We start from the raw sequence: 144,179 nt of genomic DNA, 5'->3' as shown, positions 1-144,179 counted from the left end.
AATAATTTACTTTTGCATCAGCTGCACTTTGTCATGTTACACAGCATGTAGGAAATGCCATCAATAAGCTGTAGCCTTTCAAAGGTCAGGGGTCACGGTGTCCATTCTGATGGACAAAAGCATTATAGGAGCAATGCATGTGTTTGGGGCTGGAAAGGGTAAGACTTTGGTACAGCCACAGGCTCATTAACTAAAGGAGTACAGTGCTGCTTTGTTGTTATGATTTGATAGAATGCTTGGAAACAAGCAAAGATCAGTTTGTGTTTGCGAAGGAATAATTCAGCTTCGTGTGGATGCCTTTTATTTTTAGAGAAATGTGTCTCCCTTAGACCCTTGTAAAAATAAATTGTGTGGAGCAGAGGGACATTGCCTGCATGCAGAATCAACTATTTGCCAAATGTTTTCTTTGTTTAAAATATGCACTTGCTAGACTGAAGCCCAAACTGCAAAGTTCAAACCAACACTCAAATTCTAAACAGCGCAGACTTTAAAGTCACTGAAGTCCAACTGGGAATCATGGCACTATAAGCAGTCCTGGAGTTAAATTTTTACAGCAGCCTTTGCTTACAAAATATCAGAAGAGGTGCAAGTGCTACCACCTGTTTCCTTCGTCACCACTCCCAGTTTTTGCAACAGCTCAGTGGTTACTGTGCTCCGCCAGGATGGGAATGACCCACGTTTGGTTTTTGGAGAGATGATAAAGCATTTGAACCCAGGGACTCTCAGGATGTGCTCAGGAGGGTCTCCTTCAGACAGTCCTGCAAAAGGGCACTGTTTGCATCAAATGCTAGATTAAAAAAAAAAAAGTATTTGAGCATGAATATTTTTTATCCCAGGCAATATTACCTATAAGAGAGACCCAAGGGTAGCAAGCCTTGCTCCAGCAAAAACCTTGTTAGGGCAGAATACTCAAGCAGGTGTTGGAGCTAAGAGCTGGAACCAATTTTTATTTTTTTCCTAAGTGGACACCTTCATCCTCACTAAGTCAGTAAGTGTCAAGGACATGCTTTGTGTCCCTGTCTGGCTCCCTTAACACACAGGATTACTGCGGGCAGGGCAGGGCAATAACTGAAAACCTGGATTTGGGAGGGGATGATGGGGTGGGGAAGCAGGGAAGGGATGTCTCCATCAGCCCAGGAGGGCCCACTCTTTCACATCCCTAGGGAAATGCATCAAGCCGTCGGATAGAAGTACAGGCCAATCAATGGCCTGATATTCCTTACCCACCCCAGTTAGGTACGCACATTTCTAGATAACATTGTTGTTCAGGGGCCATAATCAATGATGGCCTGTAGGGGAGAGTTAGGTGACCAGTTACGCATTATTAGTTCTTTTAGTTTAATAACTATGAATAACTTTGCAGACAAGACTTGGTTAAGTGAAAGGAGGTTTTTTTTAAGTCTAATTTTTATTTTTAGTGAAACATAACGAAGGACAACAACTAGTGATAATAGCTAGCTGATAATAGCTCCAGTATATGGAAACAGGTTTATCACAGTGCATGGCTTGAACCTTCAGAGCTGCTTCTTAGCAATTTTAAGATGGTACCTGTGGGTTTTGGGTGCTTGGATGTTTCTAGAACCTTGGCTCCAAGTGTTCCTTCACAAGGCTAGCTATTCTGTGAACCAGGTTCAAAGCTTTAGTGGGGAAATCTGCCGTGAAAGACTCTTGCTTCCTCTGTGATCCCTGGTAATCTTTCCCTAAGAGAAAAAAATCTGCATTACTGTGGTCTGATTTAAATATGCAAGCAGAGTTTGACTTTTTCCCTTACTCTGTAATTAATGTATAAAGTACCCCTCTCTTGGCAGCATCTCTAGGTGGTGCGTAACACAGGAGCACTCAGCCCACCTGCGCTGCAGAGCTGGGGTTTGCTCCTGTCACCAAAGTGGACACTACTGGGCAAGGAAAAAGCAAACTGAAGGAAGGCTGCCGTGCTCAGTGACAAAGTAACCTGAAGAGAAAGGCCTGATGTGCCCAGCTGAAATGACAGCCACCGAGAGACCCCAGTGGACATCCTCAGGGAAGAAGCTCCATAGACGGAGTCCCTGCCGAGAACGTTCAAACAGCAGACCCAAGCGCAGCAAAACTGTACAGTTAAAAAAAAAAGAAAGGAAAAAAGATAGTTTTCATGTTCCATAAGGCTATGATTATGTGATGTACATATTTTTATTCAAGATCAAAGCGTTGTTTTTAATAGTTAAATATTCACATATGCAAATGAGCTTTGATTTGCATAAAGTGATAATTATGTTATTCATTAGGACTTGGTAAATGTTGTGTTCAAATTCCATGATCATTTTGCTTTAGGGTTACTGAGAAACAAGTTTATGAGTTTGAGGGAAAATCTATTGTGAAAGTAAACGGCGGAGTTTATTTCCACCAAGCCGGGATGATTTCCCTGCCTCCTACGTTCCCAGGATGGCATGTCCAGTCTAGCCCATTATATCAGCTAATGTCTGTGGGGAGGCCCAGGGCTGCTGTCCCTGTAAGGTCATCTGTCAATGCCAGCCGGGGAGGGGGAGCTGTCAGTCTCGTCGTGTCATTGTCCCTTCCCAGCTGCCCCGCCGCGCTCTGCCCGGCCGGCTCGGGGCTGCGGGAGCGCTCCCGCTCCCCTCCCGCTCCCCTCCCGCTCCCCTCCCGCTCACACGCGCTTTCCCCTGGGTCAGGAGGAACAATGGAGCAAGCAGGACAGGGCAAGCCTGTGCCGAGCTGCAGACACTTGATAAATGGGTGGGCAGGCGGCAAGTGACAATATGCAGACAAGTGATATCATTTGCAAATGGATCCGGCAAGGGAAGCACGAAAACAGAGAAGGGGGAAGACAAAGTCAGGGGCACGGAAAAGGTTTCTTGTTAACCCTTGCAGGAGGGTGGGAAATACGGTAGCTTGGATCCCTGGGAAAAAAGATGTTGGGAATACTGCTTTTTGGTCCCTCGCCTGCCACCTCTGGGGTACTGGAACACCCCATGAGGAAGGCACATTCATTGCTTTCTTAAAAAATGCATTTTTAATATCTTTGGCCTGATTCATGGAGATGAGCATCTTGGGAATTACCAGAGATTTACCTTCCTTAACTCCTTTGGAGAGATTCCCATCTCCTTGTTCACAAGTTGTCAGTGCCTGAGAATAAGGCCCAGTGCTTGGGCTGCACTGACCTCACCCTTCAGACACCCCAACAGGGACAGTACCCCATCACCCTGGCAAGTCAGTGTCCCAGGAAGACCCCACATTCCACTGGCAGGCCACTGGAAACAGGAAGGGATCAGGACTGCTGTGTGTGCAAATGGCTTTTCAGGGAGAGCTCACCCAGTGAGACAAATTGGCAAACAGGAGAGGTGCTATGCATGTTTTAAATATTTGTGTATGTAAATACTTTGTAAAGGTCAGTCATGAGATTAAATCCCCTCCTTTCCCCTAAACCCTTTCTAAACACTGGAATGAGAAGCAATCATCATCCAGAAGATTGAATGCAGAAAGCAATAGACAGTCTACTTAAGCTGTAGGACCATTTTTTTCCTTACAAACTGTTATGTGTCTCTCCTAGTGGCCAACAATCTCCACCTTTCTTTCATGTGTGTATTTTTTTCTGGCTTCAGTCACACAAGAAGTTTTGTATCCATGCTGTTTGCTTCCAATGAACATGGGCTGTTTTCACGTACCACAAGATTTGCCTTCCTGTCTCTAGCCCAGTTGTGCCAGTGACTGTAGGAGTGGATCCTGCCCTGCTCTCAGACTCCATGGTGTATGCCAAGGGAGTCTTGGCACCTGATTGGAGAATGTGTTCAGGGATGGCTGGTGGGGAATAACACTTTGGGATCATGGAGTTACTCTCAATCTGCTTGTGGCAGTATCACCTCTGCAAATGAGCCCCACGCAGAATTTCCAAGACCGTGAGGATGGGGAGTGTGTCTACAAAAGCTGGGTCACCTACAGTCACAGACTGTGTGTAGAGGCGATGCAATGACAGAATTTTGGGTTTATGTTTGGTTCTTTGTACAGAAGAGGTTTTGAGAAGAGCTGAAGAGATCTGTAGAATGTTCTCTAGGCATCACAAATTCTTCGCTGCTTATGACAGAACCAATGTCATAGAGGTTTGAGGATGTTTCCAGCACACACCCCACAACTCATCTAAAGTAAAACAATCATCAACCCTCTGTTTCATGACAGGTGGCTGCATTGGCTTGCAGTGAACACTGGCAAAATTAACTAGATTAGTATATAATTCTTCCATGGTGAGATTTGCAACCAGGATTTTGTGGTGATAGAGGTTCTCAGAGTGCAGTATTTTGTGTAATACGACCTCTCCACCATCTCTCCTGCTACTCTTAAGCATAGTGTAAACTTTGAAGTAATGCTTCCAGCCCTTTTCCCTGCAAAGACATGTCATCTTGCCTTTTCTCTCTCTCAGTCTTGCTGGATATCAGCTGTAGTTAACATATTTTAGTTATTCTATTTAAATGCACTAAAAATACAGGTCAAATAGCTGGATCATCCATTGACTGCCTCATTATCCTATTGAATGAGGACTCTTTTTGGCTTTTACTGTGGACATGGACAGGATATATTAGAACTTGTCTGTCATTAATAACTTCATGCACACCCATCTAAATGGCCAATTGATGTTCGTATCTGCCTTAATATTATTTATTAACTTATGTTACCTATAACAGCCACTAATTCTTTTGGAACTCATTTCACTTCATTCCTGATTTTTCTTCTGTTCTTTGGCCCCACATTAATGCTATATTTCTTTCAGAACCTCTCTCATTGTAGGAGGATGGACACAATGACCTGATAGCCTTTCCCATCTCTAATTTCTATATGCACGCTTCCCTCATTAGGACACTCCTGCACAATAAAAGGCAGAATACCAGACTTAATATCTGAAAAAAAGTGTTCTTCTTTTCCCCAGCCGTCTTGCTGTGCTGTCAGGCCTGATTTAGCCTTACCAGCTGCGCATCTGTTGCTCTTCAGGGCACTGAGAGCCCAAAGATGGGAGGAGGTCATTAAGGGTCGTACAGACTCCATCATTAGAAACAAAACTGCACATCTCCTTTCTCATCCTTTTTTTTTTTTTTTTTAGGAAGCTTTCACATTGGTCAGAGAAACAAAATGTATGGGTTTTACTCTTCTTAGGCCAAGCACTATCTTTCTGGCCATCAACAGCAGAGCTTTTCTCTTAACTGCTGTTGTACCAGATCATTCAATTGCCCATGGAAATCCTCACTTCTTATGCACATGGATTCAGTGCTGAGGCCAGGCATTTAGAGTTGCTGCTTCTATGTGCCAATGACTGCAACAGTAAAAAAAAAAGGAAGTTGGTCTTACAGTGAATTTTTTAAATTGTGTTTCAGACAATTGGTTTTCCTTTGCTGTTTTGTGTGGTAACAGAAAAAAAATTGAAGATTTCCCTCTGCCTCATTTTTCTCATCTGACAGTGTAGATGGCAAATTTTATGGAATTAAATACCTTTATCTTTGTGAGATATGTGAAAATCACACTTGGCTGCTCCCTGTTTCATATTATCTGCATTAGGGGATGAATTTGGGCTTACTCTGAACCACCCTGGAAATCCTTGTTATGACAGTTTTGCTTGATCTTGAATGTGACTGGCCTTTCATTTCACCTGAGGTGACTGAAAAGAAGCTGGAGAGCAGCTGAACAAACAAAAAACTCTGTGGTAAGAAATCTGTAGTCAAAGCAAGACTGAAAAAGTGATATTTGGAAAAATAATAACTAACAGTAAATTCCCGTTCTGGCCAGTGCTTTCTGCATTGATCCTTTGGAGAAACTCCTGGGCCCAGAGGGGCAATAGATGCCTTTTTTGGGCATCCTTGAGGATTTAAACTACAAATCACGAAGCAGTCTTGTACAGCTCTGCCAATGAGGTAGTTTTAGATGTTGGTCCAGGATCCTACTTTGGGGCTTGTCAAGTCCCTTCAATGGGATGACTTTCAGTTACTCTAAAGTCACTTTGAACATAAGGGAAATGTTAAGCTAAATGCAAAGGATACTGGTTTTACTGCAATCCAAATTTAACAGCATAGTTACTCAATTTCAAGACAGGTGGATAGAAATAGAAAATATAATTATAACTATCTATATGTTAGATCACCCAGGAGGTGTCTCTCTCTGTTTCATCCAGCTAGCAAGCTGTCAGATTCTTATGCAATGTCTTGGCATATCCCTCCCTTACACAGAAGTGTAGTCTCAGGCTGAGCTTTCAGATTTAGGAACAGGTTTATCTTACAACCCCCAACCTTCCCTGAGGATCCATTCTGAATCTGATATCTGTGCAGGATAAATGCTCCCTTCTGCCTTGGAGAGCAAGGGATCAGCCCTCAGCATATGACTTCTTTATACACTGAAACCAACATTTCATGTAACCACCTATACTTTATTCAACCTTACTTCTACAAAGAGAGAAATGAGAATAGTGTGCATAGTGTTTTCCAATTTCTCATCAAGATCAGACATGATGATAACTAACCATTTTGGAGTGATAGCAGGTGTTAGCTGGGGTGAATCAACCTTGGGCTGGGCTCTGAGGCATTCTGGAGCAAGGAATTCCAGTGCTATGGATATTACTGACTAGTGATAAAGAGATTTACATTCACAAATCATCCTTTTATTTTGTATCTGTTTAATTTTAATCTTAATTTATTATAAACAGGGGAAAAACATATTCAAACCCCTACAAAGGCAGAAGATTCTGGTTTTAATATTAAAATATGTCATTTGCAACAACCTTTTTGGCTTTGTCATATACTCTCAACAAATGACTTCTAAGATTGATTAAAGACCTTAGCTTTGCTTCACATGTTAATCAATCTCACCAGCCAATTAAAGCTTTGGTGCTAGAGAGCAACAGAGATCATCTCTCTGGCAGCATTCATTGCGTAAGCCAAACCTTTCTGACCTAATACTGGTAGAGAAACTCATGGCAATTTATGGAAAACGAACATAAAATAATTGCAATGTTATTCATGCTGATACTTGACAAATAGATATTTAGAAGTTGTATTTAAGAAGAGGTAAAAGTTAATGCAGAATTGGCTCTCCTGGACTGAGGCAGAATTGGTGCTTTAGAATAGCAGACTCCTACTTCTAAGCTGCCCATGCTCTTCCTTCTTTTTATGACTCAGAATATGTCAATTAAATTTGCTTCAATTTCGCTACCTGTAAAAAGGCAATAAAACGACCTGGTTTTCCATCTGGATGAGCTGAGGATGAATTAGCTCATGCTGGAAGTAAATGAAAAGCAAGATATCTGTTCCAGGGATACTACAGTTTCCCTCCTGAACAATTTAACTGAAAATGAATTTGGAGCAGCAAGAGCAGAACTACATCAAGCTTGCAGGTCACTGCTTCCTGGTCCTGACTGCACTGAGCATGGCAGGCTATGGGAAATGAGCAGAGTGGGATACAGTCCATTTTCTCCCTGTCTCCACAGCTGACCTGCTTAGTAGCTTTTATAACAGTGAGGCCACAAACTAGACATGGAAAATCAACACTTGTTGTGTCAGTTCAACTCAGTGCTGAGGCACACTGATGTGCCTGATTTATACATGAATAAACAGATGATTTCAACCACCAGGGCTACAAGCCCCTGCATTTTTCAGGGGATTTTTAACTCACTCTAAACATAAATTCTGCACTGTGTAGGATGTAGTGATTAAGTGGCCAAGCAAGGACTGCTTTTTTAAGTGTATGTGCCCTGGTCCTTTTACAATGGGTTGCTGTGTCTTGATTGAGCTCTCTGAGTATAATGTAATTTAAATAAAAAACCAATGATAATAAATAAAGAGTTACAGTAAAAATAAAAATTGAAAATAACTGCAAACAGCACAAAAAGTCTTTTATATTTTCCATGGTGAATATTTATTACAAAATTCTTTGGTATTGTGAGGTATTGTGAAATTCTTTATTTCATGGAACATACATTTGAGAGTGTTGAAAGATCAAATTCCTAGAATTCATCTATTCTTGAGGTGGATGCTAACAACATGTTAGGACTAGACTGAGGGCATTATCTGAGTTCCATGTATAGCCTGAATTCCAGACGAGACTGAAGCCAATTTTATTTATGTTTCAGCTTGGTATAATATCTTCCTGTCATTCAATTGTCTTGGTCTAAACACTGCAGGAAAGTTACTTTCAAATGATTGTCTGGGTGTCAGAGGCTAGCAAGCTAATCGTCTAATTACTTTTGTAGTCTTTATTAGTTGAAATGTTTATTAGAAAGGTTACTTTTTATCCAATGAAAGATGACAATCTGGGTTTGATTGAGCGCTGTTTGTTGTTTTAATATTGTTAGCTGCGTGAATGGGTTAACACACTTCTCATCTTCCAGAAGCTGAAGGCTATGAGAAATCCCAGGGGTAGCCACTCCTCAGCCCACATTTGCTGCCTTTGCCAAGAAAAGATCCCATAAGATTTCACCCCCTCCATCACTTAAGGGTTGTGATGATTTTTAATGTCACTGCCTAGATGGCCTGGAGATTTTTATCTATTGCACTTTCAGGTCACCTTAATATTATCTCACTCAGAGAGGGGAAAAAGTTTCTAGCGGGATAATATTAAGTTATACAGCATGACACAAGGTCAGACTGTGAGAGACAGGAATATATGAATAAAGCCAGTGGCCATGAGAGTCACCAGTGTGAAAAAAAATCCAAACAGAAAAAAAAAAAAAAAGAAAGAAGAGAAAGGAACAAAGAATAAGAGGGGAAAAGTGCTGGTGGAGGAGAGAAGTGAGGAGGGGACAAAGAAGAAAGATTAAAGGAGAAAAAGAAAGGATCAGGGTCAGAGTGGGTAATGTAAAGTCATCTTTCTTATCCCAATCATCTGCACACTGTGTGCTCTTGGTGGCCATGTTCATACTGAATTAGCTGCAGACTGTTTCTTTTCTCTGGGACTCCATCTTTTTGAAAATACATCATCAGTACAACTCCATCCTGAAGGCATATTACACTAATGCATCATTATTGCGCCGGCTGACTGATGATGCTCCCATGTCATACATCACCAGAGCTGCGCCTCGCTCTGATGAAATGCTGGAGTGATACATAATCAGGGAGAAGCACACAGGTCCCACAGCTAACGACTCCAGAGATGTAAACTATCCAGAATTAAAGCTAAAGCCTTGGAGAAGGGGAGCCAGGAAAAGCCAGCATCCCTAAGAGTCTGGCAGCAACCTGAAACTCCTGAGAAAACCTACAGTAACTTTGAGTTACATTAGTGGAAGTGCCTGGAAGGCTGCCAAAATCCAGCTGCTGGGCTTGGACAAAAGTCACGAAAGCCTTAGCAACATGGCAGTAATGAGAGGCAGCTACCAGAAGCCGGGAAGGGCATACAGCAACATCCCACTCCAGCCCTGCCTGTGAAGGCAAAAACACAGCTTGGCTGATAAGCAGATACGCAACAAGGCGAGGGGAGGAATGGGGAAGATGGGGACACCTGTCATGGGGCAGCTGGCCTTGGCTCCCTTCCAGATAAGCATCTCTCCTCGCCTCCCTAAAACACAGTCATGCTGCCTCTGTGGCTTCCTGTGGCAGCCAGTGGCTGCTGTGATGGATGGACTTGCAGAATCCAGCCCTGGCCAGTGTGAAGTTGCATCACCCTCCTGTTAATCTGTTTTGGGAGAGGGGTGGAAGAAGAATAGAAACTTGGCTTAATGGCAGCCTGAAACTTGGCATGAAACAATAACTTCTTGATCCGCACACACATACACTCTTCCTGTCCTGCAGAGGGTTTGCACAATGCTGTGTAAAAGCCCAACTTGTTGTTTTGTACACACCTTCCTTTAATTCGGTGCTTCCTCCCAGTACAGCCCATGCACCTGTCTCCTACTCCCAACCAGAGTCTGGTTCTCCCTCTGCTTGTGGCCTCCCAGTGCCCTGCAGCAATTTATGCCTCTGTGCCCCAGCTCCCCAGCAGCCAGACTGGGACTTGTGGATAATCCTCTGCTAGACACAGCGTTGTTCTTTTCTGATCAAGGTCTCTTTTCTCTGTTTCAGATTGCTTCTTACAAAACAAGTCTGAAATAGTCTTCCTTCTCGTGGGGTATGTCCCTCACTTCACCAGTTGTAATTCCCCTGGGGATAAACACACGTGATGGTCAAGTCATTGGTAATAATGATTCCATGAGCTGGATTCCTCTCAGACTTTTTCCATCATGTCACCTATGTAACAGAGGGACTAGAGCACATCTGAAATATCTCTGCCATTCAGAATGGAATTACTCCAAATCTACACCCACATTGTTGAAAGTTGAATTTGCTCCAGTGGTGCTAACCAAAGAGGATTTTTACCAGATAGGTTGGAAATGTAAACTGTCAAAAATTAGAAAAGGCCTCAACTCAGCATAGCAAGACATCATTTTCTCCCTTAGTCTTACAAAACTACTGTGTAGCTGCCATACTTCACATATCTTTTAATGGACTTGATATTCTGCTTTTTCACAAGGGAAATAATCCCATCACAAGGCTGCAACTATATTAAGGAGTATTGGTTTGCAGTGCTCGTCATGTAAATACCAAATTTGGCTGCACGCATGGAGTATGATATTTAAGAATGAATGTGCTGCAGGAAGAAGATCTGAGACTTTGCAAGAATGAATGAATTTTGGCACCATTAAACAATAGTTTTGCTTTAAAACATGATCCCTTGCAAGCCACTGCTGGCTGTAAGTTCTCTTAATGCATTCCTTTGTAAATTCTCTTCTAATACAGAAGATCCCAGAGCACGTCTCTGAAAGATTAATTTCAGATCTTTGAGAGATTCACTGACAACTGGCGTTCATCATCTATAGGAATGACAGGCAAGAAAAGCCTTCACAGCAAAATCACAAGTGTGTGTGCAAACACATTCTTGGAGAGCTGTCTCTTTGCAAAATAATCATTGTCTCTGAGTCTCCAACCCCTAATTTACAGTTTCTGTATGGCCATAACCAGGAGCCAGAGTCACTGTCAGCGGGTCAGTGGTAACAGGACTAACAAATAACTGCCACAGGATACCTTGAGGCAAATCAGCCCCTGACAGGTTCATCCCTTCTGTTGAAGGTGGTTGGAAGACAGACTCGGCCAACAGCTATGTCCCTGCCTTCCCTTCCTAGACCTGACAAAGTTCTGTTCAAAGCTAATGATAAGCCTGAAATAAAATAATGACAGTTCAGTTCAGGTAAGCACTGTGAAACACAGATGGCTATGTGGGCTGTCCAAGTAACTTTGGCCTGCAACAACAGGGACTGGAAAATTAATCTGAAAATATAAATTTTTTTCTACTTTTTATGCTATCAGAAGCCCTGTTGTTTCTCAGGTGATTTTCCAGCACTGAGACTCACTCCATTTATAATTCTGTCCCTCCAGTACTGGCCAAGATCAGGAGAGAGATTCTGAAAACAATAGTTAAAAGACAGTTGGACAATGCGAGGAAAAGAGTGGGAATGCCCTTAGGGAGAGCCAAAGTAAGTGGTAGAAGATGGGGCCGACAGGAAAGAGCTGAATGTTTCAGTAATGCACTGCTACGTTTACTTGAATTTAAGTCTGATTTTAGCCAGTGGTTTGTGTTGCTATTTGCCTGAACACCTGGAGCTGCACAACTTTTTGATATTTACTTCATTTCTTGTGTCTGTGCCGAGCCATATAAGAAGACAGCACAGCCCAAAGTTAGCCTCTGAGGAGGTCACAGATTTGTACTGCCTTTGCATCAACCAGAAACCTCTCAAAGGAAATCAGTAATGCAACTTCTTTCCTTTGGATTTAATTAAAGAAACATTTCAGACTCCAATTTGAAAGCAAACACAAACAAAAAAGACCCTTAACCATTGGCTTTCTCTTACAGCTACTGTCTACCCTGTACACTGAAAGGTGAGGGGGAGGAGCCATTCAATAACACATAGAGAAGAGTTTCTAGTGTCTTCTTTTTTTTGCATGTGCATGAAGCATTTTAGTCCTATTGTTTCTTTTCACAATCTTAGGTCATCAGTAAGTAGGTCACTTTGCCCACCCAGAGGACTGTGAAACTCCAGGAAAAGCCAGAGAACTGCATGTAATTTGGCTGGTCCAAGGCTACCACTTTAGTTGCTTACAGTCTCCCCCACGTCCTTTGACAAATCAATTTATAATATATGCCTTAAGTCTAGTTAAATGCCCAGACAACAGAGTTGGTATGAAACCCTACAGCAGTGCAGAAATTATCAAAAATATATTGTCTTCCATGATCTTTAGTTTTCTGCTGGTCAAACATCAGGGGAAATGTCAAGCCTCAGCTATTTTCTCAAGAAACTGCTCCACAAAAATCCAGACTATTATTTCAGCTTCCTGGATAAAGAATGGCTGGCAGCTCTGAGCCTTGGACTCCCTGTATTTTGCTGTTCTAGGACTGAAGCTAGGCTAAAAAGAGGCTATCATAGGAGACAGAGGCCACCAAGAGCAAGATGGTCTTCTGCTGCCAGGGCACCATGCAACTCTCTGCTGTCTTCTTACCAGGAATACAAGGGAAGAAACCCTTGAGTAAAAAGATGGTTCAATTTATTCTAGAACAAAATGTCCATGAAAAGTAGTAGTCAGAACCTTGATACACTTCTGCATTCTTCCAAGGAAAGTAAGAGTGGGTAAAGCCTGAATTTCAAAGGCAAGAATTAAATTTGACTCAATACTCTTCTAAAACCAATTTTCACCACGTAGGTTCAAGCCAGTTCTAGTCAAGTATTTTGTGCATGAGTGTGTGGAATTCATTTCTACTTTGCACAGCATTTAATACATTAATTGAGCTGTAGTCATTAAACCCAGGTAATCACAACTGTAATTCAGTCTGTTTCTGCTGGACAACCTTCAATACAAGTTATGTTTGAATTTATTCCGAATGTACATTTATTCCAAATGGAGGTAAATAAATGAGTGACACTATGGTGTAGGTGGGATCTGTGAAAAGAGACATCAACTGTGGAATATCTTCTGGAAAAAGAAACACATATTCATCTTTGAGGTATTTATTTATAGCATACACACACACACACATATATATATATATACACACACATCACCCAGGGTTATTCAATCACATGTAAGTTCACCTCCCTTTTGGTAAAGGACTTTCTCAGACAACAGAATAAGCAGTTGAACACTTAAAAAATTTCCTGCTGTGCAACATCTCCTCATTTTCCAGTTTTACTATTTTGACAATTCTGAATTAGCATTTATTCATAGTGATCCCTAAAGTGTCACCAAATGAATTCTGCACTAAAAGAAAATGCTCTGTCTGTGTTCCCTCTGTGTGCAAACACGATGGGGCAGGGAGCTTTCTCCCCATGGAACTTCTGTCAGTCTGGAGCTGGGTCAGAGAGTTTGTGCAGTGGAGCAGCCCTGTCACCCTTCTCACTCCCACTCTTCATGGACAGGACCCTGAGCACCCAGAATGGCCTGAGCACTGAAGTTCAGGACAAGCAGGTGCAGATAGATGTGGCAGTGACTCTGCTGTGCTTGGAAAACAGCTGCCTCTTGGGTTAAAGATCAAAGACCAGCCATTTTCCATTCTTAGCAGAGAAAGTAAAAATTTTTTTTTTTCCTCTGGGTGAGCAGGAATGGGAGTTTGATAAGAAGGCACAACAAATGAACTTGAGAGCTATTTAAGTTTTGTTTTCTTCAGTGGGGGAAAGAATTTGTCCTTGTATCAGAATGACTCTTGGAGATGAGAACAAGGAAAGCAAAGCTGAGACTTGTTATTGTTGGATGTGTACCTGCACTCTCCTTGGCAGCATCTGCTTCTGAACAGGCCCAGTAAGCATGAAAGCTCTTCATATAGGTTGTACACCTATTCCTTACTCTTTACAAGTCAGAGTCTGCATGTTCACAAGCCAGTGCTGCAAATCACCAGAATGTCTCACCAGCTTTCTTTAGGAAGGTTCAATATATTAACAGAACAGGCATGATTCAAAACATTTTGCAGGGAACAGTTATGAGGGTGGGAAAACCCACCAACTTTTAGCATATTTTCCATTTAATTTCTTTTTCTTTCACAAGCAGTGAATGCAGGATGTATCATAAAGAGTAAATTTCTCAGGCAAGTGGAGACAAATTTTCATGGGGGTCTTAGGGAAACTTGATCTTTGCTCATCAAGCAAGAAGACACTTTCTCAAGCTGTGGAGATGACAGCAGCTGTGCATGTTACTGGGGAGAGTGAAAAAAATTTGCATCTTCATTTTAATAGCACAAGAGGGGTGGGAGAATGGGGGGACCAGCATATTCATCCCTTAGCAGAATCACCTAATAATGCAAAAGTCTCCTCAAGGATTCTTGGATTTAGGATTTATAACATCATGGAAACACCTTTCCTAACCAAAGGTAGTATGGAAATATGTTACAGTATTTGGAAGACTTTGTTCCAAATAGCAAAGCTGCACAGAAAATCTGCAGGCATCTCTGAGACATAAATATATGTCCTGATTACCTGCTATCCCTCCTGGGTACAGGTGTTTCAGGCAGAGCTGCCAGTAGTTTAACACAGTAAGCCTAAGATGCTAATTTCTTTTGGAACATATAGAAAGAATGTGAATTTTTAAAGTATATTTCCCCACTCTGCAATTTAGCCATGGCTAAGGAGAGTGCATTTTTGATAGCCATGTGTGGTCAGTATTCCAGCATTATACCTTCTTATACCTCCTTATACCACCAGGTCGGTGGTGTCTCTGAACAGGCTCTCCTCTCCTCATCATGTGCTCCCAAGATGAAATGTCTCTGCATGGCTTAACCACGTACACACAGCTCCCATCCCAGCAGCTCCTAGTACACCTGTGCAGCCTGAGGTGACTACATAAAAGAATCTCATAAAGCAGCACTTACATTTCATTCATTTCATTCACCAGCTTGAGATTTTAGGAATGGAATGGAGCACAGCTGGTCTTTGGATGTCAGATATACTTCATAAGCCAGCACTGGTTCAGCACACAGGCAGAAGGCTTCTCGTGGCTCTCCACAAGCAATAGAGAGGAAGCATGTTGGCACTCTCACAGCTGGCCGTGGGGCTGGCACAGGAGAGCTGTAAATACTGAGTAGGCACAAAGGTGCAGGCTGCCAGGGTGAGGGTGGGTCACCAAGCCTCCAGGGGCTCCCAGCCTCCTGCACCAAGGCACAATGGAGGTTGCTTTGCTCTTCTTTAACTGAAGGACAAAGAGTACAGTGGGAGACAGACGTGTTGGATCAGGTCTGGTCTGACAGGGACAGATGCTGCTGGGTGTGAAGATTCATCTCAGGAGGCTTTGGGGCTTTGTTATGTTGCTGGAGCAAGGAGCTGCTTCTGCTTGGGACTGTGGAAAGCTCCACACTCAGAGGAACTGTCTGACCTGGGGTTTCTCCCTCCCCTGACAGAAGTAGCATCGAGTACTTGCTGTCCTGTACTTGCTCTGGATCCTGGTCTACCTATCTATTCACGTGGCAAAGGGAATCTTGCATTTCCATCCATCTCACCTGAGAATAAGCACCAGGATGGGTATGAGAGTACCCCTAGAAGCCATGTCATCTCTGCACGATTTGGGCTGCTGCTGGAGCAGAAAGGAGCACATGGGAGAGTGTTATATCCTCTGACTCTTTCTTATTGATTTGCAGATCAGAACATACTTTGTCAACTTGTTCTTTTCCCTCAGAGACAGAGCAATTAAAAAGGACAGCAGTATATCCCACAGAGTGAATTAAAGGAAAGCTCTCTGACTAGTTAATGTTTGTATCCATGATTCTTGTTGTGTAGTCTGCTCCTTAGGACTACGGGCAGAGTCCCAGTGAATTTCTGGGTTTATTAAATTACCTACAGTGTTTCCCTTTTGGATGCATGCTGAGCTCCAGGGGAACTTCAGAGGGCTCTTTCCCAGAGCAGGATGAGTGCTCACAGAATGTGCTTACCCTGGCTGAGTGCCTCCACTGCCATGGTGAGATGGTGTGATGGTAGAGGCTGTCTGATGGGGCTTCAATTCATCAGGTACCAAAATCAGTGTACAGGTACCCAGACCTATGGGCTGAGTGCAGACATATCTCGTAAATAAACTGTAAACATTCAGAATGGCTGGTGCTGAGCACAATTGAGAGGTGGGAGATAAAAATTACCTATCTTGGACTTAAAGTTTCTTTCTCAAAGCCTTTTTTTCTCCCCAGATATATCCACATATCTCTTCCTGAAATATGTGAATAGCCAGTCTTCAGACTCAGCACAAAGTCTCTCTTCAGGCAATGCTACCTGAGTAGGGTCCATAAGGAAGGAGAAGACAATCCAGAAGCAATTAATATGCCAGGCAGTAGTCACAGTTCACTTAAAGTAGCCCATAATGTCTCTATTTCTCACAATAAACTTAAAAGAATCTCCCTGGATTTCCCTGAGGCTGATAAATGAATAGGATTATATATCCAGCCTCTATGAGCAAACACTGCATCAAGAAAACCTCAAAACAATAACAGCAGAAAGAGCACTGATATACAAAAAGACTCAAAGTGCACAATATGGGTCCTCATTTCAAATGTCCCCAAGGCTGTGGTTGCTCACAACTGAGATTCCATCTTGGCCTCTTGTAAAACTGAAGAGTCATGTGAAAAATTTGAAACTGAATTGCCTAAATTCAAGGCTTTTTTCCAGCAAGAGATTTAATTTGCTCCTTCTTTTTTAGGCAGGGTAAACTATGAGCCTCCCTTAGAGCTTGCATTATCAAATGTATCCTAATCTCAGTATCACCTTCAGCTGTTTAAGTCATGTTTTCACCCCACTTACACATGGACAATGCCCAGTGGTTTAATAGGGTTGTCCATAGTGCTGTAGAGAAGCAAATAAGGCTCTAGCTTTGTCAGAAAGAGCATTTTCCAAGTAAAGTGTTTTCATTTGCTTCTCTTCATGGTAATCCACTGATATATCGAAACTCCAATTTTAATCTTTCTTCATATGTTTGTAAAAGTTACCTGAAGCACTTAATCATATTTAAAAATTATTAAAGGAGCCCTAGGAGCCTCCAAGTTCTAACACTGCAAGTATTTTCCCCAGGGCACTGGATTACAGTAAATTTTTTTTTTTTAATTTGCAGAACTCAGAAAAGTCAGAAGATGGCAGCAGCTCATTCATGCATTAAACAATCCTTAAATCTCATGAACAGAACAACTCTTCCTTTAAGTTATCTGAATTATGCAACCACATAAGAATAGAGATTGATAATTTACTAAGCACAATAATTCTGCTTATCCAGGCTATGCAGTCATCAAAGCTATTATTTCTCATATTCTTTTTTTTCATTGTCATGAGTGCAGTGAAGAAATTTACAAGGGTGAAGGAAAGTACGTTGTTGTGAAAGAGTTGGATGCTCTTAAGGCTGTGAAAGAGATGGATACTCTTAATTCTAGGCATATATTTCCAGGATCCCTACACTTTCCTCCTTTTTTATTTTTCTTTTCTATTTTGCAAATATCATATTTTAGAAAATAAAATAAGATGCTTTTGCTATTTCCAAATTACATGAGATGTGAAGAAGAATTGTTTTTTCCCCCTGCTTCTTTAACAGTTGAATATTTTTTTCTCACTCTGTGCTAATCTACATACCTCATCATTTTCACACTGCCAGCAGTGGGATCTCTTCTCTCCAAAGATTTAATAGTGTTAATGTTGCAGTAATGACCTATATTACTAAATTTTCTCTACCTTGAGAAAATATATCATAGCACATTTAAAGTATGGCACAAAGGGTTAGCATAAATAATTAAACTAAATTACAGCAATCAAAAAAAAAAACCCAAGGCAGGCCAGATCCAAGCGGCCTCAGAAGGAATCTGGTGTAACTCCATTGCTGTCAGTGGGATTATTCCCAAACGGCCTTGGCTTAAGGGATGTGGAATTTGGCATCCTAGCTTTTGTAGCACAACCTCCTTGTCATTGTGTGTTCACTCATTCACTTAATTCATAAAATTCAATCAATCACAATGGGCCACCCAGCCACTGGAGTGAAGAGAAGAAAATCTATTGTATATGATATTTCTTTGATCAACTACGTCTGAAAGTGCATTTCCCCCTCCCGCCCCCCAGCAAAAGAATGCATCAGAGACCGGGGCTGACACTGTGGTGCAGGGAGCTGGTATTTCCCTCCAGCCTCATCTGTATTGCTTTATTGACATGTTAATGACAAAACACATCCCCAGGTCCTATGAAGTACAGAACAAGTCCGAGAAATTAGAATAATACCTAGCCCTAATTAGAAGCCAGGTATCTGCCTGACATGCTCTCTTGTTGTATTTAGCTTCAGATAGTTGTAGGTTGATTGATTGCCTGGTTGTTTGATTGATTGATAGAGAGGCTTCACTGAGCTCATAGACACACACATGGAGGAAGCTTTTCATGTCAATATGAACAAAGGTAATGATAGACTTACAAACAATGCCAAATGCTGAGTCTGTGTGTTTGGCTTAATGCAAACAGAAAGTGTGCCCACCACTGTTCTAAGAGCAGTGAGACTAGAAGGAAGATGTCTTGTGTATGATTGAACCTCATAGCTACAGGCAAAGCTGTACTGTCAGGAAGATTTGCAGGTGATGTTTCTGATTGCCTGAAGATCTCTGCACATAAGCAGGGCAACAGAAATTAATCCAAATCCTTCCTTTGCAGCATCACAAACATGGTTTAAGAAGTGGGCTTCTAGAGCCGGTCTGCTCCAGCTGGCAAGGGTTTCTGGAAAGGAATGAGATTGATTTTCTGTATATGAAGATCACAAATGTACTTCTATGTGGGTGCTAAGGCATTAATTGACAAGGCTCAGAGTGCTACATGCAGAAATGATCAGCAGCACACAGAACTAGAGGGTTGCAGAGTTCTCCCTGCATCTCCCCCCTCATATGCCCCCAAATAGAAATATTTAACAACAAATAGAAAACCAGAAAAACTTTAAGGGGCACCTTGATCCTCGAATGCTGCTGAGCCTATCTTTCTCTGATGCCTTTGATCTGTACTCCCCTCCTCTGTTCTGCACAGTGACAAATGCACTGCACACAGGGCACAGAGTGCAGCACAGCAGGACAGATCCTTTTAGCTAGAGCTGTGCAAAATGTTCATAGCAGAGCCCCAAATCACAAGAAACTTGCCTGGCTTCAGGTTTCATTGCAAGCTTGGAACTCAGACCACGTTTGTCAAAAGGTTGCTGAGATTTACTAGCTCTTTGAGAAATTTCTCTCTTTCTTTCCCTTGTGAGCTCCTTTTCTCTCTTTCTCTCTCTAATCTGCCTGAATTTCTAAAACTATTTCCACACTGTTCAGGAGCTAGGAGGACTCACAGGTCTGGACTAAAAAACCTGCCAAAAGTACTCTCTCATGGTGTCAATTTAAAACCAGGTGAAAGTAGACCATCCTTTCCAAGAAAAAACCCAAATCCCAACAACACAAACCAAACAACATGCCCCCCCCCAAAAAACCCCAAAGCCCCCAAAGCAACCAAACAATAACAGCAACAACAAAAAATCCCAACAGCTGACACACATTCTCTCTCCCTGCAAATTTGTGAGCCGCAGACTTAGTTCATTAAAGAGTTTGAACATCTTCAGAAGTGTCTTGGAAATCCTAATTGCCGGTATTAGAGCCAACACTGGATTTTTTAAACCCCAAAAGGCAAACCAAGACATGGTTGTGCAATTCCTTTGCAGACCAAATTGAAACGAATCTTTGTGAAATGAAATCATGTTTTCACACAGCTCTATTTTTTCAGTATTGTATTTAGACACACCAGAGATTAATGAAAGTGTGTATCACCTGGCTCTTACATGATCCCTCACTCAAAGGTCTCACATCACTTTACAAAGATTATCGGCACAATTAATTGACCTGTGGTCAAACAGAAAGTCAGTGCTGAGGTTTGAACCCAGGTCTCCACAGAGCCTTAAACTCAAGCTCATCTTCCTTGCTGGCAGAGTGCTGTCTAATGCAGTTTGTGCCAATGACATTTCATGATTCCGCTTGCATATTTAAAGAATAGGTGAGTGATCTCTCTCTGAACATACCTTATGTGCTCTGGTGCACATAATATCAAGTGGCATATGAATTCAGTGCAGTGATATGCACTTTTTCAGAGCTTTTTTGCATGGTATCTGAAGTATCTACCCTTTCAGTACCTAACAAACAGGCTGGAATTTATGCACAGACTTAACATCTTCAGCTCAACACAGAGTTTTGAGCAATGTGTGAAGTTATCACACAGTGGTAGGGGATGATTTGGGTTTTGATTGGCCAAAACCCATGAATTTCAGAGAAGCTAACACTTCCACAGATGCTCCATGGACAAGATCACTAGGAAGTTAACAACTCTTGTGTCCTGATACAGATGCCAAGCTGTCTTTGTAATCTTGCAAGGACATTTAAAACAAAAGAAGAGAAAATAGAGTCTTAGGCTAGTGCAGGTTCAGTTGAGTCATCATGTCTTAATGCCCAACCTTTGTTTGTTTTCTATTTCTCTTTGGAGATCTTTTGCCATGGAAGGTTAAAGATTACTGAGATAACTAACAATAAATGTGTCTGGTGTTGTGACTTTTGACCAATAATTATAACTTGGCTTGAGTGAAACAAATCTGTATCCAATTTTATTTTACATCCTATTGCAACAAAATTGACAAGGGTGTGAATTAAAACCTTAGCCCTGGTGATTAACATAAAAATAGGGATGGACATTTCTCTGAGCTGTGACAACCTGAGCCCTTGTCTTTTGTCAGCAGTGTGGACTGCAGTGTGCAGTAATTGCTTAACTGCTCCTTTGCCCGTTAGGACTCAAATTGGCTTTGGAGTGGACTTGAGAAATGACTCAGAGTTTCAACAGACACACCCAGTTACTGGCTTTGTACTACACTAAACGCTTTCCAATAGAACATATTTTTTAAAGGAAAGGCTGTATATTGCTGTCTGTAGACCTGAGGGCATATATTCAGTCACCAACCTAGGTGCAGGTTGAAAGATATCTGTGCAAACTGCTGTCTCACACCCTGCCAGCCTGCTTCAGACCTACTCTGAAAGGGTGTCTGGTATGGGGAGCAGCCCTTTGCATGCCCCACATGACTGCTGCAGCTAGCAGAGCTGGCAGCAGGGACAGCTTACACAGAAGGCAGTGCCCTCATGCCCTGTGCAGGGTAGAGCCTGGAGCTGCAGGTGGCCATCAGCACATTTCCTGGTGCAGAGACCAAGGTTAGGGGAGATTTGCATAGGTGGTCAGCTATTAACAGTTGTGGCTTTGATGGTCTCCTCTGGAAAGAAGCACCTTACAGCCATTCCAGTTTGGGGAGCTTTAGCCAAGCCAATCCCTCTGCTGGTCATGTCCAAGGTATAAACTGGTTTATGGAGAGCAGCTGTCATAGATGGGTGGTTACAAACCAGGGTTGTGCTGGAACCAGGCACTGAAGAAAAAACACCAGAAATTCTCATCACCAAAGCCAAACAATCTTCACTATCCTGCCCAAGAACCAACACTCTGGTTCTCGTCAGAGGCACACTGCAAAAATAAACATAAATTCTACTATATATACTTCTCCCATTCATGAATATTGAAACAAAAAAGCTTGACAGAAATAAATGAACTTATTTTCCAAAGTTATTTTTGTCCCTTTCTTTAAGTACAAATTAGGTGGTTCTTCGACTAGAAAAGGTCTAGAAGCTCTGTCTTCCACAATTGAGCATGTTTATTAAACAGATTATTATCTTTCCTGCTTTAAGTAGTTTCTAGCATTTTGGTGCCACAAAGGAAGAACAGCAGCAGGTTTAGTTATTAATAATATGTTGTCATGACAATTTTTCATGCAATGTTGGAAAAATGCTCTCAATAACATTGTAGGTACAGCCAACTTTCAAAGTAGTTGCAAAGGCTGATTCTTTGGGGAAGGGCAGTAAGGAGTAGGACTTGCCCTCTGTCAAAGTTTGAAAGATTTTTAGAAGAAAAACTCTTATCTTTTTGCTTAAATTTGCAATTGTTCACTCATGTATGTAGTCATGTGAGAATTTCAAAGATTATTGGATAGGAAGGAGAACAGAGAATTCATGATACAGTGAAATTTCTGTTTCTTTTCAGGATCACAAATGCCAAGCAATTTCAGAATGATCCTTGAATACTTTTTACATTTTCTTTTTTTGGTCTTTTACTCAAGAATTCAATGAGAGAAATTCTCAAATAAAAACCTTTAATTACCCACAAAGAGGTTTTTGTCAGAAAAGAGGCATCATCTAAGCCAAGAGAGATAAGGCTTTGGGTTTGGCTTTGGGTTTTCATCATCCTTAAGTTCCATGCCATTTTTATGGAAAAAATTGTTATTAGACACTGCAACTTCAGTCCCACCAAAGGAGTAAACTTTACATTAAAGGAAGTCCTTTCAGAGTTACATTTTAAACTATTAGATGCCCAATGTATTTGGGTTAAGAAGGCTGCTGAGACATTGAGGTATCTTGTTTTGCCCCATGGCCACCACACCATTTAAAATGGAAAGCAGAGACCACCCTTCAAACTCTTTGCCTGCTTGCTGCACATCATTTCAGCACAGTGCACTGCCCCCAGGTAATCAGATACTCTGGTTTTCCAGTTAGTCTACTTTATATGAAAAATAAATATCCATTGAAGTGAAGGAGGAGAGCACCCGCGCATGATGAGGGGGAGAGAGACTTACTCTGCTGCCAGCGATTAGCACACTAATGTGAAATAAGGAAGAGAGGCCCAAATCTCTGGGCAAATAAATATTTTATAATCTACAACAAGTGGAAGGGTTTCTGCAAGAGAAGCCGTGCTGGTGGAAACCGAGTACGGTGGATTGTGCCTCTTCTCAGGGGAAACCTGGCCTTGAGCTCAGGCAGGATGGTAAAGAGGAAAGCAAGCCTCCCCTTCTGTATTGCATCTCTATCCAGGGGACATGGGAGGAGACTTTTTCTTCTCTCCACATAGTTTTTATGAGAGAATGATGACCTGCTTTAGGCTTCTAAAGCAGCCTCTAATTTCAAACGGAGATAGATCCTTATCTGCTTTTGTAAGGCAGGACTTAGATCTATTTTCTCTTCCTAGCAGAAGAACCTCTGATTTCAGCAAAAATAACTCACCACATCATAAATCACTTCTGGCAACCAAGAGCTGGGTGTGGATGTGGCAACAAACAGTGGGGGAACCCTCCTGCAGCAAAACTGACCCCAACAGTCAGCTTGTGTCCCCACTACCCAGAGAGGGAGATGCAGAAATAGGAACAGGATCAAGAGGCACTTTTGTGCACACTCCCATGGCAAAATATCTCAAGGCTTGCTTGTCCCAGCCATCAGCCCATCCAGCCTTGCTAGGGATCTAGCAACAGCAAGGTGACACAACAGGACACCCTGGGCACACTGAGTTGTTTGTGTTGTCCACATTGGTTTTGAATTTATTTATAAGTCAAGCTGGTAGGTTTAATCTGATCTAAGTGAACCGCTGATATTAAATGTACATTTCATTATGAAGTGTGTGCCACCTCCTTATATCTGAGGACCTTGGAAGGTCCCTTAGGTTTCTTAATTTCTCTGTTTGCATGGGTGGGTAGCCCCAGGAGGGACAGCACTGGGCTGCAGCTTCCCTTGAGCCTGGGGGAGATACAGGATCTCTACAGGGGAGAAACACAGGGGCAAACAGCAGCAAAGAGGTACTGCTAACCTGCCCAGGGGGGTTTGGTACTGGGTTTAACAGGGGCCTCCACTACATGACACAGACACACAACATTGGTGGAAAAGGGTCTTTAGCCCTCTGATAATATCAAAGATGAAGCAGGGAAAGTTCTTAGCATCGGACTTTGAAAAAATGTTTCTTTTGGAACGATAAAAATATTCAGGTTGTTTGTGAGGAGAAGAAAACAGGCTCTGTATGAGGGATGGTTTTGGTATTTTACATCAGACTCCTGTGTGTTTTCCTTTCTGGGTATATGGGGAGATAGAAGCTTGCTTCTGTCCTTCATATTGGGAAAACAATGATCTACTGTCTTGGCAGAAGGGAGGACTATTGCTAAATCTGTGAGGGTAGGGTTTATGAGTGCTGATAAAGTAGCCCAATTTAACCTGAGTATCCCCAAGGTGCTTTATGTTAACACTTGTTCAGTTTTAGGCTGTATATCTGCAGATGGCCATGAACATTTTCTGGCACATCAGGACACCAGGATCATTGTGGCAGCACTGCCCAGATATGCAGGGATGGATAGGCTGGCTTACAAAGTCCTTGGACTAGCCCTGAATCATCTGTTTTACAGGAGTTTGAGGACCTCAGCACCCAGCTGTAGTCACACAACCCATGGCAGCAACAGTTTTCACACTGGGATTGCTGGGATTGCTTTGGGAGGAGAAGATGGTGGCCTTTTCCTGCCAAAAAAATTCTAAACTGTGAAAAAAATTGTAGATCGTAGCTGTAATCCTGGCACATGTCAGAAGGAAGAGTTGATGGAAACTTCTCTGGCAAACATGGACTGAAATGGCTTCAGAAGGGCTAGGTCTCTCCATCTAGGAAAACCTTGACAAGGACATGCATCTCGTGTCTTTGCCCCTCAGGAGTGCCAAGTGAGGATGCTTTCACATGCAGATAGCAGATGCCTGAGTAAGGGATGGCTGAGAGCACACATGGTGGATGGGTGCTCTAACACAATGAAATCAGAGGTAAGAGGCATGTAAGGTGTGCTGAGGAGTCCCAGTCTGTGTAGCACACTGTGGTTAAGTCATTACAATAAAGGGTACTGCAGCTGGGATGTGGTTGCAGGTTCCAGTAACATCTGGAAACCCAAATGCCCATGGTGAATGCAGCCCTGGGAGTGTGTCACCTGATTTTTCTGTTGTAATGGTTTCAGGATGGTGGAGGTCCTGGCTGCAGTACTGGCAGGCATTTCTGTGGGGAGGGTCAGGTTGCAGCACTGCAGCAGCTGACACACAGAGAAGATGGTTGAGGTCAGCCTGTGTTCCCATCACATGTGGTTGGGCTATAATGGATTGCAGCCACCATCTCTACTGCACAGAGCAACTGGAGGCATTTAAACCACTGCTGAGTTTCTATGGGAGTGTGTTTTTTGCTGTTTTCCCGAGCTGTGCTAGCACCAGGTATGTTTGGGAATTAAAGGATACCTTGGGTACTTGAACAGTATCCACTGTCTTGTGGCTACAGAGTGGAGAATTGTCCAGGACATATGGTTAATGTTACTCACAAATAGCACTTGAGGCTCCAACACCTACCTGTGGGGTGGCTAAGCATGCATCGGGTGACATGAGGTTCGTAAACATGAATCATATTTTCACTAGAAACATGGTAGATGTGTATAGTAATGGACAACCTCCCAGGCACACAACTCCTTTCTCCAGGCTGAAATGAGAGCAACAAACAATAAACATATCCCTCAAATCCCACCATTTCCTCTAATGAAAGGTTTTAGCTCTCTCTGCACAGCTTTCCCTTCTTATATATTTATCAGGGATACAAAACTACAAAGCCCAGTCTGGCAGTGCCATGGTGTAATGGGACTGCCTTGCAAACACACCAGTAACCCCAAGCAGGAGGTGTTGGTATGTCCCTAGACCCATCACTCCTGGTGTTCTCATGAGCAGAGCTTTCTCACAGAGGCTGTCCATCGCTGAAAGAGTTAAGAACATCTTGTCAAGGATATGCAGTTATCTGGAACTTTTGTTTATACAGAGAGGCAATAAAACATTCAGCGCCTTAGACCAGTGTAAGAAGGGTCAATACAAGCTCCAGCAGTTGTATATAAATTAACCTTTTAAGTATGGCCTAATCCATAATGATTCATTGACAGGAATTATTCCAGGAGACTGAGCTGCAGCAAATTGTAGCAGTTGTAGCTGACTACAGTATCTCACAGCTGCTGGGCTGCCTCTTAAGATGAGGTATCTAAGAGAACATTTTAAAAGGCTCTGACAATGTATTTCCACAATACTTGTTAGAACTAGGACGTCTCCAATGTTCTTATGTTCCTGAAGTGGAACAAAAGTATGAGGAATCAGAATATATACATGAAGGATGTTTTGAAAGATTTTTGCTTTTGCTCTAGTGCTGACAGAATATGAAAAGGATGCTTCACTCCTACACGCTGGAGTGGTCACCCAAGAGAGCTCATTTCTTCTCCTCAGCAGGATTTAGCCAGGATAGTGCTCTGTGCATATGAGCTGAGAAGCCTGCAGCGTCTTTGCAATTGTCAGAATTAAAAGTGAAGGAAGACAAAACAACCTCTCCCCTCCCACCCTCTGTCAAACATGCCTAATGAATAGCTCTACATGCACTGTATCAGAACCCCCAAACGTTGACGGCGATGCGAGGCACTAATTTGTTAGTTATCATATCTGACAAATTGTCATCCTGGTTCCACTCCTTCGGAGGGTGTTGTGCGTGTGACCCGGGGAAGGGCTCTCAGGCTTGAGCTAATGGGTGTGCGACTTGGAACAGGAGATGATGTGCCAAGATGGGAACCACAGAGTGGGCTGCCAAAAAAGAACAGTATAATTATCTGTGCATAATTCACGGCCGGAGAATAAGCTTTCCTCCAAAGTTGTCTGCAGCAGAGCTGTACCAGATTCATGGCTTTTTCAGTGAGTATTCACAAAGTAGTGACAATCTGTGCAGAAATGTTCACTTCTCCAAACTTTTTTTTTTTTTTAATTGGACTAAAATAGACATTTCCATAGCACTCTTTGCTCTCAGGACTGGTCTGTTAAGATAAGTGATGACTCACAGATGTATATTCTTACTTTCTTGGATAGTTATCTCTCCCCTCACCCCACCTAATCCCTTCACCAATGGGCTTTGAAGGAAAAAAAACCTCTTCAAGCAAAGGCACTATAAATATGAACTATTACAAGAGTATTAGCTCATTGAATCTTCAGAGTTGCTGCTGTACTGTGAGAACAGTGGCCCTAGTTGTCAGATTCTCAGGACAAATAGTTGGACAACATGAGCCAAAGGAAAATTTTCTTTAATTTTTAGCACTTTTAGGCAAGATGGCTTGCCAGTTCAGGTTCTGTTCAGCAGATGGCAAGATTTGAATGCATTGGTAAGAGTGTACATATATAGCCCACTGCTCTTTCAGTTATTATTGGACTGGATGAGGGTTATTTGGTTTCTTTTACCCTAATAGGAGCAACCACCTCTTCATCCATACCACAGAAGATGGATATTTTTTCTCAGCAATAAGTAAAAACTCCTTTTACAAAGTGTGTTCATTTTCTAGAAGGAGATTCAGCTTCCCAAAGAGAAAGCTTGGGAAATTCCTTAGCTAGTAAATCTGTCTGGAGGAGAGCAGGGTGAAGGACTGAAAGTCCTATAAAATGAATTTTGAATGGGAGGGAGAAGGTTCTTAGAGAAAGGCAAAGGAGATGGAAAATGTTCCTGTAATTGCTGGCAAGGAAGATGCAGATTTTGCTTGGGCACATTTCTTTTTGAAAGCTGATCCTGTTTTGTAAGGGCAGACAAGGAAGAGTTGCCAGATTCGTAGGACAACGAAGTTTGGAAAGCACTGGCAAAATATGTGGAATTGGATTAAATTTGACAAAATGTCATATTGCTTTAAGGCTCCTCAGGGTGTCCTGAAACAGTTTTGCTCCACGTAGCGCAGATTTCCTGTAAAAGCTTTGGCACCACCACCTCCATTCTGAGCTGCTCAAAAATGTTGCTGTGGCCATGCTGAAGCTGCAGGGATTCCATCTCACAGGAATTTCCCCAAAGAATAGGTGCCCATCTCTCCCGGTCTACGTGTAGGAACAACCTCAAGGAAAGTTCTGGGGTTGCAGGGAGCTTGTGGGCACGTGCATAGGAGCTGTGCCATCCAGGGGGCTTGGCAAAGCTGGCTGGGTCCAGCTGGAGGCCAAGGGAGACAGTCCTAAGTAGACCCAAAAGTTTGAATCTGGAAGTAACATAAAGCACAAATGTCCTTTCCAGGCCCCAGCTACCTGTCTCTGGGGCTGGTTGTGTGGGAAGATGCTCGTGCACTTTTGTTGCAGCCTGCCCTGTGTCACTGCCTTGTCTTCATTTACTTTGATAATTTATAATTACCAAATGAAAAGTCAGGACAGGAGAAAGATGTCCTGGTTCTGACAGACTGCTTCAGTCACAGGGATAGTTTGTAATTTTTAGCACATGCTTAATTACTTTGCTGGATCAGGGTCCAACTTTCTTGGTAGATACTGCAAGACTTTCTGGGAACACTCTTGGAAGGAAGAAACAAAAACATTTCCTCTATAAATGTTTGTGGAAAATGAATAAAAATGTGTGAGTATGCAATGAAAATGAATTCCCACTTTTTTATGGAGAAACCCAAGGCAGCAATGAGGATCTATGCTTAGATGAACAGTGAGGAATGAGCTCTGCAGCCTATTAAGCTGAGTGAGAAAACCTTGGGGTACTGACATGTCCTACACTTTGCACTTATGCAAGTATCTTTGTCAGACCAGCTGACCAGAGGGCAGCAGACTGATCATACCTCAGGGATGTTTCTTCAAAACACCTCAGGAATGGGATGGTGCCACACCAGAGTGTCTTCTTCTGATAACCAGGTGACTTCAATTTCCAGAGACTTCAACCTGAGAGCTTTCATCGGCATTGCATTCATTTCAATTCATTGCATTAAATTGAAATTTTAAAAAATAAATTTAAAAAAAAAATGTATTGGAAAATCAGGTGTGTACATGAAACCAGTCCCAGCATTGATCTAACATAAAGGATGGCACTTACGAGACAGATAATCCAGCTTCTCATTGATCTTGGCAGTACTAGTAGGGGGCAATATTTACATTTGGTTGAATTGCTCTTGGACAAATTTTCTCCACAGTACTAAACACAAAGAAGCCTTCCATTAACACCAGGAGAGCAAGGCTTTTCATTCATCTATTTTTTCACCTATTTAAAAATAACCCAACATATTCTGGTTCTCTATTCTGTTACTGGTCTTATACTGGGATAGATGCACTGAGTAAAGGAAAACAGCAACTACATCAAAGAGAAGATTTGGATCCTGAACATTTACTGCAAACACCAAAGTTTTCTCCTTTTCTAAGTATGAAAGAACAAGGAATTATTATCCTTCTCCCAGCAAAACAAAGCAAAATCAATATTCTTCCCTACGTCGTTTCTCTGAGCTTCTTTCTTAAGCACACTTACTTCATGTTTTCTCCATTTTGGAGGCAGTCTGCTCTTATGACAAAAAAAAAAAAAGGAGGGAAACAAGCATTTTAAGCTTGCTTTTCTTTTTTTTTTTTTTTTTTTTTTTTTGTGGTGTTATTAGCATGCATTTTAGGCTAGGTTGAATTGTGCCATGTCTGTTTTTGTTCCATGTGTGATAAAGTTCAAGGCCTGCATATGTGTGTGTGTGGGACTGCACAAGTCGTGCCCATTGCACATAGACAGTCCCGCCATGTCTGTCCAGCTGTATCCTGCTGGCTGCTAAAGGTCTGGACACCTCACTGTGCTCAAGAGAACAAGAGCAAATAGGTTGCTGTTACTGCATGTCCCATCCCACCCGGAGGCAGCTCAGTGTGCTGTGATGGATGATGGCTGGACAATTCTTGCCTACCCCTGGGAACAGGACAGGCGGACAAGAATTGCAGGACAGAAGTATTTATCAGCACCAGGAAACCAGTGTCTGTGGCATATCTGCATAAACAAAGAAATTGTCTTAATAGAGAGCCACACCTAGAAGTACTACAGTCCTCTCCTGGGATCACACAGCATGTGGCACATGAACCCAGGTAGTTGACCCAGAGCAGGCAAGAAAAAGCAGGTTTATAAAGCACAGGTAGAAAGAGAGCAAACAAGAGATGTGAAGGTAGACAAAAAACCCCAACCCTGTATGGTAGCAGAAAAGCCAGAACCAAGTCTGTATGCAGAGCTGACCATGAGAGATAAAGAAGAGAAAATGAAGGTAAAGATTTTTACTGTCCCACTGGGAATTAAAGGACAAGAAGCAAGTGAGATGCTGTTGCCAGGAATAATGCCTGAAACACTGGAATAGCTGATAAAGGTGTTTGATTAGAATCATGACCCTGCAGACAGAATGAGACTCTGGAGAAATATTGTATCTTTTATCCCACCTCAAGAAGCAGGAGCTGAGATAGACACCTGCCTTACAGAGGTGCAAAATCCATAACTCTGGAGATGTTAAACACTCCCTAAAATGGAACCAAGATCATCTGTAGGACATGAGTCCCTCTTACAGAAATGTATAAAAAGAGGAGATCTAGCCCTAGAGAAACACCTCCAGATATCAAGGGAACAGCTAGCTATCCCAGGGAAAGGTCAAACCAATACAGCAAAGGAAGGCAGCAAGCAGGAGGGAACAGTCTACCAATAACACAGACAGCGGGAGCCAGTGTGGGAATTCTGCAGTGAAACAACAAGAGAGGCTGGAAGGAAAATGCCTGGCAAGGGCAAAGATGCAAGAAAGGTAAAGAAACAAAATGTTTGCTTCAATCTTGCAGCCCCCTAAGGAATTAAAAAGCTGAATGCCTTTTAGATATCCACAGCATGGCTTCAGCAGCAGGAGGGACTTTGGGGGTCCACACACCTGACAGGGCATGGCCACCAGACTTCAGGGACCACATCTGTCCTTACATCAACAGGCAGGCCAGAGCCAGCTGGGTCACGGAGCTGTGATGTCGTTGAAAGAAGAGATAAGCAGCAATTCATTGTAACCCGGAGATATGTGACCACAGCATGGTGATGTACAATAAAACCACCTTGAGGTCAATGGGCAACACAGGCTGTTGATAATAAATCTGTGAAACAAGAGATGTTATTGCTCAGAGTTTATAACAGTTGACATTCAAGATCACCACCCAGGGCAGAGCACGGGGCAGTGCACAGCTTTCCTCCTGTCACAGTACAAACCCTCTGTACCCTCTGCTTGTTCAAGGAGACAGACAGTCTCTGTGGGCCACGTCCAGGACTCAAACAGGACTAAAGGGCATAGCTCTGCTCCCTGTGCCATGTCAGAAGAGATAACATCGCCCAGAGAATCTGGCCCAGACACAGTGTGTGTTGTGCTCAGAGACCTCCTGACTGCATGTTCCTGCACATTGTGTGTAAAGGGCAAAGGGTGGATAAAATATTTTACTCTGATCCGGTAGTTTTGGGCCCTCATTTTTGGACCCAATGTATCAGATAGACATGGATCAGGTCCAAAACTTCTAAGTTCCTGTTTCAGAAAGTGCATTATATAGTTTACAATAGATCTTACACTGTTAATTTATATAATCATCAAAAATTATTTCTTCAGCCTGTATTTTTAAGAGCTAGCTAAATTTGTGGTTTGCCTGCTGTGCCAAGAATCTGGCATGTGGCCACATGCTTTCACACATCTCCTTGCAGACTATGGGCTTGAAATCTAAAACCACTGGTGCCATCCTACAGCTGAAGTACTTCCATCCACACGAGCTCAAGTGCAATCACAGTGGGACCGACTGCCTCTTTGTTTGGCATCAGGATGTAAAAATATCCGACACTTCCTATGCAGGTATCTATATATTTCAAAGTAACTGACATGCTAGAATTATCAATAAAAGAAAGATAACTTGCACAATAATCATCACTTGCTGACAGATGAAATTTCAGAGGAATCAGCTGTGCCCTTCTTTTAATGAAAATGAGTAACAAAACCTTACCTATGTGAAGCTTGCCTCTCACTATCAAAAGAGCTCAGCTGACCTGTGTTAAAGACTGTGTGAGAATTTTTGGGGAATAACAAGAGAGGAATAGGCAGAGATATTAAGCTAGACATTGTATCCAGTAGATATAAGACAGCACCAATGACCTAGCTTTAAAATGTGGTCTCATTGAACATCTGCATTTTTATTCCAATACATAGAAGGTAAAGCATAAAACATTTATTTAAACATGTATTTCTTTTGTAAATATAATTTTTGAAGTACAACTTGAGATAAGACATCTGTGCAACAACTGTAGATTAAAATACAGTTGCCTTAATTTTCCTTGAAATGTTCTACTCTATCGTGCAATGGGAACTGCAGGTTTTTTGTGCTGGTAAGGTACAAGCAAGATCCAAAAAGACAATCCTGTGCAGAAAGTGCTTAGCAGAAATAATTTTCTTGTGTACTAGGGACATTACTGCATTCTGTTCTAAGTAATATTAATAAGCTAGAATCTAAGTGGGGAAAAAAAAGATAAGTTTGTTAAAATGAATACTGACATTGATAGTGGCTGTTACTAAGTGCATCTGCCTCTCACGAGTCCCAGCCTCATGCTCTGGCCACCAGGATGTTGAAAAGTATATGTGTCTCTTAAAAATGTAATTAATACCTCAGAGTAGCCTTCAAAGCACACAAGTTCCTGGTTGATATCTGTTTCAATGAAAACAGAATAATACTAGGCATCTCTGGTTTGAAACAGAGTGGAGATGGTAACCAAAGGAGAGGGAGGACAAGGGTAAGTACAGTGAAACCAACAGGATGGGAGACAGCAGGCCTAAGGAGATGAGGGCTCTGCAGAGATGTGGTAATTCCTTTAGCCTGTGGCAGGAATTTCTCTCACTGATTAGAGCTAATTAGGGAGTACGAGGTTGAGCCTTTTTATCCTTCTCAGTAAACGTGCCTTTGATGCAGACTGGTTATAGCACAGCTCTGGTTCTGCAATGGATTTTGAATGCCTTTCCTTCACTGGTCCATTTAAATAAATACAACAAGCTCTCTAGGTTTCTTATGCACAATAAATCTATTTTGGTTCCTGATGACTGATTTCTTTGGCTCTGCAAGTGAGATGAGAACACCAGCTTTGTTTCTTTTTAGTACTGTAAAGGAAGCCTTCTGTAATTTTGTGAGAGCTGGGAAAGGCTTGGAGAAGAGGTAAGGAGGTGATTTGGATTCTGAATTCTTCACTTTTTATTGAGGCACCACAATGGATTTCTTGATGACCAAGTTCAGAAATTTTGTGACCAGAAATTGGGAATGACCAGTATTGGGAAAAGGATTCAGTTCTCTGTCCTAGCACGGATCGGTGGGCTGGAAGATGAAAGTGGACAAATTCAGGCTGGCAATAACATGCATTAGTTTTTAACAAGGACAGAAATACCTCATTGAAGCAATTAATTTCAGGTGGGTTTGGACTTGTCCTTAAGTCAAGATGGGGCAGCTTTCTACATTTCAGATGGGAGCTGTGGGTTTGGTTGCTGGAAAGCCTGGGTGAGGTTCTGGTGCCTGCATTATGCAAGTGGCCTCTAGCCTTCAAACCAACTAATCCAGGCTCTGAAGAGCAATGGGCAGAGTTGAAAGGTTTGAATTGCACATGTCCCAGAGACAGACAATTTGAATACTAAATGTCTCAAATGGCCACAAAATGAGCCTCTTGGGGAATCCAAACATTTCAACATATTCATCATAAAAATTAAGACCTCAAGCACACAGGAATATGCCTGTGATGTGTGACTACATTCAAGAAGTAGTCAGCAGCACACAAGTGCATGTACTTTGTATCAGGGAACAGCAGACATTTTGCACAGCACCAGGCAGTGCAAGTGGCCAGGGAAGCCAAAACAAGGTTAATGCCAGGCTGGGCCAGGCCAGCCTTGGGCCTCCCACCTGGTTTCCTGCACTGGACCTCTTCCACTGACCTCTCAAAGGTGAGAAAAGTATGGCTGAAGCTTTACCTCTCACACAACCCATAAGGCTTTTGCTGTGCTTGGAATTGCTGCGCCCCTGAAGATGAGTTTTTGGTCAACCAGACACCCCCAACTCTGCAGATTTATGTCTTGGTGGGTGCCGGCCAGCTGGGAATGATTTCAGGGTTCATGCTCTCAAAAGCAGATGGAGCCCAAGCTGATAGAGAAGAGCAAGATAGTAACTACAGGCACTCTGGATTCATGAGGTAAGACTGAGTGCTCTGCATGTGATTGAAGAAGCATTTGCTGGTTTAGTTCCTTTTATTGTGTTTAGCAAAGTGCCCTCTTTTTTTCCCTCTGGAATGCTAAGTCTTTTGGTTGGCACAGTTTGGAGTTTGGGCACACTTCAATTTTCTTTTCTTTTCCCCACTGCAGTTAGGAAAAGCTCTTTTTTTTACTGTGAACTTTTTTTCACCAGAAAAAAGATTCCAAATCTTAATAAAATCTGAAGGTGGCAGCAATGAAACAGCAGCAAGGCTGTGACTACAACTTCTAGGGCAAGTTCACATCACACAATGAAGAGACCCCCAACCCTCTGCTATGCTGATTTTGTAAGGTCTCAGGTCTCAGCAGTTTGGGTCAGGAAGGGTGTGTGGCTGAGCTGGCAAACCCTGCATCTCTAGCAGGAGTGTCCAGCCTTGAGATGGGAAGAGCAGTGCTTGCCTGCTGTGGCTGCCAACAGGCAGAAGCTGCCTGTGCAGAACCCATGGACATGCCCAGCCCTACTCAGTGGGTTTGAAAGCCCTTCTGCAAACACCAGAAAGTTGTGTATACAGGCATGAGAGTATCTGCAGATTTTGTCTGTAGAAAGCTGATGTACACAGATGCTCTTAGGTCCAATGGTTTTGCTGAATTCATATTTTATATCCTTATAATTTCACCAGAATGTGTTATGCTGAAACTGTAAATTGATTTGCATGGGTTGGTCACCTCAGAACAATCTCCAACCTGCAGCAACAGATATGCTGTACTTTGGCTCAGAGATAAGGCCTGGTTTGTCAGTGGTAAAGGTATGGTCACGCGTGCTGCTGGCCTCTACCTATGGTCCAGAGCACCCCATCTCCCCTTCTGCCTGTGCCATGGCTCCTCCTCTGACCTTCCCTGTAGTCAAAGGGAAGTGTGGAAAAGTTCAGCAACACCCACCAACATTAGGAACTGCCTGAGCTACGTGGCTTGGATAGAGAATGATAAAGCAACACCCATGGCCATGAATGACCAGCTCAGTATTAACCACAGTGAAACCAATCCTGAAAAGTCAGTCTGTGAGCTTTCACCCTGAAAAAGTCACAGAACAGTTTAATATCCTAGTGAGCTGTTGCCAAGGACGGGGGATAGTAGGTCTGAGTGCCTCATGGAGCTCTTTTGAGATTGTGGATTGCCTGAAGTATTGCAGGTGTGGCAGCTTCAGCCACCTTGGTGGGGGCTTTGAGTGGACAGAACCTCTGTCAGCTGCCTGACCCTTGTGTCCCCAAGGGCAGTGGGTGCAGAAGGTGTTTGAGTGACCTGGCTGGGTGCTAGTGCCTGACTCCCCCCAGACAGTAGCGTGATGGGTGGGGCAGGAGCCTGAGGGGGTGAGCAGATCTTCCTGGAGGGCACAGTGGGGGATGATTAGGCAAGGACTGGCAGCGTGCTCCTGCTGCTGCTACTGCTCCTGTGCGGTGCTTCATGGAGGGGATGCAGAGGCGTAGCAGGCAAGCAGCAGGAGAGTAGGATGCCACATGGCGAGGAGGAGGAAAAGAAAGAGGTGGAGGAGTAGGCAGAAGGGAGATTCAGTTTAACATGGCATGCCAGGCCTCCACTGCTGCTTCCCTCCCTCAGGCCTGCTCATCATGAATTTAATTTGCGCATGGGGTGAGGGGGATTTTGTTGGCATAGTTTTATTCTTATTCGATGTGCTCCTTTGCATGGCAAACGCTGGTAGTGTGCTCATCACTGTGCATACAGGCAAACATGGCCTTGGGTGTACTTTAGTCTAAGGGCCTGGTTCTGCAAACACATGAATAATCTGAAAAGCAAGAGGACTTACTAATATGCTTAAAATGACACCTGCTTTTATCTTCATCTCTTTTCTTTCCCCTATCAGTGTGCTTCTGTTTCTGGATAGCTGGTTTGAGCTCAGTGTCTCAACTAAAAATTTAATACAAAAAAAAAAAAAAAAAAAGAGTGATTTTTTTTTTATAACCTCAATTTAGAGGCTGATCTCATCTACATATATTCAGTAAAATAAATAGAATCCACTTGTGCAGTGTCCCAGCTAAGATACAATATACGACACCTTGTCTTTCAGGAAGGGCTAAGGAGGGGTCATGCTTCGAATGGCAGTTGATATGCAAGGGCATTGCCATTTGGAAAGATTTGTCTTAACCTGACTCAGAAGAATTTAGATATGTACTTCAGTATGTGATTGTTTGCTTTGCTTATAAGCATTAACATGTTCTCTTGAAAAATATTCCTTGGGAAAGTATCTATTGAATTCTTGAGCAATTTAGTGGAAGGCAGTGCAATTATTTCTGAAGGGGGATCAGATAATTCACAAAAGACAGAATGAGCATATGTATATATATACACACACACACACACACACACACACACACACACATATTTTATATATATATATATATCTATCTATATCTATATCTATATCTATCTATATATATATATATATATATACACACACATATATACGTTTAAAAAATAGATTTCAAAAAATTCCTGGGCTTTGGTATGGAGGCTCTGAGCAGCAGCAGAGCTCCCTCTTCTCAGTAGCTGCAACATCATTACACAAAGATACAGAGACACGGGAGCCACTATTCAAATGCAGCCCCTCAACTTTGTGACCACAAGTGGGTTCTATTTTGGTCCTTGCTTTTGAGGCTGCTTTTGATGAAGGGATCAGAGTTTTTTAGCTCCCTGCCACTACATGTTGCTGTTGACCTCTACCTGCTTCTAGCTTTTAGAACTTTGTTTCCATTTCCATTTCTTTAGTGTGAAGGTTGGGGATGGGATCTGTATTTTTAAAACCTTGGTGCCAACTGCTGTGTGCTGTTGTACTGTGCCTGACTTTTGCTTCCTTTACATTTCCTCTTGTGTTGTAGATCTAAGTTGCCCAAAGTATCTGCTGGAGTATGGCCTCTGGACCCACATCTCCTGGTGACCTGGGACATAAAGTGCTGTATGACAAATCCTGACTCAATCAAATTGGCAATAGAGTCTCAATAATTATTTAGGTACCTAATGACCATTGGTTTCAGTATCAGACAAGCCCCAAATTGAGAATTTGTGCATTGTTTTTCTGTGGCTTGATGTGTCCCTTCAAAATCAGAGTATTTTCTAGACTTTTCTAACCTTCTCCCCTCCTCCCCTCTGAGCAGACAGTAGTTTTGGTTACCCAGCATTGCTGTTGTATCTCCAGACGACATCTCCAGTGGGCTGTCATAAATTTTCAGTCCACTTGTGTTCCATTTTATCTTCAGGCAGGGTTACAGCCCAGACCACGGAGCACTCACCCGGCAAATTCAAGGGTGTACAGGTGCAAACCTTGAGTACCCTCTCTGTATGACATTGGGGGAATTTACTCAAGCTGACCCTTGTCTTGTACAGCTCATGAGTAATCACTTGACATTTTCATATTGCTGTTGTTTAAAGAAAGGTAGAGGTGCTGTTGGAAGGTGGGTTTTATCTGTTGAGAGAATCATTTTTTAGCCTGGTAATCTTGCATTTTTGCTTCAGTCCTGCAGCTTGGCTGGGTGACCTTTCAAGGTTATAGAACACCTTTTATGCCTCCTTTTTCTTATTACTGGGACAAGCATTTCAATCATTACACACCTTTGTAAACTACCTGGAGATGCATGGGAGACATAAATGCAAAAGTAAGATTATTGATATTGCGTCATTATTTTCCCCAAACAATTCACTGTTTTCTACAAATCAGAGCATGTGATTTCTTGTTTATTGTGTAATAATAGCCCTGTGCTGAGATGGTAAGCAGGACACAGATACAACTTTTCAGAGATGTACAGTACTCTTTCTTATCTTTAATTAAATGCTATTCCCCTGTATTGGAACACATTCCGTGATTACATATGTTTACAGTCTCTAAGTAACTTACCATCAAATACACTAATGAAAATCAGTGCCCCAAAGCAACTTGTGCCTTTTGTCCTGTACCATACCACACCTCTCTCATATTTTTTTAAATTGGTACTTCCAGTTTCCATTTTAAAAATTAAGGGGTTGAATTAAGCACTTTTTTATGAATTTCCTCCAACCATCTCTGCTTTTGATCTAGGGACATGTATCTATCTAGCTCTCTGCCCTTCCCCAGCACAGTAACCCCTGGGGATACCATAGAGCATAGAGATGATACAATTTAATAAAGTCACAATAAAACATCCAAGGCCTTTCATACTTTTTCACTTTCTTTAACTCAATTTATTTTTCATTTCATGGACAGAGATTTAGTCCTGGTATTAGTTTATGATTTTGCTGAAAGAATTACCGAACACATACAAAAAGGAAATATTATTTTTATTATTTATTTTGTGCCATGTATACCATAGGAAAAAAAAATAGTTGAAATCACTTCAGTACCGCTGTGTTTTTCATTACAAAGTTATTACATATAGAAATTACTCCAAATTATCTGAAATGAATGGAAATTATGAGGTTTAAATTCCCCAGGTTACTGCAAGCACAGCACTGGAAATTTATTTTGTCATCTTGCTGAACATAATTGCTACAACAAAATTTCTTCCATTTTACAACCACAGCATAACTTATTTATACCAGTGTTGTTGTAATTTTACATCAATAAGTTGCATGGGAAGGAGTACACAGGTGGTAATTGAAAACAGTAATTTGTAGTGGGGTCCAGGTGGAACAGTTGGCTCAGAGAAGATTTCATTTGCTGCTCTGTACATGCTCTGCTTCTCGGTGGCCTTTGACTAGGGTGCTATCAAACCTCTGGTCCACCCAGCACTGAGCTGGTCTGATCATCCAAAATTACCTTTCAAAGCAGCAGTGGAGGTGAGGGGAAGAACTGACCTGTCCTTGTGGCACTGACCAGCAGCTCATACTCAGAAGCCGGAAGACAGGTGCATGGGGAGAGGGTGAAAAATCACATCTGGGAGAGTGGGAAGCATGATCCTGGAGCCAGCAGCAGCATCCTTGAAGGAACTGAGCTGGAAGGGAATGCAATCCAGGGCTGGAGCATGTGTGTGTGTGCACATGTGTGTGTTCTCAGTGTGTTCAGGCCAACGCCAGCTCTTGTCCCTGGCTTTCCTGCTCAACTGTCCTCAGCAAGGGTGGCAAGACATTGTCATTTGTTTGTCAAAGGGAATACTGTTACTCGATCATTTTCAATTAAGATGTGAGTAGTTGCCTGAGACTCGAGCAATGACGCTAACATTCATATTTTGCTCCACTCTTTATGAACAGGAATGTGTAATTTGGGTGCAATATACAAGCACTCCCTGGCCAGGCATCCACATTTCTGTGATCCGTAATTGTCAATAGGAATAATGAAACTGCAGAGGCTGATACTGAACCTAGAAACTGATGAATTTCCCTGTTTGAGTTCTGTTGCACAAGTTAAAATAGTAAAAATAATAATAACAACGATGCTGATTTGTTACTATGGATATACCCTATTTAAATAAAATAAGGTAGGATGAAGGTAGAGGGAAAAAGAACAAGAATGAATGGGTTGCTGCTCTCTTCTGATGTTCAGACTCAGATTTTCATGATTCACAAGAGACAGGCTGGAATGTTTCTGTCATTAGTTCAAGCGGAAGATTTCATTGCAACATTCAGAGCTTAGAGGCCTTTGTTATTTTAAACAATGTAAAGATTTCAAATCCTCTTAAAATGATCTGAGAAGGGAAAGAGAAGAAACTTGCACTTGAAGACAGAGGAGAGTTGTACCAAATTTCAGCTTGTGTAAGTTCTGAGGAATACCTGTGGAAAGAAAAGGGGTTCTTTGTCCCCATCACATGCCAGCCAACTTATACATGAATCTCTCATGCAAGACTATGTTATGCATTTCCATAATGGACCATGTTTTAAAAGTACTTCTTCAGACAAAAATAGCCCTCAAGCTCTGTTGTTTTCAGGGGGTTTTCAGGGATTTTTTTTTTGGATGAATTTAGTGCTGCTTCACAAAACTCAGCTTACTGCACCAAGCAATGATGGCATTTGTTTTCCAAAGGCAAAAACAATCCTTGGATTGAAGTAGCTAGAAAAGATGTGCCAGTTTTTTTAAAAAAAGCCTCCCCAGCAACAGTGGGTTTTTGCCCATCTTCCTTCAAATATTTTTTTGTCCTAAAGCGGGTGCTGTGTGGATGCACAAATGGCATTCATAGTGGGATGGAGTACTTATAGCAGATGGAATGCTTGACTCCTTTTTGTGTTGGTTGCTTGTAAAGCATGTTCCCCTCTATCTCTGCCTGTCAGCATGTGCACACAGGTGAAGGGAGTCCTTTGCAGGATGAGAGAAGGTGCTGGACAGAATTGTTATCTTTTGGAAGGACCCTCAAGTTACAAACCTGGGGGCAGGTTTGGCTCTCCCTGCAGTCCCTAAGGTCCTGCAAGTGATTTCAGTGGGTACACAACTGAATATCTACTGTCAGAAAATCTGATGCTTAAAAGAAGGGAAACATGAACTAATCTTGCATTTTATGTGATTTTTTTAAAGCTTCAAAATTAAAACAGTGTTTTTATTCTGTTCTGGCTTGCTGGTTCCATGAGAGGTTTTTGTTTGGTGTTTGGTTTGGTTTTGTGTGGGTTTTTTTCTCATTTCTGTTTTTTTTTTAATTGTTTTGTTTTGTTTTTTCTTTTGAGAGGTGGCATTTTATTGCTCCTTTTTATTTTTATTGAAAATAGGTGCGGGGGGGGGGGGGGGGGGGGAACTCAGCCCCAGAATTTGGACTGCTATCTAGTACATTTGACACCTGGAAACAGTTAGAAAAATGAGGGACTCTATGTGACTTGAAAAAAAAACCACCAAAAAGACTCAGCAAAAGAACTCACAGACCACTGACTGAGGAAGAGACTCCAAGGAAGGTTTAGAATATAAATGTTGAGAAAAATCTCATTTTCTAAATTCACTCCTAGAAACATCAGCAAGTCACAACCACCAAATATAAGAGGACAAAAAATGTCTTGAAAACACAGCAAAATCTTCATCCCTTTTGCCTCACTCCAAAAAGTCATGGGAATGGGGCAGAGGAAAATACATTATCCTTTTAAGCCTTCATTTCACTGCACTCTCAAATACACCAGTGTCATGGAAAAGAAAATCAAGTGAATAAATGTTGCAATTTATATATATTTGAATAGATAACAAGAACAATTTTACTGTTTGCCATAAATGAAAACCCCACCAAATCATTCCTCTAATTGAAGTTCTGAAGCTCTGTTTATGGCTGCAAAGTGATTTGATAAAAAAAAATTACACATTTTGAGTTATTATATCACCCAGAAATTTGATGCCACTTAACTATGTAATTTTCAGAAATGATATAAAACCACTGCAGAAAAATATTCGGGGAAGCCCAAAAGACCTCTTTTTATCTGTTTTTATGAGTCTAAAATGAGAACTTGCAGAGATCCTTGCTCTGTATGTGAAGGCTGAACTGCCACCTCGGGAGCTTTATTAATATGTATGTAAATATGATCTGGTTAGATCCTGTGTTTCTGTGCCGTTTCACAAGGTGGAGCGGCTAAGTAAGCCGAACAGATCAACGCCCTGTGTTTATTTCCTTTTTTTTCCCTCCCAAGCAGCAACATTTAAAGATACAAAGAGAATGCGGACAGCAGCCTCATTTATGCAAGATTGTTTCAAACTTTCCTTCCTTCCTTCCTTCCTTCCTTCCTTCCTTCCTTCCTTCCTTCCTTCCTTCCTTCCTTCCTTCCTTCCTTCCTTCCTTCCTTCCTTCCTTCCGCCCCTTCCGCCCCTTCCGCCCCTTCCGCCCCTTCCGCCCCTTCCGCCCCTTCCTTCCTTCCGCCACTTCCTTCCTTCCGCCACTTCCTTCCTTCCGCCACTTCCTTCCTTCCGCCACTTCCTTCCTTCCTTCCTTCCTTCCGCCACTTCCTTCCTTCCTTCCTTCCGCCACTTCCTTCCTTCCTTCCGCCACTTCCTTCCTTCCTTCTGCCACTTCCTTCCGCCACTTCCTTCCGCCACTTCCTTCCTTCCGCCACTTCCTTCCTTCCCTCTCTTCTCTCCCTCCACCCCGCCCCAACTTCCACACCTGTATCAAAAACGATTTACTTCTAACTTAGCATAAGCTTTTACATTAAAGACTGAGCAGAAACCAAAATGACATCACACAGAATCTGCAGCGACAATTTTTCTTCCACTGAAAAGTTTCTTGACCAAATGGAGAGAGAGTGGAAATGCATTCGAAATATGTCCAAGTGGCACATCAAGATTGTCCTCCATGAGGATATTGGGATATTGGGTCTTCCTCTTTATGCTGATGCTATTTATGCATCTATATGCATGCCAAATTTTAGCTAAAGACATTGCATGATTAAAAAAAAAAAAAAAGAAAAGAAAAAAGAAAAGAAAAAAGAAAAGAAAAAAGAAAAAGAAACCTAGAAGATAAGCCTCTGTGCTGAGAGTTCTCGACACAGCATGCCTTGCTGTATATAGGATAAAATGGAATATTTGACATCAGATGAGCTTGTTTTTTTCCCTATAAGGATGGTGTTTCTCTATGAGAACTCCTCAAATCCCTTACATAATGTGAAAACAGAAAATATTATTATCTTAATACAAGAGAGTGCTTTCTCTCCCTTAATTTAAAACAAGGGACCATAGTACTTTTAAAGCTAGCAAAACCCTGATTTCTTCTGGCAGATTATGCTCCCATTTTGCTTGGCCTTTTTTCCTTTCTTTTAGACATATTTTTGTGGGGGGGTTGGGTGTTTTGTTGTTGTCGTGGGGAGCTGCCGTCCCAAGTTTGCAGGCCTGTGGCGGAGGCCGGAGCTCGGCCGCATCCCCAGGACAGCGCAGAGGAGGCTGAGGGGGCTCAGCCCCCTGTGCCGGCGGCGGGCGCCCAGCACGGCCCCGCTCCCGGGACAAAGCGGGGCGATGCCGGGGCCGCCGCCGCCCGGGCAGCCCCCGGGGACCCGGGACCCTCTCAAGGGGCTGCTGCGGCGAATAGGGAAGAGACAGAAGCGCGGGGCCAGCTGCAGATGGAGGCAGGTCGAGGGATAGGTCAAGGTTAGAAAGAGCCTGCTATTGATCTGGCTTTGAACGCGAGACAGGGAGAGCAGAGAGACTAAAGGGGGAGCTGTGAGACAAGACATTAACAGCTTTCAGTGCTAATGATCACAAGTGCCAGACAGGGGAGGAAAGAGAAGACTGAGAAATCACTTTGGAATTTTTTTTTTCCTCTATCGGGATGTATTTTCGGAGGAGGAGGAGGAGGCAGGTTGGGGGTCAACCCCAGAAGCCTTGTCCGCAGCCGGAGAGACGGGAGGGGAGTTGCGGCGGCCCCGCTGCCCCGGGCAGCCGAGGAGTCCGCCCGGTCAATCATTGCCGGCCCTTATCTCCTGCTTACGGTGCCCGCTGGAAGACACTGGTTAATCAACAGATGATGCCCAGTAACTTCCCGATAAGCCGCGCTCCTAAGGGGTGCAGCTTCCTGCAGCTCGCCGAAGAACTGCGGCGGCCGCCGGCGGTCGGACTTTGCACCCCACAAGGGCCCCGTGGCCGCAGCCCCGCGGCGTGGCCTGGGGACGGGCCGCGCTGAGGGCGGCAGCACAGCCCCACAAAGCCTCTCGGTCTCGCCAGCCGCGAACAGAGCGGCATCAAAGCGGGAGAGCCGTGAGGGCAACTCCATCCCCGCTGATCGGCCCGGGCCCCTTCCCGCGGAGGCGGAGGTCAGTGAGGGGAGCCTCTTCTCCCCTCCAGCTCTCCCGCAATGGTGCCGCATCCTTTACCCCGACTCGGACACGGCTGCCCCGCAGGGCAGGAGTGGCGGCTCTCCTCGGGGCCCCGGGCCGTGGACCTGTCCCTCCCCGCCCAGCGGCTGGGCCCCTGCCGCCACCACGGTCATTTTCCTTTGCAGGACCCCGCAGAACAAACCAAACACACGGGGCGAACAATCGCAGCAGTTTAAGCGCCGTTAATGGTCTTGGACGTGTTTGTCGATCGTTAGGGGAGGCGGAGGGCCGGGCGCAGGCACGGAGGGCAGTGCCAGGCTGGCCCGGCGCCCACCGGTCGGGGCTGGGTGCCCGCCGCCCTCGGCACTCGCCGGGCCGGGCTGCGGGGTCTGGCAGCGCCGGAACGCGAGCTGTGAGCGGGCGGGCGGGCGTGGGGAGGGAGAGGCAGATTTGCTGGAGGAGGCGAGAGAGATGCTGTTTAGCCAAATTCTCCTCAAAGCTGATTAAGGGCACCGAGATGAATTCTGGTCCCCTCAAGACTCTCATGCGATTTTAATACGAAAATCACTCATTTAACGTGGAAAGTAAATGACTCGAGTGCGGCGCGAGTCTCCATGTGGGTTCCGGGTACAGGCTGGTTCCTCGGTTTTCTGCTCCATCTGCCTCCGAGCCCCCAGGCCTCCCCTCTCCCCATTCCTCTCGCCCTGGCCAGACCCGGTGCTGAAAAGCTGTTTGCACCGAACTGTTTACTTATCGGGGCAGGAGGGACAGAGAGAGAAACAATCTCAGGAGATGGGCCGGGAGAGCGGAGGTAGAGGGGAAAAAAGTTGGTTTTCAAGAATCTTCCAAGTTAGAAACGCACGCAGTTGTCGGCATTTACCTGCGTGTGAAATAGAAGGACAAGTGCACTGGGATGCAGCTCCTGGGAGCTCGGCGTCTCTCCGTTCGTGGCTGAGACTTAATTTCTCCAAGGAAAGATAGTCTCTGCCAGGATTTTAAGGGAAGGGGGGTTGGGGGGGTGGGAGAAGGTCGGAGCGTGTGTGCGTGTGCGGATCGGGTGTGCGCGCGTGTCCCGCTACCATCGCACTTCGGGTAGGGAGAGAGGAGGGGGAAAAAATCCCTTTCCCCAGCCCACACAGATATTTGTGTTGTTGTAAAACTGTTTTAAAGAAATGCAGGGGGAACGCGCTCGCCGCCGAGGAGCTGCGGCGGCGCCTGGAGGGAAGGAAGAGCAGCCCGCGACCCCTGGGGAGCCTCCGTTCCTGGGCACGGACGGAGGGAGCACGACCCAGCGCCGAGCCGGGGCGGCGGAGAGCGGCGGCCGCGATGAGCAGCGGCGAGGCGGCGGCACGGGCGGGCAGCGCGGCACGGGCGGGCAGCGCCGCCGCCTCCCCCCGCGGACCCCGGCAGCCTCCCCCGCCCGAGCCACCCCCGCTGCGGCCGGCGCCGGGCTCGGGGAAGTTTGGCCGTGCGTGAGGATGCGGATTTATTCCTTCCCCCCTCTCTTTCCCTGGCCGCCGGCGCTCCGCGGACTGAAAGCGGCAATGCACAAAGCCCGGAGCGGCGGCGAGCCCTGCGTGTGCCGTAGTTGGTGTGCGGTGTGTGTGCGTGTGCGTGTGCGGTGTGTGCGGTGTGTGCGAGTGGCGTTTCTTGTTCTCTTGCAGGGTACAATGTTAAAAAGCCACCGCTAGTCGCCCCCAGTGCTCCTACTCTCTGGGTCTTTTTGTCTCTAGTGCAGATTAAACGTCACGTCCGCACTTGAACTTGAATTTTATCCCATTGTACAGAGGCAGCCCCAGCCATAGAGAGACAGAGCGCTCCCAGAGAACCAGGACTCCGCCATCTTCACATTGCAATATATAATAGTAATAGCCAGCACCAGCCCAGCTGCACTGGGGGCTTCCTTCCTTCCAGTCCCAGTGCCAGGCGAGGGGGGAAGAGTGCAAAGTGGTGCAGGAGCACTGGCAATCCAAAAGCACCAGGGCAAAGCAGTGCCACTTGAACTGGGAAAGAGGAGACACAGTTTCGGCTACCCCTTTTCAAAAAATTCTCTCTATATATCTACCCAGCAAGGGTCAATCTCTGAGAAACAATTTTTTTTGGAGATTTTTTTTTTTTGAGTGGGGGCTATCCCAATTCTAGTACTTTTCTTCTTTTTTTACTACAGTTTTTTTTTAATTTTATTTTTTCTTTTTTCTTTTTTTCTTTTTTTTTTTTTTTTTACCCTCTTGTTGGAAAAGCGCACTTGCCAATTTGCCAAGCACTCTGGAAAGAGGGAAAGAGAAAAGTGTCACTGGCGGTGCATATCCTCCTAAGTTCAAGAAGAGATCTGGAAGTCCAAGTGGCAGAAGCAGTGGAGAAAAGACAGTGTGTGAAAGAGAAAGAGAGCGAGAAAGAGCTTTTCCTGATGATGATGATGATGATGATTTTTAATTGAGAGGGAATCCCAACCAGTGCACCACAGCAGCAACAAAAAGGAGGCGGTTTTTTTCGTTTTTGATTTTTTTGAAAGAAGAACTCGATAAAGAAGAAGAATAAAGAGGGGGAAAAAAAGAGGAGGAGGATCGGCCCCCCAACACATCCCCCCAAACCAGTGCAGCTCTCCAGGCGATGCCAGTGTAAATGCCAGGGCAATGTCCCGTCGCAAGCAGGGAAACCCGCAGCACTTGTCACAAAGAGAGATTATCACACGTAAGTTTGAACTTGGAACCAGACGAGCCGAAATCGAGAAGCAAAATTAGGGAAGGGGAGGAAGCGGTTGGGGAGGGGGGGTGTGTGTGGGGGGGAAACTCCAGGAGCAACCAAAGCTGGTAAATGACTTCAGAGAGAGGGAGAGGAGAAGGGAATTAAAGAGGGGAGGGGGGTGTGCGGCTGGGGGGGATGGGCTGGGGGTGGAGGGGGGGAGAAGCCCGAAGTTTGCTGTGCGTTTTTGCAGCGGTGCGGAGGTGAGGCGGCCAGGCAGGCGGGAGGGCAGGCGGCGTGGAGCCGGGAAGGAGCTGTCGGCGGGCAGAGCGCGGCGTGGGGCGGCGCGGGGCTCTCCCGGGGAGCGGCTGCGTGTGCGGGGGGCGGCGGAGCGGGGCGCGCTGCTCCGGGCCGGGCCGGGCCACCCCGCCGGGGCTCCGCCGCTCGCCCGCGGCCCCGCTCCTCGTTCCTTGTTTCGGGGGCGGCACGGAGCGGTGGGAAAAGTTGGCCGAGAGCCTCGCCTCGGCGTGACAGCCGCGGAGGGTGGGAGGAGGAGGATCAAGGTGGGCAGCAAGGGAGGGAGACGCGGAACGGCCGGGGGGACTTAGTGGGAAGCACATGGAGACGCTGGGCCGGCGGCGGCGGGGCCGAGCCCCCCGGCACTGGAGCGCGGGGCAGGTAGACGGCCAGCTGCGCCCTGCCCGCCCCAGGTGCATCGCCGGCGGGGGAAAAGAGCTCTCCGAAGCGCGGGGCAAGGCAGAACCAGATCGGCTGGGGCTAAAGGCAGGGCAGGGGCTGCCGAGGGGCCGGCTGCGGGCCGGAGTGTCCGTCGGTGGCGGGGGGCGCGAGGAAAGCCGAGGCGGGAACCGGGGATGGAGTGCACGAAATGCGGGTCGGGCAGCGGCACCGGCTCGCCTGCGGGGCAGGAGTGGAGGCTGCACTTTGCTGAAGCTCCTATTGTAAGTGAAAATACACACATATACTCCCACCCGCCGCCCCCCCCCCCCCAAAAAAAAAAATAGAGAAGGAAAAAATAGAGGGGGGAAGGGAAGGAGGCATCCCCCCTCCCCCCAGCACCAGAATCCCCCTCCTCCCCGTTCCCACCCCTAAAGCTCCGGGAGAGGGGCGAGTGCCTGCAGGCAGAGTAGGGGGCAGGTCCCCGAGCGGGAGCCCCACTCCGCCGCTCTGCCGCTCCCGTCCCCGGGGGCCTGTGCCGAGAGGCGGGGGGGAAATGTGGGGGCGCCTCCCGGGGCGTGCGGCCCCCAGCGCACCGCGCTGCTCCGACGCCTACGGGGCACGGGGAAGGGGGAGGTCAGGGAGGTCCCCATTTCCCTCCTATAGCATAGGACAAGTTTGGGGGGTGGTAAAAAAATGCCTTGCACGCCGTGGCCCCACACCCTGCAAGCCCGGTCGGACCCCTGCCCCCCCCGCCCCGCAAGACGAGTCCGCAAGTTGTGCTGCGGGGGGCGGCGGCTCGCACGGAGCCAGCCCGGGGTTGAGCCTGAGCCGCGGCGGATCCGAATATTTATGTTGAGATTTTAAAAAATTTAAATAAATAAATAAAATATTTCCCCAGCTTCTCTCCCCTCCCCTGAAAGCCAAGAATAGGAGCCATCTGCCAGGAGCATTTGGTGCTTGCGAGCTCCTCTCTTTCTTTGTTACCGGTGATAAATTTCTGTTTGTAAGATTTCCTTGGGAATCGAGATATATATGTGTATATAATTTTTCCACCTCCATTGGGATTTTCTTTTCATAGCGGAGGGCTGTTGGGGGACGGTTTGAGTTCTGAAATATAAAATTCTATGGCTGTTTCTGTATTTTTTCATATATATATATATATATATATATATATATATATATATATACACATATATATATATACATACATATATATATATTTTTTTTTAATGTGCGTCTTTATTTTTTAAAAAAGTACCCCTCACCCCACCTCCAGCCCATCAGCTGGTGAAACCTTGATGAAGATGCATCTGGTATTCAGCTTTTTCTGGGGGGAGGGATGTTTTTAATTCATTGTTATTTTGGAACCAGATTTGCATCACCATAAAAGGTGGATTCCCCCCTTCCTCAACTCCCTCCCCTCAGTTAATTGCATTTTTGATTTTTACCATCCGGTTTGGAAAATGTCTTATCCTTTTTGTTGATGGCGTCTTATTTTGCCCCCCTTTCTGTTTTTAAATTTTCTTTTTAAAAGAAAAAGCATCAACAGCCACCTAAATCGCCCAGTGTAATTTCTCCCACTTGTTTTCTGTCTCACTTGCGAGGAGATGAGGGGTGTTGAAAGGGGGTGTGCGGAAAATCTGTTTTGTTGCGCACGTCTGAATTTGTTTCAATGGGTGAAACATTTCTTTTCTCGCTGCTGTTGCTGCTGGGGAGGGGGGGAAGGGGGGTGGAGAAGAGAGTCAGGTAGGTTTGTTATTCCAATTTGATCTCCTTTTCCGATCGCTTTACTTGAAGGTAAATAATGAGGCAGGAGTGTATTCAAAGGTGCCGAGGAGCTGCGTGTACAATGGGTTTAGCGGGAAGGCTGGGGGAGGAATGGAGAGCAGAGCAGTACGAGCTTCCCTCCCTCCCCTCTTGTATTTATCTATCTCTCCATCCTGAGGAAGCTGGCGGAGAAATCAGGCTGCATACTGAACAGTGGCAGAAAAAAAATGAAGGTATCCAGGGGAAGGAGGTGGTGGGAGGCGGGGGAGTGTGGGGGAGCTGCGTCGGGCTGGGGTTGGGGCTGGGGAGCAGGAGCGCAGGCATTTCAGCGCACAGGTCTGAGCCTCAGCTGCAGGCTTGCAGGAGAGGGGGTCGCAGTCTCTGCACTCCTTGGCAAGTGTCATTCGTGGGGGAAAAGCAGCCAGGCAGTGTCCTCTGTAAAGGGGAGTTTGGAAAGTAGTGGGCAAACAGAATAGGAAAACCAAAGCACTTACAAAATAGAGTCAATCCCAAGCCAAGCCCCCAAAGCCAGGATGAACTGATACTGTTTTCAGAAATCTTGTTTTTATGTTGTGTTTACCTTGAGCTTTTTTTGCCCTGTCTCCCTTTTTGGCTTCTGTAAGGGGAGTTGCGTTTCAGGATTGATTGGAGGTCTCTGCCAGGCAAGGATAGAGATGGGGAGAAGGATGGAGAGAGAGACAGAGAGAGGGAAGGGTTTTCTGACACTGTTCAGCTGGAGTTTATTTGGTTTCATCCACTTGATGTTTGGAGAAACGTTTAGATCCTGAGTGTAAGACAAACAAACTCAAAAAGGAGAGAAAGTGCAATGTAGTTGTGCTCCAGAGTTGCAGCATCTCATTAGCACAGTGGTCTTCAAGACTGCAAAACGGAGTGGCCTGTCTGTGTTTGCCAGGCTCACCCGGGCAGCCTTAAAACCGTGTATGTGCAGGACAAAAGAAAGAGGTGAAACACACGGAGAGAAAAAAGCAACTCTGGACCGTCACCGCTGGTGGACAGAACAAAGTTGGCAGCCAAGCTCATTTAAATGGGTGGACAATGCAAAAGAGCTGATTATGTATAGGAGAGGAGGCTGAAGTGTTGAGCTGCTCTGTGCAAAGAAATGTTATTTTGGTTTGGTTCAAATTGCTGATTTTCCAGCTTAAGATCTTCCATTTTTAACTTAAGAAATCTGTTTTCAAACTAGCTCTGCATTTTGCATTTGAAGGGAATGTGAAAGACAAGAGCATGTGAAAAGCTCACTGGTAGCAGTTTTGCAGAAGGCGGCAATGCTAGAACATTTCTGTAGAGCAGCAGCAAAGATTGAGAGGGAAAAGCACAGGAAAATCATACAATTCCAGGCAGAGAACCAGGTTTCCCAAGACAGGTCTTCAGTACCTGGTCAACAGGTTTCCTAGGAAGAGCAATAATTTCCTGTATCACTTTGTTTTGTACGTAGTCATTAAAAATCATAACAAAAACCCCTATGATTTTTTGCATGTCAAAGTTTTGCAAATTGCTCCAAGGAGCTTCTCTTAAAATGCATTTAGATTTAGTGCAATTAACGCACTTTCCCTGCAGAACAAAACCCACACCAATGTAATCAACTCTAATACAAAGAGAATGTAAGCTGTGACTGAAGAATTAGAGAGGAAATTACTATTATTTTAAGGATGGATGATTTTTCCATAATACCTGCATGGCTGTGCACAGAAAAGCACAGCCTTTTAAAAGACATCACATGTGTTTACTTTAAATAGGACAGGGGAATATAAAGGTTGCATGCCGTCGACTTCCAGGTTATCTTTCATTTGAATATATTTGTATTGGACTTACAAAATAAGTTAAAAAATACTGACACATTTTCATAGTTTCTGTTCTTTAAAAATATTTTTTAAAACTGCTGCGGAGTAACTAGGTTGTGGCTGTGGGTTGTTCTGTCCTTTTTGCTTGGTGTGTCCGGTGGCTTAAATAGATATGCAGCGGGTGAGAAACCATTTTGCAGGTTTTTTTTCTGGTCGGCAGATGCAGAGTATATTTTGTCAGGCTTATTTAAATACTGAGAAATAAAACTCTCAAAGATTTCACAAACTGGCTGCCTTTAATAGAAATGGTGGGAGCCCTTGTTTTGCACAAAATGTGTGTTTCTCTGCAGAACAAAGCGTTGTTTTGTGGCATATTTGGCAATAATTATGACTTAGAGAAGTGTGCACTCGAAGAAGTAGTACAAATTTTTATCATTTATAGATTCTGGTTGACTTCAGCTGCTCTTCCCAGGGCTGAGCTGGCTGCGAGCAAACCTCTCTGCTTCCAAAATGCCTCGCACACGATATTAGCTTGTCTCCCACATTTCCTACCTGGATCTCTTTGCTCTTTATGTTGTTTGTTGATGGAAAATACTTTCCAAAATAAACTTCGCCGGCTGCCGGAGCCTGCCGTGTGCCCCGGCCGCCAGTGGCGGGGGTTGGCGACTAGGGGGAGCTCCCAGCCCGTGCGATGGCCGCGCCGGCCCCGCCGCGGGACGCGCGGGATGCGCCGCCGGAGCCCGCACCGCCGCGCCCGGCGCGCACCGTTCTGCCAAGCGCGCTCGGCGTAAAGTTGTACTATTGATTTTCATGCGAAGATCTATATAGAGCTAGCCGAGAGAGGCTGACGGCGAGACAAATCTATTTTTAACTAAATCGCGGCTGATTAATTGACTCGGGCGGACAGGAGTTTTTAATTAAAATTAGTTTTTAACGGTGCTTTTTATTGTCAACAGACAATGTTTAAATTCTCAATTTGTTGTTGTCAGATAGTGATTGGGGTAATGATACCTGTGCATGAGTGAGCTCCTGCATGGTGGGGAGTGGGGGGAACCCATGGACAACCGTATGTTTGTTCCAGTGGATGTGAAAACACAGAGTGAAGAAGCTGTAGTTGTAGGACAAGATGTGTGCAGCAACAAAGCAGACACACATGTACAGAAATTGGCTTCTATTACATATCAGAAAGCCGCATGTATTTCTGCAGAGAGGATTTGATATGAGACAGTATAACGTACTTTGATCCTCAGGTCCTTAGAGCAAACTATCTGTAGTTCCTGCAAATGAAAATAAAGCATTCTTTTTTTTTCCTAGAGAAATAAACACAAAATCACATCTGTCACGTAGAAGTTGCTGCTGAGCAGCTCACAGGCATCTCCGACGGGCTTGTGCTGTTCTCTGCTGCAGTCGGCTTGCGTGTCGTGGACAGACTTTAGCAGGACGTTTTCCTGCCCAAATGTATAATTTAGTGGCATGCACGTGGGAAGCTTTGGGTATGTGTTTCACTCAATCTGAGAACTCCATTGAGTCACAGCACTATTAACACCGGAGAAGCGTCTTACTTTTAGGACGCAATATGTGCATGGAGGTTATCCTGTGGCAGGAAAGTGTGCTTTATTCTAACCTTCAAGAGAAGTAAATTAGGTCAGACAAAGGATCAGGGCTGTCATCAGCTGTACAAAACCCCTTCACTCTTGGGTAGAGAAGACCAGTAATTTATCTGATGATTTCTCTACTTCATTTAATGTTTGAATTGAGCTAGTTGGAAGCATATAGACAGCAGCCAGCTCATTTGACAGACTGGTAAGCTGAAGAGCACAGTGCTTGGGCCGTTGCTGATGCTAGTGTTGCACAGCCATGGGGAAAACCTTCCCTTCTCCCCTCCCAAAACCTCAGACTTCACTTACTGTGGCTTTCCTTCCATTGCATGATTGTTAACTTTTTTCAAGAGAAACAGCTATCCCTCTTTCCTCCTCCCCTTCCTCTACCCACCAAGTGCACACACACCCACGCTCCCCTTCCTCTCGCTCCCTCCTCTGCCTCCCACCCTTCCCACTCCCTCAGGTCAAAGCCTGGTGGAAAAGCTTCCCTGCAGAGACCTGTTACCCCAAAATGGCTCTCAGCCTCCTCGCCAGAGCATTTCCTACTCTTTGGTTGCAGTTTGGTTTCTCTAGGGTTGCAGTGCAGTTTTTGGTTGAATTTAGTCTCCCTTCAGTACCGTCCAGAGAAAGCATGTGGAAAAATAAAGAGTGGTTGGGGTTTACCCACATGCTTTAAAGTTAGCAATTCCACTAAAGCACTTGGTGAAGCATCAGCATTGTCTGTAGATGGCTTTATATGTATGTATCTTTCTAATGAGGGAGGGAAAATGCATCAATAACTGCATGCATTGATAAATGCATGATTCATTCAGCTGCTTGTACTATAGCACCTTCCTCCTCGGTGTTTATTTACTTTTTAAAAATGTATCTGGGCAGGCTGCACACCATTTCTCGGCACTCAGCTGCAGCCTCAGAGGCTCCTGAACATCAGTTAAATTTTCTCGCTGTCTGCCCTCCTTCTCAAAAAGCTGTTGCTTGCTCAGTACTGTACACCCTTGCTGGAGCTTTAAGTAGCAGCTTATTTCTTTGCTTTTCTTTTTTTTTTCCCTTTTCTTTTCTTTTTTTTTTTTTTTCTTTTTTTCAAAGGATATATAAAAAATGCCTAAAGCAGGCTATTCGAAAACAAATTAAAGTAGAGGGACACACTTCATGCATTGCAGGCACGCGCCAGTAGAAGGGGGTTAGAAGAATATAATCATTTTACTGGCAAAAGTGACACCAGATCGGGGATTTGATTAATGGTGCAGCATTCACAGGGACTTAGTTCTGTGTTTTTGACATATGCAAGTCTTTTGTGTAGTTGCCTCAGTGCAAGAAATTCCGTTTTGTTTTTTTCCTGGAGCAGCTGATAATTTGTATGTGTGCTGGATATGCCCAAGGTACTTTCCAAAGACTAAGCACTAGACAGCACAGTACAAAAAAGGAATCCAAAGTTAAGGGAGAGGAAAAAAAACATACTGGTTTACTTAACTTTTTTATGACCCCTTTTACTAAGCCACTGGAAGAAGCCATAAATTTGCTGAATGTTATAATGAGTATGCTTCAATGAAAGTAGAAAAAAAAAAAGGCTTAAGAAAATCATATATGAGCAACAGTGTGCCATAAACAATTGAAAAATGCAGTCTCTTTTGAGTCTGATATTTAAGAAAAGAACAGATCTGTTGTGTGTTTAATACATGCTTAGAAGTAATTACTTAATTTTGATCATGCCTTTTGAATCCTTGGGTAAGAATCTCTGCTTCCAGTATTCTTTTCTATGCCAGTTGAAAGCCTGTACCCAAATACCGCTCCTTCTCCTTTTGTGGCACCGAGCACTCCTTTCTCTCCTTGGTTGTCGTTTAGTTTTAAATAAAACAAATGTATTCACTTGGGGAACAAAGAGTGCTTTTATATCACATCATCACATCCCATTTTATCTGCAGAGATTTACAGCTTCTGCAGTCTATAGAAGAGCCTATACATTTTCTGCTTTCAAAAGCAGTAAATATTTTTTTATGAATGTATCGTTTACTTAAGAGATACACTACTCTCTTCCGTAACACAGTACATAGTTTCTGAAGAAATAACATCTGACAAGTGTTGGAGATATGTGCAGATTCTTGGATATTCTTGTCTTTTGTCCTGTTTGGGTCCGGCGTGGTTATTATGTAATTTTCCTTCTTCTTTTCCCTAAATCCTGATGTGTTGTCTCTTTGTGGCAATGCTTGGGGTTGTTCTGTCTCAGGTGTGTAGGGTTAAACTGCCGTGAGGGTTAAACTGCTTTTTGAGAGACTCGGTCTTCTGCAAAAGGTGTCTGAGGTACCCGTGCTGCAGCACAGTCCTTCACCTCGCAGCCCTCGGCGGGTGCTGAAGCGTTGGAGTGGCCGGGTCATTCGGCTCACCCTCTCTGCACCGCCGTGTCACGGGCCCCGTGCGGTCCCCGCGGGGGCGGCCGCTCCATCCTGCCCGCCGGGCCCGGCACCTGCCGCGCTCTGCCTCCGGCCGCCGGCACGTGGCGGCGGGGACTGGACGGCGGCGGCTCTGCGGCTGCACCGGGGCCGCGCTCGCACGGCACGGAGGGGGCACAGCCTCGCCCGCCGCTGTTCCGGCTGCCTTTGTGCACTTTGCACATGCCGGAGAGTCGCTGGGAAAGTGAGGCACAGTGTGGTCCCCTGTGTTTTGGGGGCTTCTCAATCAAGTTGTCTCTTTTGGCAAACTCAGCCTCAGACTTACCTGCAGGAAAAAAATTAAAATCCGCAAACAATTGCTTTGCAGTCTTCAGAAAAATTAAAAATTGGTGTCAGATAAGTGGTGTCTGGTACCGCTGAGTGTGATGCTGGTGCAATATGTAGACGTAATCTCAACTGTGCACCTTGTGGCTGCAGGGAGCTGCTGGGACGCTCTGGAAGGAGGTTATTGATAAACTTCGACGGCAAGGAGCCGCGTTGCCCGCTTTAAGCAGCGTTAGTCTTTGTGCAGCAAGGATCCTGACACCGATCTCGGTGATAACCCAGCCAGAGAGCGTGTGATTCGAGCTACTTTCCGTTAAGCATGTTGATGTTACAGTAAATGTGACATGTGGGTGTTGATTGAAGGGACATAATTTTCAGGCCTGCTTTGGGCCAACACCCTGAAGAGCAAGTCAGTCCTTTGTGCTCGCTCCCCAACTAGGCTGAGCTCTCTCTGGCTGAGCCTTCAAGACAGCAGTGACTGAGGAGAACAGTGCACTTGACGTGCTGCAGCACATTTCTAGGTGGTATCCTGCACCTGGCCACCAGGAACTGTGTCCCTATGGTGGACTCTGGGCTCCCCCAGCTTGTCCCAGAGAAGGGTGGCCCCTGGGGCAGCCTGTGCCTTGTTTCCCAGGTGGACACTAGGGTGGGCAGTGGCTGTGGCAGGGTGCTGGGGCAGGCAGGGCACCCAGCAGCACCTCTGCAGTGAAGGCACAGGCAGCGCTCGCCTTCACCACCCCGTTATTGATTTGTGCAGAAAGCAGCCACGGGGGGGAAGTTTCACATGCAACACTTTGGCCCAACACCAAAACATTTCCTCTGCCCCCTTTGCCTCATTTTGATACTGTAGAACAAGAAAAATAAGGAAAAGAATGGGCTGGCAACTTCTAGATCCTTTCTTACCCTGGTTCTGCAGAGCAATAAAAAGACAAGAAAATAAATGATTGCTGTCTGGACCCAGCCTCACCCAAACTCTGTGAACATGCATCCATGGTTCTGTCTGTTTAAAGCCTTGGAAATGACTTTTAGCAAAACAGACTTTTCCACTATTAGTGGGTAAGATTTTGAGACAACTGACAGGCAGAAAGTAGTTAGCATTTGCATTCACTTTAATACTGGGCATGAGAGCATTGTTTGCATGGGGCACATATGCTCTAATGATGTCACCACGCTGGAGTAGGAGTGCTGGTGGCTTTGTGACAGTGCCTTTATGGAATTAAGGGGTTTGTCCACTGTATTTTGGTGTGGTAGAGAGCCAGAGACCTTGGAGATGCTGCTTAGAGTCCAGTCAGCAAGTGTAAATCTTTTTTTGAGTACAGCAAATGATTTAGATTGTCCGGTTGCTTTAATTTCACAAAGCCATCATAGAACAACTGTGTCACTCATGTCCCCAAAGATTGCCCATCACCAACTCACTGTGCTCCCTAGGCAGGCAATGCCAAGGCAATGCTCTGTGTAGGAATCTCTGGATGTAGGGAAAATACTGGGCACACCTTAACACGCCTGAAAGAACCAGGGCACGAGTCCTGGCTGGAAATAGCTCATTTGCTTTTTTTTTTTTTTACTTTTCCCATGTAAGTGACGTGAGATGTTTTCCCTCCTCCTATTTTGTGTGGCCTAATTTCTTCTTCTTAAAAATAAAAATTAATTTAAAATAAATACTTGTGAATAAACACCCTCCTACCTCTAAACCCATCTACCAACAACAGCAATAAAACCGCAGAGTTAAATTCAAATAATGTGAAGCGACTCATTTTAAACCCACAGACACAAGCAGAGTCAGAACTTTAGATTGAGACTGGCCTAAATTGCCCCACTGGTATTAAAGGGCTCCTTAAACAGCCTAAGATCTTGGCTGTTGTATTAACCAGGCATGACCCAATGCGTTATGGGCTGGACTTGCAGGCTTTTTTCTCTTTCCCTTTGTGGGTTTTAAATCTCTCCTGTAATGTTACTTGAATGTAGGTTTTTAATGGCTTAATTGAGTTGTCAATAGGAAGCCTTTTCTTTCTTGTGTTTTTTTTTATTCTGAGTAAAAAAAAATAAATGCAAATTGACATGGATAAAATGCATTTGAAGATCTATTCAGTATTTTGTTTTTCATTCTTTTATGTCTGTTTTCCATGTTGTGAATAAGGGGATGTAATATAGCTTTTGCATTGTTGGGTGAATAGCTGGTCTCATGATTGATGATTTATTAAGCTCAAATCAGAAATAGAGTTGAGGGAAAAAAAATCTTTTGATAGTTTGAAACCCAATTACTACTGATCACGAGGGCTCGGCGTACCAAGAAAACGAAAAGCTGATTTTTGGTGATGTGACGACTGCCAAAATATGAAGGAATACCAGATGTTATTTTAAAAAAGTGCCATTGCAGAGTCCTTGGAAAGAGAGAGTGAGTGAGTGTAAGCGAATAGGCATATGTGGATTTAGCTAATATTCAAATGAAATGTAGAACTGAAAAGAAAGAATTTGTAACAGTTTAGCTGTTCAAACCTCCTTCATGTTTCCACAGACGCCTGGTCAGGACCCTTATCAATTGCAGCAATTTTGCTACATTTTCAGAAGAGCACGATCTAAATTGCAGGCAAAAAAAAAAAATCCTCACATCCAAAAGATAATAAAGTTGAGATCTGTGCTTTTCTTTATGTTTGTTACATATATATAAATGCCAAAATTCAGCCTTTGAAATTTAAGACACAGACTTTAATCAAAAGGCTTTACAGGAATGTTAGTGAAACTAGTTACGAGCATTTTCCCCCCGTGCCATCTTTTATTCTTACGACCCTTGGTTCAGTTCCTGTATTTGTGTTGTCTTTTCCAGCTCTTTGTCCCATCTCCCACTTGTGTATCTTCGTGCCTGTGTGTGCCTCTCTGTACAGTTTTTTTAAATATTTTGACACACTCTTCCCCCTTAATAGGAATTCTGGCTACAAATTGCGTGCACGTTTCTAAAAGACCCTTTTCACAGTCCTTTTCTTTTGGCTCTAAAATGATGTATATGTAATTGGTAATTAAAGGTGCAAGCTCTCTTCAATATAAACAATATTGCTCAATGTTAGATCATTAAAGGGAACTGCAGCACTAAATAATTACCTTTTGCATCATGACACACTGTTCGCAGGTATCCGCTCCCTTCCCAGCAGTGCCTTTTCAGCACAGGGTTATAGTCACATTTTCACTAAGGCAAGAAGACATCTTTTCATGATATAAATTGGTGAATTAATTGCTTAGTATTGTCCTCAAACTCCTTTTAAACCTAGATTAGGAGGAAAACGGTAATTAATGATTTTCAGAATGGGTGAGTTGGGAAGGATAAGCCTTCTTGTGCCCATGGTTGGCTCCAGCAGGATGGTCCATGCCTGGGCACTGCTCTGGGGTCCCTGTCCTTTTCTGCCGTCGCTGCCGCTGCTGCTGCCGCTCTCTGCTTTGCTGTTAGAGGGCTCTGATGCAACTTGTAATACAGCTGGTAGATATGCTGATCAGTTATTTATTCTGAAGGCAAAAATGGGAGTGATTCTTTTTCTAAACTACCTTTTTTCGAGGCTTAACCATTTTTGTTGCCAGGCAATGCATTCCACTTTCTACCTCTTGCCCCTTTTCTGTGTTTCTTGTTCTTTTTGTTGGTTTTTTTTTAGTTTTTTTTTTTTTTTAGTTTTTTTGGTGGTTTTTTTTTCAATTGCTGTAGAGTGGGGCAAAAATCCTTTTGTTTTCAGAATGGAGAAGAGTCCAGGTCTGAATTATAACATCTGTCTATCACAGTCTTATTTCTTTGAGATATTTGTGTTACTTACTTTTCCCAGGAAATCCATGAGGAGACTAGTAGAGAACATTTTTCCTCCTATTCCTTTAATCGTGATTAGATTAGAGGTCTCAGTCACTGATTTACATACTGTTAGGTCCTCTGTTTTGTTCAGCCCAAATCCTATAGTCCTTGCAGAAGCAAACCAGCCTTAGGCAAAAGTCAGTGGAAATTTTGCCTGAGTAAAGTCCAAGGTTTGTATGATTTGGCAGTTACATGGCAGAACAAGAGAAAACAAACAAAAAACCATGTTTTGCCCCAAAAATGGATTGTGATCCACAATTATTTTAAAGTGTAAAAATTATCTTCTAAATACGGATTTAAAACATACTGGGTTTTATTAATTGTGACATGAAAAGTTACATATTTCCTAGAAACTGATTCGAGTCACACAGAAATTCTTTCCCAGTCTTTGGGGGTAAAGGTAGGAAATTCAACACGTCTGTGGACAAGATTTAAACAAAAAAACTTTTATTAGCCTATATAGCAATGGCAGGGTTTTTGGCATTGGAAAAATAGAGTGGAATATTTCAGGCTCAGCCAATATTCCAGTATGTTAAATAAGTGCCTCATTCCCTTTCCCACTGTACACACTTTTGAAACCCCTTAACTGCTCATGAGACCATACCCTGCTTGTGTCTGTCTTGTAAGCAGTTTTTTGTAATTTCTGCTAATGGGTGGTCATTTATCTTTCTGGTAACTCTGTAACAGGACAAGGTGGTACTACTTTTGTATGGCATGGGGAGCCTGGTCCTGCTAGTTTGGTGTATAAGAGCTTTCTCTCTCTCCCTGAAAAATAAGGAAAGACTTGGGTGCATAAGCTTTGCTGGATGGGGCCTTGGCCAGATGGCTGGGAGACGCAGAGGGAATGAGAAGGTGGGATAAAAAGAGAGGAACTATTTCAGAATGTGACTCGGGGCTCGAACGCTTGCAAAATGGCTCTTTGCTGATATCCTTGCAGTGCTGGCAGCAGTGGGAAGGAGCTGTCAAGAAAGCTATGCCAGGTCAGCCTTTCCATTTTGTTTCAGGCAGGCTTGGTTGCAAAATATATTGAAATCATTCTGGGAGAGCGGAAAAGCTGAAAAATAAAAGAAAGATCTAATCAGGCTTGGCTCCTTTGAGGGGGGAGCGGGGAGGCTGGGCCTCTGGTGATGCATCCTTCAGAGTCTATGAACACTCAAAGCAATCTCTTTCTCTTTTTCCCTCGTCCCTTTCCTCCCTCTTTCTCCTTGTCCATGCAAAGCAGAGGCTGACCATGTGGAACCGGCACTGGCCGACGAGGACGAGAGCCTGGCAATAGCAGACCCAGGCGGCATCAGCATCGCCGCAGGCGGGACAGACCCCGACTTGTTAACCTGCGGACAGTGTCAGATGAACTTCCCGCTGGGAGACATCTTGGTTTTTATAGAGCACAAGAGAAAACAGTGCAATGGCACTGGTGGTGTCTGCTATGAAAAGAGCATGGATAAGAGCAGCCCTCCCCCCTCCTCACGCGCCGAGCTCAGGAAAGTGTCAGAGCCAGTGGAAATCGGGATCCAAGTCACACCCGATGAAGAAGACCGTCTTCTCACGCCTACAAAAGGAATTTGCCCCAAGCAGGAGAACATTGCAGGTACAGCACGTTTTACACTCAATCAACTTGCCTAGGTAATCTTTTAACTCGAGTCCTCTAGAAAGTGCCATGAACAGGCTTCAGCAACACGTCTTTATAGGAGCCACCCATCTGGAGGATCCTCACGGCTCTGCAGGGCTGTCCATCCCCTGTTTAATTCTTTGTAGCTGTCTGTGCAGGGCTAGCTGCTGGAGAAAGGGGCTTCTCAGGCAGCTGGGAGAGCTAAGGGGCAGTCTGTACATCTGGAAAAAAGGAGAAAGTTGGGATCAGAAAACATTTCAGGAGCATCCTTAAGCAAGTAGCAGTGGCAGAGGGATAGGGGACTTTGGTGAGGTGCCCAGTTCAGTCTTGTTCCAGATACCCTTTATTACATGCAAACTCACTGGGAAGGGCTGCATCCTGACACTAGGAAAAATTCTCTTCCCATTGACTGGTAGTTGGAAGAAGATTTTTTGGTGAGGGCTGAAGCAGGGTTTCATGAAGTCCTTCATTTTCCATTCCCTGGGGTAGATGTCAGCTTCCTGGCCTGCACTGCTGCCTGTGCTGCCTGTCCTGGGTCTCTTTAGATGGCTTGGGTTGGGTGGGTAATGCCTCCACTCTCATGCACACCCCAAAGAGATCTTCTGAATAAGGATACAAGAGCACAGGCTGGCCTGGGTGAGCAAATTGCAGGCATTTCTTTTTCTAAAACTCTCACATGTGGTGAAGTTAACGTTCATTCAGTGGACCTCCCCCACTCAGACGTGGGCAGGCAGGTGATGATTATCCACCTAGGTGAGGTGGTATGCAGTGGTTCCTGCAGAGTGCCTGGCATGGGGTTGCTTCCATCAAGCAGGGTGTTTTTCCCCTCTGCAGTGGTGAAAGGATGACTCTCCTCCCTGCTGGTGAGTGGGGGTTTTATGTTACACAGCAGGATCTCCCCTCAAACGGGCCTTTTTTGTTCAAACCAACTGCATCCCATACAGAGGACCAGTGACAATCTGCCTTTGCTGCCACTGTCCCGATTTATCTAGGAATTGTCCTATGGGATTAGATCTGACAGTTCAGGATCCCGCCTGTGGTAGAGATGCTCCCATGAGGGGATCCCCAGAAGACAGGTGAGAGGCTCCTATTTTTACAACTGAAGCTTAAGAGATTTCTGCCTTTAGTGTTGGAGATCTCTGAGCCAGTCCCCAGCATCTCTGACAGGCTTGGGCATCGCATCAGTGAGGGTGTGGGCTTTAAAATGCTGTGGGCTTCAGACCTCCTGTCTTTTAGGACAGGGCATACAAAGCCCACTGACTACACTGTTTTCTTCTGAGAGTATTTTTTTGTGGTGCAGCCACCACCCTGACATGGGGCAGCTGTTAACTCTGGGTGCATTAGCTGTGGCAGGCCTGTGCTGTAGCATTGGAAGCAAACCTACCGTGAGAGCTGAGCCCATCTTTTCCTCATCCTTTTTCAGCTTTCCTCATCCTTTTGCAGTCGTGAATACATTTCTTGGTAGAGATGATTACATCATGGTGTAGCAGATTTGAGGGCTAGATTTTCTTTCCATTTGGTAGGAGCAGAAGGGAAGTATTCAGGACCTTCCCTAGTCTGCTGAAGGCTGCCTGAGTGGGGCTGAGAACTCCCAAAAGCTGTGGATCTCCGTGCAAGCTGATGGCACTCAGCCCCTTGCAGAGGATGTGCAGTGCTTAGTAAGGCTGGTTTAGGAGAGCTCTGCTGCAGTTGCAGTCCAGAGCTCATTTCTTACTAATCTCTGTCCAGGTTCAGTCTATAGTACCTCAACGGTTACACCCAGAGCAGAGGGTGCTGTCCTATCCCAGCTTCTGGGGGTCAGCAACAGCATAGCCAAAGCTTTTGCCATGCAGAAAATCTGCTGGGAGGTCGTGAAGGAGATGTTCACAAGTGGAAAAGGCATAAAAAAAATTAAAAGCCAATCTGTAGCACCTAATCTCTTTCAGACTAAACTGAATATCAAATGAAAAATATGTAGGAAAGATTTTGAATTGAGAAAAATAAAAGGGTTTATCATTTGATTGGCATTTTCTCAGCAGTGCATGGAGATAGGGACATCCACTAAACAGTGCTGTAATAATACTTTCTCAATTAGGAGCCCAGCTCTGAGATAAAAAGGTGCAGTGTCCTTCCATATTTTTTTTAATAGCGGCGGATAGTTTTCAATAGTAGGATAAAAGCCTCACATTACAGCCATGGAGGGTAGCCATGAAAAACCCACAGAAGTCATTCACTGGAAAGGCTTTAGTGGGATATACCAAACCCCTTATTTATATTTCAATAGAAAGGCTTTCTGCATTAGCCAAGAAAATCAGAATCTGCATTTAACATTAAAGGTATTTCCCAGTGAGCGGCTGTAGAGCATTGTTGTTAGATTTGTTAAAAAAAGAGACTAAATACGATTTCATAAAAGGGAAACTTAATCTCTAAGGCAGCTTTCTCCTACCCTGCCACCCCCTCCCTTTATTTTTTTTTTTTTTTTGTAATAATGCAACAGCCTACAGTATTTTTACTTTATATGTGACGAAAGATATTCTTAGCCTTTCTGTACTGCGACAGGAAGAATGAATTTCTTTATTCCACCAAGAAATATGTAAAATAATCCCTTAGAAGTATGGGGAGATATGTTTGTTCAAAGCATTTAAAATGTTATTTTAATCAAAGGCACAAAACACTCTACATGCTGTGTCAGCTAAAGGAGACCATTACATTTTAACAGCAAATCATGTTCTTTTTCCCCCTCCTAGCCAGCCCCCCCCCTTTGAAACTAACTTTTTTTTTATTAAATAAAAAGGAGAAAAAGATTAAAGAATAAAAAAAAAACTTCAGTGGCTCAAATGTATAAAGTAATTTAATATGGTGGAAGCATTAATTATTTTAGCTTAATTGAATTCTGAGGACTGCAGCAGTTGCATTTTTGTAGACAAGCTCTGTTTATTATTTCTTTGTGTAGATTAACAGTAAAGGAAACATAGATAACTTTCAGTTATTTATTGTAAAATAAATGTGTCAATTCATGTGTAAAGCAAGCTGTTCAAAGATAATTGAGTCTTTATATTTGAAGAGGGAAACCAGAAATCACCCACTCGCCACTCCGGCTCCCTGAAATATGCTGCCACCACTGCTGTCCTCGAAGAGGTTTCAGCTCCTCTCCTTGATCCTGTGTTATTTTTGCAGACCTTCTTATTTGGTCAGAATGATTTGTAAAGCCTTCTGTGCTGTGACTAAGCCACCAGACCTTATAGCTTCCCATGGCTGAATGCTCCGAGGGTACGTCAAGTGCTGAGCTTGGCTCTGCCGTTGTACCTCTCGTAGCTCTGGGTGTGAGGATATTGGGATGCAGAAACCGCGCTGAGTATTCATCCTGGCACAGGGTGCTCCTCAGGTCTTTCTTCCTCTCTTTTCTTTACTTTCTTGGTAGCTCTTCTTGCCCCAGTCTCTGAATACCTCTTGACCACACAACAGACCTTGTGCTGCTTTGAGGGACACGTTGAGGCAGAACTCAGGAGCCCACGAGAATTTTTATGTATGCAACACAAATCTCCAACAGACATTTCTATATTCCAGTGGAAACAAAGGCAACTTTGTCTCTGCAATCAGGTTTTAAAGATGTGATAATGAAATCTGTCATCTTTCCCTGACTGGTAACTTGCAAATCCAAGTTTTGGAGGTGTTTTCATTTAGTTACCACTGTCCGTAAGATGTGTGGTAGCATGTTAGCTGGCACTGGGAGGACGTGACTTGCTTAGGAGCAGTCTGCCCTGTAAAGGTTTTTTTTTCTGTTTTTCAAATTGGCTGACCTGTTTGAAAATCGGTTCTGCCTCTTGTACGGAGGGTGTGATAGTATCGAAGAGATGTACCAGATTGTTGCACAGCAAAACATAACCAGGCCAATGAGTTGGCAAGCAGTTATCGGTCACTGCTTCTTTTATTTCACTGCTGGCAGGTATTTTGGAAAAAAATAGACCACTGTTGTATTTTATACCTCTTTTTATCTTTCACATTTATCAGATCTTGGGCATAACCAGGTGACCTGTCCTGGCTGAAGAATGACCTGGGAAGGTGCTCCCACTGTCGTTTCATTGATGGTATCTCATCTCTTCCCCATGGCCCTGTGGTCTGTTTGTTAGCTTGGTTCTCTGAAACTACCCAAGTTTAAAAAAAAGTATCAGTCAGCTTGATTTTAATGCTGAGCACCCCAGCAAAGAGGAGGGAGCCTCTGTGGAGCAGGCACTACTTGGACCAGACCGTCTCCAGATTCACTGGCAGGTCTGCTCCTTCAGGCCAGCAAACCTTCACAAACATATTACTGCAGCAGCAGCACAGGTGCACAAAGATGGTGAGCTAATTCTTGCAAAGATAGTGCTAGGAGAGGGGAGGGGGTTGATTGGAATTCCTCATTCATCCTGTCCCGGCCACCAGTGCTGGGCTCCATACATTGTACTAGATGTACATCATGAAAAAAGGCTCCCTGTCAGAGGCAGGATTTAACTGCAACCCCTGCTCCATGAATGTTCATTTCAGGCTTTTGAATGGTAAAACTGCCAGTGAGAGAAACTAAATAACTCGCATGTGCTGGAAGCCAGAGATAAACACCGCTGCAGGTTGCCATGAAATGGGCTATTTGATATATTTAGAATTGTTATTTTTCTCCAAATTAAGATTAGTTAAATCCATGTGTGTTGTGTGAGTGACTGTTAACTCAATGGCATGGATTATCCTTTTTTCAAATCTTGACAGCTAATTATTATTGCTGCCTACCCTGAGACATTCTCTTACAATGTACCATTATGGACCCGTGCACCCATATTTAACTGCAGGACTCAGACAGCCGGCGTGATGCCTTCGCACATGAGGGGAGGGAAAGGCGAGCTGAAACGACCCAAGGACTGCCACGGTGACATCAGGCAGGTTGGGAAGAGGTGTTCTAAAGCTGAGCTGGCACAGGACTTAGTGGCTGTCCCCTTCCCAAGGCTGTCATGGCACCAGGTGCTGCTACCAGAACCTCTCTGGGGTAATGGGTCTTGCAGGAGTGACTTCTAAAAGTGAGGCGAGGAGAAAAAAGTACGTGAAGAGAAAGAGGCTTCTAGAAGTATGTGGTGACAGCGCTTGAGAAACTCAGCTGCAATCCTTTTCATGAGGCTTTTCCAGGCTTGTTTCTTCCTTTGAATTTGCTAGGGCTTTCCTGAGTGCAGAGGAGTTACCTGGTCACCTCCTCCTACTCCTTTGCTGCTTCAGCAGGTATTTAGCAACACGTTTTGCTAATTGGTGTTGCTGAACAGTAAGGGGAGGACACATGACACAAGGAAGGTGTCAACTGACAGTGCCCTGAGAGTGGGTTAATGAGCAAGCTTCCAGCCCCTGGGACCTTGTTGAGGTCCTTGCTGGGGCGTGGAGAGAAAAACAAGCAGGGTGATCTCACCCAGAGCCCTGCTTGCACCTGCTTGGATGGGGGTGGAGGGCATGCTTGGGGAGCTTGGCTCTCCTCTGGGGACAAGGCACCCTCAGCCCACAGAAGCAGCCTGCAGTGGCAGCTGCCCTCCCCTGATTTGCTGAGGCTTCAAGCTTAAACGAGGGCTGCTGAAATGTTGATGGCTTAAAGTTTTAAGGCTGCTGGTGGGGGTCAGCACAGGGCTCTCCAAGGAACACGATTGTGGCCCTGTGGGAGATCCAAAGAGAGGGCAGTGTGGAGGGTGCCTGTCAGCATGCCACCCCCAGGGCTGCAGTCACAGGGCAGCGGTTCCAGTGTCTCTCACCAAGGCAGCAGCATGGACCCTGCTAACCCCAGCAAGAGTTAAAGGTGAGAAACCTGCCAGTTACAAAACTCTTCCTTCCCCTTGCTTGAACTGCACCACACCCTGGGGCCCCACTCCAGCACCCTCTGCTCAGACCCAGCCCCAGGCAGCAAACCACCCTCTCCCTGCTGCCACCTCAGCTTGTCCCAGTTGTGTCCTGCTCAGGGTCTGGTCCTGCCAGGCGCCAAGACTTTCCTGGCATCTGCCAGTAAAGAGTGAAATTAATCACACTGAGTTTTAAAAGCAGTAAAAAAAAAAAAAAAATACTGAGCATATTATGCCCTTGATTCTACCTGCTGATCTTAGCTTTTTGTTTTGTTCTTCTCACCATCCCATTTTTCAAAGTTATCTTCCGTTCCCTGTATGTGATTAACAGGATTCCCACAAGGCTGCAGAAGTGGTGGGGGTCCAGTGTACCCTGCTGTGCTCCTGTTTCACCTGGGGTAATTCCCCTGAAACCAGCAGGACCCTGCTGGATTGACTGGGTGGCACAAGTGAGGACCTGCCCCTGAATGCGTGGTGTGCCATACTGAGAAACAGGAACTTGCTGCTGTTATTTTCTCCCTCTCTAATCTCTCCTAGTCATAGTCATCTTCAGTTTTATGAGTGACAATGCTGGGTAAAACCTTTTCGACAGAAGTGCCATTTTGCAGGCTGATGAGAAGGGATTTAAGAAGGTCATTCAGTACACACAGCTGGTCTTCTTGCTCTGGGGTGAATGTGTGTGAGGAGTCACTCTTTAAGAGCAAAACTTGCCTGTTTGTACCACGTTGGCACTGCTGTTAGCCTCTTTTAATTCAGTGGAAGAACTCTGGACTTAGAGTTAAAACCCACTAAAAATGTCACCCAAAAAAGTGGCTTTTTGCCTTTATTTAAATCCTTTTGTGAAATTACTTGGGTCATGTGTCCAGAAACCGTATGCATATCTGGTTATTATTAACCATGGAAAGACTGGTAGATTTTCATAGGCAACAGTAACAGTGAATGGTGAAGAGGCACTGTTCAGCCAGCCATTCCTCATTTTTCTTGACAACTTAGTGAGCAACTTTTAAGAGCAAAGTAAAAGTAGCGCCCAGCCAGCTTGTGGACTGCTTTGGCATTTGTGTGGATGCGACAAATAGCGATATGCTGTGCTTGTTGGAGTGCTGACTGCAAGAAAGTATTTGTATGTGTTTGCAAGGGAATTTTGGATTGGGATGTAGCTAAAGGAAAGCCGGGTGTGTGGAAGTATCATAAACGAGAAAAGCTGGCTCCAACGATGCTCTTCTCCAATGGTGGATAAATACTTAAAGGCACAGAAGTGGTTCCTTTGCTTGAGCAGGACAGAAGTGTTGCTATAGCATGAGGTTGTCTCCCTTCATGTGTTTTCCATAGATTGTTTTTCTTTCTCAGCCAGTGTTTGAGCTGTGCTGCCTATACACACAGTGACCAAATCAGCTGTGACATAAAGGTTGAACCTTTCTAGGTTTTTTCTGAGATTGGAACATTTTTCTATCATAACTGGAGAAAAAAACCCCAACTCTGTGAAGTAATCATACTTTTTGTACAAGAAAGGCTTGGATTTCTATGTCATGTCACATAACTTCAAAGGGCATAGACTTGGGGCTGGCTTTCAGCACTGGCTTCAGTGGCCGAGTGGGAAGATGGGAGCCTGCAGGGTAAGAAATAGAGGAGAGAGGCCAGGTATAGAAATAAAACCATTTTTCTCAGCAGAAAATCCTAGAAGCCAGGAGAAACTGGGTAACTCTTGTCTTGCGAGATGTGTGTGCTCTCTCCAATGAGAACATCCTTTTCTGCATGGTTTCTTTTCCCCATTCCCTCCCACCCTCCAAATGGTAATTGGTGGGCTGTGCAGTAGAAATGTTATAAAAAAAAAAAAGAAGAAAAACTGGGTGGGTGGGGTATCTAGGGATTTGGTGTCTAAGCTCAGGAGTTAAGCCGGAAATCCCAGAGATGTAATGAAAACAAAACGGACTTTTCACTCGCGCTGTGGCATTCTGGCAGTGAGAACGCTTTCGTGAGCCAATGTTTTCATTGTAGGTTTTCTCGAGAGAAGTAGTGGAAATGAATCGTTAACCCCTTAACAGGAATGAATGTGGTTGCTGCAGTGAGGAGAGGAGAGCTGTCTTGGCTTCTAGTTGCCGTGTTGCAGAGCTCGGGGGTGTGTGTATGTTTGTATGTAGTGGAGAAGGTGGGGTAGATACTGCTTGTAAGGAGTTTAATAACGTTAATGGCAGATGTGAAGTGGTTACTTAGTGGTTGTTGTTTTTTTCTCTTTGCATGTACGCCTTTGCAGAAAGATTCAAGTGTGATCAGCACAAACCACTGTTAAGCCCAACAGGTCATAAACTCTCTCCTTCTTCTGGCATTTGGTAGCATATTTCTTGAGCAAGAAAAGGGGGACCCTGCTCACTGGTCCCTCAGCAGAGTCATAAAAGCTGCAGATGGAAAAGACCTACCAAGTAGCAGATCCTGGTTTTCTTGGAAAGTAGAAGTACAGGACGTGTGTCTGTAGCAGGCATGCTATGTATATAGCTTTAAATGTCCAGCAGTCTTGGATGGTGTGCAGCCTCACAGGAGTCAGCCTCTTCTTTAAAATTAAGGGAGTTTGGAGAGGAAGAGAGCTGGGAGTGATTAATCTAATTTACCTTAACAGCCACTTTTGGTGACAAGCTCTTGTATTCTTGTTCTCCATGTTGTCATTAGGCTGCTTCTTATTTTACTATTTTATTTCACGTTTTGATCACTGCTGGCACTTACCCTGTTTCTCTCTCCATTCTCTCGTTAGGGTAATTTATCTGCATGTATTCTTGCAAGCAGTACAGAGTATCAGCCCCTCTGCTCTAGTTAAAGAGCATCTCATCTACCTTTTAGCATCTTGGAAGAGCAATTAAAATCGTTATAGACCTTCTTCCAGCTGCCCCAGACCCTCCAGTCCAGCCCTTGCATGCAGGCTGCGGGACTCTCTGTGCTGTGCAGACTTTGGATGTAATTGCATAGCTGCTGCAAAGGGCTGTGTCTCTGCAGCTGACCTTGCTCAGCGCATCTGGCCTCTGAATAGATGTTTGCCTTCTTTCTTCCCACTTTGACAGCTCCCCCCCTCTGCACTCCAGCCCCTCACTCTGCTCCAGCCTACTCCTTGTCTCTCATGCTGGGAAAGCACGGCGGCAGCAAGGTATTTGTGGCTGAAACTGCCTTGGCAGTGAGGAGAGCTTGAGGAAAGCATCAGTTCTCCTGCACACCCCTGTTTGGAGAGGGGAAAAATAAGAAAGGATGCTGTTGAATAAATGATGGTTCTACATGGTTTTTTATACCACACTGCTTTTGTAATGGTCATTTAAACAAGGTGGAGTGGTGGGGGAGGAGAGAACAAGATGAGGCTGCAGACAAGGATTAAACAGCCCTCTTCCTCTCTTAAGACATTTATTATTTTCAGAGTCAAACCTGTAGTCAGCTAATGTAACTGTAAAAGTCTCCTTTGAATTATTGCCGAGGTGCTCTGAAGTCTTCTATTAGAGCTGATGTACTTGTGTGCAGACAAAATCCAGATTTGAACTTAGCACCTACTTGTTTTATTTTCCTTATTAAACCAACTTCTGGTTCATTTTTTCCTTTCAAGACCCACTTTTTGTTTCCCGTTTTCTAGACTACCCTATTACTAGCTCATAAAAAGAGTTAGAAACTGAAGGGAAGTTTCCTGAGCAAGAAGGAATTTTTTTTCTTCTGGTTTTTTTTTTTCTTCCCCTTATGTCTTGGCCTGGAGCCAACCTGTCTTTCAACAAGTAGAGAGCCATTCCAAGTTGAAATTTATAGAGCAGAGTCCAGGTTCAAGGGCTGAAGCCCGCCAACAGCTCCAGTCTCTTTGTTACTGATTAATTCTGCAAGCGGTTCAGCTGGTTTGCTCACTTCTGCCCGCTCTTCACAGCGCCGCAGCGCTTCCGAGCCGCCTGCCGCTGCTTCGCCCTGCCCTGCTTTTCAGCAGGGCTTTATCCCCTCATTGTATAGCATCCCCCCCAAATGTATTTTAACCCCATGCAGTTCAAGCTGCAGTGAGTTGACTTTTTGGCAAAAATCAACAAAACATCCTTTCCATCTTTCCTCCACAATATTTTTTTTCTATTTTTTTTTTCCTTTTTCCCCTGACAGCTGATTTTAAGTGTCTGGAGCTTCCCATTTCACTTCAGCTCATATTAACGATTGCTTCTTGGCGTCAGTTGGAACCCAGGTTCCCAGGTTTTAATTAGTTCACTCAAATACACACAGTGGAGCAAAATAGTTTCTTTCAGCTTTACCTGCAAAAGATGTTTCCTGTCTCAGTGAGGGGGTTTTCCTCATGGAGGGATTTGAAAGGCAGAAGTTTTCAAGTGGTCTCAATATGAGGCCCCACAAGAGCGAGTGTGGGAGGTGAGGGGGAGAAAGAGCAAGAAAGAGAAAAAGAGAGAGAGAAAAAAGCAAACAAAAAACTAAACCAAAATAGATTTTGGGAAAGTACCTTGAAATGAGGATGGTCCCAATCCTGCAAGAAATTGGATGTCAAGGCACAACCTTGTTGACGTCAATGGGGGTTTTGCCATTGGCTTGGGCGCAGGCCGGATTCCATCCTTAGCTGCACCGAGCTGTAGGTATGCCAACGGCCCTCTGCAGTCAGCGGGATTACTGATGTGCAGAAAGTTAAGCATGTCTGTAAGCGTTGGCAGGATTAAGATCTGTGCTGGTATTTTCAGACCAAGTGAAATGCATGTGGGAGTTTTTTAAAGAAGAAAGTGCATGGGAGTTTTAAAAAAGGGACAATATAGCCAAGCCTGCCATTTTTAAGTGCCTTGGGGAAAAACCTGGGCTGCTATTAAAAATATCGGAGGACTAATGTGTTACTAATTGTGACACAATTAACTTCTTAAAAGTATTTGGTTGTGAGTCCCAAGAAAATAAAAAGATGGAGATGAACAGCTAGAAATTCAGGCCTGTGTTCAGTTAAAACATTTCTTTTCTTTTCTATTAACTAGAAATAAAAGCAAGCCTAGAGGTTCACTTTACCGTGCATCTTGGTTACTTTGTTCCTAGAAGTCTACTTTTTAGTGGGTTATTTAAAGAATTAAAAAAACAAAAACACAGAAAGAAGCTCAAACCCAGTAGCTGTCTGAGACCCCTGTATGTGGCTTTACCACACAGCTCTTAAATTCTTGTTTAAACATTTCTCAAGAGCTGTTTCTTGGGACGTAAAAATGTGTGCTGTTTGTCTCTAGCAGATTAAAAGTTTACCTTTAATGTGACAGCTTCTCAAATCTAGTGTTGGAAACATGCCTCTATTTTATGGTATTATGAAACAGGTCTGGAGCAGAAACAACATATTTAAGTAAGAGAGAATGAGATAGAATTTGTGGGTTTCTTTCTTTAATAGTTTATAACCAGAAACCTTTTCTCTGTCTGTCTCTGAAACTTTTGTTCCTGCAAGTGGTCAGCACATGTAAACCACACTTTGGAATTTAACAGTTAACCTTAAAAAATATTAAGTTCAGCAAAATGGCTTTTTTTTTTTTTTTTTTTTTTTAATCTACAGACAGCTCTTTGTAATGATCTGGCAGAGGAATCTAAAGTTAGTTGGGAATTTTTTCCTCCAAAACATTTGTAATTTTAGCAGTAGAAAACTGAAGCACACCCGAGCTCTGCAAGGCTCTTTCACATCTGCCTCCGCCTGTGTGCCGATTCCCTGGGGTCCCATTTATAACAATCTAACAAGATAGAATCTGCCTTTGAGTATCAGTAAATATGGCTAAAGATCACAAAACTGTACTCATAATTGTTCAAGACTAAAAGGCAGAATATAGTGTTTGATTAATGTTTATGATACAGGGCCTTTTTGCAAGAAGATAGCTAAAATGGCAAGCCCCCAAAACTTCCTAAAAAACCCCTGAACCCCCACTCCAGCTCCCAGATTCCACTGAAGGATGTTATCTTCATTGTGCCAATTTCATCATTTAAGATGATGCACGTTATTTTTGATTTTGAAACTGATTGGGGATTCCTGGTTGGGGCTGATTCTCCAATGGGATGCACAACAGAGTTTTCTGTTAGCAGTGCTAGTACACAGGAGCTAAAGACATTTTTACTGGCCACCAGAGCACCCATCCCTTCAGGGAGCTTTTGACAATGCATTGTCTTGGACTGGCCTCAGCCTTACCACATCTGCTGTGCGGGTAAGGAAAAGCACCCTCAGTCCTCAATGCTCCCTGTCTGACAGTTAACATTCATTAGAAATAATTTGGCAAGGGGAGGTCAAGGATGCAGTGGTGTTTGGAGACCCACAGCAAAGACACCTGCTTGTTTTGGAAGGACTGACCAGCAGGATTGATGAAGTCTGTGGGCTGGGGCCTTGGGGCTGCTTGGGCAAGGGTTTTTTTCCGGGCAGCTGGCAGCTTGCAACAGGCGTTTCCCGGGTGGGGCAATTCACTGGTTGTCCTCACTCCATCTGCAGGAAGCTTGGGAACAGCTGTTGTCTTCACTTTTGTGAGACTTCCCTGCTATCTGCAAAGGTTTACTTCTTTGAGAGATAGTGAGTGGAGAATACAATACAGATGGATCTGTTTCTCTTTCATTAGCCCATTTAAGATGCTTGTTAAAATGTGTTTTCTTTGCTTTTCAAATGATAGAGGTCAGTGTTTGAAGTATCACTGCTAACAAAAAAATAATTAAAAAAATAGATATTTGAAAATGCCCAGGTCAGGACTTTGTTAAAATTCTGGTCTAGAAATGGCAGGGATCACTCTGCAAATGCACAAAGAGATGATGTGAGGAAGAGTCAGTGCTAGCCTGGGTTCAGGGCTGGTCCCTCGCAGAGGCTCCTGCCAGAGCAGGTCCTGGAAGGAGCCAGTGGTGGGGCTGGGTGCTGGCCAGGGTGCCTAGGGAATGTGCTGAGAGAGTGGTTGTGACTTTTGCAGTGAAAATCCCATGATTTGGGGAGTGGGGTAAGGGTACAGAGAGAAAACCTGGAAGGGCAGATGTGTGTATGCTCCAGTGGAGTTTGTTTCTCACTGAGGAGGCTGTGGCCTTGAGGATGAGACAGTGACTGGGGTGTGCAGAGAACTGTGCTAGCAGAAATACCACCCCACCATGCCACGATGGGAGAACCCTGGCACTTCCAGAATCATGCTGAAATACTTCTGTTTCCCACCCTCCTGCCCCTGTGCTTCTCCCAGCCCTGGCTGTGTGATGACAGTGCAGAGCAGAGCCTAAACCCCATCCCCCATAACCCTTCTGCAGGACAGGTTGGCGTGGTTTGATGGATGAAGCACAGGGGACCATCAGTCCTTTTTCCCACCCTGCAGCCCCAGCTTTGTTCCTGAGAGGGGAACAAGTCCAGGAATTTTTAGTGCTACTTGCTGTTGGTTTTAACTCTCCCATGTCTTTGCCAGCACCAGCTTTGAGACGCCCACAGGAGATATGCACTCTCATTTCCCAGGAGGCAGAAAAGATTGTGAATGGGTTTATTTTTCAAAGCACCCAGCTGTGTCCGGCAGGAACTTGGGGCAGCCTGCAGTGCTCAGCACCCTTCTGGATGAGGCCACAGGTGCTACTGTCCAAAATTCCAGCGGGGAGCAAGGAAGGTCAGCAGAGCTGTGGCTGGGAGAGCTGCCCTCTGGTTCACTGCTCACAGCCCTACCCATTTGTGCATGCATGGGTATTTTTGAACAAGCCCTCATCCCTTTGAGCCTCAGTGCTGTTAGCATGCTCCCCCATCCCCAAACTCCTTGGCAAAGATTAAACAAAAATGAAATCACAGGCCAGGCACTGGGGAAGGCAGTGGTATCTCTCAACCCCTCTCACAGCCTGCACTGGTTGGTGAGGATGGATGAGGATGGGAGGCATCATGCCACTTTGTGCAGCCTCGGCAGCATTGCCACTGTGGGCACAGTGCCAGGAGATGGCCTCTCTCTCATAAATGAAGGATCTAAGAAAATTTTCTTGTGAACATGTGATAGGGCCCTTCCCCGTGTGGGTAGGCATGAACCCCAGAGCTGGGTGGCTCAGGTGAGACCTTGTCTGAGTTTGGCTGGGTTGGGACATGGCTTGTGCCTTCACCTCCACTCTGGGTGTTGGTTCCAAGAGGAGCTGGCACTCCTCTGTTCTGTATCCCTGCAACTGGGTGCTGAGGAAGAGGAGGAGGCAGGGGGGAAACTGGTGGGGGGGGGGTTTGGATAGGGGAAAAGAGAAAAGATCTGTGACAAAATCATGCGACACCCACGTAAATATTGTTTGTATGAATTGGGTCCTTCATCTTTTGTTAGCAGCAGCTTGTTAATTAACAGCAGATTAGTGCTGCTTTCTTCTGACACATGAATATATTTTGGGCTAGAAAATACTTGTACTCCATAAAACTGTGTGACTGAACAATTCAGAAAGTACCAGCGGAGCGCCGTAATGGATTCCCTTTTCATCCCCTCCCCCCTTCCTCCTCCTCCTCCTCCTGCTCTAAATGCAAGCAGATTTCTGCAGTCTAGTGCAGAAGAGACATGTTAAACACAGCTAAATAAATCATGTTTACTCTTGGCGTTCTTGGTAGTGAAAAATCTGTTGGCTGTTTTTACTTCCTTATTTCTCAGCATTTGCTTCCTACCTGTTTTTGAGCCTGTGCCCAGAAATAGTAGTTTTGTCAAACGAGTGGATTATGCCAACCAGCAGTTCCCTCTGCCAAGGAAGCTGCTGGATCGCAAAACCCGGTGACTTCTTTCTTAGAGTGACACTGAGATTCCCACTCTTCCTCCCCCCACTCCCCATTAGAATATATAATAAAAGTATTAAAATCTGGAAAAGGAGAAAATCTTACCAGATCCTGGCAGTTAAGAGCCCAGATTAAGGAAAGTTGAACTTCTGTTCCAGAAGCCCTTCTTTAAGCTGTTTGTGGAGGTGAAAGTGCTGGAGATAGTAATAATAGGAACCAGACATTTACCCTTTTCTATTATCATTCCAAGTCTCATTCCCCCCCACAAATGGGAGTGGGTTTTCTTGCAAAATTTTTCTGGCTTTTTTTTTTCCTTCTCTCTACAGAGAGCTTTACAGCTGGGAAGGAGAGGTAACTAAGCCTTTATTTAATAAAATTGGCTCTGCTGTTGCAGGATAAGGATGAGCTCTCATTTTTGGTCTGAATCTGCTCCTGACCCTGCATTCTTGGATGACCCTATAAACCTCCTGCTTGAGTGAGGGGTTGAGCTTCCTTTGCAAGATGGGGTAAATGCAAATGTGACAAAGCAATGCACAATGCATGTATATATCTATATCTATGTACCTATATAAAACAAATATATATAGTGTGGCACATTTGCTGTCATCAGCAGAGCTGTGTAGAGTGGAGGGGAGTGTAGCTCAAAAGATAAGTAAGTCCATTTTCACAGAATCCTGGGTGTTAAGTGCTCCTCTTTGACCCCAGGTGGCAACTTTTTAGCCTGGACCCATCTTCCTCACGGCTGTTATCCCAGATGTCAGTGATCCCAGATGTGACTGTAACATGGATTATGAGCCTGGTGGACTCTCCCTGTTTAGTTTTAAAATTAGAAAAAAGATCCTTTTTCCCATCAGAGCTTTGCATGTATTTACTCTTTGATCACATTGGAAGGGCCTTATCCTGTCTCCAGAGAAGCTTTAGTTCTGCTTTCAGTGGTAACGGGGATCTGGCCCATGCTGAATATTAGCATTTTAATGGCTTACTTAAAACCCCATTGCTGGTACACTCACAGGGCTCCCTGCATGAGGAGAGTCCAGCTCTGGGGTTTTGCAAAGCGATGTTGCAGGCTGCGATGTCTGCTGAAAGAGGGGAGCAGGGATGGCCCATTTGTCATAGATTATTAGTATTGTCAATAATAACATGCCTACAGAAGCCAAATTAATTCCTTCTTCTACTTAGTACTAAGTCCAAGAAATGCCAGATCAGTTTCAGAACAGGGGAAAAAAATAAACAGAATCAAAGTTTGTATGTTATGATCCCTCTGAATTTCTGGTGGGAATACTCCGTGATAGAAATGATATTTCCATAGAGGCTCTGGCTGCCAGTTTGCTTAATTACATTAAATAGTGGTATAAACCTCTGCAGAACATAAACCTCTGTTACAGCCAGTCATTAGAATATTGAATCATAAGGAATAATGATACCAGTGCTAACGGGTTACAACAATCTTTATTATATTAGCGATTGAAGTGTTATTTAAAAAATAAGGTTTGTTGTAGCAGTTTAGGTGTGCATGCATATTTTCTCTGATCACCTATTAAGACACTGAAGACTGGATTTGAATTTATTACAGGCAAATAAAGGGCTTGCTTCGAGGAAGAACTACTAGATCGCTGCTTATGACTTTACAATTTGATTCCACTTGTCCTTAAGGAAGGTTCATAATGCTTACTATGGAAATACCATCTACATCTAGAAAATTAGGGTTAAAAGGATGACTTTGTTGAAACTAATTACAGGCTGGTTCAGTTTTTTAGTTGGTGACATTTTAGAGATTTTGCTTGTAATGCAGGAGGTTATAGAAAGATTTGGTTAGACTGTGATATAAAGCAATAAGCTGTTATTGGAGAATATTGACATTTTCATCAGAAATAAAACAAGCCTAGTCAGCCTTATTTTACTGGGGTGATAGGTATGAATTTAATATTGCTTCCTCATCCTAACCGTGGACTTTTGAAGGAATTCTCTTGCCTCACCTTGCTTGTACAGTATGTCTGGTTTTTTATCTCTTCCTTTTTTTTTTTTTTTTTTTTAATGCACTTTCCTAGGTAAGTGTATTCAGCTTCTGTTTCAAGCAGACTTGATAACAAAAAGCCTTTTTGTGTATTTCGCTTTTATGTTATGGAGAAAGATACTGTTGTGTACAAATAATGGGTAAATTGAGAGCTACAGGGAAATCTGGTCCAGAAAGTAAATACCTCAGAAAAAAATTCTTTATGTAGAATGGTTCTTGATTTCTTATACTTTGCTCTTAGTTTTGTGTCAGAGTGAAAGGATTACAGCGTTCTTATTATACTGAACTTGTGTTTTTCCTCTCCTGGTGCAGGGTTTGGTTATCCTGTCTAATTAGTGCTTGTGACTGGCCAAATTCTGTTTGGATCCAAGTCTTTGGGTAAAACTTCATTGTTCTATTTAGCAGAGGGATTGGACACAAGTTCCCAGCATGCTTCCTTGTGCAAATGAAATGCTGGTTCACTCTTTCCTTTTTTTGGCTTACATTATAGTCAGAACTATGTTCCTGGTTGCTGTTTTTTTTATCTGCTTTCTTTCACTTTTTAAAAGCTGGTTAATTTCCTAGCATCTTTTCCATTCACAGAGCATTATTTGCTTAGTTGTGCTGGTGTCCAGTGGATTGAAGACTGAACCTTTAGATCCTCAGTGTTATTCTCATTTGGAGGATTATTTACCATCTCCAGGTGATTGCTCTGCTCATTTAATTTGACAGATTCAGTTATCAGTCTTGGGTCTATTCGTACACACATAGCTGGAGTAGTTTTCACCTGAGAGATCCAAAACTCAATGGGAACCCTCATTTTAAAAATCTCTGCTGCTCCCTCCCTCCCTCCCCAGTCATTCGCTCTGTTTTGCTTTTTCAAGTTTGCTTGGTGTTAGTGAATTTCTTTTCTAAGTGTGAAAGTGCTCCATGCACAAGGAAAAATTTGAAAATCATGAATGTTCCTGGTAATGTCCCTCCCTTCCCCCACATATTTTAAAGTTATATTACTTTAAGTCTGTTGTGTGCATTCACACTAGGCAGGTAGACTACTTTTCACATTGAAATTCAGCACTTACAGTGTCTACACTTACATTGCTTTTGGCAAGGTGTGAGCCAAAAAAACAGAAGCTGTGATTCTCCCCCAAAGCTAATTGTTTCTGTATATTAAGTTTGTCCATCTGTGCTGTGCAGGGACATGGCATCACCTGATGGCTCTCCTTTGAATTTCCAGCAGCGAAGCAGTTAACAGTGCTGCTGCTTAATATATTGCTGTTACAGAGTCTTTTTAGTTTCCAGGACATTTAACTAAATCAGGTGGATGTCATTAGCCGATTTTCACAGATGGGGAGACTGAGGCACAGAGGGGCAGAGTGACTTCATCTGCTTCTTTTTCCCTAAGTTCCCTCCCATTCCAGGAATTGATTTTGCTGCCAAACAGCTGAAGAGCTGCTGAAGCCTCATTTTGCCTAATTCCTCCAAGAGTCTAAAAATTGTTATTTTTTTATTGTGAGAGATAGGGAAAAAAATTAGGGACAAAATTTAAAACTACTACTAGAAGGCAAACTTTATAGCGAGGCAGAGATATTTAGCCAAGCAGCAGATCCTGCTGCTGTCTTTTCCAGAGGCCACATTCGCCCTGAGGATACATGTTTGCAATGCAGCATCTGCCAGTGTGTGGGACTCAGCTCCAAAAGGCCAAGGCAGAGAAGTCCACTCTCCTGCTTATCTGTGGCTCTTCCCTGGCCACTTCAATTCCTTCATTTTAACCTCCTGACCATCCTCTTGTGGTCAAGCCCTCTGACTATTTGTAGGGGCGTTTCTTGCTCTAGCTGCATATATATATTATTTTGCCCTTTGGAAGCTGCTCTTTGCATCCACTGAGTTACTTTATTAATTTCAGGTCCTTTTAAATTGCTACAGTTGTCTGTTGGGGTAGTTATATGCTCCAATTACATCAGAAATATTTGCTGGTAGATAGAAATATTCATGATATAATCAGGTCTAAAATTTTTAGTACCCCCAAGGATTTTTACAACTGCTGAAAGCTCCCCAGGACTTAATTACAAGAGTTGGGGAAAAAATTGGGAAAATTGATGAACTGTTTATTGTCTACCGTTTATGCCTTTTGGGGAAAAAAATACCCAAAAAACCCCAAACAACCCAACCCTCCACAAATCAGGGCGATTATTATTATTATTTGTTAGTTTATTGTGGTAGCTTCTGGATGTTGCAGCTCAGATCAGGCCACCCTTCTGTTAGGCACTCGACATTCCCAGAGTGAGAGCTGGGCTCTGCTCGAGAGCGGCTTGGGGCTGAGCAAACCTGACAGGCAGTCAGTGGGAAGGTCAGAAGGGAAGCTGAGCTCCAGGAGAGAACGTGCCATAGCCTGTGTGGCCCATAGCCTGTGTGGCTCACGCCCTGGAGTGTGCACCCCAGCCTTCTTCCCAGCCCAGTGGTCTGCAAGACCACTCTCCTGAGATGAGGAAACTCCCTGGTTTCCTGTGTTATATTTTCAGCATATCTATTGATATGTCATATTCACTCATCCCTTATGATGTTTTTAGGCCAAATCCTGCCCTGTTTTCCCTTGCTCTTACACCCAGTTGCTCTTATCACAAAGGGATACAGTTCTCCTGGGGCAAAGGCTTGTGTTGGTGGGGTGGCACAGGACACAGCAGGAGATGATGAATGCAGCCTTGGGGTAGGAGAGAGTTCTTTTTCTTGTGTGTTTAGCTGGGGGTGAGCCAAGATGTTTCAGTTTTTCTCTTCTCATGTTCATAGCACATACAAGGGGTGAGGAACAAGTTTAGATGAGCGTCAGGTGGGAGAAGGGTACAGGTGGTTCTGTGGAGACCTGGCTCAGAGGGATGCTGCCACGTGGGTACCTGGATATGGGGACCACCCACCCTGGCCCCTGAGTGGGGACACTGACAATCCCCTCCCCTGTTTTCTAAAAGAGGGGGTTTGGCAAAACAGTCCTGCAGGCATAGTGTGGGCTACTTCAGTGAATTCGCATGATCTCAAGGTAAGTAAAATTCTCCACAGCCTGCCCTTGGTGTCCAAGTCTCCAAAATGTCATATGCAAATACATGGATGACATAACGTGGATTTTTACACAGTGAGAGGAATTGCATGCTCTTTAGATATGTTGGGATATTTATTAACCACATGGGGTGTTCCAAACTCAGTTTATTTATCTTCGTAAAGTACTTCCAGATCTTTGCGTGGAAGGCACTAGAGAAATGAAAAGATTATTATTATTATTGTTATTATTGTTGTTGTTATTATTATTACAGCATCTAACTACTGACAGGCAACCACAGCTGCATGCTCCATTCAAACCACTTAAATTTAGGGGCTGATTTTTACAATATGGACTCTTAATGCTTTTCCCCACTGACTCCATATGCAGAAATGTGTGTTCACCTGCCCTGCAGAAGTACCATTATTCTCCAGAAATATGTAAATGGGGTCCTTTTAAAGAAAGAATGAAAATATTGAATAAATATTAAGTATTCACATTTGTATGGTAGAATTTAATGGCCATTTAAGAAGCGCTTCAAAGCAACCAACTGTAGGAGCTGGTAGTTGCTCCTCTGTCATTAAAAAAAGAAAATGCACTGATTAAAACAAAGCCAAGGAACCTTGCAGACAAAGGATAACATTTTCGGTGTTCAGAGGTCTGACACGAGCTACAAACAGCCCAGGAAATGGAGATCTGGGTTTCACAGCCGGGCGTTTTAATCAGTACGGCTGTGCAGAGCCGCTGCCGCGTGTGAGTTATGTAATATCACACTTCAGCCGCCCACGCGCACTCAGAGACAACAGACATCTTCGAAAGGTCTTGGCATTATTCAGAGCAAAGACTCCCAGCTATACCTCGGCATGGTGTTTAACCTTATCTTTACTTACATTTAGCCATTTCTTTTATTTTTTTTTTCTCTCCTTCCTTCCTTTTTTTTTTTCCCCAGTCCTTTTCTGTGATGCATCAATAGTGAATAATTTTGTATTTCTAAAAATGAAGCAAATATAGGGGGAAAAAAATCCCATTAGTTACATAATGTGTTTTCATGACAACTTTGAAGATTCTTATCATGGCCATTTTTTGCATTTTGTAGCATCGTCTTCATGCTGCTACTGTTATTATTGTGATTTTAAGTACAGTTGAAATTTTACATTCTGAAAACAGCAGTTAATTATTAAATGGTACCTAGCCTATGCTTTCTTTAGATTTTTAAATAAGAAATAATTAACCAGAGTTTTTAAAGGTCTGCAGAAAAGGCAAACAGGCCAGTGAAACCCCAGGATCTAATAACAAAAAGGTGAGTTGGTTTTTCAGTGCACTAAGACTTGGAAGATATCCTTACTCTGGCTTTTGAGTAACAGAAAGAGCTCAACCACTTTCATTCTAGTATAATATAGCTCTGAAGTTAACTGTTTTTCAAAGAAAAACAAAAAAAAATTAGCTGGCTGCTAATTAGATGTATTTTAACTGCAAAGTCATTTTAGCAGCTAATATTGTTACTATCTGTTTCAGTGTGAATCCTTAGTGAAGCTATTAAACTGTGAGAGCCTGAACTTATCAGACATTTTATAATGTGACTGAATTTTTGTATCCTTGTTCAGAAATCTGTGGGGAGTGGAGGACCTTTCTGGCTCAGACATGGCAAACACATTTTTTACCAACTGATTACCAGGGTGGGCAGCTGAGACCTCCTTGTATCCTCCTTTTCAGTTTTTTTTTCTTGCTTTCTTTTCCCTGGCAATAATATTTCTTGTTTCTGTTGCACTCCCTCCTCTCCCAGACAGCAATCGAGCCCTGCAGTGTGCCCTTTATCCAAAGAAAGGGATTTAACAGCAGGGACTGGTCTTGGTGATTTCAGGATACTTTTGACTCCTGCCTGTTGTATACAACAAGTTGGTGATTCTCAGCAGCCAGGAGGCTCTCAGCATCAGGCAGAGTCCTGCTTTGGAAAAGCAATAGCCCACAGCAGAGGGTGGCCTTAGCCATCATTTTCCTATCGGTTTCTGACCCAGGTTTCTTATTTTGCAATTGCTGGGTCGTGTTTCTCAGGGTTTGGGTATTTCCCCCTGTCTTATTGCATTGGCTGATTTTATTCTCCTTTGCACTCTAAAACAAAGTGACTGATACAATACCCAAACTGATGAAAAAGAAGGTGATTTTTCCCCCCTTTATTTGCTCAGATTTGAATTAGGTTATCTGCCTATCTTGTTTATGAAATTTTGTGCTGTCTTTTCTGCACAGACTGTGACTCCCAAATCTTCCACAGCTCCATTTCCATATTCCTGCGTGCTTGTTCTTTGTTAATCACTTGGCAAGCGCTTATTTGAATATTAAAAATTTCTTTAATCATCAAAGGCAGGAGCACAGCTTCATGAATATTCATATTTTTTCCCTCCTCAGACTGGATTCTAGTTCATTACCCTGCAGTAAAGCCAAACAGTCATCAATCGCGCTCATTACAGCCGCTGGCGTTTTGATTGGCTGCCTGCTGCTGGTAGCCCGCGTCCCCCATCCTCCCGCTCTCCTCCATGAGCTGTCGTGTACCTGCCAACAACAACAACAAAAAAAAATATATCAACAATGCAAGAATAAAATTTCTCCGGTTGAAAAACAACTTTGCAAACTTGTCAAGCAGTCCTCATCACTTTTTTTTTTTTTGATTTTACACCAAAAATCAAGGAAAAAAAATTAGAAGGGAGAAACTTGAGCTTTAGAAATGAATATTTGTCAAGAGAGTTGACGTAAGTTTCATTTGCATAATGACTTTGTACTTCTGCATTAATAAAATTTGCATATGAAGCCATGTTAATTACTCCTGATCATGCTTTTTGCATTCATGCATAGTAATTTTCTCCGACTTGTGAGAATTAATGTCTTGGCATGGGGGGAGGAAGGGGGGGAGTTGGGGTACTGTCAAATTTCTGTGCCAGTGCCCCTCACTCACACTCTTTCTCCTCCTTGCTCACCACGTCGTGTTCTTGATCTATGACTCATTTATGCATTATCATTCAAAATTCTTGGGAGAAAGAAATGTATCAATTCAAAGGGAATCCTGGTCTGCCAAAATGAAAAAATCCCTGAGCAAAATACAACAAGAAATCTCTTCCTTGCTCTCCTTCTTCTCTACCTGGTGCAACTTTTGCATTTCCAGCTTGAGCAAAGTTTCAGTCTAAGCAACACAACCAGTGTGGGGAAACCTCTCCCAAAGCACCATGTGTGTGCTGGGGGGACAGGTGAAGGCTGGTGTGCAGGTGTGTCTGGTTGAGTGCTGGTCTCTGGGTGTCAGTATGTGCAGTTGTGTGTCTGCACACCAGGGAGTCATTCTGCTTTCCTGGGGGATGCTGTGTGTATCTGCCCCTCGCAGGGGCCATTGCTCTGCTGGTTGCTGTTGGAAGTGTTTGTGCTTGTGTGCATTTGGAAGTGTGTCTCTGTGTGTGTACGTGTGTGTGCTTGTGTGTATTTGCTTCCCAACCCTCTTGATGTCTGCAAAAAGAGACATGGCAGAGAGACAATGCTATCAGGTGGGAACAGTCCACAGGAGAGGGTGTGATGCACGTAAGACAACTTGTTTTAGAAAAAGCTTGGAAAAAAATCTGTTGGAGAGATTAGTGGATAGATTTGTCTGTCATTTTTGGAAACCTGCTGCAATGGTTCATGTAAAACTCCCCTCAAAACATCTGCAGTATTTTCCCTGAACATGATGGGCACAGGGCAGGGATGATGCTTCAGCCTGCACTCCAAATTTGTAGCTGTACACTGTTTGAACAGATGTTTTTCTTTTTATTGAAAGAGAATTTTTTAATAATGGAGCTGAGCTTTATTCTCTAACCAGCTATTGATTGGATTTTCTATCACCAGACAGGCGCAGAGAAACACGTAGAAAAACTTGGTTTGTGCCCTGTTAAGCAGCTCACACGTCTGCCTGTGCACCTGCCTGTCTGCCTGTACAGGGATACACACCCAGGCACCCACAGCCAAGCACACAGCCCCCCTGGGACACACCAGCTATGTGTGGCTGCAGTTCCATGTGACATGAGATGTAACGCCAGGGCTCTTAATTTAAGATTGCTTCCCCTGGTCTAAGCCACGATGAGGTGGGACATTTTGAATGCTGCTTTGGCTCCTTCTTTGTATTTTGCTCAGGGAGTTTTCTGCAGATGTGCCAGAGAAGTGTGGTGTTTTACATACACCATATCATATGGCCAGACATGTCTAGGCTTTGGGAGAGGGGCAACAAAAGGATGCAATTTATGCCTTCATTGTGGCTTTTGTCAGGTTCATCTAGGCTTTTCCATTTTCCATCTGGGGTCATGTCCAATTTACCTTATTTTCTTCCTTGCAAGTTTAAAAATAGCAGAGAGAAAAAAGAAAATTACTCTAAGTGGTGCATTGGAGTCAACATCACCTGTGAGCTACTGCCATGTACAGGTTCTGAGGAAATGCTGAGCCTGTTTAATGCACGAGAACAAAATCTTCCTTTACCATCAGCAATGCAGATGTTTTATTTACATGGTGACAGTCCCTGTGCGTGTTTCACACTCATGCTATGTGCAAAACTCTCCGTGCAGAATGAATGCAGAATATATAATTGAGATCTGCAGTGCAGGTGAGTGATTTCCCAGTGCTGACCCAAGAGGAAAATCGAGCCTCACACATCATGTCAGGGATGTCCAGGCAACACAATGCTGCATGTGTGTGCCTGCTCTCCCCATCCAGATGGGATATTTGCCTCTAAGATTGCACTGCAGTTCTTGTGGTTTGCTTTCCCTTTACTGCTGATTGTGGCTATGCCCTTTGTGGCAGTCAGGGGCTCACAGGTTTGTTTTCTCTTTGAAAATGTGATGTGGTCGATTGGATGTAGAATTCCAGAAATCAGCTCCGCTCCCTTGCCTCTTGCTGTGTGGGCTGAGCAAAAAAGTCTCTGCACCACCTTAAGATTCTATCTGTCTCTATCTATCTATATGTCTGTCTGTCTATCTATCTATCTATCTATCTATCTATCTATCTATCTATCTATTCTACCTAATCTATCTCTCTTTTTATCTTTGTTCATTTTGTGTTTGTCCGCTACCTGTAACAGTTAAGCTGAAGAGCCTCCATCTTCGTTTTCAGCCTTAAATAGACTCTTTGTGGAATAAAAAATACGCCTAGGATCAGAGAGGAGATGAAGAGATGAAATGGTAACATGTTCCTTGCAAATACAAGCTGAGTATTTTTGAACACAAGTGGTTTTTTTTTCTATAACTATGAAGAGGTATCATGTACCTAATGGTGGACCCCTCCTTTTCTCCCTGCCTTTTCTTGAGGCCACTGGATATAATTTCCATCTTCATGATTTTCCACTTGATCTGATTCTGTAGGATTGTCCTGATTAGCAACAAAGAAGTAAACCTTGAAGTGGTAGTAAATGGGAGGAGAAATCAACTGATTTGACTTTGCTTGTAGGGATAGACTTAAGTCTCCTGGTCTGGCAGCTGCACAATATTTGTCTCAGTGCTGGACTTGGGAGTGCTGGTGGTAATCCCTGATCATCTGACAGAGTCTCTCTTGGTCCACTCTTCTTCTCCCTTACCAACCTGTTCTTTTGTGCTACCAGGTTAGCAATTTTTAGATTTCCTCAAATCTACATCTGTCCTGGACAACATCATGTCATAGAATCATAGAATGGTTTGAGTTGGAATGGATGCCCCTGCCATGGTTAGGGACACCTCAAAGACCCATCCAACCTGGTCTTGAGCTCAGTTCTCTGGGCAACTTGTTCCAGTCTCTCACCACCTTCACAGTAAAGAATTTCTTTCTTAAAACTAATCTACACCTATCTCTGTCACTTTAATTCCATTGTCCCTTGTCCTATCATCACATATCCTGTAAAAAGACCCTTACCAGCTCCCTTGTCAGCCCCCTTCAGGTACTGGAAGGCTGCTGTAAGTTTTCCCCAGAGATTCTCTTCTCCAGGGTGATGACAAAGAAAAGAACTTTTGAGTGACTGTTTCAGTTCCATCCATCCACTGGCATCTGGTTCATACAGTTCTGGTAAAATTGCTAGGTACCTTGTTAAAACAGATTGCTCTTCTGCCCCCAGGAGCACTGTTGGGAGGCTCCTACAGGATCCCTTTGGCCAGATGGTAAGAAATCTCCTATTTGAGACCTTTATTCCCTTTCCACACTAGAGATGTGCTTAGTAAGATCTGGGAGGGCCTTCCTTGGTGAGAGCTTTTTGCATCTTCTTGCACACCTCAGGGCTGTGCAAACTGCATTAAATTCATTGCCAATGCACGTATGGGACACACCAGGCTAGAGAGGAGGCTGTTACTCTCAGGGTAGTGTTGTGTGCCAGGGCCCACGGACCTCCAAATTAAAGCTCCTTGCAGTGGAGTCAGGTGATGCATTTGCTGGACTTCATGTAGTTTCTCTGTGTGATTATCTCCTTCAAAACCCATAGTAAGGCACCATGATATATAGAGGGCCAAGTGATGGCAAGACCTATACCCTTGGTCATGGTGAAAACGCAGACACATCTCAGTGTAACTTGAGATGTAGCTGCCCTGTAGTTCTACTCAAAATCCCCATTTCAAGCTGATGAATTTCCAAGCAAGACAAGTGCCCAGGCAGCTCGACACAGCGTAGCTATTTTTATTATATTAGGAATATAGGATACAATTTTTAAGTCATTGGAGGGAATCTGTACTGTTCTTTCCTTATTCCATGAAAAGAGCAAACATTATTCATATCTGTTACAGTGGCAGTAGAGTGGCTCCTACACACATAGAATCCATGTCTAACATCAGTTTCCACATGCACAGCATGCTGTCTTGCCAGAAATGTAACGTAGGTAGGATCTGGATAGTAGTTATCATACCTGCTTGCATAGTACTTTCAGAGAGATCAAAGAGTTACAAAAGTCAAACAGAGCTCCCAAAATAAAAAAAAAAGTCCTTCCTTGTCCCACAAGCCCCAGAGATGTCTTCTATTTAAAACCAGTCCTCACAAAACAGCACAAATTTTATCCTCGATGCTTGAAGCTCAAGTATTTACACAGGGAATTTAGACTCTTCACTTGTGGTTTTGGCAAAAGCTTCACACAAATGTTTTGCACTGGTGGTCTCTTAGCCATTTAAGATAAACGCCAAAATCAAATGCAGTCCTTACAGACTGGAGCGCTCGATGCTGTGCCAAGGATGAAGTATCCCCATTTGCCTCACATGTGTAGCTGTCAGATCAACATGCAGGCCTGGTTTCTGAATAGGGACTCTCAAGGTGGAGAGACTCCCTTGGAAAGTTTTGCAGGTTTAGAGTTAGAAGAAGCATGGATAAATATTATTCCTTGCAGCCACAGTGTAGGTTCCTTTAGGAAATGTTTTTTCTAGGGCTGGAGGGAACACAGATAAATATTTCTGCTTGATGCCATGGTGTTTGCATCTGTCTGCAAGGTGCACACTCATGCACAGCTAGAGATGCCACCATTTAGTAAGAAAGCATTTGCCAGAAGGTACCCCACAATCAGCACACATATTTCCTGATCTGAATACAGGGGGAAGCTGTGGCTTCTGATCTACCACTGTGCGGTGACTGTTGGTAAATGCCAACTTTTTAATGGCGACTACTCCACCACATTTCTTCATGTAGAAACTGCCCTTGATTAGTAGCTACCCTTTAGTTAATAACTTAGAGGCAGGAATAGTTTGAAATGGAGGGGTTGGGATTCCCAGTGGATGAAAAGTGGTGCCGTTCACTCAGCTTCCTTTTAAAGTCTGCTAATTTGTGCCAGGCAAAAACGTGACTCCTACATGATTCTGTGTGTGTGTGTGTGTGTCTGTCTGTATTTGTGCAGGTGTATGTCGATATTTAAGACTTGTATCTTAGTTTTTCAAAGCCACGGAGTTCAGTTTGGACTAGTGCCAGGAGGAGCAAGCACTTCCAGCAGAGCAGGAGAAAACTCTTAAACACAGCTTTTAAAAGGCAGGTGATTCCTAGAGGGGTTAAAAATAAATAATAAGGTTGTAGGTTACAATATCATCTTTTAGCTACCAGGAAAAAGGTTGTTCCCTTCCTCGCAGGTTCAGTAGGGAATCAGCCTGCATAATCGGGGCATGCAAAATGCACAACTGGCCGCAGCTCAAGCGGGAAGGCAGCACTTGGCCGCCAAGGCTTCCTTCTGGGAGCCCGGCTCCTGGCACCTCACTGAAGCCATTTGAGCTCTAAGTCACTGCACTTTGTCCGGGCTGGTGTGTGGAGCCCGCTTCAGCAGTGGCTCGGCAGAAAGCCTGCTCAGTTTTGTGTCGGCTCAGTGCATTAACACAGCCATAAAACAATTATCCCCCTTTTGATTTGGTCCCTGAGCAAGCCCTGGTGGCGACGTCCGCCGCCTCTGGCTCTGCTCTGTGCCAGGGCTGGCCATCCCCCACCTTCACCCCGCTCCATGCCCACACAGGCCCTAAGCCTGGGTTCGCAGGTCCTCCAGGTCTCTTCTTATTCTTCCCCAACCCAACGTGAGCCCGCCGGCCTCAGCTGGACCCAGAGAGGGATTCAGAGCAAGTGTGTTGAGCCTTAGGCAGCCAGCCCCCACTTCGCTTGTTTGATGCCTCCTCTGTCCCTTCAAACTTAGATCCGACTGACAGTTTTTTCTATTGTTTTTTCTCCAGGGCCGTCCAGGCCTGCAAACCTGCCGGGGGCTCCCATAGCTGCCTCCTCCCACCCTCACACATCCGTGATCACGTCACCTCTCCGCGCACTGGCCTCCCTCCCGCCCTGCCTTAGCCTGCCCTGCTGTGGTGCACGTGCAGTCTCAGTTGGCGGGACTCAGACTGAGATTCAGACTGAGACGTCAGGCACATTTGGATGTCATTGTCAGTTGTCAGGTAATAGAAATACTTTTTTTTTGTTGCTATCTGAAGGTCAGTAGTGCTGCCAAGTGATGTCGTCTTTGCTGTGGGAGAGCTGACTTTGCTGGGTCGCATGGGGAAGGCAGAGAAAATGCCCTAACCTGCCCTTCCCCACCACTTTTCTTTCTCCTTCCCTCTCCACCCTGGAAGAGGATGGGGAGTGGGAAAGGGCATGCGACTTCCTCCATTTCCTCATCCCTCCTTTCCTGCCTGCCCACCCTCAGTTGTCACCTGCGGCCGCTGCTGGGCCGTTTGTGCCATGTTGTGAACAAATGTCTGAGACTCCTTGCAGAACGTAATACCCCACTATCAAGATTTCATCTCTCTAGGCTGTTTATTTTAAGCTTAATTGGATAGCATTTTACATCTGAGGTATTTTTATTTCCTTCTTTTTTGCCCTTCCTCCTCAGTCATTCATATTAAAGGCTCTCCTCCGCATCCATGTGCACGCAGGATGTATGTGCTCCATGCTGTTTTCTCCCTTGCTTTGAGAAAATGCTCCTTGGTAACTCACCATGCATCCCTGGCCTCTTACCCCATCAGTTTTTCTTTTCCTTTATTCCTTTTGGATGCCTGACTTTTATCACCACAAGGAGGGGAAAGTGAAAATGAAGGCACACCAAGCTAGCCAAAGAGAACACGGACATATTGTCACCAGACCCCATCATTTCAGACCCAGTCATCTCTTTGAAATCAGTGGGTGTTTCTGAGCATGGATCAGTTGCAAGACTCAGTTTATGATGAACTCTGGGCTGGTGAGGTGAAAATGGGGAGGGCTTAAAAAAAAATACAGATGTGGCAAAATCCACAAATGTTTATGGACTCTCACTGTGGTGGGCCAAGTCCCACAGCCCTCATTCATGGTATAGTCCATGCAGTTTTAATAAGGAGTTCCCAAAATGATGCTGAATAAGTAAAGCATGAGGACCAAAGGATTCAGAGAGACAGCAATGACTGTCAGGAGTAAAGCCTTTGGGAATGGCTCCTCATTTCTCCCCTGAAGCTTGCAAAGCTTTGTTGTGCTAGCTTTTTCCTTCCACAAGCACTGGTACCACTTGGCTGCAGTATGCTGTATCTCATGAGAATGTTCCTGTACATCTCTCACTGATGTAATAAAGTGAGATATAAAGTTTTGCAAGGAATTTGAATTTGTATCTTGGAAACCCTGGGTCTTGGAAGATAAAATGTTCTCTGGAGGAGACTAAGAGCACTCTGCAGGGTGCTGTGTAGGTCCTGGGTGAAGCTCAGGGCATGCAGAGAAGGCTCCCTTGATGCCTGGAAGATGCTCAGCCTGCACCCATCTGCTTGCACTGGTGCACAGGTTCTGGGTTTGTAGCAATGTGTTGTGTGGTGAGGTGCCATCAGTAAATCCAGGGTCTGCTTACGTTTTCTGTCCAAGCTGCTGCATGCAGTATGGCAGAGGATGCTGTTTAATGAAATTCTGCTTCATCAGCCTCGGCAGACTGACCAACTGGCCTGAGATGGGTGTCAAGACAGGCTCTTGCAAATGGTGATTGTGGGATCAGAAAGTCAGAAAGCTTCCCTGCCTTCTCTCCTCCCAGGAACCAGTAAACCAAACTGTAACTGGTCTCATGCTTTGCTGTCTTCTCTGTCTTCACTGGTGTAGTATGCACCTGCATGCCTTCGGGAGGCACGTAGTTGTAACACCGAATTGGACACCCCAGTTCCCTCTTGCTCCTGATTCCAGCAGCTAGTGGGAATGGAAACAAGTACACCTAAAAATAGAAAAGGAAGGAAGGAATAACTTATTAAAGAATGCGGGGAGAGTGAGGCTTTTGTACCTTGTGTACTTGGAGTTCTCACTTGGAGCTGTGTGCTGTGAGTCTTCGGAATTGCCTGTTTGCTGGGAGAGCGATGCCAGCTCTGTGGAGAGGGAGACCTGTTATCATGGCTTCCTGTAATTACTGCTGCAGTCTGCCACACTTAGACAATAGGTTTTATCAAAGTGCATGCTACATGTTTATGACAGTAGTTGGTCAAGGTCTGCTTGAAAGAAACATTTTCTTCCCTTGAAAAAGGAGATTATGTCTACTTAACCCTTTCTTAGCTCCCACAGTATTCACTGTATGTGAGCCTAGGCAAGGGTTGTGGGTTCTTTCTGTCACCCAAAATGTTTTGTGGAAATGATAGAAAAGTGAGTTCTTTGTGTTGATTAATAATCTAGTGACAATGCCTGCATTGTGCCTTTTTTTTAAATATAGACATTTACAACAGTCACTTGCTCCAGCTTTAGAGATCAGCTTGTCTCTCTGACTTGATTAGCCTTTTATTCTGTCAGCCCTGTTCTTGCTTCTGAGGAATTGGTTACTTCTTTGAACAAAAGCCATCAGCAGTTCCCGCCTCCCCTCATCCTTCATCATTTCTTACCTTTCCTGTTTTTCAGCATTTATTTAATTCAGGACCTGGAGATTTTCCATGCAGCTCTCAAGCAGACTGTGACTCTGATGGCTTGAAGTTGCAGGTACTCCAAAATCTTTGCTGGGCACTCACAAACTGGGCCCTCAAGAGTCCCTCACAGCAGTTTGTGCTGGAGAATCCAAATGTCTGGCTGCTGGTGGGATTTGGGGTACAGATGTGTAAAAACTGCATTTGGAAATCTCCGACCTGGATAAGCATGATTGTCTGGGAGGCTGAGTAGTGTTCAGTCATGCACAGAGGAAGTCGTGCTGCCTCATCCAGAGTTGTTAGTGATCTTTAGAAAACATGCTGCTGATATTTTCAGTCACAGCAAATGGTGCTGAGATGTCTGCTTGGAAGTCCACTATGCTGCTCAGCCAGTGCTGATTGTGGCCCTCTCTGTCTTCATTCAATTCTTTGTGTTCAAGGCACCCCAGGATGAGGAATTTGCTAGTAAAGGTCCATGTTTTGTCATGAGATTTAAAAAAAATCTCTACAACTGGTTCAATCTCTCTCAGTCTATTTATTTATTTATATATTTTGCCCCAGAAGCTTTTGTCAGTTGAATTGGGTTCGCCCATTCAAATTTTTTTAGTGCCTATTTAATTAGAAGTTGGAATAGAGTAATGAAATCCACAGGGTTATGTAGCTTGGATCTAAAATATAGATGGGCAAAGCATTAATTTTGCTTTACCCCTTGCCAGATTAGGGTGCTTTTTTGAGCCTGCTTTTTATTTCATTTCAATGAATTGCAACTGCTCAGAGTAACTGTAAAACGCACACAGTTTTTTGGTTTGTTTTTTTTTTTTTTGCATAACAGAGACATGCAAATGATTGTTGAGAGACATAATTATGTAAAGAAAAGTATATGTCTGTGTGCATGCACACATACCGTGCAATGCTTTTTGTGGGGCTATTTTTTCACAATACATCTTCATAAGGCTCTTTTTATGATGCTGATTTATTAATATTGTACATTAAGGCTTAAATTGTCAAAGCTGCCTAAGAGATTTGGATGCCCATTTCCCATTAAAGTTAACGAGAAATGAGCATTGAAAATCTCAGCACAGAAGTGCATGGCACTTTACAGTGTGTTCTCCAAAGAAAAAAGTCCCTGCCTTGAAGATACTGTGGTGCAAAAGCCCCAGGAAGAGGATCGTAATCAGCATAAGACAAAGGGGATTGTAATGGCACAGAGAATAATTAATCCCCTGTGCCTGCATTCTCATATATACCTGGTCCAAATTCTTTGGACCTGGGCCTACAAATGAGGGTTTTATATACCCCTGTAAAGATAATTAAATCTGTCCAATGCACATATATTCATCTAACCAGTGAAACTGCTTCCTTCCCACATGTAGGCTGATGGAAGGAGGTGGAAAGCAATTATGATACTTAGTTGCATGTATAAAAACAGCAAGTGGGCATGGACAGCAGTGATTAATGGACAGGGCTGTGAAACTTAAGGTCTAAAATAGAGGAAGGCATGGGGCCATATCTTGGAGGAGAGGAACAAGCTCCTGCTAATTCAAGGAATCAGCTGTGTTAGTCATTAGGACATTCTGAAAATCACAGTCATCTTGTAAAGTTAATATCAATTTACTTGGCTACTGAAATTCTACTTACTGCTTCATTTAACTAGTCTGGTGTTTTCTTGGCAGAGGTTAAGGTGACAGTAAAGATAAAAGCAGTCCCTGTAACTAAATCATGGGTTTTAAAGGAATACTTTTTCCTCCATCTATTATATCACCGCATTCATTTTATGTTGGTTTTATAACTGGAGTCAGCCAATGAGAAGAGCTAGATTAGACCACCCTGCTGTAAAAAGCTTGATGCAATTAATACAGTCTGTCTAGAAAGAAGTATTATTTCAAAAACTTTTATGCTAATGATATGGTATGCACTCGGCACGTTTCTTACTTGAACAAGAAGCAAGCTTTTGTTCACTCCAGCCTGGGTTTTATTAACACAGGAGGATCAATGGAAAACAAAACAGTAATCAGAGCAGAGAATACAAACTCATCCAGCAAAAACCTTCTAACTCATCATGTCCCAGGACAATGGCTGATACTCTACTCTTCATTTTTTGCTGAGTAGAGTTTCAAAAAATAGAAAAGAAAAGAAGAAAAAAATGCAAAAAAATTGATTTCTCTTCAGCACTGGTGCTTTTTTGAGAGGAGAAAGAGGAATTTGGTTTAAGTGTCAGAGGACAGACAAAGATCTATAGTTTCCCTGAGAGCCTTTGTAAATGTGTCTTTTCATTTTGCTGCATAAATAAGAGGTTTGCATAAAATACTGGCTAACATTCAGGAGAAATGTCCCTATGAGTCATGTGTATTTATTTATTTTAGTGAAATATTTAATGCATGCTATAGTAGAATTGACTTTGTGGACAGTACTTACAGAGTGCAGGGATGTGTGAGAGATGTATACACTAAAAAGAGTAATACATCAGTCTGAGTGCACGCATCCATCTTAACACCTATCTATCAATCTCTGTGTTCATTCACCTATCCAAGTATTAAAATCATATGTGACCTGCTGTCTAGGCAGCTCCCTGTCTCACTAGATATTAAAATCAGATCCAAACTCAAAATAAGTGGATTTAATGCAGACTGGTTTTTTGACTGAATTGTGTGTTTGCCAAGAGGCAGCGAAGAGACCTTAAAATTGCAGAGAGGTGACTAAAAGGAGGGTGCTGCATGGGGCAGGGTCGCTGGCACTGTGAGCATGGCTGTGGCTTTGTTCTAGACAGATGGCTGATCACTATAACTTTGTAAGTCCTAATTATGTCAAGTTAAGAACCAGCAGGAGCAATAGTGATATTTAAAGGTTCTTTAAAGCGGATGCTTGCCATTTCCAGACATCCCAGCAAAAAAGAAAAGCCCTTAATTGCAATATTAATGGGTGGAACTGAATCTGGTAGTCTTGGTAGAAAAAGGTTCAAGGCAACATTGCCTGCAGTAAGGACAATGGTTCCAACATTGAGAGAGTTAACTCCATTGCATACCACCACACTGAGCCCGAGAGTCTGAACTCTTCAAACGCTCCAAATGGAGAGCTAAATCAAAGAATCCTGTTTCAAATCCATCCAAGATGTTGCTGTTTTTCTCCTCTGACAGGAGAAGCATTTGGAAGTGCAGTTTCTTTCTTTTTTTATAGCCGTCTTAAAAAGGAGTTTGGATGTTTAGCACAGCTGGTGCTCATTACATTATGCACTATCAATAAAATAGCATGTGTAATTAATTTTTAATGCAGTGCTGTATGCAGCGCTTTAAAGCAGTTACTGTATGGGGAGAGCCGACACCGGTCACTGACATCAGAAATATTGAAATAGAGGGCTAGATTTTGCATTTTTAAAGGGTGTATGTGAGAGTGGGGGAAGGTAATTCCCAGCCAGCAATTCTCTGGCCACAATCAAATTTAAAAATATTGGAACAAGATGGATGAAGGTGATTTTATAATTTGTTTATGGGAATGAATGAATTTTTGTCCTTTTGGAGTTTGCTGAGTGATAGTTAATTAGGAGAGGTGACTTCAGAATATAGGTAAGGACCAAGGGAGCACATAGCAACAGAACTAAATTTGTTAAAGCACAAAAAGGCTTTGGCGGTATCAGGTGGGAGATGAGGTAAAAAGGGAGCTTATGGAAAAACAAGTGAATGACATTTCTGTTCTATCTCACAGAGAAGAGTTTTTTTCTTTTCATTGCAGGGCTTCCTTCTCATGCCTTGTTGTGTCTTCTTGTTCCCATTAGTAAAAATCCCATTTTTTCCCCCCCTTGATTCATTAAACATTTGGGAGTACTGGTAGTTTGGAAGGGAGAGAGTAGCTTGGTTACAAAGAGGCACCACTGATGACACGGTTTATGCTGCTCTGACAGAAGACCCAAACAAATTAGGGTCTTCTTTTTGCATGGCAGTACTTTCCACAAGACACCAGCATAAATGAAAACTGCTTTAATTAGGCACAGTAGGAGAGGTCTGGGCACCATCATGACTCTCAGCAGCCATTATGTCCAGAAACACCTTGGTTGACTGAAGGAGGAGCAGACCTCTTTTTGAAGTTGTAGCATGGTGTGTGTCCGTGCTCAGCAAAGGGATGGGAATGGCTTTCATGTTTCTGCAGCAGAGTAACTGCCAGGGATGGTTTGCAGGATGGGACCAGCCTCTTCCCTGCTGCCGCTGCTTTCCCACCCATTTTCAGAGAGTTAAATGCCTCTTGGTGAACACTTCCTAAAAAGAGAAGAAATCAACTGCAGGAAGAGAAGGAAGGAAGCAATCACCTAAAAAGCAACAAAATTAGGGGTAGTACTTATCAGGTGCCTTGCCTTTTGGTTGGGCAATGCAGCAGCTTCCTAAAGCTGATTTTTTTTTTTTTAATACACGTGCATAAGGCATAAATGTTTGCAATTATTCTTTCATTCTCTCAGCAAATTGCCATTCATTTGTACATAACATATGCTAAACAGTTCACTTGCACAGCCTCACCTGGCATATTCAGGATGGAGTTTCCTCCTGCCCCTTCAGCAGTAGCTTTTTGTCATCACTTTTCTTCTCGCTTTCTGTCAGATTTGTGCGGATGTGTTTGTGTGCCTGAGCCAGGAAGTGAATTGGCCTGTTCAGTTTGTGAGAACAGAGATAAACCTCTCGTGCACAAATATAATGCTCAGTGTCAAAGGAAGTAGGGCAAATATGGTGTATGGTGTATGGTGTAGGTAGTTGTGATGAGAATTGCTTTTTAGTTCACAAGCCAGAGTGGGAAAGCTGTAGGGTACAATGAAGTGTTGTACATTTTGTAGTGAAACCACTTAATTTAATTTATTTGTTTTAGAGGAATTGGATCATTTATTTCTGGGGTGGCTCAGGTTTAGGCCAGAGAACTGCAAAAAAATTAGCGCGTCTCCGTCCAGAGCTAATTCAGAGGACCTCTGCTTTTTTGTTTTCTGAGTGCTTCATAAAAATAGATGAAAGGAAAGGTTCTATGCTCAAATGGGATACTTTATGTTCAGAATGGGATTTGAGTCAAAGAAGCCATGCTGATGCATCTCGTGTGTGCCCCACTGTGTTCCTGTGTTCTACATGTTGGTCCTTCTTTCTGCTGAGCAGTAAACAGCTGAGCAACTGTTAGCAGCATACCTTTTTATGCTGTTTGCCTTCTTTTGGACAGGCTTTTTCCAAGAATTTTTGCAGTACATACAGATATCTGGTAGGCTAGTGTATGGTACATGCCTTTGGTCTCTTTATTTTCCTCTTGTTTTTGTTTTTAATCAAGCCAATTCTCTGGGCCCCTCTTCCAGTTAATGTAACTTGCCATAGCACAGACTGGGCAAGCCAGGTTCAATGAGACACTAAAAATTGCACTTGGAAGGAAGCAGGAAAAAATCCCACATAGGAAGGCTTGCATTTTTTATGAATTCAGCTGTATGAGTCAGAGGTCCTGGGACTTCAGGAATGAGGTTAATGCAGGCACTAAGCAAGGAGATGGGGAGACAGTGGCTGGAATTGTGCTATGAAATGGTGCTTTCTAAATTACTGCCTTTGCTATGAGGCCTCTGGTTAGAGAAGAGCTGGTTTGCAAAACTTAACTGCAGCTTTAATTCTTGTTTAAACATCACCTGGCTATTTGAAGCCAACAGTAAATGTATTATTTTCAGTACATCCCCTTGGCAATGTGATAGGAGCATCCCATCCTTCCTGTGTGTCAGGCTGGCTCCTTACGTGTCCTGTATTGACCTAGATTACTCCACGTGAGGCACGGGTCTAAACCTGATCCTTACATCTCTTCCACGGCTGTGTGACAAACGTGGAACTCCCAGGGTGTGCTGTGCCATGCCAACAGTCCACTGAGAGATGGGTTAGGGGCTGCCCAGGGATGCTTGGCTGAGCATCTTCCTGCAAAGTGTTTTCTGACTTCAGTCCTGTTATACTGTTCTGCCAGTGGTGAACATGGTTTGTGGAATTCCAGGATGTACAGAGATTAAAGTAAGAGTCAGAGTGTTGTTGGAAAATACATATAATTTAAAACTGTCCATAGTGATGAGAGCAAAACCCAAAAATTAATGGAATCTCCTAAGACCTTGGTATAGCAGCTGTGCCTTCTGCTTTCAGGGGAATTATTTTTCAGTTTGCATCTTCTGTCTAGAGTTTTGGGTTATTTTTTCATCTCTTCTGGTTGAATAGGGAGACGATAAGTTAACTTATTATGGCACAGACAGGCTTATCACATAAAGTATGTCCAAAAATTGGATCTGAGTGTTTATGGATTGATTAATCCAAATCCTTTATGAAAATGTGTGAACTGTCGATTAAACAGGGAACAGGACCATTGTGGACATACAGCGAGTACAAGACTAGTGAGTACCTTTACCTTCCTGTAAAATCTAATTCAAAAAACATCAATCTTTCTTTATTTTTTTTTCCTTCAAATGGAACTAATTCCTCCATTTTAAATTTGAGGTAGAATCTTAAAAGCTCCACAGTCTATTGAAACCAAGCACTTCGCTATCATTATCAATAGATACATAGAATAGTTGTAAAATGATCCTCTGAGATTGCTGTAAACTCCTTCCCAATTTCCTTCACACTTTCCCTGCTCATTTTCCATGAAGAGTGCTGTGAAAGCTGCATCCATCCTGCTCCTGCCTCGATCACCACTGTCACCATTCATTAGTGCAGTTGAGCACACTCATAAATGTCTGAGCTCTTCCCATATTTAGAGCTCTCTAGCCAGAAAAATCTCCCCTTCTGCTCTTCCTTTTTGAGAAAAAACACAGTGGTCAGGGCTTGAGGTGGGCACTTGAGATAAAATTTTAATTCAGTGACCTGGTATCCTCCAGAGCTGTAAGGAGGAGAATTAGTGTTGGAGACAGTACCATCAGTGCTTAAATAATTTGCTCCTTGCCCTTTCTGTCTAAGTTTGTCAGGCTGTGTCTTGTGATTATAGACTGAGATTTCTTAAATTTGTATTCTCCTTAATAGGTAAAGATGAGCGAAAGCTGTTTTTCACTTTCTCCTCACTCTTACTTCACAGATGTCTTTGCTCTCTGGGACTGGCTGGCACTGCTGGGGAGGTATTTCCCAGGGGATTTCATTGCCCCAGGGTTAGATTTCTCCATCTACACAGCAGCATGGAGCTGTATTGCATACAGCTCCCTCCCAGCAAGTCTCAGTGAGTCACCATCTTGCTTTCTGGCTCTCTGATGGGAACAGGATGCTCTGTCCCAGGCCACTCTGTCCATGGAGCTTCTGCCCATCTGCACCTTTCCCTTCCCCTGCTCTGCCCAAGACACTCATATTTCTTTCTTATTTTATATATAACATTTTAATTTTTCCGTCAGGGAGGTCCGTCATTCGTTGCTGTCACTTCCAGTAGTCCCTGAAGTCATAATTACAGCACTTTTTTTTTTCTAAAAAACAAGTCCAAAGTGAAATTGTTCTTTTTAGTGTTTTTTTTTAAACTTCACATTTTTTAAAATGGAAATGACTGCTGAAAATAAACACAGTTTGCAATGTACAGACTTACTGAGCCAGCATGAATTTCCTTAATAAGCTGGGGTATGTGTGTGTGCGTGCACGTGTGTGTTTTCCCTCCTTAGACCTTGGAATAAGAGTGCTGTCTCTTTAAATCCTAACTCAAACTTTACTGGCGATTTTACAGAGCCTGGTTTCATTTATAGTGGAGCCAGACTTGCTGTGTGAGAGCCGTCCGCATGCTGGAATTAGTCTTAAGCTCGCTTCTGTGGCGTTGCCAAATTCCATGTTTGTGTTTTATTTAGAATTCTTTTCACGGCCAGTCGAATCTGTTCAGGCACACATAGGCAGTGTTGCGCCCCATGGAGAAAATAAGCAAGTTTGCGTTTTCTTTGGCATAGGCCATGGCCACAAAAGACTGCGGTCTAAAGAAACATTTTTTAAAAGCTATTTTAACCCATAACAGATGTATAAAGTAGGCACACACATGCCAGCTTCCTTAGTTTTAATTAAAAAATAATTATGGCTTTAATGGGATGCTAGTGACAAATTTGGATGAATGGTGGGTGACATTATCTCAAGGCTTGCTTCAACTTATAAATTAGTGCATTTCTCTTGGCCAGTGGTACAGATGAAATTAAATGAAGGAGCAGATTAATATTTCTTAAAGTTACATTGAACCAAATGAAAAATCCAATCAAATAAAAAAGCATGGTCTCTTTCTCCCTCTCTTCCTCAGATCTCCATTTGCACGACATCACAGAACACAGAGGAAAGGTTATTTTCTCTGGCTCAAAATTGCTCTGGCCAATCATAAACTGGACTTCAAGTTTTCAAGATTACTATCTCTTTCGTAATTTTGCAGTGGTAGCCACATTGCCAAATTATTGTGAATTATGTCAGCAGGTGCTTCCATTTATAACCACATCTAACCAGCTAACACGGTACCTTCGAGCCAGGAAATCTTCAATATAAACCCAACCCTACATGTTGCATGCTGCAATGGTTCTCTCTCCATACCTTGGCTAACTGGTGGTGATGCTGGCTGAGATTTCTCACATCTTTAGGCTATTTTCAATTTGGGGCTTTTAAGGCTCACCAGAACTGGGGCTAGATGCACAGGCTTGCACAGGTAGCAACAGTTTATATTTATGAAGAAATAAACAAAGGAGTAATAAACATGTAATGAGCTAACCCCAGATGGTATCTCTGCTGTTATTAGTCAGGTGTACGTAGAGTTGAGGAAGGGAGATTGAAGGATCAGCATGAGTGGCTCTGGATATTGAAAGAGAGGTTGGATGGGTTCAGTGGAAAAAGTGTCTTCCTCCTTCCCATGCATCCCACCCATGGACACCCTGAACAGATGCTGAGAACAAAGGCGATAAAGCAGCACAGCTTTTTAAGGCATGCAGCAGAATAACATTTCCTCCAGACCTGCTTGTTCCACCCTCGTGCTCTCCAGCAGCAAAGGCAGCCCAGCGTGGGATGGGGCTTTCTGCATGAGAGCAGATGATCAGCTTTACGATCTATGGCACCAGCAGATGAGGATCATTTTGGTTTTGGATGGCAAAACCCTGTTTCCTGTTCTCCAACATATTCTTTCATGAAAGTTCTCATCTGCTTAACATTTAGCTCCCATTGTAAAAGACAACCCTGGAATGCTGCTGATACATGTAATCTAGATGGTGGGAACTCTGCTTCACTCAGGCAGTGCTAGTTTTCTCTAATGAATATCTTGAAATGTTTCCTTAGTAAAATATAAAAGCGACTTTTGGAAAAAAGCAGATTAAGGAAAGAGGGATAGTATCAGGAGCTTGGTGGATAGCTGTGCACCTTCCCCATGATCAGTCCATTCATCTTGTGACTTACAAATATTTTGTTTCTAATTTCCATGCAGATGTGGCAGGGTCTCCCACCCTGCTCACTTAAAGCTATCTGCCATGTTCAGCTGGGGAAATCCAGCAAGAGGAAGCTGCTCTGCTTGGTTTGAGACAAATCTGTAGAATTTGAGCTCTTCAGGGCAATCCATTTGATCCCTCAGGGATGGCGGCGTCTCTTCTTGGTGTGCAGGATGTCCATTGCCTAAAGCTGAACCAAGCCAGTCTCTCTAAAGATAAAATTTCTAGGCTTTGTTTAACATTACCAAAAGAAAGATTTTCCATTGTCAATAGAATGAGAATTTCTGTGGTAACATTTCCCTGAGCTTGAATTCCTCATGAGTGAAAATGAAGCTCCAGCATTAAAAACATGAGTCATGTAGTGCACATGAGACTAATTTTTGCATTCCTGGAATTTTTGGAAGGGAAACATTACATTCATGATAATCCTTTCAATTATACCTTATTGCTAAAATAATCCATGAGGCATTCCGCAGTAGAGCCCTTTGCTATTTGGTTACAGTTGAGGCTTTGAAAATATCACCTGAAAGCTTTTAGACTCCTGTGTGTCAGTATCTTAATTTTCTTTTTATGTTGATGCACACAGGATGGTCTGCCATCCTTTTTATTTACTCCTTAGGATTTTTTTGTTTAATAAATAAGGCTAATTTGATTTGTTCTGATCTGTCTCAAGTATTTAATTGCTGCTGTAGAGAAAGATTAATGTCCAGTTGAAAGGATTCCATATCTATAAATGAGAACTGAAAGCAGATGTTAGTTTGATGAACGTGTGCTGCCCATTCCTTGCCTGCACTGGCTGAGAGCAAGCTGCTGAGAGACTGCTATCTATCAGAAGAGAGATGTTAAATGCCAAACAGAGTTCAGAGTCACACCCCTATCACGAGCAGAGTGAACAGTTAGCAAATAAAATATCCCAGGTAGGTTTTTCTCTGCTTGTGAAATATCTAGACACAAGACAGTGTTATCCTCAAATTGTCAGAAGTACTTGACAAACTCTGGTTTGGGGGAAAGCACTGTGAATTGATGACAGGAAGGACTTTGTCTGTGACTTTTCACTCAGGGAGAAGTGTTGGTATAGAGTCCAAGGGCTGCTAAATTCAGTTTCTAGTGCATTGTGTGCACAGTGCTGATTCGGAAATTAACCCAATCCTGAAAAACCACCCAACACAACCAAAACAAAGCTGATACTGGTGTCTTTGCTATTGGTGGTCTGGCTAGGTGCTCGGGCATTTCTGGCAAGCCAGGCCGAATGCTTTTCAGAGTTTGCTAGCTTGAGATCATGCAGATCTGTGGAGAGCAGACAGTAAAAGGAGCAAAATGTGAAATGACCTGGGCACAAGGTCAGTTTTTGTATCATCCAGGCAACTTTGATGTGCACTGCACACAGTAAGTGCAACAGCTTTTTAGATAAAAGCAGGTACAGACGGGATCTTTTTGCATGGGCTCTTCAGTTTAGCAAAGATGCTTTACAGCCCTTTCACAAGCAGTGCTCACTTGTGCTCTCTGGGCTGCTGGAGTTCCCCCTCCCAGCCACTGTGTAACAGCAGGTTAGTGGTCAGTACACAGAGGAGGAGACATTTTGGCCAAGGGCAGGAAATTCTGATAATGGCAGTAGGATTATCAGTGTTTCCAAAAAACAGAGAGCACTTTCTTTGTAAAGCCTCTTTTAAAAATATTTCCAGTAGTTTTAAAATGCTCACCAGTATTACTGTGAGCTAGAGAGAAAACATAACATTTAGTCACTTTGATTTTTTTCTCTGTGTGTGTGTGTGTGTGTGTGTGTATGTGAAATAGCTTTTGCATTTTTACTGTTTGTTAAATTGCTATTCAGGTAATGTCTGTGACAAGAAAACTATTTCACAGATGGACAGACAAAGATGTAAAGACCAACATAACTCTTCCTTGATGTCAATAAATCAGGCTGACCTGGGATGTGTGTATGGCAGGAGAGGGAAAGAGAGAGAGGAGGGGAGATGGAAGATAAAAGGCACAGAGAAAGGATTAGGAGTCATGGAGAAGGACAGGTACTGGCATCCCTGAACTCTGTCTATGCAGCTTTTGTACTGTAGTCATGTCAAAATTACAGCAAAGAAGAGTACTTCCAGTTTCACCTCCTGCTCCCCTGGAACCTCAGTGAGGCTCTACATACAGCAGCCAGGTGAGAACAGAGAAGGGACTGTTTTTTCAAGCTGTTTTTTTAATTTGGGGTGTAACTATAAAAACAATAATTCCAAATATAACTATTTGTGTTGTTGTTTTGGGTATTTTTAAAGACTGATCTGACCAGTGAGACTTTTTCAGTTAAAGTAACCATACTTTACTGGTATAAAACCTGGGCATTCAGATTGTTGATGATTTTTCCCTGACCTGTATCTACCTGACTGTGCTATGATGTCAACAATTCCCAGCTGATATAGCTAACAAAATGACTGGAAGTCAGAAAGTGGTCCAAAATAAAGTAGATGGTAATTCTCTCACTCTTAGGACATAATTTCAAGTCACTGAAAAACAAAATCTGCTTTTTGTCTTTACTTCTCTTACTTTCTGCACCCTCTTCTAAGCTTTTATTTTCTTATAGGCAGGAAATGGAATTGGTGCAAATATGACTGTCCTAAATTAAGCTGGTGAGTTACTCATGTAGCTGTTATCATTATTGGTCACTGAGATGGGCATGGCAAACTTCATTTCTCTGGAGAAGAGTCAGGACTGAAGTTAAGAGAGGGAGCACAGCTGGCCATGCAGTCAGCAATATATGTGGCGATTTCTTTGTACCTGGTCTCCTGTGTTGTTGCTCCTACATCTTTATGTGGAGTACGAGAAAATATCTCTAAGAAAAGGGAGATATCTTTTATAAAGATATCTCCCTTTTCTTAAAGATATCTTTTATAACAGGGTGGCTTTCCTCATTGCAATGAACTCAGCCTGCAGAATGAGCTGTGAGTGTGTAATTTTTGCAGGACAGGGCTTGTCTGCAGTATTTTATTGTTCCTGGAAGTGGTCACTTGAGCAAGTACACATGTGCTATGAGTAAGTATTGGTTTTCTCTGGCTGCTTCTTAGCAGGTTTTCCTCTGAATGAAGGTGTGCCTGGCCCTGGGCAAATTGTGGAACTCCCTCATGCTGGCAGTGGGAAGGTGTAATGGGGTTGGGAACTTCACCTGGTGCTCATAGCTCAGTGCACACCTCAGGCTTAGCATCAGGAATCTCTTGTTTGCTCTGCATGGACAAATACTCTGTTGGCCTTACACAACTGCAGGCACGGCTGTGAGGTTTAATCATGCACCTAAAATCAAAGGAAAACACCGCACAGGGAGTGTTCCTTGGAAAAAACAGCTCTAGGAGACCAACCGCAGGCTCTCTGTGCAGGTGGGAGAAAATAAAACATTCTTGTCTAGGGGTCCCCAGTGATCCCAATGTAAGGACCCTCTATCTGGTTAAAATAGGAAAATCCAAGTTGAAAAATATTGTGACAGAATTTGAGAATTTACTGTATGCTTTTATTGTTATCCAGTGAAAAGCACTGATAAGAGAAGAAGATTCTTGCATTTCCTGGCATATTCCCTGTGGCTGGGGAAATCTAAATCCAAGCCCTTGCTGAATTTTCCCCGAGATCTTGGAAAAGTTCTTTAATTTCTCCATGGGAAGTCTCCTCACTTCAGTAAGGAATTTCAACTCTTTGCTCTTGGATGGGAATATTATGAGGATAAAGATGTGGAAGTTTCTGAGGTGCTCAAATACTAAAATAATAAAAAGCTACTCAAGTATATAAAATGAATGCAAATAATTTAGGCTAATTTTTGATGAATTGCTTGTCCAAGGTTTTATTGGATGTGATGTAAATGACTCTGAGGGCCATTGATAGTGATTGATGTTTATCCAACTGTTACTGTGTTTAAAATACTCACAAATACATAGGAGGTACTGCTGTTACTCCTCTCTGTGAAAACAGTGGATGAAATTGTGCTCTCAGGTATAGCAGCTCAAGACCATTGCAAATTAAGCCACTGGAAATCAATGGGGTTGCACATTTGTAACTGAGATCAGAATTTGCCTTGGCCTTGTGAGGTGCTCTGTGTGTTAATTCTTGCATCTGAAACTGGAAGAAATGGCTTTTTTATTACAGCAGTGCTTGAAGAGACCCCAGGAAAGTGAGATGTGTATATTAGAGGCTGCCAACAGCTAGTGGCAGTTTCGGCCTAATAAACTGGAAGTAAATAACTTGGTGATTAGCTGGAATTGGCAGGCCACTTAGACACAGCACTGACTGGGTACATGGTTTTCCCTGTTCACACCTTAATACTATATAACAGCATGAATGGATGCCTGGAAGAAATACAGCCCTCAGAAGAACTTGTTCTGAATCCACCTTGACACTTCTATTCGTAAATGATCGTAATGATAACAACAACTACAACAACTACTTAGCTGGGACTTCTCATTCCAAGGAGCCCAGAGCACTTCTAATTTGAAGAGTGAGCAAACAATAAACAATGAAATCCAAGTCATTATAGCAGGGGTAGTTTTGCAGTTCAAGGGATGAACTACGAAGACAGTGGAAGTGGTTTTCTTGCTGCTGCCCCCACCACACCATCTCTCTGTGAACTGTGGCTGCAGTGGGGATGTGTGAGGCTTAATCTCAGGCAAATAGTTTTGTGGATAAAGCAAGCAGTGCAAGAACCTAAACAGGATTATTGTGAATAGATTTGTATGTTCAGAGAAATTGAACCCATGGAGATCCACTCTAAGAAGAAATACGATCAAATAGTGAGGGAATAAATAAACTCTTTCAGGGCAGGACGTCGTTGAAGTCCCAGAGAAGTTACCCAGAGAATCAGTTGCTATCGATTCAGTAAGCATTAGGTCAGGCTGCTTGCTCCCTGACTGCTGTTAAGCTGTATTTCAGGAGACAACAGGGCATTTTGGCAAGGGCAATAAGAGAAAGTCTGGCACAATCCATTCATTTTTGCAATTGCTGTACTCTTGTCTCACTTCTCTCACATCTTTTGTACCACAAGTAGCAAGAAAAGATTCTGATGCAGTTGTCACTCGCCTCCTTTCTGAGTCCTTAGAACTTTAAGTTTTAATTCATAGGCTTGCTTTAACATTTTGTTTCTCCATTGGATTACTTTACTTTTTCCTTTATGGTCCTGAGGTTCCTGCTGCAAGGAGGAATTCCCCTCCCCTAAGCAATAAAATGATCAGGCTGGGTTAACATTGTGTTCCCAAAAAGAAAGGATAAAAAATACTCAAACAGCGCCAGGTTCCCTGACAGAAATAATACTTCACAGTATTGTGTCATTCTTGCAGCCACTTCTTTTCAGTTACCCATCCCTCTTAGTCATTTCATTAGTCATTATTTTTGGAAAGGGGTGTAGCAATCTGGTTTGATTGGAAAGCACCAGGGTAAAGCGTCCAGCTTTGTTACTTATAGTGGTCATCATGTTGACATGTAGATTTCTAAAAATTTAGGCTGCATATGGGTCAGAAAATGTAGTGCCTCTTGATTTCTCTGCTCTCTGAGGTATAGAATCTTGGTGGTTTGGAAGTGGAGCGATAATCCTTTAAAATGCTGCGACTTGCCTGAGATTGTGTAGCCTAGTTCTTCTTTGTGGTTTTTCCTAATCAGCCCTCACAGGTGCATATGACCATTTTACAGGCAGGGAAAAAACAAAGAGCTTGGGCACAAACTTGGTTAATAAGTTCCCAGCCTCTAGAAATCTGGTCTGGTCACGTTGCTGCATGAACAAAAGGCATAAAATGAATTTACTGTTGAAAGTGGCTTGCTTTGAGTTTGGATTAGGCCCATAATCCAGGTCAGCAGTCATCAAATTATCTTGCAGAGGGTAAGACTGTCTTGGCCCAAGGTAGTCAGAATTGAAATGCATGACAGATGTACATCTACAATTCTTGCTTAGGCATGGAGATACTGGAGCATTTTGGATCAAATAATGAGTTTTAACTTTTACTGTAATTGAGAACATGTTAAATAAATTAAAAAAAAAAAAGAGGGGACCTGAAATATTTAAATGCAATTAATTTTATTTTGTTGAGATTAAGTATTTAATACCTGGAGCCTGCTAAGGAGGCAAACCAGGGTTGGCTCTAGAGTGTGAATCTCCAGGTTTTGAAGAAGCCATGAATCCATAATGGCTGCTCTATGTGGGTTTTCTTCATGTCTTCAGCCTCCTGGGCGAGAGTCAGGTCTGTGTGAAGGTAGGTGTGTGCAGTGTTTTGCAAGCAGACATGAGCTTGCTCTGCCCATGCTTCAAGCCAACTGGAGCCCCGCCAAGCTCCAGCGGAAGCTGTACAGCTGCCTGAGCGAGGATGTGGAGCCCCAGCCCTGTTTCTCTGCAGGGCTGGTTAGAAACCTCGGGTTTGGGGTTGTACTAACCACAGCTACAGGTCCTCTGCATTGGTGCTGGCTTGTTCCTGGCCAGGCTGGAGTGCAGGCAGGGTGAGCTTTGTCAGCCTGCCAGGTACCATGCAGACATACCCTTCCTCACCCTAGGTAGCAGTTTCTCAGTCACTTAATTTTCGTTGAAGTCAGCATGAGCAAACGTTAGTCATCTTGAGTAGTGGCTGCCAAAGGAGGTCCTTTGTGTAACTCATGGATTTAGCAATGTAGGCACTGACTTTGCATTACTAATGTTTGGTCTGCTTTCTCCCAGGCCTTTCCACTTTCTTGGTCACTGTCAGTCCCCTTTCCTGCTGGCTGCTCCAGCTTTGTAATTGCATGTGACTGCAGAGATACAGTTGTCAGCCCTGAAGAAGTCTCTAGATTTTATTGCTACCCTCCCTCAGGCCATGCAGTTTACCACCAGCCCTGAGAGGCTGGTTTGGAGTCTCTTGAAGTTGTTGAGATCTCGATAGTGCTTTATGGTGATATTGCCCTCTCTCCTCACCTTGAAGAAGGGAGTGGTGATTTAGTCAGAAGCGAACAAGTAACTTCAGCAAGCTGGTGCTTCTTCCCTAGGGAGCATAATAAAAGTTTCACCCTACAGGGTACAAACTATGCTTTGCCGAGTGAAAACAAAGAGTAAAAGAGAAATTGGTGCTGGCTCATGTTTCCAAGTTGTCTGAGCTTTGATTGGTCTCTGTAATTCAAGGAATTGTAGATGTATATTTTGTGTTTGCTATCTGTTACTAATTCATTAATATTCCTGCCTTGGCTTCTTGCTGTGGAAACCTGAACTTCATGGTGATATAAAAACTTGAAATTGCTGAGGAAAACTTAATCTTCTTTCATTTTTTCATGTACTAGCACTAGTGTTCTGAAAAAACCCCACATGATCTACACATGAAACTGTGGTCTGTTAAGCCCATCAGAAACTTCATGGTGACTTCTGTAGGTTTTTCATAAGGATTTGCATCCTAAGAATTGAAAAGAGCAAATGTTCACTTTGCAAAATTATTAAGGTCTTGTGGGTTTTTTCTACTGGAATGAAACCCAAATGTGGAGATTTCTAAGAAATTAAGATTTCTTCTCAGTTTGTTAGGCAAGCACACAGTATTTTATATCTGATGACTTCTGGGTAAGTACCAATAATATTTCAGCATTTTTCTCTCGCATGATTTGTAGTCTGACAAGAGGAGTTGAACATGGGGCTCAGGACCACTTAGCAACTCTCTCTTGCTCACTCTTTCTGATGAAACTCCTCTGAAACTCAGCTCCTAGCACAGGTCATATTAGCTGTCAAAAATCTTTGGTAAAAATGTTCTGAGCATCTCTAGTTCGTTGTCTTCTAACTTGTTTTAACTTTAACCGTGTCAGATCTGCAAGATAGGATCTGTGGTGTTCTGTGAGAAGTGGCCTTTACATGTTTACTAAATTGCTTGGCTGGTACAGTTATCATCAAAGAGCTTTTTTAATGTGATAGACATAAGAAAAGGCTTCCAGTTGTCTCTTCCATGTCCTGAGTATCCCAGCTAGATTACAAATAGGATATGAAAGTCCAGGCAGGGGTCACTCAGCCCTGGGGTGTTATGGATGCCCCCTTGGATCTGTATGGAAAGTGGTGGAAACATACCTTGTAGGGTGGATGCACTTCACAATTGGAGAGAGGTAACCTGGTTTGTCAGCTATCACAAAACACTCATTTCATTTCTATTGCTACAGTTTTGTCTAGAACTGTTCAACCCCTGCAGGGTCCAGTTCACAAGGTTGTGTGTGAACTGAACCCTGCTCTCAGGTTCAGGAAGGGTGGGTGGAGAAGCAAACCTTGCAAGATTGCTTAGAGGGATGAATCTGAGAAATTCACACCTTCAGAACTCCTCTTCATCTTTCTCTATTCATATGAGCATTGAGCCCTTTTGTACTCTTTACTCAGGACTTTGAAGTGATCCTGGTAATACTTTCCCTCTACTTGTGTTTCTGTCTTTGCTGAGTCACTCACAAGCTGTGCAGTGCTTTCCTTTGGGGCCCTGGGTGCTGCCACTAATTAACTCTTGCATTGCTATAACATGCATTCAGGATCTGCCCCATGCTGTAGGTTACCTCGCTAGTGATTTGATCTTCCCTTGGTAATTCACGTGTGGAATCTGTCTCTCTACCCAAATTCGTGAGAAATGTGGGTTATATTTTGTAGATATACACTTTGTAGAGATATCCTACACAGTAGGATACACTTCTGCTCAAGCTCCTCACCATTGTAATACTGTGGCTCATTAGGGTTAACTGCAGTAGGATCCACATGCGAAAAAACCCCAACCTAAAATCTAGTAGGCAAAATCATATTAATGTTGCATACCCTTGATGTGGCACATGCAAGGACTCAGCATTTTTAATTCACCTCTGTGCCCCTATCAGTGTCCCTTTCTTTAACATTCATAATAATTTCCAACTTCATTTTAGTGTTTTGGCTGTTTTCTCTTCTTGCTTACATCCAGTTGATTACTGGGAATTAAATTCTTGTAATGGCAAAACATCTCAAAGATGAGATAATAAAATAACAGGGTTTTGTGTATGCTTCCAATTACTTTAATGAGTTTATATATTTTCACTTTGGCTGTAGAAATGTTTTAATGTGGCTCCTCAACTTGGCAGAAAGTAATTCCCTTTCTTACTACTTCCTGTAGGTATTCTAAGAAGAAATAATCCAAGCCTGTAGAGTCTTTTACCTGCATGGTCCAGCTCACTTTTCTCACAGTGACAGTATAATTTCTCTGTTTAACTGCAGTACAGAACATGTGGCTCCGAACATGTGGATTTTGGTGAAAGACAAAGAGATCCCCTCTCCCTTGATGCTAGAAATAGCAATAGCACTGAGCAGTCAAAATATTTCAGTCTCTTGTTCTAACTGTGTTTGAGAGTGCCTGTGTTTCATGTCCTGTTATTGTTGCAGCAAAGAATCCCCCATTCTTGATATCTTTTTTTGGTTCTTTTTGCAAAGATGAGAGTGAAGAAGTAAGGGGGAGCTCTTCCACAACAAATATCGCTGCATGCTTTGCGATCTTTTGGAAAGAAACCTTTTTATATTTTTAAAATTTATATTCCAACAGTCCTTATTATTAAGATATTCATTCTTATAAAGGGATGTTAAATAATTAAGCCCGTGGAAGGGGCAACATCAACAAATGCTGGAATATATTTAAATAATGAAGAACATCTTTAATTTGTACATGTAAAATAATTGTGGGCCGATGGCAGGTTAAGCATTCATATTTATTAAAATGTACTTGCCTCTGCTTTAGAGGAAGGAGATTGTCATTTCATATACTCTCCTTCAGCCTGAGACACTTCAAGACTTCCTTCTCTTCAGTCAAAAAGAATCAATTATGCATTGCTGTTACTTTCCCCAAAATACTTTGATTGCCTCATTTTGTTTTAGCTGAGAGCACTCAAGTCATTCCTCTTTATACAGGAGGGAAAAGGGGTGTGGAAATTACCCAGTCTGTAACCAAATAACCTGGCCTTTAGTGAGGATTCCTAGTGATTCAGAATATTGACAGCAATCAGGAGTCTCAGGCTGTTGAAACTTCCCCTCTAATTGAACTGGGAAAGGTAAACCAGTTTCAGTGCTCCGCACGCTGTAATTGCAATAATTTAATTTAGCTATTTAACCTGTAATTCAGTGGTATTTATTAAAGAGCATAGGAGAAAATGAGGCCATTAGGAGCCAGAGATGAATACATTGAAATGAAAATGAACACTTCTAACTGCTAGTTGACCTTCGTTTTGTAGCAGTTTTTATTAGGCTGGTCACAGTAATTACTGGGATGTGAATCATGAAGAAAAGTGAATAATTCTGTAATGAACATTTTTATTCATTATCTCACATTTTCAGGAATCAGAAAAGTATCATGTAAAAGTATCTCCAATGTTCTCCTTTTGTTTGTTTTTCGACAAATAATGGTTTGTGGACAATAGGACGGTGCAAAGCATCACTCCAGAGTGAGGGTTTGAATCGGGCTGAATCGATGGGCCTGCAGTGTTCCAAGTGCAGCGAGCATGACTGCAGAACATGCTCAGGAAGACTGAGAGGTTTGTAAACCAAACAGAAATCATATTACTAAGCATAGGACATGCTGGTCACCCCTGTTAACTCTTAGGAGGGCACATTTTGGGTCAAAAACTGAGGTATGGAAACTTCACAGTGATTTGTGCTGGTCACTCTGGGCTTGAGTTCTTTTACCCTGGCTGCTGCCCAGGAGTCCTTTTAGGAAGGGTTCTTTCTGACCATCAGCAACCTGTTTTGGGGAGCACAGCCAGCTTCTGTGGAGGCTTCCAACTGGATTTTGTAAGACAGGAGTGAGGCACCTCCCAACACCACTGTGTGAGCAACAAAGGATCCTCCATTCCTCTTCTGCTTTAGCCCACTCCAGCATTTCCAGCACCAGACTAGCTCTGGAGCACCAAGCTGTCTTCCCAGGGTTTGGCTCAGAGGACAAAGGCTGGAGGGAGAGAAGGAGTGGGTGGCTCTGCCGCTTGCATGGCTGCTCTAGGATGGGTATTTTGGTGGGGAGGAGCCCTGGTGCTGCCTGGCACGAGTGCCTGTGTGCCATGTCACACGGGCTGCCAGGCCTCCTGCCACCGCAGCCCTGCTGGCCGTGTTGTTTCATTAAATCTGTTCTTAGCTGCAGCAAATTGTCTGGAGTTAGAGCCTCAGCAAGGAAGAGAATGGGCAGTGCTTTGGCGGTTGTGCTGTGGTTGGTACCCTGCCCTCTGTTCCTGAACACTCTCACTCTCTTTTATCCCTGTTGTTTTCTTAATATTTTTATTAAACATCAGCCTCTATAGGAACCTGGCCTCCATAGTTCACAAGACCTGGAGAGAGTTTTAATTGGCTTTTGTGTTTTTATTTATTTTTTTAAACAATTAAAAAAAAAATCTCTAGTGTTGTAAATTACTGCCCAATACAGTGAGATGTAAGTTCAGAGAGACCAGTGTGGTGTGCAGGGTTACTACCCAAAACCCTGCACCTTATTTACACTATTCACAGCCACAGTAATTCGAACATGGACGAAGAGGGTGAATTTATTAATTGTAATTATTTACCCCTGAAGAGGTTGTTAATAGTTCCAGGTTTGAAGGTCCTCGTGCTGAACATGATTTCTGCTAAGCATTTTTTCTCTACTTAACAGTGGCCAATAAACCTACATTAAGAAGCAGTGATTAAAAGCTCCATCTGCACTAACCTCTTAATTTCCCAAAATGTATGTTTTCTTACTTGAAACTCTGTTTTTCAGCCTGACTTTGGAAAGGAAGATAGGTCTCATTGAGATTTAAAGTGTGCCTGTGATGCACATTCCCAAGATAGTTTTCCTAATTTCTTCTGCTGTCTTTACTTTAAGGCAGATCTCAGTCCCTCTGGCAAATCTCTCTCTGGGACTGACATTGACTTGAGTTTTGGTATTCAAATGGCTGAGGCCATATTGTGTGGGCTTAAGGTGGTAAAAAACAATGGGAGTTGTAAGTGGTAAGACGTGAATACTTTCAACATTCACCTGGGGTCAGAAATTGAACGTAACTTAAAACCTGAGGCTGGAAGCCGAATATGCTTGTTTATGGAAAGGCACCGGCACCTGGGCTGAGGAAAAGGAATGTGATGTTTTCCAGCTGACTGATTTTCCTGCCAGCTACTTTTACTGCTCAGCCTAGAATCCCAAACTGGTAAAGATGCCACTGTTAGCACCAATTTTCGCTACCTGATACTGATTTAAGCTCTGTGTCACCAGAGAATCTAGCCTCTCTACTTACTGAGGATTGGAAAGCACTCACTCCCTTGGAATTTGGCAGTGTGATCTTAGGGTGGCTTGCCAAGTCTTTTGTGGGGGGTTTAGTTACCTATGACTAGTTTTCTTTAGAATACTGCCTCATTCTTTTGGGCCTCTGTGGCTAAATGGAGATGTACAGATGCATGTCTGACCACCCCCATTCAGTGATCAGCCAGAAAACTTAATCTTGGGTCAATGTAATAAAGTTTTATTACTAATAGTTTACTACTGTGGTGGCTAGTTGGCAATTAAGGATGATACATGAATGCTAACTCAGTATTATCAAGATAGTCCAGGATTTGAGAAGGCTTAATAAAGCTCAGAGTCTAAAAACAGTTAGCAGAATCTCAGCTGCATTTCTTTTAAAGATATTTGCCTTGTTTACTCAAATTAGAGTAATTAGAGCTGAATGTCCTTACTAGAGACAATCTCTTTGCAAGGCAAGAGTTAAAAATCCTTATTGTCTTTTTCTACATCTACATCAAAGATGCTGTAGTGGTGAGAGTTACAGACATATATGTACAAATAGATATACATTCCACATATTCCTTTTATATTCAATAGATATTTTATACACACACATCTATCTGTATGTATATGTGGGCCAGCAATAAACAATTTTACCAATACATTTTTCTTTGGAGACAAATGCCAGCCAGTGATAATGGTATACTTTTTCTAGCATAGGATCTTTTCAAGCCATAGACTTTGCCACTGGGGATTTTACTATGAGATAATTGACCCACGTGAGTTATGTGTCCTGAGTCTAAAGCAAGGGCACACGTGGTGGCATCAAAATCAATTATCTCACAATACATTCCCCAGTGGAAAGGACTACTGCAGTTAGAATAGACCCATGAAAAAGATTTAGGTATTTTAAAATGTTTTCAGTGACTTACTTCTTATAAATAATGTTCTTGCGTTATGCAAAAAAAAAAAAAAAAAATACAATAACAGTGGTGGATTAAACTGTGCTGTGTACCTAGTGATGAGCACTGCTCACTGGGGATGAAATCTCATTGGGGTATCACTGATGGAGTATCACAATGGCTGCATTAACTGGGCTGCCTCCATTGCTGCTATACAGGTGACTGTCAAGTAGACACATCTTCATTTCCTCTGTGGTTGTCATCCTCTTGCATGTGTCAGGGAGCAGCAGAAGTAATGAACAGAGCTGCCAAGCTCTGAGGACAAAATTCTACCTCCGCCAATCCTTGCAAACCCTTGCCAGGGTGAAACTATTTGGAGAGAGCAGAGGTATTTAACTCAGGGATGGGTTCTCCAGTCAGAGCCCGATCACCCAAATGATCATAGCTAAATTATCATGTACTGGAACTTTGAAACTCTTCAATTGCCCCGTTGCTTGGTTACAGGATCATTAGTCATCCATTCTGGTAGCAGGGTGAGAGGTGGGGGAACTGGAGGGAAGGGGGGAGAATATTACATGTGCTGTTGAAAATGCAATGAGCACATTCGATCATATCTAATTCCCATTTATATTACTGTGGACATCCCTACTGCCCAGCTGCCCTCTCAAAGACTCAGAGCTATGGGATTTTTTGATGCATGAATGAAGACTGGGAAGAGGGCCAGCATGCTGTTCATAGGCTTCTTCATCATTTATTACCTTCTAGTTTTAATTGTTTTCCTGCTTCTCTTGAGATATTTCACTAGGAGGAATTGTAGTATGCAATGCAGACACACGAGGTGGCAACTGAAGATTGCCTGTTAGCTCAGTGCATCATACAGTAGATGGATCTTAATAAAATGGGGAAGACTATTTACATGAATAGAAGAGGCCCATTTGTAAACCCTTTATTACTGAAGTGCACAAGTTTGATTCCTGTTTGTCCATTATAGAAGTGTGGATTAAATAATAATCACTTCATATCTGCACTGTCTATCCTTCTAGTAATGAAAATCATATCTTTCCATATACCTTGCTGTTGCATCCTATTGTGTCTGCAGGGCTACATTTATCTCTGGTAAAAGGCTCTCTATTTTACAATAGGGCAAAAATTTGGTCTGCTTAGTTTCTGACTGGTAGTCCAGTGGTGGAAAAATTTAACAGAAGCTCCCATGAGAGAGCTTGATAATAGGAGGTAAAACAAAGGGGAAGTTGGCAAAGGAGGGATGGATACTTAATAGGAAAGATATGAATGGACTTTGTGTTTCACAGAGTGAGATTTGAAGGGGAAAATGCAGATCTCTCATTCCCTGTGTCTTCAACAGAACTCCACAGTGTTTTTCTTTGGGCAGCTTTCTGATGTCACCCTTGTCACCATTTGCCTTCCCCCATCAGAGCCTGGTGGCTTTGTCACAGGCAGTACCTCTGTGGCAGTACCTCTGTACCTTTTGCTGTCCTCATGCTGCTTCCCAGTCCTACCCTGTCCTGCTGAAACTGTGCATGCCCCTGCCATGGCCTTTGCTCAGCACAGAGCCAGGTGTGCAGAGGAGCTCGGTCTGCCTGCAGCTCCAAAGCCAAGCACAAACACACTGGTGTACCCAGGAGAGGGAGAGCTGGCAGTGCAGAGCTGTGGAACATGGCTCCAGCCTCCACCAGTTGCTGCTTTGTGTTTTCAGAGAGCCCCACTCTGAGCAGGGGATGTGACAAAGTGCTCCCTGTCTCTGAGGAAGGCCAGAACCCTTGGCTGAAGCAGGAGTGATCACTTTGATTTAGGTACTCTCTGATTTGAGGAGTAAAAAGATACAAGCCCTTTTCCATGCTTGGAGGGTTAGAGAATTAGGGGTGGTTTCATGCCTCTGTTCCATTTTAGTCTTCAGTAAGGCAAGGGATTTGCATTACTCCAATTTCTTTTTTTTTAAACATAAGAATACAGTTGAGAACAACTGTGTGTGCATTGGGGCTTGGAAGAAATGAAGGCTACTATTTGTGGGGGATCTTAGGTGAAGAAAGTGGCTTTAGAAACTGATATTTTTGGATTGACTTCCCCAAAGTTATTTTATTATTTCTCCCAACACTTCAATTACCTTGAGTGTTTATCTCACCTCTTGGGGGAATAGATTTTGTCTTCATGAAAGTTCATGTTCATTCACTGCAGCAGTCAGGACTTTGTTTGCCTCATACCTAGAATTCCCAGTTAGTTAATTGGGAGAGTATTTGTTGACTTAGGTCTGCTGAGCAGAGTCCATGTTGCCAGGTTCAGTAGAAAAAGCATATACACCAGATTTATCCATTCCTCATCCATCTTGACCAAGGGATAAATATTGACTCAAATGTTCACTCTTGTTTCCCTCCCATCCCCCTTCCTAGCAAAACCCAAAGTACATGTTTAACGGATAGAGGCAATTGACCAAGCTTAGATAAAAATACCTTGTGCTTGTAGTTATGAAATGGCATCAATTAGCCTGAGTAACAGGTCATCTTGCCTGAGACAGCACACATCATTAGGCCTAAAAAGATGATAATATGTAATTTATAAATATATATCATATGCTTTTCCTAATGAGTTAAGATAAAACCTTTTACCATCTTATATTTTTAATTATGTAATGAATGTTACAGTATGTGAATCAGCTTGATTTAAAAATACAAAAGAGTTGAAGTACCCTAATAATAAATCTGTAGGTGTGTGTTGGAAAGGAGATGAATTTCGCGTGACTGATGAGATATTAACAGTTTTGACCTGATCTCTCAGTGACTGATATTGATAACACTCATTTCTAGAGCACACTGATGCTCCCATACAGCACAGCCTCTGTTGAGGTTGGAGGGGGTGTGTGCAGCTCATGCTGAGTCCAGTGTTTCTAAATGAGGTGCTTGGATCAACCCAATTCATTTTTGTGAATCACAACTGTAAATTTAGGAAGCAGAAAATGCCTGTTTCATAATGCTGCCTGACTTTGGCAATGGGACATTATCACTGTGTACTCTGAAGTGCTCCTCCTTGTCTGAGATGTCAGTGTCTTGGGGCTCCTTGCAAGAATTTGCTGGCCTCAGAGTTAGGAAATATTTTCCTGATAATCAGCCTATACTGTCAGTAGCCCAATTAAATCTCATTACTTCTTCTTATACCCCAGTGGGATCTGCAAACAATTCCTTGCTAGCCTCGTTATCTGTCCCCTGTCAGACACTCCTGGATGACTATCTGGAGTCTCCAACCAAATTCTGGTTATAAGTAATATACTGCTTCCTGTTTGTGCATGTCCAGGGCCCTTTTTCCTGCTTTGCATCCCATATCCCTCAACTGCATTTTTCTGTAAATCTGGTGTGCCATGATGTTTTGATTAGAAAATAACTTCTGTGTAGGGTTAAACATCTGCCTGGGTGATAAAGGCAGAACAGTCCAGACTGAATGCTGTCAATCAACCCTTCTGTCACCCAGCTCTGTCTTCTGGTCTCAGGGGTAGAGGAGGAAAGGCTCTTTATCCAGGAACCTTGGCACAGAACTGTGGAAAATAATCTTACTTCTCAGTTAAGTACATGGGCCAAATTCAGTCCTTAGTTTCACCATTCCAAGGTGTTCTTGAAGCCAGAATGTGATCCACAGCCAGACTAAATGGGAAACCATTTTTCCACAGAACAAAGACCCAAGATGGCCTATGATTTTGTGCACCTTGCTGATTGGAGGTTGTTGTCAAATTGGAGGTAATTCAGAGAAGAACAACAAAAATGGTTAAAATATTGACAGGATTTTTTCAAAAGGAAAGATGAAAAAACTATGAATATATGAGCAAGTTAAATAAAGAGCAGGTAGAGAAATTAGGATTGAAGTGTCAAGGAACATTGGAGATGATTCAGTAGTATGACAGCCCTTCCAGGCCCCATTTTCAGAAGCTTTGGAGTGAGGTTTCAAAGTCTGTGAAGCCAAAGAGACTTCTGTATCAGCCTGATGCTACACAGAGGTGTATTTTCAGAATGAGAACTATAGCCATGAATAATAGGTAACAGAACTATGTGTGAAATGAGTATTAGAAAAAAATTCCAGACCATGACTCATTTTCAGGTCGTAGAGTGCTCTTAAAAGGTGGAAAACTGCCAAATTTCAGCAAAGTACTTACAAAACCATCTCCTAGCATTTTGTGAATATGTCTCCTTTGTTTAAGCCTCAACAAAGTTGGGAACAGACAAGAAACTCTTTAGTCAATCAGAAAGCAAGAGCAAACTAAGGGAGGGATGGTCTGGAAAGGAGCTATCATATCTGACTCAAGCCCAGTCCTGAAGTTTTCCATTTGCTGTGAGTTACAATTCAGTCTCCAGTGGGATCAGTAAGAAAGAATAAACCAAGAATTGTGTAAAAGCAGACAGTGTGATTTTTCTGTCCATATCTCTAGAAAGTACCTTGCAATGGTCTGCTGCTGTGACCCGCTCAGGTTGCACTTGACAGTGCAAGTGTCCCTGTTTAATACCCCATGGATCAGGCAGCAGACCAAAAACTGATGTAGTTTTTTGTTCACAACAAATAGAGGTGTGGAACTCATTGCTGCAGGTTGCCCTATGGGCTAAAAATAATGAACAGGTTAGGGCTAGGCAAAGGCAAAATCGGGAAGATTTGGTGGGGGGTTTATAAAAATGTTGATCTCGATCAAGTCCTGGCACTGAAATAATTGATCAATCATACTCTAAATCATTGATTGCTAGGAGGTCTGGACAGGGTCTAGTTGTGAACTTTTTTCTGCCTTGGTTCACAAGTTTTTTCCTTAAGCTTCAGCAGGTGGCCATGCTTGAAAATGGGTTCCTGACTGTGGGCATGACCCAGAGGGTTTAGGTTCTTATATGAACAAGAGCAGCAGCGTCTGGCTGATAGTTTCTCACTGATTTCACTCTGTTCAGAAAGAGACCTTGACATTCAGCCCAGGAGGCCATCACCTCTCTCTCCTGTGTGAAACATCATTTGGGTCTGGCCAAAACACCTCCTTCCACTAGTTTAGCTAAGGGGGTCTTCCAGACAGATAATCCAGAATACTTCAGGGTATAGATTATTTAAACTAATTGCCACTCCAGTTCAGCTGGCCTGTTTTAGCATACCTATATAAATGCACAGTGAGAAATTTCCTGATCCAGCCAGTTTTAAGCTGACAGAAATAGCGGCTACACTGGGGTTTGCACTGGTTAAAGTGAGTCCTTTTGATTAAACTGGTGCCAAATTCTGTGTGGACAAATCCTCATATTGTAACCAACCCACACATCCTCCCTTTCCTCTGACAATCGTATCAGGCTGGTGAGTCCTATGGACCCAATCTAATAGAAATGGAATTTTTACCATGCAAATCTTATTACCTAAAGTGCCAATGAAACTAATGGGATTTTGGATAGTAAAAAATACTCTGTATGTGATACGTAGTTTGGAATATAAATTCATGGGGTGGGGGGGAGGAATATAAGGAAAAGGAGCTGTTATTACGTGTAGTCCTTTGTGACTTTGGAAGACCTATTCCTCCCAACACCTCTCAGCTCCCACTTGATTTCAGTGGGACCAAAATGGTGTTTAATATCTTGCTGAAAATACTGAGCTCCTTGCAGAATTTAGTTTTGAAATTACACAACTAAGTGTCTTGTTTGCTTTAGAACTCATATAAGGGTGGGGAACTGAGATAAAAAATATCCCAAACACTCCACTCCGAGGACAGACATATAGAGGAATACATATTTTTCCATTTTTACTGTGGAGGTTGACTGAATGCATAAAGAACACAGGGAACATTTGGACATATTTTGACAATCCCTTGATTAAAAAAAAAAAAGTTTAAAAAAAAAAGCTGAATCTATTTAGATAACACTTTCATTTAAGCCCCCTCCCCAATATACACACACACATATATATGCTAGTGTCCTCAGGCTTCCAACCTGTGTGGCAGCTCTCAGCCTGAGGACAGTGTCAACAGACAGATCTAAAGTTAATAACTGAAGTGTTGCAAACACTACATCCTTTAAAACTGTTTCCTGCAGTTCCTGTGTTGTAATAACACAGCACATCTTGAGAAGGGTTCAACACCCCTTGTCATTACTTGGGCATAATTCCTACTGATTTTTCTGGGTGCTTAGTTTATGTGTACATTCAGGTCTAAAATATTTTGAAGTAAAATCTTTTTAATAAACTACAGTGTTGTGCTATTTTGATGGTGATGGTGATTACTCAGTGTCACTGAGCTTAATCCCAGTTGGCAGCTAAGCACCACACAGCCACTTGCTGATTCCTTTCCAGTGGGATGGGAGAGGGAATCGGGAGGGTAAAAGTAAGAAAACTTGTGGGTTGAGATAAGAACAGCTTAATAATTTAAATGAAATAAAAGAATAATGAAAAATTATAATCAAAAGGCAAATAACAAAACCAGAGAGAAGTAAAACTGAAGACAAGCAAGTGATGCGAATATAAACCTTACTGTGGAGAGAATGATGCCCAGACTATAGACAAACAGCAGCCCTCAGCCAGCTTTCCCTGTAATTTATATACTGAACATGAGGGCATATGGCATGGAATATCCCTTTGGTCAGTTGGAGTCAGCTGTCCTGGCTGTTTCCTCTTCCAGATTTTTGTGCACACCCAGCCCACTCACTGGCAGGGCAGCATGAGAAGCAGAAAAGTCCTTCGGGTAAGCAACAGCTAAAACATCGGTGTGTTGTCCACATTATTCTCATTCTAAATCCAAAACACAGCTCTGTACTGGCTACTGGGAAGAAAAATAACTCTATCCCAGCTGAAACCAGGACACTTGGTTTCCTGTCACTTTGGAAGCAAAGATGCAATAAATTATACCTTTATTTTTGCATTTATTTTAATGAAATAGGCAGAAAAGGCACTTCAGAAAAGTGTAGGAAAGAGGAGGAGGTCAGATATAAACAACCGCAATGTGATGTACGTTTTTGTGGCGTTGATAGTTATTATTCCCAAAGAAAATAATGTCCTTTTTTATTTGCTTTTAACATTTCGCCCTTGGCATCTGTTCCATCCATTGTGGACTAACCTACACTCTGTTCTCTGACAATGGGTTAAAGCAAGCACTTACTGAAAAGCATTCTCTACTTAATTACTTTTCCTTCTTCTGGAAGCTATTTTTTTATAGTCACATGTTAATTGTGTATTAGTAGGCCTTTCTGATTAGTTGAAAACATAATGAAACCTTTGTAAACAACAGGGAGAAAGAGGGAAAGAGGGAGGGAGGGAGCGGGAACGGGGGAGAAAGGGACCCGGAGAAAGAGAGGTGTGAAGTGGGGGCTGGATTGGTGGGGAGGAGGTCAGCCAGCTTTGAAAGGCAGAAATTATGCAAGTGGAAATTTCTGGTTTTTTTGAATGACAACTTCCCTCGCCCAAATTAATCAACTTACTTAACGAGAAATGAGATGCATGGAGATGCAAATTGCTGTTGATCTCCAAAAGCAGGGTGGCAAAGGCAGCAAGTTGGAATGGTGCGGAGGGGGGCTGAGCCGCAGCTGTCCACTAACAAGTCAGTCCTATTTGTAAAGGGCACGGAGCTGAATAACGGTTTTGTTATTGGCTTTTTCTCTTGCTCAGCCGTAGGTAGAAATGCTGCATTTGTTTCCTGGTACTACTGCAGCGAGATACATGTCCTCCTTTTTCATCTCTCCTGCCCATTTGGTTTTCACAGTGGAGTCCTGTGTTCTCCAAGCACCCCAGCCTCTCCACGGTGAGGCAAAAAATTGGGGCACACGAGGAACAGAGACTCAGGTGCAGGGTCTCAAACATGCAAGGTAATCCTATGAATTATTAAGCTGTCTGCACACCCCTTAGAAGGGCAGGAAAAATATTTTAAAAAAAGAAAAAAGAAGGAAAGCACATAAGCAGTACTTAGGACCCAATTCAGCTATGCTCAGAGCCCAGCCTGTGCAGCTCAGATTCGGTGAATCAGCTGAATCTTCTCGGAGATGATTTTTCTTTCCCTGGAAAGCTGCTCCTTAAACACAATCCACATTGGTTGTTTTTAAAAGGACTCTCCTCTGTTTGCAGCGCTGGATTTTGAACGGGCAGAGCCTCCCCCTCTCCGGTCCTCCGCCCCCACCCCCTTCTGTTGCTGCTTTAAAGAGCTGTGCTTATAGGGATTTTGCAGCTCTCCGTGTGTTATTAGAAAACGTGTGGCTGGGACGGTTAAAATGGGAGTGCTACTGTATGCAAGAGCAATGTTCACTGTAAGCAATCCAAGGAAATCCTGCCAAGGCAGTATATGAACAGCAGCCAAACAAAACACAGGCGCCTTTCCAGTGAAAACCAGCACACTTCTGCAAATAGAGGAAAAATTGACTTTCTGATTTGGAGTGTTTCTACAACTAAGAAGAATTACTACAGTGATTGTTCTAAAAATATTTTTAAGCAGCACATTCTCCAAGGGGTTGGGATGCTTAGCATTGTTTAATTATGCTACACTTAGGTGACCAATCTGGATTGTATAGAAATAAAATATGAAGTTTTTAGGATGTTCTTTTTTAGCCAAGATCTGGATTATTATTTAAGGAGCAAAAGTTGCATTTTTATCTTTGCACTTCAAGAAGTATGATTGGAGATTCATCTTTTGCAACTTCATAGTCATGGATTGCAATTTAACTGCTTTATCTAGAGCAACCCTCAAGATCCCTACCTCTGTAAATGATGGGTTTTATTTTTCATCTGAATATTTTATACCTTCCTCCTTCCCTTTTCCCCCCCTTGTGCCCCCTCCCCATTTAGGCTTTTAAAGCTTCTGTTCATTTTGCTTCTTTGTTCACTCAGACTGGATTTTCCTTTACAGGACTTCTGAGTCCTGTAGGAGCCCTTTAGTGTAGATGTGTCTGCAAACATTCTGACATTCAAAAATTTCCATAATGATGGAAATGGAATGGAATTCACAAATTTGTGTATTTTCAAGAATAAATATGTTATTAAAAATAGTTTTGCTAGTCAAAACAAAAGAATTCTTAAAAATGGAGTTTAAGAATGCAGTTTATCCTAAGTAAGCTAAAGAAATAGGATAGAACTAGGGTGAACTACTATTGTCCTTTTTTTATTTCCAAAAACCAACATAATATCAGCAGAAGAAAAAGCAACAGAATTGTCAAGGATTCATTTCAGTTTATGTATTTCTTATATTTCAACTGCTTTTCTTTTAACTAAAGATGCATAAGATACTTTACTATCTGTGTCTCCATTTATTCCTCTAAAATATTTACAGCAGAGTTCTTTAGGCTTGTAGCTGCTGTGAAATCAGTTATCTTCTTTTAACTACACCGCCACAACCAGATCTATCCCTACACTGAAGACAGTGTCTTGAGACTAACAAATCCCAGTGTGGAAGAAGACTTGCTTCCAGAGCCCATTGAAGCCAGTGGAAAGATTCATATTGACTTTGGTGGGCTTTGCATTGGGATATTAAACCTTCATTTAATCTTCTTTATTTTTTTTTTTAATTTAACTATTCATTCTCAGAGTGACAGACCTCTCTTTAAACAAATCTTAAAGTTGCCCTAATTTAGTAAATTAACTTGGGCTGTGTTTACCATTCAGACAAAACTTCCAGTGAGGTGAAACTCTTGCATATACTTCTCCCATGGTAAGATAATGGGTTTGAAGGTCTAGTTTAAGTAGCTAAGGAAGGATAGACCTCTGCCCTGTCCAGAGCTGCCCTTTTCCTTTGTGCATAAGGCTGTACTCATAGCCAGTCTAACAGAGACCAAATAATATATTTATACATATATAAACACACATATGTGCATCATGCACATATGCATTTATACATGTGTATGCATATAAAAATAAAAGAAAGCTTGAAGATGTAATCATTTCTGCCTTGACTGTGAGGGATATCATCCTCTGTGTTCAAATTAGGACAGGGAAGTTGTGGCATATGTCGTGTCAAGGCACAGAGTGCAGTTCTGTGTCTTTAAATGTTGATGCATAGCAGTGAAACCAGGTGAGATCTGGCCCCAGGTGCTGGCTGCTGCATGCATTGTTGAACAATTTTTAGAGGATGCAGATTGGGTGGTTGGAGGAGGAAAAAGGATGTCTTTTTATAAATACATTTTTTTCCCCCCGTGAATTATGTTTTAGTTTTAACAAAATTATTAAAACATTATCGACTTAAGCTTCATACATTCTTCTAATAACAGCTCTGTATAACCTAGGCCTGACCTGGCTCTCGCTGAGGAGCAGTACTGGTTGTCATGCAGCCCCTATGCCAGACAGAGGGAAGATTTTGTTGAGACCATGCAACTCATTTCACTGGTGGTTGTGCATGCATGCTGAATTAAGGATCCTTCACATAATTATTTAGAAGGGAAAGCTTGGATGCTGAAGAGGTGCTCCAAGGACTGCTTCTGCTTTCCCTGTCTGCACATTGAGAGCCTACATGGCTTGAAAAACTGCTCCACAGCAAAATGTTTTCCTTCATTCCTTTCAATGTAAATCCAGTTTTAAATCATTTTATATTCAAGGTTGAAATTCTGTGGTCACCAGAGAAGGGGCATCAAGGTAAATTTGCAGATAATTTGGGTGGTGGCCCTTATTGAAGGTGTGTGGCTTCTAAAACCTAATTAGAGGTGTAGTTTGTTGCAGGCAAAAATTATTGATACACAAGGAAGGTTTTATTCAGAGACATCTGTAGGTTGGCAGCTGTGCCAGCCATGTCTGTTCTTCTAAGTAACGGAAGCCACACAGCCGGGAATAGCAACGTTTTAGTGACAAGTGTTGAGAATATTGGTTGAATTGCACTATGAAAATATTTTCATTATTTTTATTATTACTGTTCTGCAAGCGGGTTTGAGGTACGTGCCTGCCTATGTCTGCATGCGTGAGCAGATGAGCTGGAGAGGGAGGGCTTTTATTTTTTTTTTTTTTTTCAATCACACCTCCTTAGCATTTTGTACATATCAGCATTCTAGCCGAGCGATTTGCTAATTGCACTGGAAGACCCACTTTAAATTCAGGAATACTGAAACTTTGAAACTGTAACATTTTGACTGGCGAGAATGACCAGTCTTCTTTTCTCTTTCACAGTGAGCTAGTTGAAGGAAGCTGGCATTGTCGCAGAGTGAAAGCTCTGCAGAAGTGCCGCAGGTTTTTCATATGGAAATGTGAAATAATGGGGTGATTAAATAGAGCTGTATATTAAAGTACATCTGACATTAGAATTAGCATAATGTGCTCTAGCCCTAGGCTGAGTACTTTATTTGCCATCTGCGTCGGACCAAAATCCCCTGGGGAAGCGCTAAAATATTCTGAATAAACTCAGCCCGAGTTCTTATTGAGAGTAAAATACCATTTGTGGCACGTCGTATTGATTCGTCTTAATTGCGGTGCAGAAAAGAACATTCAGTTGCTGATGACTTTTGTACTCTGTGACAAGTCGGCTGGAGTTATTCTAACACTGCAGTTGGTTAACCTGAACAGACTGTCGTGCTCAGAGAAGGAGAAAACCTTATCTTCAGTAGCATAAACTATAGTATCATCTCCTGGCTTTACTCCTTTCTATCTTGATGGAGCATCCTTTTTTTTTTTAAAGTTATTATTATTATTATTATTATTCCCTGGAAACAGCAGCCAACAAACTGGAGGGAAAATGGAGCTTCACTGAATCAGCCTAAGAAAATTCACATTCTTACCTAGTTATTCTCTGCAGTCTCCCTCCCTTCACTTCCACCCCCATATCTTTTTAAAAAAAAAATCCAGGAACATCTGACCAGCTTTCATCTAAGGGAGTGAAAATCAGTGGAACTTGTCCTTGAGGATCCATCTCCAGAACCATTAGTTCAAGAGATTTATTATGTATATTCTGTAAAAAGCTGTGGCTTCTCCTGTGCATAAGCCCACAGTCTTAGCCGGCTGTAATGGTTTGATTTTTGTCAACTCTCTGCTCAAATAGGTTGCTGAATACCTTTGAAAAAGTGCTTATAACATGCATAAAAGATAAATATTTCATCTGAAGGAAAATACTTTGATGCTCCATGCAATTCTCTAACATTCATAAGGTCCAGTTTTTACCCTATAATTGCCTATCATTATACACAATTTACATATTCAAACATTCTCTACAAACCTTAGTCTAGCATGTTTTTATTACAAATTCAGATCAAGGGAATAACCTTTAACTTCAGAGACAAATGAGACAAATTTACAAGTGCATGTCTGCTGTTTTCTTGTGTTTTATAAATCCCTGCAGACCTGAACACTTTTGCTATAACGCCACTCAGAACAATATACATATATTACTACTTGTTTGTAGTGCTTCTGTAATGAGTCCCCTTTGTATTAGATAACCTATATAATTCAGCATCTAGGCCCTCCATAACGTCAATTATCTCCTCATAGCTAAATGTACATTCCATTAAAACAAGATTTACAGCCTTTACAATACTTCTTAGGCTTGAATGTGGAGATTTTGTGGATTTAAAGAAGCAGAGATGGGAGTTAGCATTTGTTAAAGAAGCAATGAATTAAAACAAAAATGCTATTTTATTTAGCAACTATGAATAGACACCTAATATCCTGAAGAAATAGTTGTAGTAAAACAGACAGAAGTACTCCTGGGGAAAAAAATCCCAGGAAAATTTGTTTTCACCCTTTGGCTTTTTTTATTGTTTTCTAATTTACTCTTTGTTTTTCCATTATATGACATGGACAATTTCCTTCATGTACCCTCCATTTAGTTCCTATTCAGATTACTGAGAATTCTTGACTGTAAGATGAGAAAATGGCACCTTAGAAGTCTGTGGGAAAAAAAAATCCCAGCACTTGCCAGTTTTCAAACAAAACTGCTTACAGGAAACCGATTTAAAGGGAAGCTGCTGGCATATTTCATATGTTGTAGAAAAGACTGACATTATTTCAAATGCATTTGAATACCTTATGCAAAGAAAAGGCCTAAAAGTGTCCTTGAGCAGTACAAGGGTTTTTCATGAGTGCTGTAAATGGGATCCTATATTTAAACCACCAGCCATGGGTAGTCCTGTGGTCTTTTAATCTCATGAGTGGGTACGGTGCCCCTGTATCATTGTCCCCATTTTAGCTGATAGTTTTCACTATTTTATGCTGCAGGTTTGTAAAATATCTGTTCAGTCTGCTAGTTGATGTTTTAGGTTCAAAGAAACTATCTAAAAGACACAAAGCTGTTTAGATGCTAAAGGTGGAGTTAGTTGAAACTGTTGTATCACAAAGGGCTAATTTAAAAGTTAACTCATTCACTATTGATCTTTTAATATTGATTTTCCTGTTTGCTCCTTACTTTTCACGCTTCTCCCTTCCTCTGCTTTATAAATTGCCTTTGCATTTTAGATTTAACACCAATTAGGAGAAGGTGTTCAGAGATGACAAACATGTTTTTTATCTTCCATTTAAATAGTGCTTCTGGGTAAAAATCCCCGTGTCACAAGTTCCAACTTCTGCAACCCATTTTTCTTTCCTTTTCTTCACTAAGTAAAAGCATTTCTCATACTTCTGTAGGCTGAACATTAACTTCCAGTAAGCCAGAAGCTCTTTTAAGGAATGAGAAATTGGACATCCAGAAGGAAGTCGCCCAAAATGCCTATTGACATTTTATACCTAAAAATATAATATTACCATTTTGTAACGCACTAGAAATTAAACTGAGCTGTGCATTTGGTTCATTTATGTGAATCTGGCAGTACAGATCTGAGGTATGATTAAGTCTCACAGAAAATGGGACCATTGAACGCAAGCTGCTTCAGCCAAAGGTCGCCCATGTCCATTAAGAAGCAGGAAGCATCTGTTTGTGTTATGCATGGCTGTAGTCTGCCTGCAGCCTCCTCCTTTTTTATAAGTATAAATGCCAGAGAGGACATATATTATGTTTCTGGGGAAAGTTCAATGAAAAAAAGCAAATGAATTGCAACTTGGTATATTTATGTAAGTCTAGTTAAGATCGTTGTTAGTGGCAACCTGGTATGGTTTTTCTGGAAAAATTTGAAAAAGTCTGCATTGGTGATCATCACAGCTACTTTGAATTCATAGCAGGATAATTCAAATCAGAGTTTGGCAAGGTGTATCAGCTTGATATTGCTAAGACTTACAAGGAGTCATGCTCTTTGTTCTTGGAGTTCTGAAAGGTAGGCTGTAGATGGCATGACAGTCTGACTTCTCAGCTCTGTATTGGTAATTCATTCATTTGGTTTTCCCCTAATTTAATAAAATAGTTAAATTGGCAAAATAGATATTTATTATTACAAGAGTGACAAACAGATTATTTGCAGTTCTGCCTAATAGCAAAAAACCACTGCTGTAATAGCTTCAGAAAATAGAATAGTTTTGAAAAAGTGGGGCAGCACTTAATCCACCAAAACTAGAGTTTGACAGTTGGCTTTAGCACAGGAAGAATTACTAGCACATTGCTAACAGTAGTGTAATATTAATATTTTTCAATATTTGTGTCAACCAGTACTACTGTAGATATTTTCCAAAAGAGAGAAAATTCTCTCAAGAGTATTCACATCACTAATCAAAATCAATACAGTGAATGATAGGGTCTTGTGGGGTGTGTAGGTTCTCTTGGCATAAAGCTTCTTGCATAATCTCTGTTGAGAGCTTGCAGTCTCACTAGTCAAGGTAGAAAGTGGATGGGGAAAGCTGTAAAACTTACAGGCAGTGTGTGGGAGAAGAATATTGCACGAAGTCGTGATTTTTCTTCTGTTGAAGATGGCACTGGAGGAGATAGGCTATCAAGAGGCAAGGTAGGAAAAGAGAACAGGGCCTTGTATGGGAGGAAATAGGATTCTGGAACCGAGAAGTAACACCTCAGGATTACTTCTTTCTTCAGACACCCCTGATTTTCCATCTACCTCTTAAAAACATTTCATTTTTGTTTCCTTGTCACATTCTTTCCTTTTACTGGCCTCATCCTGAGATTCCCCATTTCCAGATGATGACAGGCCCTGTGGCCCCTCATGCTTGGGCTTTTACACCTAAACCTTCATCTACTCTTCCTGACTGAGATGCACTTCAGGTTGGCTGAGATTTACAGGAGACCAGGGCTGTTTATCTGAGCGTAGAATTGGAGGTGCGTGGGTTGTGAGACTGCAGGCGACTTGTTAAGTCATAAAATACCAACTTTAGCTTCCAACTGACACTAACTTTATGAACTGTTGGTGATAGTCCCCGTAACCCTCAGCAGGATGTGCTGCAAGACTCTCTTGAGCCCTTTAGATGAGGCAGTATAGGGATGGATGAACCGTGTTAACTCTGGGTATGGAGTTGTGCTTGTTTTTCATCTTCAGTTCTTGCTGACATCAAAAGAGAATTAATATTAAGAGAGGTGGAAAGAGATATGGGGCCTTTGTGTCTGTTGTTTAAAGCTAGTGACTGGCATTGGACTGGCAGGGGTGATTGACACCCAGACTTGGACCCTACTTTACATTTCTGTCTTAATTTTTATTGAGACTGTCAGTCCTTCTGAAATGGAGGTAGCAGCATTTCCAAACAGCTCAGTGAATGCAGGAAGGGAAGGTAAAACTCTCAATATTGTGTCTGCTCAGATAATGTTTATTCTATTATAAACATAGGTGAGTAAAAGTTCTTGCTAACTTAGAAAATTTATAATATGGCTTATAAAACCCCTTCAGCATAAATATTGAATACTGAATACTATACTCAACATATTAGAGATATTTTTGTAGACCCAATCAAGCACTAAGCATGGACTGATATAAGTCACATAGCAGATCAACACTGCAGACACCTGACAAGCATTTGGCCCTTGTCTGGGTGATCTGTCAAACCACTTATGGTGATATATTTTTTTCACCATGCAACACTAAATATTTCCAGTATTTAATGCCCTTCTTTTTAATGTCAGCTAGTCTTATAAGGAGACTTGTTAAAATTGTGTTCTCAATTATGGCATTTTAATTTAATAATAATTCAATTAAAGGTGTGTTTTTTATGGAGCATCCATGCTACCTTTACTAGTATTATTAGAGTAACCATCATAATAACAAGGAGTAATTATTTAAATGTTCATTAAAAATCAGGTGGTGGAGAAGAGACTAATATTGGAGGAAAGATTGTAGGAACCTGATACATGTCTGTTCCAGAGTGCTACAATAAAAGGTGTCCTTTCTTTAAAGCTTGCAAGTTTCTACTTTTCCTGAACTTCTAAAGGTGCAGTAAACCAACATTAAAATTCCTTAAGGTTTTTTATTGCTGCTGTTGTTACTGTGTAAAATGGAACCAGAAACATTATCTGGAAAGTACTGCTAGAGGTGAGGAATGGCAGGGGTTATAAGGACCTGACTGCAGGTCCTCACTGCAGTCCTGGCAGAGGTTATGGGTGGGTGATTAAAATGAGGGGGAGTTCATTCCCTGTTACCGCTAATGGAATTATTCAGGCATGCTGAGGGGAGGATTCATAAGGCACTGGATGTCACTGTAGCTCAGCAGAAAATAATGAATTCTCAACAGTTCTTATCTCACACTGATTATTGTTTGATGGCATCCAGAATAACTGAGGATATTTTGAGGGAAATTTTTATCTCCAGGGTAAAGGCGCTCAGCATTCAGGGTACATATAAAGTTATGTACCAACTGGGCAAGGAAGATCTGCATATCACTAAACGATACAAGTCAGTCTGCAGGGGACAGATAAGTCAGGAGTTTAGGCTGACTGGTGCAGTGGGGTAGATGTCTACAGACCCAGTCTAGCCTTGTTCTGACCTGTGTTTTCTCATTGTCTCCTGTAAGGGAAGAATTTGGGAGGCAGGGTCTGAATTCAGCCTTGTTTAGAGCTGTGCATGAAAGAGAAAAAGGCTCATTATAGCATTGACATTTTGAATGAATATATTCTGTCATGCACTAATCAAGGGAACACATTTTAATATTTCTGGAAAAGACCATTTTTTTTCATAATATGCAGAAAAGGCAACAGAGTTCAGTAAGTTCAAAGTTTATAATGACCTGCTTTCGGAGAAGATACTAGAGAAACTTTTAATCTCCCAGGTAAAAATACAGCAAGATCTAATTGTTGGGAGTTGAACTCAGCAATTTGAATTGGAAAGATATCTTTCTTTTTCATACTGAAAATAGTTAACATGGCCACTGACTACTCCAATACAAAGTGAATTTTCCCTTAACATTTCCAAATCAAATTGGGAGACGGGGGTGCTAAAAGACACAAAGTGGTTCAGCTGCAAATCCTTGGGTTGGATGATAACTGTGAGATGCAGACTAACTTGTTTGCTGCGTTTTGCATGTACATCTGGGTAGGACAATATATTAAGATCTTAAGTTGCAGGAAGAAAGATTTAGATTAGACACTTGGGGAATCTTAATGATGGTAAAGGAGAGAAGAAATGAGGTAGACTTTAAAAAGATTGTAGACTCTCCATTTGGTGGCCTTTGAAGCAGGATATTGGAGCAGCTGGCACAGGTACGAATAGATTCATAGATATGGACATGTGGTGACAGGACGAAGAGGGAACTAAAAGAAAGTAGGTTTAGATCAGATATTAGGAAAAAATTCTTTTCTATGAGGTTGGCGAGGCACAGAAACAGGTTACCCAAAGAAATTCCAAATGTCTCATCCCTGGAAGTGTTCAAGGCTAGGCTGGATGGAAGTCTGAGCAACCTGGTCTAGTGAAAGGTGTCCCTACCCATGACAGAAGGGCTGGAACTGGATGAACTTTGAGGTCTCTTCCAATGCCAACCTTTCTAGGACTCTATTATCCTTTGGGTAAGGAATTGGATGAGGTCAAACCTTAGGGTTTATCCCAGTCCTCTCATTCTTTAATTTCACAATCCCTCCTAGTCTTTAAATGGTATTTCTGAATACCTGAAATACCATTTCAGAAGGTCTTAGTAGGATTCAGCCCTACAAACCTCTGTCATGTCTAAACTGGCAGTATTTGTTTGGCTTTACTGTAATCTGGAAGCTACAATTGATTGCTCAGGAGCTGCGACCTGGATGTTCATCTCTGTACAGACACCACATCTACAAACTACTGTAAAAATAAATTATACTTCAGCTCTCAGCCCTGAAATTCAAGCCTAGTTACAGACTGTAGGATTGAAACCATGTGCAATTCATCGAACAGTATTAATGAAGTCTTGGCTGGTGTTTGACTCTAAGCACATGAATAATTTCATCACTATCCAACAGAGCACTTCAGCCCATGCTTAAGTTTCACTGATGTTGATTACTCACATGCTCAAAGTGAAGCACATGCTAAAGTGATAAAGACTGCATATGGCAAAGACTATATAGGTAGTTGTCATAAAGTGGGTATTTAGACAGACTTCAGTGCAGGTGGCAAGGGATTAAGATAGCTATATATCAAAAATAGCCTTATAACAAAGACTTTTATAGTGTAGGTGCCTTATTAAATCTAAGGCTCATTCTTGAGCAATACATGGCTGTTTCTGGGCATGTTTAAAATATTTAGCAAGTTTTTGAACATAAAAATATTCGGAGTGTATCTTCAAAGACTTTTTGACATTGTTCTGTTCTTAAAAGTGAGCATCTACACTGCTCAGGGCAACTTTTAGGCAAGATAACCATGAAGTGATAATATGGTAATTAACTTTTTCTTTTCTATTTTTTTAAAGAGAGAGTCTGGGGAGAGTCGTTGAGGGTTGTGAAAAAAATATATATACATATAGGTATGCATATATGAACATTCATGAATCATTCAGAGATTAGTAGCCAGGTAGCTTACAGTCAATTTTGCTGTTGTGCTGAGGTCTCCTGAAGAGGAGCCCTGAGGAACATGAAAGCTAAACAAAACAAACAAGGGAGAGAAGACCTATGGCTGCTAGCATATAGATCTTAGATCACTAGTGGCACTAATTTTGTCTTTTTGAAAGAAAACTAAAAAGGTGGAGACTTACTTTCCCCTCTTGAATTTCATGGAGGTGAAGTTTTAGACAGCAAAACAAACCAAAATATCTTAGTTCCATGTAACATGTAATAGCAAGCATCCAGCCAGCTGCCATTTTGAGGGTAATTTTTTTAATCAGCCATTTCAGTTTTAGGTTGGCCTTGATCCTCAGCCTGCTCAGGAATTTTCCTTCTTACGTATGTGCCTTTTCTGAAGTAAACATGTTGCTGTTGTTGTTGCCTAATACACAGCTGCTTTCTTCCTCCTGTCAGTTCTTGAGCTAAGCAAAGAGAAAGCATGCACATACACACTCAGTCACTTTATTTTTTTAAAGAAAAAAAACCCACAACAAAAAAGGAGTGCATGCTGTGACTTTAAAAATGAAAGAATTGAACAGCTGTGGGTAATAAATCGATTAATTAGAGTGGATAAAGTGAAGGTGAAGGGTGCAGAGCACTCTTTAATTTGAAGATATATGACCTTGTAAGATGCTGCACTTCATTTGCTATTAGATCACACTTCGTAAGGGGCTTTATTAAAATCTATTCTAGGGTGAGCTGAGGTAAAACATATTGTTTAAAAAAGCTTTTGACAGAGTATGTTATATACTTTAGTCTGCTTCAGTGATTTCTGTCACTTCTTATACTACACATGTTGCTGTGCAAGAAAAGTTAAAGGTCTAGACATTTTCATAATATTTCTGTAAGAAACAGAAATTTAAATATTTGAAGTAATAATGGGAGCATTTACTGTTGCTTTGGCTGCAAAGCTGACATAAAACTTCCTAACTGCCTCAGTGCAGAGTAGATTTTTAAGGGATAATATATCAGTTCCTTTCCATGTTTGTATGTGGCTTTCATTAATGTCAATAGCAGTTACGGGCACTTTTTTCCAAGCCAAGGGAAGTTCCAAAACTTGGGGGTTTTTTTTCCAATAGTGATTGTTAGAAATTAATCAAAGCAACTGTGTCTGGCCCATGCAGACACAGAGTGTGGGGCCAGGGCATGGGGGCCACATCAGCCAGGGAGAAATGTATACTGTATTGTGTACATTTTTTATTGGCTGTGAAGAGAAAGCTTCAGTGAAAATAGGATTTGAAGCTGCTATCCACAGCAACAGCCCTACTAAATCAATAAGTGCATGAAGATTTGCACCACATTTATCACCTACCTTTGTAAATATGTCTCAATCTGATACATGCTTTTTCCTTTATGCTGTTATGGATGCATATTGGTTGATAAGATTAAACAAACTGACAGGCTGATAGGTAGGCAGATAATCTTCTAGCCTCCTTGTCTAAGGTTTTGTAGGTTTTGTTAGCAGCAGTCATTCCTGCAACAGCCAGAAGAGGGGAATTCAATCAGCTTCTCTTGTTTAAATGTTTGGTTTTTGTTTTTTCTTTTTTTTTTTTTTTTTTTTTTTTTTTGGTCTGCTATGAGCCATTCCTCTTTATAAGGTAGTTTCAATAAAATGGTTCTGTTCACTTTATAAACACGTTAATTTTCAAGCTCATGCAACAGGCTTTTGGGAATGGCAGTCCCCTGTCTAGAAAGGCTCTGTTAGTTCAGCTTTGGATTTGAGCTCCTGTGGAGGGGCTGAATCAGGCATTGCTTGGGTCCTGGTTCCATCATGGGTCAGAAAGGAAGCTTGGTTCAAGTACTGAGCTTTCAGGAAGTTTAGTGCCTTTAGGTTCAGTGGGGCCATTGCTAGACAAGACATGTACTATCATAAACAAACAAGCAAGCAAGAAATTAATTTTTGATTTTCCAAAATGGTCAGTGTTTTTTCAGGAAACCTCCCACTCATTTAAAAGCAAACAACAAAACAAATCCTGGATCATGATTTTCAAGTTGACACATATTTATGAATTTATCAGACCCTTGCAGAGGCATTGAAAAAAGGAGGGGGGCAAGGGGGGGAAGTGCTTTTTGCAGATACCACATAGTTTACATTGTGCCCAGGACCGGAATTTTCTAGCTAGCAAAATTATGACTGTGATGCAGACTTGTCCACACCTGTCCTTTATGTAAAGCTGAATCAAGGTTAAAGGAATGCTTTCCACCTTTATGCAGTTGTTCCAAGAGGCTAGAAAAGCAAACAAAACAGTGTTTTTGGCTCTGGTGAGCATTTCTGCATTGGAGGGCAGGCTCAGGCTCAGAAATTCTTGGGACCTGGTTCAAGCATGGCCCGACATTTGTTACTGTTAATTGCAACTGTGCTGTCGGCTTTGATTACCGGATGTTTCATTTGAGTGGCTTCTTGGTGTTTTGGCAAAACGAACGTCAAAGTGGTTTATGCAAGGGTATGTTTTCCAAGCTCCTGTTGTCTTGAATAGGACTTTTGTGGCTAAATAGCTACATAATATTTTAAAAATGGAAGTGTTGGCATGACTTAAGCATGTATAAATTAAATTCAGCAAGATCTCAGGGGACTGCTGCATGAAGTATAAAAAATGAGAGAGTGAAAATGACACTGAAGGTCCTTACAGGTGCCTTGTAAATCCTACCGCACCGCATTTTTCTTGGTTTTTGTCTGTAGTCATAAATCCCTTGAAACAAATTCCTTTTTGTGGAATAAACACATGAAAGGATTTGGATCCTTATACGTCATAAAAGAAGGTTTTATTTGCAAATTAGAGGATGTAAACGTATATAGGACAAATGCGTATGTGTGATATTTGTCATACATGTTAAGTGAATAAGTGCGGTGAGTAAATGTGCTGTTCAACAATTTATATCAGTCAATACATTGCAATTAAATCCTTCTTTCAGAAATGCCAAGGAGGAAGTGTGTTAGCAAAATAAAGTGAATGCCAACTGTATTTAAATGTTCTCCACTCTATTATTTTTTAAGTGTTCTTTCTGTTTTTTCTTTTATAGGTAAAGATGAGCCTTCAAGCTATATTTGCACAACATGCAAGCAGCCTTTTAATAGCGCTTGGTTCTTGCTTCAGCATGCCCAGAACACACATGGATTCCGCATCTACCTGGAAACAAGCCCTTCAAACAGTTCCCTTACTCCACGCATCACCATCCCTCCTCCTCTGGGACCGGAGACTGTTGCACAGTCCCCGCTGATGAATTTTCTTGGAGACAACAACCCCTTCAACCTTTTGCGCATGACAGGACCCATCTTGCGTGAACACCCTGGCTTTGGTGAGGGTCGGCTCCCAAACACGCCTCCGCTGTTCAGCCCACCGCCTCGTCATCATCTGGATCCACATCGCCTTAGTGCCGAAGAAATGGGGTTAGTTGCCCAGCATCCCAGTGCCTTTGACAGAGTTATGCGTTTAAACCCCATGGCAATTGAGTCCCCAGCGATGGATTTCTCCAGAAGGCTTCGAGAGCTGGCAGGAAACAGTTCCACCCCTCCGCCAGTCTCACCCAGTCGCACCAACCCTATGCATCGTCTGTTGAATCCTTTCCAGCCGAGTCCTAAATCACCTTTTTTGAGCACCCCGCCACTGCCCCCCATGCCCCCCAGCAGCACTACGCCTCCCCAGCCTCAGGCCAAGAGCAAGTCCTGTGAATTTTGTGGGAAAACATTCAAGTTCCAGAGTAACCTTATCGTGCACCGTCGCAGTCACACAGGAGAAAAACCCTACAAGTGTCAGCTCTGTGACCATGCTTGCTCCCAGGCCAGCAAGCTAAAACGCCACATGAAAACGCATATGCATAAAGCTGGCTCCATGACGGGCAGGTCAGATGATGGACTGTCCACCACTAGTTCCCCTGAGCCAGGCACAAGTGAGCTCACTGGAGAGGGACTGAAATCCAGTGAGGCAGATTTCAGGAATGAGAGTGATCCTTCCCTGGGCCATGACAACGAAGAAGAGGAAGAAGAGGAGGAGGAGGAAGAAGAGCTTGAAAACGAGAGCCGGCCAGAATCGAGCTTTAGTATGGACTCAGAGCTGAGTCGTAACCGAGAAAACGGCTCCAAGTCGCTGCCAGATGAGAAATCCCTTGTCCTGGGAAAAGTCATTGAGAATGTAAGTCTAGGTGCCATTCAGCAATATAACGACATGTTAGCTGAGAAACAGAAGAGGAGTAGCTTCATGAAAAGGTCCTCTGACCAGCGAGACTTGTGTCCTCGAGACCTCTGTCAGAGAGATCCGGGCGACGAAGACTCAGTGGTAGGAGAGCTGGACCGCACTGAGGAAGGTACGGTCAATGGAAGAAACTTTGGCCCGGGTGAACCCTTCCCAAACTTGTTCCCCCGCAAGCCAACACCTATCACGAGCCCCAGTTTAAACAATTCCTCTAAAAGAATAAAGGTAGAGAAAGATTTGGACTTGCCACCAGCAACGATAATACCTTCCGAAAACGTTTACTCCCAGTGGCTGGTAGGGTATGCAGCATCGCGGCACTTCATGAAGGATCCGTTCCTCGGATTCACAGACTCCCGACAATCCCCCTTCGCGACCTCTTCCGAGCACTCGTCGGAGAACGGGAGCCTGCGTTTCTCCACTCCGCCGGGGGACATGCTTGACGGGGGGCTCTCAGGGCGCAGCGGCACGGCCAGCGGAGGCAGCACCCCCCACATCAGCGGACCTGGCCCCGGGCGACCCAGTTCGAAGGAAGGACGCAGGAGCGATACATGTGAGTACTGTGGCAAGGTCTTTAAGAACTGCAGCAATTTGACGGTACACCGTCGGAGCCACACTGGAGAGCGGCCTTACAAATGCGAGCTCTGCAACTATGCATGTGCCCAGAGCAGTAAGCTGACGCGCCATATGAAAACGCATGGCCAGATAGGGAAGGAGGTCTACCGCTGCGACATTTGCCAGATGCCCTTCAGTGTTTACAGCACCCTGGAGAAACACATGAAAAAGTGGCATGGAGAACATTTGCTGACAAATGACGTCAAAATTGAGCAGGCAGAAAGAAGCTAAGGCCCCCCCCCCCCGCCCCATCCCCCCCCCATCCCCACCTCCGCTAGGTTAAATTTCAGGGGTCTAGGTAACATTTTATTTGTACAGTTTAACTATTGCCAACTGAGAAAAGATGACCTAACTTGCCTCCATAAACATAACTTAGCATAACTATGGTAAGGTGCCAGACTTTGGCACTTAAATATAACCTGTGTCTACAAAGTTCTATTAAACCCGAGGGTTGATTAAGGCAGTAAAAATTGTGGAGCCTTTTAACTGTGCAATAATTTCTGTATTTATTGGGTTTTTGTAATTTTTTGGCATGTGCAGGTACTTTTTTTATTCTTTCTGTTTAAATTTCTTTTAAAATTTTGTTGGGTATCCCTTTTTAATTTTACCCAGTCGTAGCCTGAGATTACTTGCATTGTAGGAGAGAAACATATCTTTTAAAATTATAATTTTTGGGCCGCTGCTTTGTTGAAATTTAAGCTAAGTGTGTGTAATTTCTTGTGAGGAAGCCAGCATTTGAACTGAAATCTCTCTTTTTTCTTTTTTCCCTTTCTTTCTTTCCTTGTTTCCTTTTCTTTCTTTCTTTCTTTCTTTCTTTCTTTCTTTCTTTCTTTCTTTCTTTCTTTCTTTCTTTCTCTCTTTCTCTCTTTCTCTCTTTCTCTCTTTCTCTCTTTCTCTCTTTCTCTCTCTCTTTCTTTTCCTTCCTTCCTTCCTTCCTTCCTTCCTTCCTTCCTTCCTTCCTTCCTTCCTTCCTTCCTTCCTTCCTTCCTTCTTTCCTTCCTTCCTTCCTTTCCTCTTCTTAAATACCCTTGAAGATTAGGGAAAACAAAATTGTACAGCGGATAACAATCTTTAAAATTAGCACTTTCATTTGAAATTGGATCAAATACGTAGCACTGACAATGTCGCTGAAGATAGAGGCCTTTTCTAGATGGATTTCAGCACTAAAGTTATGGCAACAAAAAAGACATAGATGCAGAAGGCTGCTACACTCAAAACCCAGAAACATTCTTAATTGTGCATTACTATAAGATAGTTTCTTCTTGTTAAAAGCTATGGCAACATAATGATGCCAGTTTGTCACTTTCTGGAGTGTTTTTCCCTCCCTCTTCCCCTCCTGTGACTCTTCCCAGAGACAATAAAAGTACATCTTGAGCATTTTAATATTATTTTCAAACCTCAGAGGAGCCAAATGCCATCTTTTTTTTTTTTTTTCTTTTAAAACCACAAAACCATAAATTTGAATTTAGGACATCTACTTTAGTCCATATTTGCAGTAGTTGATTACTAGAGTATAGGAAAGTGTGAATTTCTCAGTGAAAAGCCTCAACTCGGGCATTTGGTTTGCGAATAGAAATATTAGAACTATCTTAGATGCTGTACAGTGATGTTATTATAAAGAAGGAAAAAAAATAAATTCTGGTTGATTTACCTGTCTTGGCAAGATTCTGCTCCTACTGAAGTCGGTAAGATTTTTTTCCAACTTAATTAGGAACAGAATAGAATTGTATTCAGATAAAAGCATTACGACAGAGAAAAATTAAAGCAAAGAAAAATGCACCTGCTCTACTTTCAAATTCCAAATTTTTAAAAGCCTTTTTCAACTAATATTAGCAAACAGTAGACAATTATGGTTAGAGATTTTAATTATGTTGACCCGCACTTTAAATCTTTTGTTTGTGGTTAAGAGAAAAATGGCTTCTCAACAAGAAATTACATCATATTCTACTTGGCCCAAAGGTGGGTTAAACTGTAAAGGAACAGCTGAGATTAAGTGTCAGTGTTGCTAAGCATGGCATTCACAATACTGGCACTATAAAGAAAAAATAAATAAAAATAATTTATTGGACAGTTTTTCTACTGCCATTCAATTTGACGTGAGTGCCTTGAAAACTGATCTTCCTATTTGAGTCTCTTGAGACAAATGCAAAATGTTTTTGTGAAATGGAAAGACTTTTAAAAAAAAAAAAGTAAAACAAGAAAAGTACATTCTTTAGGAAAAAAAAGAGCCACATTTACTAAAAAAAAAAAAAAATTACTGGTTGAAGATAGTGGACATGAAAATGCCATAAGACCCAATCAAATGAAGATGTATACCCAGCACAACTTCGGACATACATTAGCTGAATTATTCTCAGCCTTTTTTTTTTTTCAGGACAACGCTGCTTAGGAAATGGAATGGAAATGATTTACTGCTGAAATAAAACTCAAATGACACAAATTACAAGTTGCTATCATTGAATGAGAAAAAACAATTCAGGAACAACGGCTAATTTTTTTTTAAAAGTTAAATTTAGTGCACTCTGTCTTAAAATACGTTTACAGTATTGAATACATACAAGGGTAAAAAAAGAAATTGTGTGTATGTGTGTTTGAGCAATCTTTTTTTTTTTCAAAGTTTGCTTAATAGGTTATTAAAAAAATGCCATAATGGCCATGTGTATATTGTTTTCTTTTGGTGACGGGGTTTTAGTATATATTATATATATTAAAATTTCTTGATTACTGTAAAAGTGGACCAGTATTTGTAATAATGGAGAATGCCTGGGCATTTTACAAAACCAGAAAGAAAAAAAAAATTTTCTTTTTTCCTTGAAAATGTTGCAGTAAAATTTAAATGGTGGGTCTATAAATTTGTTCTTGTCACTGTAACTGTAAAGTCTTGAGTTTTAGTAAATTTTTTTCTGCCTTGGGTGTTGAATTTTTATTTCAAAAATGTATAGAATCTTGTATTCGGGGATTAAAAGGTGATTGCTACACCATGTAGAAAAAGTATGTAGAAAAAAGTGCTTAATATTGTTATTGCTTTGCAGAAAAAAAAATCACGTTTCTGACCTGTACCTATTTTTCTCTTTTTTTCTCCCCTTCTCCCCTTCCTTTCCCCTTCTGGAATGGATATTGATATTGGTTGATTCATATGATGTAGGCACTTGCTGTATTTTTACTGAAGCTTGTAATTTTTTAACTGTACGCTTGTCCTTTTAAAGGGATTTAATGTACCTTTTTGTTAGTGAATTTGGAAATAAAAATAAAAACAAACAAACAGGCTGCCATAATATATTTTTTTAATTTGGCAGGATAAAATATTGCAAAAATAAAAAAAAATTTGTATGTGAAGTCCTTATTGTACAGGAAAAAAGGGGGTTGTTAGACGACCTTTGAGTAAAAGAAACAAAACAAAATAATTGCTTTTTTATTTTACTTTTTTTTCTTGTTGTTGTCCACAAATAATTTTAGTTGTATATATATTTTTTTGTCAGAAATGGCCTACAAAAAAGTGCTGTTCCCACAGGGCTCTAAATAACTTCAAAGTTGCCTGGACCCCTTGCATCAAGGCTTTACCAGGTATGGTTGAACCAGGCTGGATGGATATTGCCTATTTGTGTGAAAAGAAATTCCGTTCCTGGAAAGGTGTCTGGGGTGACATCCCACAGCTTCCCTACAGATTTGAGAGAGAGAGAGGAGATTTCTTCCCCTCCTTCCAAACAAGAAGATGTCCAATACATCTTCCCTCTCCTGGCCAACCCCCACTCATTGCTCCTCACACCCTGCCACTGCCCTCTGGAAGAAAGTCTTTTATAGCAAAAAAGTGAGAGCTGCTGCATCACTTTGACATAAAATGGTGAAATGGCCTGCTGTTGGTACAGCTGTAATCGGGTTGAAGTAAAATTAGTCCAGGCACAGCCCTCCTCTTCCCTGTCAGAACAGGATCGACTCCGTGTACAGGTCTTGCCAGTCCATGTTATTAGCTGCTTTGCTGCTGTTCACTTCTAATTGTACATTCCATAAATTTCTGAATGTTTGAGGGACTGGGATGAAATCCTGTACCTTTTGATGTCTCTCTTCTTTGCAGTTATTTTTCTCTCTCTCTCTCTCACACTCTCTCCCTTTTGGGTCGAGGGGAAGACGTGGCAGAAGAAGCACTAATGCTTTAGTGAAGGGGAGGAGAAAATTATCACCGCTCTTGCAGAAAATGACGGTAAAACTTAAAAAAAAAACAAGAAAAAAAATATATTGCCATGCCAAATTATTCCGCTTTCATCAGAGCAGAACCACTGGAGCAATTGGAGAGGCATGGGTGTGACAGTAGGGAGAATTTGGTCCACCTTACCAGATAGATATACGCCCTCCTGGCTTGAATGTCGCACCCTTAAGTCTTCTGGACAAATTCTGTATCTCAATTAAACTGATATAAATCAGGAATTATTCATCACTCTTAGTCTTGGATTATTCCAGCATAATTGAGGTTGGATTGTGGTCCCTTAAAGGCACATTTTCATTTTTTGGTGAAAATTCAGATCTCTGGCTTTTGTATGAATCCAGTCATGCGACAGAACTCAGAAGAATCTCTTGGACTTGCATCAGTGCAACGAAGATCAGAAGTTAACTGCACATTTTCAGTCCATAATTCATTGATTTAAGAAACAATTTCACCTTTCATTTTATTGTAAGTTGTTTAGGAGTTTCAGTCTCACTGTCGTTTTTAATTATCCAGGATAGCTAACACCAGCAGTTGTCTAATTTTGTGACTTAGATCACTGAAACTAACAATAAGTCACCCAAAAGCACAAGGGTTGTGTTTCTGCAGACTGTAGTGATACTGAAATGGCCCTCCTTTTCTTCTTGCTTAGAAGAGCCGTAGTTTACTAGGCCATAAGCACAATATAACATGGACATAGCTAGAATGCTGCCGTAGTTCTTTTCACACTTTTAGTTTTACATTTTTTTTAAGGTTGAATTTATTACTTTCATTGTGTCTAGTCTTGCTGCCATTGAAGTCCAGAACAAAACTCCAGTTGACTCCCTGGCAACAGGACAGGTGCAGAAACCTGGTTTTGGAAAGAAGAATAGAAATTTTTAAGGAAAGGGTTAAAAAAATCAGCATTTCATCCCAGTCCTATGTAAAAGACAGTCCAAGGTTTTGTTTATCACAGGTAAACTCATTTTTATGGTGCTCTTTGTATTTTAGAACTGCAAAGCAAAGTAACATTGATTTAAGTTGTTTGCATTTGTACCGGCAAGGCAAAATATTTTTATTACCTTTTTCTATTACTTATTGTATGAGCTTTTGTTGTTTACTTGGAGGTTTTGTCTTTTACTACAAGTTTGGAACTATTTATTATTGCTTGGTATTTGTGCTCTGTTTAAAAAACGAGAGCACTTTTTTTTTTTTATTATGGATAAAATGTTGAGATGGCTGGAGGTCATTTCAATATGGCTTAGTGAAATATTTATTGTTCCTTTTATTCTCTGTACAAGATTTTTGGCCTCTTTTTTTCCCCTTATTGTCACAATGTTGAGTTCAGCATGTGTCTACCATTTCATTTGTACGCTCGTTCAAAACAACGTTTGTTCCAGTTTCAAGTTATAAAAATAAATTGGACATTTGACTTGATCTCCAAATCTTGTCTTTCCTGTTTTTTTGACACTGAGGGGTGGGAAGGGGAAAAAGAAGAGAGCATGGGGTTGAAGCCTCAGTACAGATGATAGAGCTCCTGCCATATTTTCGGTCAGTTCTCATGAGAGTCCATCAGGAGAGAAATCTTTGAGAAGGATATGTGAGAACCTGAATGATGCTAAGCAGGTGCTCAAGTTCTGCTTTCATCCCTTGAACTTAAATAGAATGCAAGATATATCCTGAATAGAGGTCTTGAGAGAAAGTGGTAGAATAATGCTTGAAACAGACACATTTCTCACACAAAATTATGGTATGTTTGGGGCCACTATCTCAGTTTTCTGAAGGTGCTGAGAAGTACTTTGCTCGTGGCTTTTTCCTTCCCTCCCCATAAATGTAACCGTATGGTGTATGCACTCAGGTTTGTTACCCTGTTCTGCTTTTTGGATGCCAATGCAAATAGGGAGAACACTTACAAATTCAACCAGGACCTGAATTTGGGCCACAGACTGCATTATGTGAGAAGTACCAAAATGTAACTGCAGCTAAACATCTGCTCCTCCTTCTCAGCTAGGGACAAAGACATGAACATTCAAAGGCAGAATTTCACACAATTTGCATTTAGAGGATAGACCTGACAGCTACAGGCAGTTCACTGTCCTGATACTCTTTATCAAGCCAACCTGTTAGCTAATGCATGGAAATCTTAAATAAGAGAATTGTTATTCAAACCATTATTGGAAAGCGTAAGATAGATTTGGAGTGTTAGAGACCAGATTCTAGTTTCCTAGAGGCCCTGGTCCAACAAACCATGTAGCAGGCTTTTGATTCAAAGCAGGCAGGTAATTGAAATTCATTTCAAAGGAACTGCTCCTGGACTTTAAAGTATTTGGCTCAACTCAGAAGTCAGGAGGGGAAGCTAAGTGGTGTGTGCTACAGAAGAGCTCCTACAGATGGTCCCTTCCTGATCTCAGGCTCCCTGAATCTACAGTCTAAATTTAGGTATGTGTGTAAGCGCTTTGCTGGATCAAGGCTTCAGAGTGATATAAAAGTTGCAGGCTTTGAAAAGTTGCACTCATGAAAAAACAGTGAAAATGAAATCAGAGCCTGACGCTGACAATTATATTGGGCAATAGTTCACGCTATAATTTCCCAAATGCCATGTTCATTTTGGATGCCTTCTGAAGTGAGCTGTAAGGGCTGTTGCATTTTACTTCTAAGTTTTGTACAGTTTGCATTTGAATGGGGTGTTTTTGACACCCCATAAACATGACTTCACTCCAGCCAAGCTTTACATCACCATGTCATTTTGCCTGCTGTAAAGATGCTGCAGGCCTTGCAGATGTTGATGTGGTGCTCAAAGACTGCTGTGCATGGTAGCTTGTGGCTGGGAGGGTTTGGAGGTACAAGGGGTCTCTGTCTACTGCCTCTGCTAGGGAAAGTGATATCTGCCTGGCAAGGAGAATTCTGGACATCCTGGAAGTTGTAATGCCTTAACTCATCACCATTGAATATGCTAGAACTTGTCTGTCAGAGCCCTGATTACCCACA

At 42.7% G+C, this 144,179-nt stretch overlaps 1 protein-coding gene across 6 annotated transcripts; it reads left to right on the top strand.

The window, feature by feature from the left end:
* The first annotated feature begins 45,091 nt into the window (after positions 1-45,091).
* Positions 45,092-137,273, top strand: BCL11B (BCL11 transcription factor B). 6 transcript variants are annotated; one of them, XM_059850286.1, is made up of 4 exons: positions 45,092-46,211; positions 59,807-60,175; positions 88,350-88,565; positions 135,234-137,273. In XM_059850286.1, the coding sequence occupies exons 1-4, from the start codon at positions 46,154-46,156 to the stop codon at positions 137,243-137,245; spliced, it is 2,655 nt and encodes an 884-aa protein (XP_059706269.1). In that variant the 5' UTR covers positions 45,092-46,153; the 3' UTR covers positions 137,246-137,273. The 6 variants fall into 6 exon arrangements, with proteins under 6 accessions (XP_059706269.1, XP_059706270.1, XP_059706272.1 ...); XM_059850287.1 differs by having other exon boundaries at positions 45,095-46,211; positions 59,810-60,175; XM_059850284.1 differs by lacking the exon at positions 45,092-46,211 and adding an exon at positions 48,168-48,880 and having other exon boundaries at positions 59,810-60,175.
* Positions 137,274-144,179: the final 6,906 nt, after the last annotated feature.

Source organism: Haemorhous mexicanus, chromosome 6 (assembly GCF_027477595.1).
Source record: "Haemorhous mexicanus isolate bHaeMex1 chromosome 6, bHaeMex1.pri, whole genome shotgun sequence".
Taxonomy (NCBI): Eukaryota; Metazoa; Chordata; class Aves; order Passeriformes; family Fringillidae; genus Haemorhous; species Haemorhous mexicanus.
Note: the sequence above shows the minus strand (reverse complement) of the source record. Positions and strands in the feature narration are given on the sequence as shown.

What these genes read in the sequence shown, in the direction of transcription:
- BCL11B (XM_059850284.1), top strand. Translation starts at nt 48,685, where the DNA reads ATGAGGCAGGAGTGTATTCAAAGGTGCCGAGGAGCTGCGTGTACAATG. An exon ending in GTGGCAGAAAAAAAATGAAG is followed by an intron (nt 48,881 to 59,809) that starts GTATCCAGGGGA and finishes CATGCAAAGCAG; the next exon opens with AGGCTGACCATGTGGAACCG. An exon ending in ATGTCATTGTCAGTTGTCAG is followed by an intron (nt 88,566 to 135,233) that starts GTAATAGAAATA and finishes TTTCTTTTATAG; the next exon opens with GTAAAGATGAGCCTTCAAGC.